General features: G+C 42.0%; 5 protein-coding genes across 5 annotated transcripts; 3 read left to right on the plus strand and 2 right to left on the minus strand.

The window, feature by feature from the left end:
* Window positions 1–3,724: 3,724 nt before the first annotated feature.
* memo1 (mediator of cell motility 1) lies at window positions 3,725–19,280 on the plus strand. Its single transcript, XM_012874855.3, has 9 exons — window positions 3,725–4,196; window positions 7,874–7,955; window positions 8,038–8,106; window positions 8,179–8,291; window positions 11,891–12,002; window positions 14,274–14,416; window positions 14,499–14,575; window positions 15,159–15,263; window positions 17,857–19,280. The coding sequence occupies exons 1-9, from the start codon at window positions 4,136–4,138 to the stop codon at window positions 17,986–17,988; spliced, it is 894 nt and encodes a 297-aa protein (XP_012730309.2). The 5' UTR covers window positions 3,725–4,135; the 3' UTR covers window positions 17,989–19,280.
* Window positions 19,281–22,823: 3,543 nt separating this feature from the next.
* Window positions 22,824–28,733, plus strand: srd5a2b (steroid-5-alpha-reductase, alpha polypeptide 2b). The gene is made up of 5 exons (XM_021322718.2): window positions 22,824–24,056; window positions 27,711–27,874; window positions 27,985–28,086; window positions 28,161–28,311; window positions 28,395–28,733. Exons 1-5 carry the CDS (start codon window positions 23,782–23,784, stop codon window positions 28,459–28,461), a joined length of 759 nt encoding a protein of 252 aa, XP_021178393.2. The 5' UTR covers window positions 22,824–23,781; the 3' UTR covers window positions 28,462–28,733.
* A 2,877-nt stretch (window positions 28,734–31,610) lies between these two features.
* mkks (McKusick-Kaufman syndrome) lies at window positions 31,611–36,725 on the minus strand. The gene is made up of 4 exons (XM_012874864.3): window positions 35,310–36,725; window positions 32,982–33,163; window positions 32,189–32,299; window positions 31,611–32,104 (listed from the first exon to the last, which is right to left on the minus strand). The coding sequence occupies exons 1-4, from the start codon at window positions 36,337–36,339 to the stop codon at window positions 31,667–31,669; spliced, it is 1,761 nt and encodes a 586-aa protein (XP_012730318.2). The 5' UTR covers window positions 36,340–36,725; the 3' UTR covers window positions 31,611–31,666.
* Window positions 36,726–37,753: 1,028 nt separating this feature from the next.
* On the plus strand, window positions 37,754–96,626 carry LOC105934739 (SLX4 interacting protein). Its single transcript, XM_021322726.2, has 8 exons — window positions 37,754–37,869; window positions 40,655–40,694; window positions 54,123–54,212; window positions 54,409–54,535; window positions 78,991–79,059; window positions 82,345–82,433; window positions 95,301–95,407; window positions 95,514–96,626. Exons 2-8 carry the CDS (start codon window positions 40,668–40,670, stop codon window positions 96,184–96,186), a joined length of 1,182 nt encoding a protein of 393 aa, XP_021178401.2. The 5' UTR covers window positions 37,754–37,869; window positions 40,655–40,667; the 3' UTR covers window positions 96,187–96,626.
* A 1,865-nt stretch (window positions 96,627–98,491) lies between these two features.
* On the minus strand, window positions 98,492–122,064 carry jag1b (jagged canonical Notch ligand 1b; the record flags this gene model as incomplete). Its single annotated transcript, XM_036126024.1, is given in 21 exon segments — window positions 98,492–100,376; window positions 103,117–103,258; window positions 103,409–103,540; window positions 104,214–104,453; window positions 106,289–106,398; window positions 106,484–106,597; window positions 108,453–108,538; window positions 108,828–108,855; window positions 109,524–109,640; window positions 110,818–110,931; window positions 111,101–111,214; window positions 111,339–111,452; window positions 111,542–111,706; window positions 113,464–113,614; window positions 115,060–115,233; window positions 116,648–116,694; window positions 117,139–117,252; window positions 117,356–117,469; window positions 119,254–119,367; window positions 120,613–120,732; window positions 121,934–122,064. Coding segments are annotated over 21 exon segments (2,917 nt in total), but the record flags the coding sequence as incomplete, so codon positions are not given.
* Window positions 122,065–123,302: the final 1,238 nt, after the last annotated feature.

Here is a 123,302-nt window from a genome sequence, read left to right on the forward strand (position 1 = left end):
TTTCCTGATATTAATTGTTTTAAGTGTGATATTTTATCCTGTATGACCGAGTCTTATCCTTGCTTTAACACCATCTTCTTTCTTTATTCTATGACAGTCATGATCTCCAGGAGTTTGGGTTTATTTTGACTATTTCTTTGCTTCCTAGGCCATGATTTTCTTATTTATTTCCTTATTCTGGTTATTCTGGTTAGCCTGAAGTTTGTGGACTTCAGGAAGAACACAGCCCCAGCTACCCCCATCACCCCCTGTGACTCCACCATTGACACTGTGGAGTCTTTCCGCTTCCTGGGAACTATCATCTCCCAGGACCTACAGTGGGAGCTGAACATCAACTCCCTCACCAAGAAAGCCCAGCAGAGGATGTACTTCCTGTGCCAGCTGAAGAAATTCAACCTGCCAAGGACAATGATGGTGCAATTCTACTCCTCCATCATTGAGTCCGTCCTAACCTCCTCCATCACCATCTGGTACGCTGGTGCCACCGCTAAGGACAAGAGCAGACTGCAGCGTGTCATCCGGTCTGCAGAGAAAGTGATTGGCTGCAATCTTCCATCTCTCCAGGACCTGTACGCCTCCAGGACTCTGAGGTGTGCTGGGAAGATTGTGGCTGATCCCTCGCACCCCAGTCACAAACTATTTGAGTCACTTCCCTCTGGCAGGAGGCTGCGGTCCATCAGGACCAAAACCTCACACCACAAAAACAGTTTTTTCCCATCTGCTACCGGCCTTATGAACAAGGCCAAGAGCCGCCTGTGAATCTAGACACTGTCTGTCTCTCTCCCCCGTTCAGGACTTACAAGCTTCTGCGTTACATTGCCACACAGTCTGCTGAGCGTATACAGCTTCCGTGTATATATCCTTTTGCTTCTTATTTTGCTGTATTCTTATTTTTTGTCTGCACCATCAACACCAAGTCAAATTCCTTGTAAGTGCAAACCTACTTGGCGATTAAACTTGATTCTGATTCTGATTCTTAGGTGTCTGAGTTTTTGGTTTCTTTATGTTTCTGTTTTTTTTTTCCCCCAGTTGCTGCCTTTTGAGTTCATATACGTAAGGATTATGTTCTTAGTGCATTCTTTGTATTTTTTTTTTAATATATTTCTGTTAGATTTCTTCCATGTGACTCCCTCCAGTTCTTGTTCATATACTCCTACCTTCGGATCACCTGTTTTCGTAGGTACCAGCTGTTCCTTATCTCCTCACTTTTCCTGCCTCTGTATTTAAACTCCTTGGTTTTCACTACTCATAGCTGGTTTCTTCCATTTGATTCCTGCTCCCTGTAGGTCTGCTGTTTTATCAAATTTTTATTTTGCTTGCTTCAAGTTTGTTTTTGTATTTTTTTCAATTAGATATTTCATTTATTACATGTTGCATTTTGGTCAAACAAAACCTCACAGATTCTGACAGTGAAACTTTTTAAATTCGCCCACTTTCTATTGAATATTATGATAATATAAAGCCATGACCTATTTGTCTTGCAATTTATTCTTAACATGTAATTTAAATAGACCCTTAATTAAATGTTTGCTCATTTTCACAAAAAAAAAAAAAAAAACTAAAACAATTTTATTTGCTGCAGTTTTTAAGTACATTTCCCTAGCCAACTCATTTTCCTCTGTGCCAATATGTGCAGGAGTTCAAGTTCATTTGATCTCGGTGCTGTTTTTTTATCCTTAAAATTGAATGTTATTTCTAATTAAATATTTGGTCTTAAGTCTGAATTCACATAATTATACATGTTAATGCTCTACTAAATTGTGAACTAACTAAAACCTTCTTCGCTCTGACTTTCTACCCTGTCTTCGTCACTGCTTGCTCATCCCAATAAAACTACAATTTCATATACATTGAATGTAATTCTCCAAAGTTTTTACCAACCACACACTAACACTTTGTCCTCAATCTATTCTTTTACCATCAAAAGGAAACAAGAAAATTCTCACGCCTCAAATAAAAGTTCTAAAAAAAAGTAAAAAAAAAACAACAGTTTACTGAGAATCTTCACCAGTATTCAAATAAAAGCACAATCATATTTCTGATCTCACTGCAACGCTTTGTCCCTCTAATCTGGGAAAGGGTAGATTAACGGAAAGAGAATATTCACAATATATGAAGATATTTACAGATGCTTCTAAAGTGCTAAAGAATGAAGTTGGCATATCTTTTGTTATTCTAGGTTTAATTACAATGAAAAATAAAAGATGAATAGCTAATTTAGCTATTTTTACAGAAGAAACTGATGGTAATTTTGATATTAGACTGGGAAGGGAAGAGGTATATCCTTAAATATCAGAAAATTAATTCAACCAGTGTGAGGAAGAATCACTCCCCATCAGGCATGGCCTTTAATCTGAAAAGAACTATTAATAACAATCTGTGGAGAGGAAATTAAAACTCCTCTGCTATCCCCTGATCACCGAAATTCTACCTCTGCAACCAGTGGCTTGTGAACGCTTGTGAACTACATGTTGCAGTTTGGGTCCTCCAAAGTGGCTCTCAGCCCACCAGTAAAGACAAGGACAAAAGAACTACTTACGTTGCCCTGTTTCTGATGAAAAAAAACTGTTTTAGCATTTTGTCTGTTTTTTTAAGTGATTTCAACATATACATTTTACACCCGAATGGCATTATTAGTGCAACAGTTATGTCAAAGCTATGGTTATTCAATTAAACCATAAAACAATTCTTCTTTGTGTTCACGAATTATTATTTTTTTGTTCTTTTCAAAAACACATCTCTGTTGAAAATGAGATCTTGGATCTCAATGAAAGTGAGTGGATCCTTTCGCCTGCTCAGTGTTTCGCAACAGCAAGTCATTTCAATTTGCACACAGACTCTATACAACCTGTATAGTAAAAAGGTTGGATAAATAAATTTATGAAATCAAAAGGTTCTCTCTGTTTTTTGATAATTTTTGGCTTTTCTGGCTCCAGACAGATAACCTAGCCAGCCAGATTGATAATGTGCATCACTCTAGTTCTATCTTGTGTGTTTGTGAATGCACAAAAAAAAATGCGAAAATTCATCTTGCAGGCATGGTTACCGGACATGTTAATCAAAAGTAATATTTGTCTGGAGCCATAAAAGCAAAAATGGCTCAAATGTTTCAGAGCCCTGACTTAGATCAAGAACCAAGAATCTTTATTGTTGTTATGTAACCACAATGACATTATGGTGTATTTACTCATTTTGTGCAACTCGTCCATAGCATCTGGTAAGATTTAAATGTTTCAAGTCAAATAAAAATAAATAAATAAATAAATTATGTAGATTACTGTGCAATAGCATGAATGTATGAGACAAAACTCTCCAAAACAAATAAAAATGTTACAAATGTTATATGTGTCTGTGGAAAATCAAGGGGCAAGCCTGTTTTCTTGCCATATAAGGACACATAATATTAATCTTTTGTCACCATTAACGTTGTTGTTTCTGTTGTGATGTTGGATATATAATATATATCAACTTCTAAATATGGTATTTCTTTTTAAATATTTTTATATCTGAAATATTGGCTGACGTTTTTTAATAGCAAGATATGGTTCCAATAAGTTGACTCCACCCAGCTGGCAGCCGCTTTCTCCTCGCCGGCTGACAAATGGTGCGTAGCCGGTCACCCTAGCAAACGCCCCGCCTCCCTCACATTTTGACCAATTGCGTATCGCTCAACAATCCCCTAACTAATCAAAACGTCCGATGTCACTTTAATAACAGTTTTAGACACGCCCCTCACCTGGTTTTTCAGACAAATCAGTAATCCTCAGATACCGACAGTGACAGCTCTTGCCTTTCAACATTGCTATCGTTAGTAATATAAACGGGCACAGTACTTTGTGTTTTGTGCCTTTTAAAGTTTGCACCAGGCTGTCAGAGCAGGCCGACCGAACTTACCGACCGGTACCGACACGGCGGCCAGCTGACAGCAAACCGAGCTCAAGCTAGCTAGCCTAGCCGTCTCTACAGTCCCAACTGCCCGCTGCTCTTTTGTCTATCCAGGCAAACCAGCTAGCAGCAGGCGCGGCGCGACCTGTCAGTCAGCAAACACTGGAGTTTACAAGTCGCTTCTTACGTTGACCCTTTTCCCCGTTTGACGAGAACCAAGTGAACCAAGATAGGCGGCTTGGGAACCAAGATGTCAAACCGAGTGGTGTGCAGAGAAGCAAGTCACGCCGGGAGTTGGTACTCAGCGTCGGGTAACTGTCAGCTCAGCTCGGGCTGCCTTCGCACTCTGAATGCTAACTCTTGTTTTTTTTTGTTTCGCTTTTATTGTAGTGTGTCTTTTTTGTTTTGTTTCCTCACTGGGATAAAACCTGTAAGAATATTGTAAAGGTTTATTCTCAACCCCCCACCTCCTCCCTCCTAGCCGACGGTAAAGCTAATGTAGAAAGTCGGTTAGCTAACATTTATCTGATATTAGCCTCCTCCTCTCTGTCAACCCCATGAGGCAAGCTCAGTGGTTTAATCTCAGTCAGCACTTTATCTTCTGATGGTGTCTGGAAACAGACTGGCATCTGCGGGGAGGAAGATTACATTGATGTTTTTTTTTTTTCTAAGTCAACCGTAACTAGCTTGGCTAACATAGCAGAACTTCCTGGCCTACATGCTAACCTTGTGTTTCTTCTTCTTTCTTTCTTTTTTTTTAAGTCCCAGATCTCTCAGTTTTTTTTTTTTTTTTTTATCTGTCAACAGGAATAAGCAACTGTCGTTATTCTGGTCTCTTGTTTTCTGACCCGCTTAAGCGATGCCATGAAATTTCTCCCTGGCGTCAAACAAAGGACTGGGCAGGGCTTGGCAGAAACCAGAAGTTTCATGTTGCACCCCTTCCCCCCCCCCATTTCTCAAACTGTGAGCCATTTCTTATGGAAGAGGAAAGAAAAGAAAGAAACAAACAAACTGTTGAGTCAAACATGGATTGCATGGACGCAGTCAAAATGTTAATGTCTTAACCTGGAATGTAAACACACTTAATATGCATGTCATAAACTAAGCTCTTAATACTACACACCCGGGAACACTTGTGTTTTTAAACCTAGCGTTCTTAATTTGGAGTCGTTTTAATTCTGCAATTTATTCCTCTCATCAAAACTGCCGCTTTTAAGTGTTTATTTCTGCTCATCGGGTCAACCAGGGCCTGTTTAGAGTAGGACTGACTGGTCATAACATCTCTGGTGTGTTGGTAGCATTTGCAGTGGAGTCGTTTGTCAAAACAAAAAGATCAATAAAACGGTCAAATTCTAACTTATCGTGTGTGTAGGGTTAGAAATTAACATGGCTATTGTTAAAAGCAGAAATGCTGTGGTAATATATGCATTCTTGTCCCATTTTAAAGGCTTATAGCGATGTAATATGCTTATAAAAAGACCAAAAACTGTTTTATTGTGATAAAATATGCTTATATACAGCAACTGTCCATCCTGGTAGTGTTTTGATAGTCCTTTTTTGAGGCTAAACGTAGCCCCACGATAAGCAGACACAAACAGACCTATCTAGTGACAGTATCACAGAATTATCATAATCTGCTTAGTTAAAAAAACACTTGTAAATAATGCTGGACGGAGCTTGAGCCTCTTAAATAAAGTGACAGCTTGGCGTGATTGAAGACCATCCCTTATTAATTAAATAAACTGATCTACAGCAACTTTAAGAGCCTCATATCAGAACATTTACTCACATCAATCAACTCTACAGTCACATCTGAGCCTCGGCAGGTTTAGCGTCCGCAGTGACATACTTCCGTTAAAATCGACACAAAGGGCTTTATTTACTAACAAATTGAGCAAAAACAAAGCATAAAAGCACCAAAATAACAACTAATACGTCAGCAGGACTTGATGATCTTTCATAAAAAACTTTGTATGCAACCAGATTGAGCTACTGACATATACATTTAAAAAGTCAAAAAATGTGGCTATGCACCTTTAAATTTATAGTGACACAGATGAGAAGCTGTGACCTCAAATCAAATCTTAATTAAAAAAGCGTTTTAGATATTGCTGTTAAACTCTCTACAAACCATCTCCGATACCTTTCCTGACTTTTAAGTGGTTTAAAATAAATGCTGGTTAATTTACTTGTAATAGCCATTTTTTATTAATTCTAAGCGTCACGTTCATTACTGCAAAATATATTTTCACCTTTTAAAATAGAGACAGAGAATATTCTGAAACTAAGACTTCCATTTTTTTCCAGTTTTGAAAGGTACCTGGACTACAGGCTAATGTAACATGTTCACAAGTAGTTCTGTTTTTATATGGGTTGTTAGAAACATTAAGAGATGAATAGACTGATTTTCAGGTTTTACACATTTATAGGTGAATTGCCGAACGTTTTGCTGGACCAAAATGTCAGGAATTAACCCTGTTTATGTCAATAACTAACAGTAATGAACGAGGATCTGCTTATGTTTACTTCCAAGTTATTACCTGAACGTGTTAAAAAGGCCACCTGCATCAGCCGAACAGATATTATGGCCTGGACCAGTAATCGTTTTCGGGGTTTAAGAAAAAAAAAAAAAAAGAACGGTTTTCCGAACTAATTGATGAGAAAACCAGACAGTGTTCCGGCGGATTCTCCATCTGTACAGAGCAGAGTTCCCACACTTTTCAGCCCTCGACCCCCAAAATAGCAGCGGCAGAGACTTTTTTTTTTCTTCCTTTTTCTGGGGAGTTGTGAGAATAAAGTCGTTTAAAATTATGAGAAATCATATTTTTCTGAGAGCTCTTACAATAAAGTGCAGGAAATACTGAATCTTTTTAGCATTTAGCATGTAGAGAGGAACGCAGCTCTGCCCGTCCTCTACCTCCTCTTTGCTGCACACTGCTGTTCAGCTGGTGGAAAGAAAGCTGCTAGATACTCCTGACTAGGGCTGGACAATATATATATATATATATATATATATATATATATATATATATAAAAACATATCGATAAAATAGAAATCATATTGATCAATATCGATAATTATCAAGAAATTCAAAACGTGTATCTTAAATGCAGCCCTGGCCATTTTATGCTGTTGCTTAGCGACCCATTTTTAGATGCAGATATACACAAACACTGAATTCAAACTCAACCTTTTATTTAACAAACTTTTTACCAAAACTACAAGCTTTTAAAAAATGCTCTCTGAACCCTTTGAAGGGGGCGGAGCTTGGTGACGGAGCGCTCCTGGGTCTGCGTTGTGATTGGTTGGGAGGATGTAAAGACTGTAATATTATTCTACATAGCTAGAATGAAAAAGGAAGGAAAACTTTAATTCCTTTGAGCTTTTTATTTATCTCTTTTTTTTTTTTTATCATCGATAAATGTCTGTCAATCGATATATATTATTGAATTATCGTCCAGCCCTATTCCTGACGCGTAAAAACCCCAGGAGTCGCAGCATGGAACCTGAAGCAGCGCCAAAAAATCGATATTGCTACTTTAGCGCTGTTTTGAATCTCCAAAAAAAAAATGAATCACGTATTCACCAGCGAAAATCTCCTTGTTCTACTCGGTTATTACTTTTATAAAAAGCAGATTACAACATGCTTTTATTTAAGCTGCACAATAAGTAACGTATGGGGGCGGGAGGATAAATGTTTATACTAACTTAGTTTGTTCTATAGATTCTTTTTATGCATCAAAATCAGAATAAATAAATGGCATTAATACGATTAAGACTGTATTGTTAACCAGTAACAGCAGCATAACTGTTTTGTGTGTGAGAATAAGTTTATGTAGTATTTAAAAAAAATAAATCTGCTAATTAATCGTGATGGTGTGATTTTCACAGGTCTAGTTGCAGCTCATTAGCTGGATTGTTCCTGGGTGTGGTCGTGAGTATATCGCTGACGTTATATTAATTCTCCAACTGGTCTTACCTTCGCAGGATCCCAGCTGAATGCACAACTAGAAGGCTGGCTCTCCCAAGCACAGTCCACCATCAGACCTGCCAGAGCCATCATTGCGCCGTAAGAGCTCACTGATAACACAGAGAGAGAGAGGAAAATGGGATGTAGTATTCACGGTGCTCCAACCTGTCTTTGCTTGCAGCCATGCCGGGTACACCTACTGCGGCGCTTGTGCAGCGCATGCTTACAAGCAGGTGGATCCCTCCGTCACGTAAGTCCGTCGGCTGGTTGTGTGCTCTCTGTGAAAACGGAGGGCGGGAGATAAAGTCCTCTTGCCTTTCAGTCGTAGGGTGTTCATTCTGGGACCTTCACACCACGTGCCCCTCTCCCGCTGTGCCCTGTCGCCTGCAGACGTCTATAGAACGCCGCTCTACGACCTGAGGATCGACCAGAAGGGTACTCGCAGTTTTCACTCCAGACTCTGGGCTTTCTGCTTCCTCTGTGCATGCCTCTGTCTCTGGCTTATTTGTGGATTTACACCCAGCCGCTGAATTATTTAAGGCGGTAGCGGGGAGCGTTCGAGGGGCTGATTTCAGCTCTACTGTTAGTTGTGAAACGGTGTATTTTTCACGACGTGTACGGGACACAAATGTTCTTCAGTGATTCTGAATAGTCGCTAAGAACGTGTGCAAACTCAGGAGCAAACGCATCCAGCAAAAGTATTAATACTCAACTCAATTCAACTCAACCTTTATTTATAAAGCACATTTAAAACAACCGGGGTTGACCAAAGTGCTGTACAGAAATCACAGTTGCAGAGCATAAGATAAAAACTGAAAGCTAAAATACATAAACACAATGCAAAAAAGAAAAACTGAATGGAGATAAAATATAATAGGATAAATGTTTAAATTTAAATAAAATACATTTTAGAATAAAATAAAAGCTAAAATACTAAATACTAGTTTTGCGCCGATGCCATATTTTGGCCCAAATACCGATAACATCAGTTTGAAATTGATGTGTGTGTGTATATATGAAGAACTGCATACTACTTAGGGTAGTAGAACTTTTTATTGCCTACCTGGAATGGGTGACAATAGTTGAATACACTTTTGGCTCTCAAAGGCCAAAATAGTGCAACATTTGTGAAATTCTAACATGTATAATAGTAGTGCAACAGTAAAATTACATTAATAATTGAATAATCTCTTTTAAACCCTGAGTTTTGGCTCTCAAATGCCAAAATAGTGCAACTTTCATGAACTTATATAACATGTATAATACTAGTCGGGAGAGAGAAGGCTGCGTTCAAGTGACATACAAACCTCAAAATGGTATCGGTGCCCTGTTTGTTGGTACTCGCTGATACCGATACCAACATTTTAGTGCTGGTATCGGTGCAATACACTAATACCCCTCAAACTCTTCTACATTTGTTCATGTTATGACGTCGAGGAGGCCAAAACGCAAGATCATCCTGCAGAGAAACCTGTTGAAACGGGAAAGGACCCCAATCCTAAAGACAGCCAACGCTGCAACAAAATGTTTTAGATCAATGTGCATTGAGTCATTCATTCATCAGGGGTGATAAGGATATACAGAAATCCCTGTTCAGTATTTGCCTTGGTTCTAAAAATCCAGTTTAAGTGAAGTTATTTCATCAGTGTGTTCTACCACTTCTTGTCAATTATTAAAGGATAACGTGATGTAGATAATGAGTGGATAGATGGATTACACAACAAAACCGACAGGAAACGGTCGGTGTTGCTGCTTAGGCGTCAGGGATGGGTACCACAAAAGACCCGGGGGATGTAGGACAGTCCTCGCGTCAGCCTGGTCGGACCTCTTAACGGGATTTTTAAGGTCGTATTGAATATTTCAGGGAGACCCCAACCCCCTCAGCATTGTTTTGCCGATCTTCTCCGCCGTGAGAAACACGCGGCGGGAGCTGATGGGAAGGTCCAAGGTTCTGCTCTCGCATGTTCGCCTCGCTTACGTTCATCAACACTGTTAATAACTATTTAGCAACTGTTCAGACCGCTCTGTCGACTTTTTTTTATTTATTTTTTATTCAAAAGCGACACGCGATCGATCTAGCAATTTTTTTTCTTTCTGTGCTGTTTGAGACTTTGGCAACCAGTGAAAGCGCCGATTGTTCTGACTTTATCGTCTCTTCAGCAAACTGTGAGCCTCCTGCTTCGAAAGCGCTGACAGGCAGTCAGTCAGACGAGACCGACTCGTCTCCTTCCCGTTGAAAATGAGTCACGCATGAGCAAAGCTTCCACTAGATTACAAAGTGGCATGTAAATATATTATAAACACATTCTTTAATGGGTAACAATGTATTTTTTTCCCCCCTGTAACTGATTGACACGCAGTCTGTGTCATTTATTCAGCTCATCCACTGTGGATGCCTCTGCTATCTTTTGGCTTAAAATTGATCATATAAAAACATGTATAAATGTAGTTTGGATTTGTGTAAATTATTTAATACTTAAAATTGTTTTATAGAATTCTTTTTTTTTTTTTGAGCATATTTAGTGTTTTTAATCGCTTTGTCGCGTCAGTGTTGATATTTCTCTCTCCTACAGCATTCTTTTTATTCAAGATAGTTGTTTTTAGCATTTTGTTTATACATAAAGTTATTTATATAAGGTTTTTATTGCTCTATTTCTGTAAAATATTAATTTTGTTCTTTTATTTTGTTTGCTTTTGTTCCAATGTCAGTGTTCATTCAGTCAGTGTATTTGTTTTTCACCCTTTTGTTTGATTAAAAAATAACTATTGATAATGGTACCGATAAAATACCGGATCAATGAGGAGTATCGCTAAGTGGTAGCATCGATAAATCCTCAACGATACCCATTCCTATTGGGCATGTTGAAGAACACTGTGCCAACATTTGCTGAGGATATACTGCATATAAAGACATTCCAATTTACAGTTTGTACTTGAATGCACCACAGAAGCTCACCTGTTGGTAAACACCTTCCTGGGTGTCTGAATGCTTCAGAGAGCAGGATGTGGCCTTGCTGCTCACTTACTTACAGCTGCAGTTGCTCCATAGGAGGTTCTGCAAAGTATCGACTCAGATACTGAATCCAAATGTTTTCTACTCATTTCAGAATCTCATACCTAAGCAAAGTTAGAAAACTGTGTTTTTATGTTTTTCTTCCTTCCACTTAACAGCTGTACACTTCTTTGTGTCGGTCAGTTACACAACATCCTGATGAGAAATGATGAAAAAACGCCAGGTGTATAAATACTTTTGCTGGGTGTGAATTAAGGCTGGGCGATATAGACTTTAAATTTTATCATGATACATTGTGATAACGATAAAAGGGACGATAAGACCAGCTTCTTGCAGTCTTTTTAGTTAACTTTGTAGCTGTGACTTCCTGTCAATTATAGCCCCATAAATTCAAATAAAGTCCTTTTTAAAAGCACGTTCAATAATGTAACGTATGTTTAAAACAAAATCTTAAATATGTTTCATCAGGACAAGTTACATAGAGACGTGTGATTTTTATCACTAAACTGCACACGGTAATGGCATTTAATTATATTTCTGAATTTGACATTTATTGATGTGCTGAAGAAGCCAACAGTGGAGAAAATATCTAAAATAAAAATCCTGACAACATTGGCACTTATTGGGGTTTTCAGACATTACTAATTGTTAAAGATAATCCCAATTTCTCATAAATTGTTCACAATAATGGAATTTATATTAATATTTTCAGGAAATGATGAGGATGATTTTATCTGAACTTAAGTTTAGCTGTAAAAATACGGAATATTTAATGACCCCAAAAAAAAAGTTGACCTAATTTTGCTTAATTTTAGTGATCAAATGAAAAATCTGGGGCCATATTTGACAATTTCCTGAGTGTAATAATTGCTTAGCCTGAACAGAGCTTGGGTTTAGCCACATTAAGCATCCTTCAGGCCTTTTTTAAAGGTTGATTCTGTGACTATCTTCATTTACACCTTGATATTTATTACTCGTGTTAATTTAAGCTGAAGCTCAAACAGAGCTATCTGTTTTTCAGTTTACGCAGACCTCTGGAAGACCGGGTTGTTTGAGAGGATGAGTCTGCAGACGGATGAAGATGAGCACAGTATTGAAATGCACTTGCCTTACACTGCTAAAGCCATGGAGAGGTAATGCACACGGGTTAGGGTGCGAATTTTCACATGGAACCGCAGGAAAAGATCTTTTTTTTGGAATCCCTTTTAAGAAAAACCTACATAAGATCAGTCACATTTCAGCTGAGACCCAGAAGATGAGCTTATAACTATTTGATGTCATGTTTTTCTATTTCTAGCATTGTAATTATTTAAAGTCTTGATTTGTGTTGTGATTATCTTGTTGGCCACATATCCAAACACTGTTAAACTAGTGCTGGACGATATAGGAAAAAAAAGCATATTGATAAAATAGAAATCGTATTGATCGATATTGATAATTATCAACAAATTCAAAACATATATTCTAAGTGCAGTCTTGAGTATTTTATGCTGTTGCTTAGCGACCTATTTTTAGATGCAGATACAAACAAACCCTGAGTTCAAACTCAACCCTTTATTCAACCAACTTTTTACCAAAACTACAAGTTTTTAAAAAAGAACATGTGCTCTGAGCTCTTTGAAGGGGGCGGAGCTTAGTGACAGAGCATTCCTGGGTCTGCGTTCTGATTGGTTGAGAGGATGTAATGACTGTAATATTAACCTACATGGCTAGAATGCAAAAGGAAGAAAAACTGTTTTTCTATTAAACTTTTTGCTGACCTTTTTTTCTTTTCCTAATCATCGATATAAGTTTATCGATATATATATATATATATATATATATATATATATATATATATATATATATATATATATATATATATATATATATATATATATATATATATATATATATATATATATATATCGGTATTGCTATTGAATTATCGTCCAGTCCTTTGTTAAAGCGGCATTAGTTTGGGAAATCAGATGTTGTCCTAAGTTTAACCTGCATTAGAGACGCCAAGAAGTGGCAAAGTTGACATCACTGTTAGTTAAGCAGGAGGCATTTGTGTCATGCAACCATCTTTGATCTGTCAGCCACCGGTCGTGTGTTTGTGAAATGTTAAAAGCAGCCGGTAAGAGTAGATTCCTTTCTTTATGTGCAGTGGAACAAAACTCCAGAAGATACATTTGCTGCAAAAGCTGAAAAAACAATAACCTCTTAAAGTGCAGCAGATGAGTTTAACCTCTGTGGTTATGTTTGTGTACTTCCTGTAGGACTTCCTCCAGCAGTGTTAATGCTGTGTAATGTTATTTTCTCAGTAGCAACAAGCAGCTGTTGAGGAAAAGGAGCAGGGTTGGTGTAAGCGCTCGTCTAAACTGTAACTTCACTGTTGACAACCATTTTTTAGTCCGTACCTTCCGAATAATCTCCTTTAATCTGACCCCGGGTCCATTTGTCCCCTCGTCGTTTAGTTACCCCCAGGTTGTCCCAGCCTGCTTCCATTTTAAACCAGTAAATCTTGTTGCTCTCATTGTTGTTGCGTATTATTTTTCTGGGGATTTTCTATTACCCGGTGCTAATTGATGACTCGGCAGAGTTCCCAAGGTGCTTTGCTGACTGAAGTGCAGAAAATTTAATGTTTTTTCTCGTGGAGAGGGCACCCGGGCACATGCAGGTGGAGATTATGGGATGCAGAGTAGGACTCCATGCGTCCCTCACACTCGTCCCCGAGGCGGTGCCCGGACTCCTCCTTCAAACTGCTGCAGTGTCAAAAAAAAACACGTGAAGGATGCTCCTCAGGCAAAAAGGCAACATGGCAATGAGATCCTGTCATCGGTCTGTGTTCACATTTCCAGTTTGTTCTCGCTGCAGCAACATTTTCACACTTTTTTTAGTTTTCTTCCACCTGAAGAAACTGCAGCAGAACAAAACGGTGAAGAGGCGAGAGCTGATGACTAAATGTAGTTTTCCTCCGTTAACGTGCAGTGGCTCAGTGAGCTCGTCTACGACTTGTGCCGCACTTTGCCTCCAGTCAAGGGGAAAAAAATAGTTTTTGCCGTTTTGAGCATTGCTGCAACATGACAGATGAGGGCAAAAAGATATCTAGCTGGACATTTTGGCAGTAATGGCTGTAATCTAATGGACGTTACTTGTCATATTCTGTTTCTTTCAGCTCTTTTCAGAGCTAAAGATGGGATAAAATCCTGGTTCTGCCTCTCAGTGCTTGTATGTTTATCCTAATCAAAAAATTAATAAAAAATTATGTTACCTCCGGTGGCGACTGACAGGGATACCCCCCCCCCCCCCAGAGACTGACAGTTTTCTTTTAATTTGGGAAAACCTTCTGATTTATGCATGAAACGGTTGTATATAGTGTGTTTAACGTGTCACCCAGGTTGTTCTTTTAATTTTCGCAGCCACAAAGATGAGTTCAGCATCGTTCCTGTGCTTGTGGGCGCCCTGAGCGAGTCTAAGGAGCAGGAGTATGGGCGGCTGCTCAGCAAATACCTGGCAGACCCCTCCAACCTTTTCATCATCTCCTCTGACTTCTGCCACTGGGGTAGGTACCGAAAACATTTTCACAGAGTCTGAGAAGAAACGCTCATCCTTGTTGTTTTTTTGTCCTTTTTTCCCTGTTGAAGGTCAGCGGTTTCGCTACACGTACTACGACGAATCTCAAGGAGAGATCTACAGGTCTATTGAGCACCTTGATAAAATGGTAACTACAGAGAAACACAGGGTTAAATTTCTAGGATAAAGTCGGAGTTTAACGTCACGGTTTATGAGCTGCTGTTTGTAAAACGCTCCAACAAATTGTGCTAAATTTAACTTTATTTGCGCTTTATCGAAATTACATTTCATGCAGGAAATGGAAACATTTGTTTCCATTGTTTGTCCTATAATTTGTTTCCATGTTTGTTTCCTTGGTTTTACTCACTACTGCTTATGTTTATTTACTTAGGAGGCTAAAATGATTCTACTAAAAACATGTTCATATTTGTCTTCAAGAGGCTTTTTTATGATATAGTTTAATGCAATAAGTCATACTGTATGTTAACAACAAAAAGCTTCTTTAGTGATCATGGTAAAACTTCTTAAAATGGAGATCAATGTTTCAATGTAAATCAAATGAGAAATTTTGTACATAAAAAATCCAGTCCAAAATGTTACGTTTTTCTGTAACACCTTTTGATAAAATGTGTTTTTTTACATAAAAAGGAAGCTGCTGTTAGCCTGATGCCAAAAAAATAAAACGTTTCCATAAAGACGTTTCATGCTCTGCTTCTTCTCTTCTTTTGCAGGGGATGAGCATTATAGAGCAGCTGGATCCAATTTCCTTCACCAACTACTTGAAGAAGTACCGTAACACCATCTGTGGGCGCCACCCAATTGGAGTGCTGCTAAATGTAAGAACTGCCAAGTCGTCAATTAATCTGCTACTTTAGACTTTTAGCGATGAATTGTTGACTGATCTTCACGGCAGACATATCAATGTTGCGTCAGACGCCTACAGAGGCTTGATAAAGTATTCATACCCATTTAACTTCACCTTTTTGTCACTTTAATCAGTTTTAATCAGCCGTCTGGGGTCACATAATTAGTGTTTAGGTTTATTTCCGGCTAGATTTAAGCAGAACTCAACGTTTTGGCCCACATGCAGGAAACTAACACTGCACTTAAGGGCTGCACGATATATGACACATTTATAGTCAATGGAAGCTTTTAAATATCCTTTAATCAGTTCAGTGCTGTTCAACCAATAGGAAAAACAAAAGAATATTTAATATAGGTCGAATTTTATTTAAAATTTTTTTACTTTGTTGGGTTAAACTCTTTTAGTAGAATTGTAAATTGTTCATGATCTAACCTTTTTTATTTGGGTATAAAGTCTATATGCCTATCCTGCATGAATATCTCCATCACTCGGTTGTAAAACTCGTCTTCGTTTGTCTTCATTTTTAAACATCTGGCTACTTCAGAGGAGAGTCGTTCCTTATCCGGCTGGATGTTGTCAGTCTTCATTGGAGAAAATAAATGGAAATAAAATGGGGAAAGTTGGCCGTCCTCGCTCTAATTAGACATAATCTTCCATTTTATTAGAACCAATTTTAATGAGATCATCGTTGAGTCTTGTCAGTGCGTCTCCAGCGCCGCCCTCTTTATAGAAGAACAAGGTTCACCTGTTAGCCATCATTACTAAGAGGCTCAGCACTGCCACCTATTAGTTGGCCAACGTACCTGTATATTTCTTTTCTGTGCATTTATGCCCGATTGGAAAGACTAATTATAGTCCTATTCTGACGGGATTCGTTTTACCTCAGGACCATATGCATTAATAATTGAAGAGATTCTCTGCGCTGTTAAACTCATGCGAATCGGCCACATGTGAGTAATTTGTAAAGTAAAAATTCCCCCGAAAATTACCTACAAAGTAGACTCAGGTGACTGAATAGGCATCTCTGTGATTTGGTCAGAAATAGACGGGAAGCGATGTGTGATTAGGTCGTTTTTGTTTCCTGGGAGCATTTTTATTTGCTTCTGGTGAAGAATGGAGGCCGCATTGGAGTGTTTAGAAAACCCTGTTGGGGAAAACAAGCCCAAAAGAAGTCCAGAGAGGAACCCACCACGATGTGATACAGAGCCCGTTTCTATACTCTATAAATTAAGGCATTTAGTCTCGCATTTCTACCTACAGCGACTTTTTCCTGTCAGTGAAATTGTCGGGGCGGAGAGAATGAAACCGGACAGATGTATTCCTGTCTGTAACGCAGCGCGAGGTTGCACAGCACGTTAAGATGGAAGGGGTTCTGTTGGGGGGGAAAAAGCCCAAATAAGCATCTGCACGTTCACAAATAAGTCCTAAACTCACTACTCATGAAATTTACAAATGACTTAATCAAATCTCAGGCTTTGGTGATTCCATGTGAATGCGCCACATAAAAAGCTGACATTAGGGGGGGTTACTTCTTTATTACATGGGGTCCACAGATAATGCTTATCCTGTGAGAATAGGGCTTATGTCACATAGGGCTGGGCGATATGGATTAAAAAATAAATCTCCGATTTTATCATACCAAATCCGATTAATCGATTTTTTTCCCTCCTTTTTGTTTCATAAAAAGAAATTAAAGAAATTATTTTAAAACCTTGCTTTTATGTCAAGCATTTCGTCAGGGAGTTGACCTGAATTCAAATTGCAACTAAAAACAAGCTGTGAAACATGCTTGTAAAACAAGATGGCAGCTGTGCCATTATAAACAATGAAAATATAACAAAACATTTGCTGCTAGTGGTATTACACATTGAGCTAAGAACAGGCTTCACTACACTTGTGAACTTCAAACTAAGTAAAAAAAAAAAAAAGTAAATAAGTAAATTAAGTACCTCGTATTATGGTAAAAAAAAGTTTCCACTTAACAATATTTTTACAATACATTTGCCTAAACACATATTCAGCATCACATGCTGTTCTCTTCATGGAAACCCAATGAGTGTATTGGCAAAATAAAATCCAGATTTTCCAAAAATGAAATCTTAAAGAATTGTAAATTTGAATTAATCGATTAAATCGATTTATCGCCCAGCCCTAATGTCACACATTCATTATATATTTTAGACTGTGATAAACCTACTAGGAAACTACAAAGTATTATGTTGTTATTGAGAGGGTAATGATGAATTAAAATTGTTTCCAGTGCTAAAAAGACGACTCGTCATCCGGGGTCCTTGTTTGCTATGACCCCAAAACAGAAAGACATTAAAAGTTTTTAAGCCATAGCTGATTTTTGTTTTTTGCTTCCGCTTCACTGTTGTGCACTTCTTTGTTTGTTTTATCGCGTTAAATCCCATTAAAATGCACCAATGGTCTGCAGTTGCTGCAATGTCACAAAATCGAGGCGGTTCCACAAAGAGGGTTTATAGTAAATGTTTGCATGATGTGTCTGCCTGCTAACCATCATTTAGCAGAAAAACAAACAAACATCTATTTCTGTTTTGCAGGCTGTGGCCGAGCTTAGGAAGTCCGGCTTAGAAATGAACTTTTCTTTCCTGAACTACGCCCAGTCGAGTCAGTGCAGGAACTGGCAGGACAGCTCCGTGAGTTACGCTGCCGGGGCGCTCATCGTTCATTGAGGTCAACTTCTGCAGGGGCCACTGCAACGCCGCCACCCTGCCCTTACTATCTTAACGCCATAACCTTGACTCCCACTCTCCCTCTCCCCCCTCCCCCACCCAGTAATGCCCACTATTTGCAGGAAACAGACTTAGACAATTGAAGCCAATAAAATCATTTCCCCTTAAGTCCCTCAGCTCTTCTTCGCTTTTCTCCGCCCGCCTCTCAGTTTGAAGCGTCTTCCGAACTTTTGGTTGCAGAAAAGTTTTATTAGAGGATGGAGGCGAGGGGTCATCTTAGTTTGGGTCGGAGGAAGCTCTAGAAGAAGCATATCTTTGTTTTTTTTTGTTTTTTACATTGTCCCTTTTTCGTTAATGAGTAATGAGGAAGCTTAGACATGTAAAAAAAAAAAATATGATCTGTTTGGATTTGATGTGTTCTCGTGTAATTTGCACCAGAGTCAAACCAGCTGAAATAATAGCTGCACATATTGTTGGAGAACATGGAGATGTTGCTGGATAAAGAGTCCTCTGACTGCAACCAGACCTAAACGCTACATAAACCTGGTAAAAGGTGTCATAGGCAACTGCTACCACTGTTCTGCAAACGTTGTAGTTGCTTTAAAAAAAAAAAAAAAGGGCTGCTCCCAACAAAGTTCACACACATCCTACTGTATAAACCAAAAAAAAATAAACATTATCATAATATTGGTAATATATTTTAATCATATTATAACCTTTTTTTTTAATATACTTTTTAGAGGTAGGTGTGATAGTATTAACTGAATTAGTGTAGATTTGAGTAGCAGCTTCGTCAGGTTGGCTCTAAGGCCGTCCACCTGGTCTGGCCTGTTTATAGAGCGACGTGTTTACCGCTGATTACCGCTGATCCTCTACTCCAGTCAGATGTTTATGGCAGTAAAGATTGATGTTTTGAGCGCCTCGCCTACAGCGGTGGATGCCACAAAAAAATGTCATCGTATCTGGACTCCAACTCTGACACCTTCGAGTTTTTGTTTACACCAACCCCTCCCCTCCCCCTGACTCTCTGTAGTAACTGAATTAGTAGTACACTCAAATGATGATGTATTATTTTTCACTTTTTTTTTTTTTTTCTTGAATTGTAAAATGTTTTCGTTAAATATTCTGCAGAGCTTTCAGTGCGGTCCAAACAAAGTGGCCGAGCTGGAAGGACGACTATCTTCTAAGATTACACGTCTGGCCATGGAGGTTTTTTTTTTTTTATTACAGCTCTTTGTGTTTGACTGAGAAATGTTAGTTTCCAAAGTTCGTGTCATTCTAACTTAAAAAAAGAAAAAATTGGTTTGATCTGAATCAGAAAGGCTTGCCATTAATAAAAACATAATGGATGCTGAAAGTTTTATAAATCTGCTTAAAAATATGACATTCAGTCAAATTCAGTCAGAACTCTGACTGATGTTACCGGTTGTGTTTTGAGTTTATTTGAGAAAAATGATGATATAGTGACACACAGGAGCCCAAGAGGTTTACTGCTATTACAGTGCTTTGCAAAAGTATTTATACCTCTCAATTTTTTTTTGACTTTGATGCATCAGATTAAAGAAACAACACAATTTACTAATAAAAATCAATCTAGAAGATGTGGCATAAGTCTTGTTTTTAGCCACCAGAGTCAATACTAATTTTGTTCCAATATTGTTGCAAGCAAACATGTTTTGTAGATAGAAATTTGAAACAAAAACACGTTTTGTAAATGATGAAAGAAAAAATGCAATCCAGAACTTAAACTTTGCAAAACTTTTAAATAAAAAAAAAGGTTTTGAAAGTAACTACGGTGTTTTATTTTATTTTATTCAAATTAGTTTGTTTCTAATTTCTGTTTTTCAGATTGAGTTTTATGAATCGTATTCTTTCCAAATTGTGTTTTACAGACCACATTCTCTTCACTTCTCGCTCATTTACCAATAAAAATGTTGTTGCTAACGCCCAAGCAGACCAATAGAAATGCGTCTTACTCCAGAGGAAGACCCGCCCCCAGAAGTGAAGAGGATGTGATTTGTAAAACGCAATTTGGAAAGAATACAATTCATAAAACTCAATCTGGAAAACAGAAATTTGAAGATATAACATCTGTAAAGTTTTTTTAAAAACTAAAATTTTTAAAAAATAAACATGAGAAAAAAAGTTTTTTTAATCAAATAAAATCCAAGAAAACAACAAAGTTACTGTCTAAGCCTTTTTTTTTATTAAGATTTTCAACGTTTTTATTTTTTATTTCCATTTACAGAACGTGTTCTTTGGTTGCAACAATTTTGAAACAAAATTCACTCCATAGATTTCCACATATAGAGACTGAAATGTTTTGTTTTTTTACTTTGCAAACACCAGAGCTGTCTAGAAATAACTTTGCAGTGAGTATTATCGTAATCGCAAGGGACTGCTCGGATGCTGTATTAGCTGGGTGGTATTTCAAGTGCAGAGGAGTCAAACTCTGGTTGGATGGGCTGTCCGTGTTTGGTGACCCCACCTGATGTAGACCTTACTGATCCAAAACCTAAACCTTAGAAAAAAGATTCAAATGACATCAATGAACCCATATTCTCCACACTTCTCTTTGACTCTAACATGCAGCCCTATAAAACGACTCAAGCACAGTCAGATTGGATGAAAATGATCTGTAAACAGCAGATTTTTATGTTGCGTTTCAGTCTGGACTTAAACTGGACCACTCTGACATGATGTGGCCGTTCCTTTAAGGTTTGTTCTCCTGCTACAAGGTGAACTTCCTCCTCAAGTCTTTCCCAGCATCTGACAGGGTTTTTATTCCAGCTTCCCTGTCCCTGCTGATGAAAAGCATCTCCAGAAGCCTGCTGCTCCCGCCACCACCACCCTATTTCACTGTGCAGGTGGTGTGTTCAGGGTGTGCAGTATTCCACATGTACGCTTCCATGTGTTGAAGCAAACTGCAAAAACCGCCACATTTCCTTACAGGCCAAATGTGAGGAGTCGACTTGTTCTCCCACCTGAGATGTAGGTGTCTCCAGCTCCACCTTATCTTAGGGTTTGTGTATACTCCCCCCCCCCCCCCCCCCCACCCCCTTTCACAATAATGTGCTACTCCGAGTCTGAATAAAACGCGCTGAAGTTTGTGGACGTTACAAGACCTGAACATTTCCACGGGTGTGAGTACTTTTGCAAGACACTGACTCTGTAAACCTTCAAATAGTGCAAACACTGCAAAAACAGAACTAAAAAGAAGTAAGGTTTTCTTGAAATGAATGTATTTGTTCTTGATTTGAGCAGGTAAATAAGATTATCTACCAATGGAATGAGTAATTTTACCCTTAAAATAAATATCAGACGAGTAGAAGTAGAATATAAAATCAATAATGCACTTGAAATAAGTTGATGGAGATGAGTTCTTCCTATTTTAAGTGCAAAAATCTCATTCCATTGGCAGATTGTCTTATTTACCTGCTCAAATCAAGAACAAATACACTAATTTCAAGAAAATTTTAACGTATTTTTAGTTTAGTTTAGTCTGTTTTTGCAGTGAACTGACCACAGGAGCTGATTTGGCACCAGTGACCCCCTAAAGGCAGCGTAAGGCATTGCAGCACATTGGGTTTGCTGTTCACGGTAAATCCCATTTACATTTTGCTGCTTTTTTCTTCTCGAGGCAAGTGAGTCCACCTCATTCCTGGCACCATCAGAGGTTCCCCGTTTAGCGTCGGCGCCAGCTAAACGTTGCTGAAGAGGTGTTGTGAGCACACAGACTGAATGCTGAACCACCCCCCCGCCCCCCACCCAGACTCGCTCGACCTCCAAATGCTAATTTACAGGAAACTAGCAAAGCATGACACACTGTGCTATCGTGCCTTTTTATCACTGTTGCACATTTATATATTCATATAACTTAGATATACAAAGCGTATTCTCACTTTCAGTCTTATTTTATAGAATGTGTTCTTCCGTTTTTGTGTATTTGTCCTCCTCGCCCAACACGGCAGCAGTGTTATTAACCGTCTGTTGGGCTAAAATGGCGCCCACTGTTATCCCCTTTCTCCAGCAGAGGAGTTCTGGTCTGTCCATGTCACTTCGTTCTTGTAGCCAGAGACAAAAGCTAAACCTCAACACTGTTTATTTTTCTGTTCATGGTTGTCTTTTTTTTTTTTGGGGATTTGTTTTATGTATTCTATTTTTTTTCCTTCCATCGTTAAACCTAAAGGAAAAAAAGAAAAAAAAAAAGACAAATACTGCTTAACTGCTCCCGTAATGGAGTTTTTTTGATCTCAGGTTCCACTGACAAAGCATCCCAAAAGGCCCTTCAGAAAAGGCAGAGGATTCATGTTACAAAAGAAGTAAAATGTACTGAAAAGCACCTCAGCTCAAGTGTCTTGTTTTTCTGCCGGTACCAAAAACGCTGCGTTTGCTGCATGTGCTTCCATCTGTTTAGCCGTAGAGATTAAACCTAAAGCCCACATTGGACTCTTTGGGCCTTAGGTCAGCCCAGTTTGCTGGCCATTTGAGCGCAGTGACACCACAGCCATTAAACCAGGTCTTTGTACTTTTAGCGTAACACAGTGAATGTGGTAGATCATGTCCTGGGTACCTCTGTGTGGCTCCTGAAGCACCGACTTCAGCCGCCGTCCACTCCTGGTGAATCTCCCTCAGCTCTGGAATAATCTTTGCTTTGTTAATTAACACCATTCTCTACCACAGTTCATCCTTCCACCAAACTTTCCATTAATGTTACACACAGCACCCTGTAGCCAGCTGCTTTAGGAATGACCCTCTGGGGCTACCGTACTTGTCGACGTGTTAATTAATGACTGTGCTGGAGAAATATCACGTCTGTGGTCCTTCCTAAAAAAAAAAAAACAAAAAAAAAAAACATAATCTAACATTTATTGAAAATCCTTGAATTTATCTGGTTTTCATCAAACTCATTTTCTTCTGAATGAAACACTCGAAATATATCACACTGTGTTTAATGAAATTATATGAAATAGTTGTTGCACTTTTTGATTTCAAGTAATGATATAAATAAATAAAAAATTGTTAGACTGGCACAGTGTACTTTAGATAAAATGGGCCAAGAGAAGCAAGCGCCATTAGGAGAATCGCTGCCACAGAAGCACATTTGGATCTCCAGCTCAATCTCTACATCTGTGTTATCCTCGCAACAACCAGCCGAACATTTATGATTATTATCAAATCACAGGCCATCTCTCCACTTCTCTGGTTTTCTGTGAGCCCTGGGCAATGTGCAGATCAGATTCCAGCATTTGAAGTCTTTTTAACTTGACTTATTTGCCTTTCTCTCGCACATTAAATCTATTTGTACATGAAATATTTCATGCATGTGAAAACAATTTGCTCAGCTCATGTTCTCCATCTGCACCCGGAGAAGCTTAAACCTCTTGGTCATATTTCCGTCAAAGATGATCAGCAAACACAACAATAAAGCCGTTAAAACAAGCCGATTTTTGCCCTGGTTGCTTAGTGCGCTTTTGAAACCGGACGGACACGTAGAGTAGGGAGTTTCAACACGAATCCGACTCGTAACCAAAAGCCGTCACAGATGAATTCACGGTTGCTGCTCTGAGTTCACTGCAAAGCCTGAATCTGAGCTCGGAGGAGGACGGGATAAACATAACCTCGCCTCAGGCGAAATTTGTACATATGCTGTGAAAAAGGGAACACTTTCATGTTGCAGCAGGCTGGCTGACAAACCTGCATCTGTGCCCTCTGGGAGGAGTCACAGAGAGGCTGCTCACATCCATTCAGCTTTAAACAGATTAGTTCAAAAGCGTGAAGGAGAGCTGCAGGATGCAGTGCTACGAGAACGTGGTGAGCTATCTGAGCTACGGGATGCTCCTGGCAGGCCTCGCTCACCTGGTCTATCACAGGGAGGCACAGGCCTCCTATGGACGCCACATGAAACGCTCCTCCCCGGCCAGGACGGTACCCGCCAGAGTCGCCTGGTTCCTGCAGGAGATGCCGGCTCTTCTGATGCCCCTGCTGCTGATGCAACTTTCACACCGCTACTCCGCTATGGGCAGGGCTCTGCTGCTGAAGACCTTCTGTCTGCACTATTTCCAAAGGTAAAAGCAAAGACGAGCTTAAGTTCGGATGCACATGCATCGTAAGTATGTACTTGATCACATAATCGTACCGAGGGAACATGCAAGCTATGGAAAAGCCATGCACATCAGGTGTTTTTCAATAGGTTAACATTATTATAATAAATATTTAAGGAAGTCAAACTAGTAGAGGACTGGTGCCTATCTCCATGGACCATTTGCAAAGCGGCAGGGTACTCCCTCCTCAACAGGTTGACAATCCATTGCAAGACAAATATGAAGACGCAGAACAAACAAGCATGCACGCACACACGCTTGAGGGAAATTTAGAGAATTTGGAGGAAGCTGGAGTACCCCGATAAAGTCCATGCATGCACAGGAACGAACATGTAAACTCAGGCTGGGGTTTGAACCCATAACCCTCTTAATGTAAGTCAACATCGCTACCAACTGCACCACTATGCAGACTTCTTGTAAAATTAGAAACGTCGGCTTGCTGTACCTCCATGTAAATTAGCTTACGTTAACGGCCTTCTACTCGTCTGCAGTCTCTCAGCTTCCTCTCTACCCCAGGTGTCAAACCCCCGTCCTCGAGGGCCGGTCTCCTGCGATTCTTGGATGTGTCTCTGTTTCAAAAACTCAATTAAAAACTGCAGGTCTTTAACTGGGCTTTATAGAACCGGGCTGAATGCTGAGGAGGTGATTCAGATGCTCGATTCAGGTGTCGTGGTTCAGAGGAACTTCTAAAAGATGTAGACACCAAGGAGTGGAGTCTGACGGTCTATAGATCAGGCGAGTTTGCTGACCAATCGAGCACTTCAGATCGTATTAAGCACCTAGGAGTCTGTGCCAACCCGTTCTTCCTCCAAACTCTGAGACCTTGATTTCAGGAGTGGCTTAAAGTCCCAAACACGTCTGTGTGGTGCCTCCTTATCCTTCATCCTAAAACATCTAATAACAGCTCCTAGTGCCTGTTCCTTGACCCGTCATGGGGTCAGCAGTAAGAACTCTTTGATATGTAGGAAAGGAGCCTCGGACTGCTCCGCCGATTTCAGACAGCCTTTAACTCCGGCGTCATTATGTGACAGAAACTCACATGGACGACTCTAGTCAAATCCTAAAGTTTTCCGAAAAAGAACTAAAATTTCTGGACATTTTTCGATGATTTCTTTGAGCTGGGCTGTGCTTATACGTCATATCATGCAAAGGATTGTGGGACTCCTTGTAGCTCCTTAGCGCAGGTAAGGGACATCGCGGGGTTTCTATGCTGAATGAGCTGTGAGAGGAAGCATACAGGCTCCTTTTCCTACCTCCTTCATTCCTGTCTGAACTATTCGGACAGCGCTGATCACAGTGGATGCACTTCTGTGTCGACGTTTTCAGATGCAGTCCTTGTGAATCTCCCACAAAAACTCATGAATGAACCTCGAGTCCTAATTCTCTGAAAAGTTGTTGTTTGCCCTATAGTTTGTACACTTTTTCCCACCACTTAACTTTCTATTAGTACGCTTAAATCTTTAACCAAAAAAATCTTTTTTGTGCCGTTTTAATTTTATATGATCAATAACGAACTAGACGTGCAAGATTTTATTGAAACAAACAAGATGGCAGACTTTTGTAGAAAAGGGATCTATATATCATTGTAGGTCCAAAACGAAGGGTTTGTCACGGCTGTATTAGCAAAAGAGAGGCATACATGTTTCTATTTATTTGGGTTGTCTTTTTTTGGGGGAGGGGGGACTAGAAGATTTCTTATGTTTTTTTTAAAAAGAACAACAATGGGAAACATGGTTAATAATAACAATAATAATAATGATAATAATAATACATTAAATTTGTAATGGACTTTATTTTTATACAAATCCCAAAGTGCTACATAGTAAAACAGGTAAGTGCTAAATAAAAACACATGGAGAGCATGAACAAAGATAAAATAAACATGAAAAAGGATAAAATAAACAAAGACAATAAGTAAAAGGGCAAGAGAACAATTAAAAGATCTCCTAAAAATGTGGGTTTTAAGGCCACGTTTACTGGTTACTCTTTCTTCTAAAGCGGGTCTTGTATTAATTAATGGGAGACGGTCACATTTGCTCCATTCTTGAATTGTGGTTTTGGGGCACAGAAACATCATCCAGAGGCTCCAAAATGGATGAATCTACAGCAGGTAAAATAAATGTTGAACTTGTCTGAGTTTTACTTAGAAAACACATTTCTAATATTTCAACATAGATGAAATTCTCATCCGATGCCGGCAACAACCCAAATAATCGACACATACCAAGAAAAGAACTACTTAGTCAACAAATTAAGTTATTAATAACAAATAGAAGGTTGAACGCTGACATTTAACAAGTTATCAACAAAGTATTAGTTCAAGGGTGATCAACAATATTTGTTTTAAAAAAATCTAAATTCTTCACTCTAACAGGACACACATGAATGTCACAGTTAAGATGCAAAAGGTTTTTAAATGATAATTTTTTCATATTTTGCCGGGCTTTAATGACTTTTTATGCCCACTTTAGATCCAGTTGAATTCACTTTATCCATACAACGCCATTTCCCAACGCGTAATCTCAAGGCACTTTGCAAAGTCGGTGTTACTCCCCCCGAGTTAATCAAAGGCTCAACGTCGCTCTTTTGGTTTCAACAGACATTTATTGTGGACAACATGTCTTCACATGTCTTAGAAAATGCCCTTAAAATGCCGTTAGAACTAAGAGGAAACAGAAACCCGAATTAGAACATAATGGTTTACACGAATAAAGACAAGCAAAACAATAAAGCCGTACCTCATTGGCCGCATAAACTCCAGAGGAATAAAGATTCTTTATACAGCTTGTTCCCAAAACAAAAAAAACTTATGTTTTCGGGTAGAACTTTTGCTACAACAGTCCAGTGATGCTCTTTTTTTGCGTTAATTAAACTTTCCCATGGACAACCGGTGAAATGCGGAACAAAAGATAGGTTCCCCTTTACATTTTAATAGGATTTTTAACCAAGCTAAACAACCTTAACATCATGAATTTACTGACATTTATTCATGACTCAATGTTTTATTTCAAATACTATTATTGATTGTCATTTTTAACTATTAAAATAATGAAATATGCGTCAGCTCTGATGGCAGCTACAGTCGGTTCTATCGAATGATGCAGACGGACGTGCATAACTTGTGCAACGTTACACCTCTGCCTCCTAAATACATAACAGACTTGTTATCAGTGTATCAACCCTACAGACCACTAAGGTCTTCTGGCTCCAGCCTGCTCTGCATACCTAGAACCAGAACCAAACACGGAGAAGCTGCATTTAACTCCTATGCCCGACTTATCTGGAACAAACTTCCAGAAAACTGTAAAAGTGAGAAAAACCTGAGTTCTTTTAAATGAAGATTAAAAACACATTTGTTTAGGATTGCCTTTGACTGTTGTAGTTAAACTGTTCTACTGAAACAGCATTAGTTCAACTTTTTTAGTCCAACTGTTTATTGATGTTCTTTTTTGTTTCTAGATTTTACTCCTACTTGCTTATATTCTGTTTTATTTTCCTGTATTTCAATCATGTAAAGCACTTTGCATTGTCTCTGTACTGAATTGTGCTATACAAATAAATTTGCCTTGCCTTGCCTCCTGGCCCACTCTGTCTGTGTCATCGTTGTGCCAATCTCAGGACGTTCGTGTATTCCCTGCTGACCAGAGGACAGCCGTTCCCTCTGAGCGTCATGGCCTCAGCAGCCGTCTTCTGCTCACTGAACGGCTTTCTGCAGGGCCACTATCTGCTGCACTGCGCCCACTTTGATGACCAATGGTCCACTGGCTGTCGCTATATAATTGGTGAGCACGCTTTTTTTTGTTGTTTTCACTATCCTTTTTAAATCTTTTTTTGTACATTAAAAACAAGTCTCAGAACTGCGAGCTTCCGACACACTGCGTCCTCTCTTTAGGTCTGCTTGTGTTTTACACTGGAATGGCCATCAACGTGCACAGCGATCACATTCTGCGCAACCTGAGGAAGCCAAAGGAGATAGTTTATGCAATCCCCGCAGGTATGAAACAAATGTAAACTCTCCTCTGTGCTGTGCTTGCCCTGACACGTCACGTTCTCCTTAATCTCCTGCAGGAGGCCTATTTGAATACGTGTCTGGTGCCAACTACTTCGGGGAAATCGTGGAGTGGTGTGGCTACGCTATCGCGACGTGGTCCCTTCCAGCGTTCGCCATCGCCGTGTTCAGCCTCTGTTTTATTGGACCGAGAGCCTTTTACCATCACAGGTGCCTGGACTGTGTTAGATTTGATTGATGGACCCCCCCGTTGTGGCATCTTCTGTTCCTAAACGCTCTCTTCTTCTCAACAGGTTTTATAAGGAGCATTTTGAAGAATACCCCAAGTTTCGAAAGGCTTTGATTCCGTTCATCTTCTAAAACCTTCTTTCGGCGCCTTTCGCTGGGAGACGGCTGCGGGACCCAAGTAGTAGTCGTAGCTCTGGAGCAAAGCTTTTCAAAAACGCTAGTTTCTGATCATTTCTCTGTCTTTAAGTTAGTGCAAGCTTAGTCCTTGATCTATTTGTCCATCCATTCCTGGTTATCCTTGCAGGGTCAAAGGGGCAGCTGATGCAGCCGATGAGCCAGAGCCCAACCTGTGTGGGTGATAACAAGGCAACACAGAGACACGGGACCAACACACACACACACACACACACACACACACACACACACACACACACACACACACACACACACACACACGCTTTGGGATGAGTTAGAAGCAACAATAAACCAAACAGTCATGTTTTTTGGCATGTAGGAATCCAGAATACCCGGCCTGGGAGAATCCGTGCATTTACCTGGAGAACGCGGTAAATCCATGCAGAAAGACCCCGGGCTGAGATTCAAACCCAGGACCTTGTTGGTTTAAGGCAGGTGTGTCCAAAGTGCGGCCCGGGGGCCATTTGTGGCCCCTAGACTGGTTTTGTGTGGCCCCCCAACAGCATTTGGTCTGATGGAGATGGAAACATTTTATTTCTATTAGGTAAAATTATTGTTGACAGGTTAAGATCTTACAACTGAAAATATTTGGTACAACACAATATATTCATGTTTTAATAACCAAACTTTTTACATTCTATTTAATTTCATAGAAAATACGACCACATCTGTCTGAGGACTTTAACTTAGATGCACATTTTTGTGCATTTAAAGCGTTTTTTTTTTTTTTTTTCCCATCAAATAATTTATTAAAATTAGCTAAATAAAACAATTGTTTTAAAATAATTACCGGCCAAAAACCTGTTGCCATATTGTGAGACCAAAAATAATTCATTAAATTTTTATTTTCAGTCAAGTCTATTGAGGTTCTAACATAAAGAAAATGTGCAAAACCCTTTTTTAACTTTGGATCCTTTTCCTTCAGAAAATTAGAATAATTAGTTTAATTGAAATCGTCATATTTTGTAAAGCGGGTAAAAGAATCACAACATCATTTTTGGGTTATTTTCTATCGATATAATTTTTTTTGGCCCTTGAGTTCTTTTGACCTCAGAATTTTGGCCCACATGCCAAAAAGTTTGGACACCCCTGGTTTAAGGCAACAGTGCTAATAAATCTGTCACTGTGCAGCCCTATATTTATATTGTATATTTTATTTTAAAGCTGAACTTCTGTAACCTGACGAGCCAGATTGATTTCGCTCCGCCTAGCTTCACTTACATCCATCTGGGACCTCTCCCATAGAGAGTGATTTCTTCAACCATTTTTATTGTCTAGCCAATCAGGACGCAGGGCTGGAGTTTCATAGATGTGACGTAGTGGAGAAGCAACCGTGAAAAAAAAACAATGGCGGCTCGCATCGAGGAAGCAAGTGTTAACATTGATGCTGCTATTTCTTCCGGCTCTGAAGGCTTTTGTTGGTGGAAACCATGTTTTCGCCCTTCTCCCGACCATATTTGGCAAGTTTTATTTTTTTAAATAATCTTTATTAGAATATTCTTTATCATATACAAAAGGAAATAAGCACAACTTTCAATGAACAATCGCCAGGGGTTTGAACAAATATAACAATAATAAATGAAAATAAATAATAGTAAGAATTTGATGTTTTTCCTGCGTCGCTCTCACAGCGTCACGGGTTGGCTTCGGTGTGAGTGGTTGAAATAGCACGTCGATAAAGATGACAGACAAGTGGCTTATCCAATCATATGCAAGGATTTTTGATAAGGCCCAGCCTTCAATAAATGCAATTCCTATGGCGGTGTCCCAGATGTATGAGTGGAGCTAGGTGGAGCGAAATACATCTGGCTAGGGTCAGGTTATAACTTCTGCAGCAGTCAGACCTCAATCGCTTTAGCTTGTACTGTCTCCAGCAAACCGACATGTGTCAGGATATTTTTTTTTTACACTTCATCCTGGGAAAAAAAAAAGCTTTAAATGCATGTTTAAATAGTCTGAAAAGATTGCTAATAATCACACAGTGTATATTAGCATTAGAGACTAGGTGAGGAGGTCTGTTATTCAGGGAGCTCAAGGTAGAGCCGCTGCTTCTCTGCATCAAAAGGAGCCAGTTGAGGTGGTTTGGGCCTCTGATCAGGATGCTCTGGGCGTTTTGGGACCCAGAACTTGCCAGAGGGGTTACATTTCCCGCCTGGCCTGGGAACGCCCTGGGATCCCCCAGAATGAGCTGGAGGATGTCACTGGGTAGGGGGATGTCTGGGTGTCTCTCCTGCTGGACCTGTTGCCCCCATGACCCGATCTCAGATAAGCGGAAGACAATGAATGGATGGATGAAGGTTTTCAAAACTCAAATTCTAGCTTTTTTACTCGAACTTTTAGAAAGCTCCGGGCCTTTCACTTTGACACATTTACTTTATGAATGCTTGGACCGCAGTTTTATTAGACATATTACCTTTAGGTCCCACAAATCTTTCTGTGACGTTGTAGTCTGCTTCTGATTTAGCTTTTTTTATGACTTTTTTGGCATCTTTTAACTTGGATTAGCTCTAACCTAAAGTATGTAACTCTTTGACATGTTAAATCTGGATTGGATCAACTCTAAAGATTATTGTTTGTGATCTTTCATAACCGTTGAAAATGTAACAAACTTCAAAAAGAGCAGTTTTTATCCTTTGTCGTAATGCATTGACAATAGACCCATTGAAACCCTGATTTAAATGAATCTAAAGGCCAAAGAATCAGTAAAATTTTCCTTGTTTTTGAATTAAGGGTCATCATGATAACACTTTTCAGAACCCCCTTTTGCTGCATTAACAGGTCCAGGTGTGAATGGATTTGTCTCTACCAGCTTTGCACAGCTAAAGACTTAATTTACTTTCCCCATTTATCTTTGTAAAACAGCTCAAGGTCAGTCTTATTCAGTGCAGAGTGTCTGTAAACAGCCTTCAGATTCAGGCGCACACTTTCCTTCTGTAGCAGCTTTTCTTCCAGGAGCATCTCACCTTGCCTGTCCCTGGTGAAGAACTACATCCCCAATGCACAAAGAAGAACAACAGCAAAAACAGCATTTACTCTTTGCATAAAACAATTAAATAATGAAAAGAAGAATAATGCCTTTTTTAAAAAAAATCAATCATACAAAAGAGTGTTTGTTCTCTCACTCTTGATGAGGAATGCCTTGTTAGTTCACATCCTGAATGACATATCGCACATCCAGCACAAGATTAGCGGTCTCCACGGCGACTCTTAACGCGTTGACTTTAGCCGAGAAGGAGTCGAGTACCGCCGGCTGCCGCAGCGGAGAAGCTGTCGACAAGGGCGCCGGGGAGAAGTCTGCGCATTCAGAGTTTAGGTAGCTCCACTTTTTCTTCCGGCAGCTTTCCAGCGCCCCACAGCCGCAGAGCGTCGCCGCCGTGCCGCCCTCCAGGTGTTGCTCTGTGACGTCTGGAGGGAGAGTCCAGTGGTGTGCGTGGGTCAGGTCGATGACAGAGGCCCCGCCATCGTGCTCCAGACACGCGGCCACCGACTCCAGAGAGCGGCAGAAGGCCTCGGCCGCGAGGAGGTACTCCGTCTGCGAGCAGCCCAAAGCAGACGTGGCCTCCGGTGCGTCGTTCTTGCTCTGCGACACCAAAGTGCTGGCGCGGTCAATGTGAGGCGAGGCTGACGTGAAGGTAATAGAAAATAAAACGGAAGCGGTTCTGACCTTGTGTCTGACGTACGCGGCTAGGAGCGTTTCGGTGCAGCCGCCTCCGAGTAAAGCCCACGGCTCCCTGAGGGTGAGCCTCAACACGTGCTCGGCTTTCTGGCACACCAGCTGCAGCGTTTAAAAATAATAATAATAAAGAAAGAAAGATTGCACCTCCCTCAAGAAACTCTCCATGCATTTGACATAATCTCTTCCTTCATCAGTCTAGGCCCATTCATACCCTACGTTTGGCCTACACGTCCGTATTTCTGTCCGTACGTTCCATCCGTTGACTCCTTCATACCTCCGTCCGTTGAGGTGCGCAATAACCCATATTTCCTCTAGGTGGCAGTGTTGGGCGACAATGATTCGTCACTGATCAAACATGGCGACGGTCCAAGACGTGATTTTGTTGTATTTGCTCCGTAAGTAAACTTTTTGTTTGTCCCTGTGCCCTGGACACGACACATCATATGTGTGTTGGTAGTTGCGGACAATCTCCGCAAGTCGTTCCTCGAATCCCGCCATTGTTTAAAGCCCAGAATTATAACCTTCTTCGTGATTTTGTTGACATTTTGTACTACAAACTCAATAGCGCCCCCACTGTTTCCGGTAGTATTGCTCCGTATTGATCCGTTTCAACCGTAATCGTAAGCTCCCAATTTTCGTGTCAAAATACGGACGAAATCGACGATTAGAAGATATGAAACACTCCACATGTATCCGTATCCGTCTTTTACGTGAGGTATGAATGGGCCTTTATTCAACCATTAAAAGCGACAGTGCGGCTCTGCTGGCTATGTTATCTCACCTTCAGTTCATTCAACATGGTTTCATTCCTGTGGCAGAGGACCATGGAGCAGACGGCCGTTTCGCCAGCAGGGTGTAAATGCAGCATCGTCTTGGATCCGAAATGCCGAATACTGACATCGTGGACCTCCCCGTAGGCGGCGGATGGGATTGCGGCATGCAGCGTTGCCACAGGCTGAGCCCCTGTTTGTTATAAATTTAAAAAAAAAAGTCAATGAGATGGGAAAAAAAAAAGTACTTAAACTGCAAGCTGCGCGCAGTGATGGAAGATGATATTGATCTCACATTGGAGAAATTCACATGTCACATCGGCTCAGTAAACAGAAGAAGAAGGTTCCAAAGTAGGACAAGGTGCATCAGGTATATACAGTGTGTCCCGGTTTATACAGTGGATCAAAAAGAAGTAGATAATAAAATAAAGATAAAAATACAAAATAGAAATAAGGCAGAGGGAAACAGCGTACATGTGCTCACGTCGTCTCCCTCGAAAGAGTCCGGATGGCTTAAAGTTTTACGCTTTTGGTCAGTTTACTGTCACAAACTACAAAGTGCTAACAAAGTTGGTGGAACAGACTAGAACAGAGAGATCCTTTGCTGCCCCACAGTGGGGGAAATTCAGGTGTACCTGCAGCTAAAGAGCAAATTTACAACATCAGAAAAAATATTGTAGTCATTAAATGTAGCATTTTTGAGAGATTACACTGTGCCACTGAGTAAGGCGATTTAAACAAAGAAATGTGCAAAGCGTGTATGTATATGGATAAAAAAACTTAAGACTATAAGAAGTGGAAAAAGTGTGCAAAAAACAGCAGGGATGTAAACACTTGAGTCTGCTGGGAGGAAGGATCTGCGATAAAGCTCCTTTGTGCACTCAGGAAGCAGCCGTCTTATTGTTTTCCATTTGCCTCTTGGAAAACAAAAGCAGGAGCTGGGAATGGTGTAAAGCTGAGTTAACACAGTCGGAGAGTGGGGATCTGTGGACAGGAAAATGTATCAGTTGGGTTGTCCACAAATCTGGCCTTTATGGAAGAGTGATAAAGAAATAACGTTTGTTTCAAGCCGTGTAGAAGGCGGTGGGAGAAGGAGCTCTGGTCAAGCCGAGCAGCTTTTTTTGGGCAGGTTGTCATTGTCCCGAGGTTCCAGCAGAATAATGGCGGCACCTAAAATATACAGCTGGAGCAACAACAGCATGAGTTACATCACTTGTCAGAATTCCTAAAAAGTTAAAAACAAAACAACTGGACTTTTTTTTCCCCTCGAAGTTTGAAGACGTTTCGCTTCTTATCCAGAAAGTTTTTTTTTTTTTTTGTCAATTCAAAATGCCTGGAGTAGTGTGGAGTTCCAAGCTTTATAGTACTGCTTGTAATATAGCTTAGAGAACATGTTGGTAGGGCTGGGCGATAAATCGATTTAATCGATTAATTCGAATTTACAATTCTTTAAGATTTCATTTTTGGAAAATCTGGATTTTATTTTGCCAATACACTCATTGGGTTTCCATGAAGAGAACAGCATGTGATGCTGAATATATGTTTAGGCAAAATTATTGTCAAAATATTGTTAAGCAGAAACTTTTTTTTACCATAATACGAGGTACTTCATTTATTTATTTACTTTTTTTTTTAACTTAGTTTGAAGTTCATAAGTGCAGTGAAACCTGTTCTTAGCTCAATGTGTAATACCACTGGCAGCAAATGTTTTGTTATATTTTCATTGTTTATATTGGCACGGCTGCCATCTTGTTTTACAAGCATGTTTCACAGCTTGTTTTTAGTTGCAATTTGAATTCAGGTCAACTCCCTGACGAAATGCTAGACGTAAAAAGCAAGGTTTTAAAATAATTTCTTTAATTTCTTTTTATGAAACAAAAAGGAGGGGGAAAAAAATCGATTAATCACATTTGGTATGATAAAATCGGAGATTTATTTTTTAATCCATATCGCCCAGCCCTACATGTTGGGCAGTGCTATGAAGCTTGTAACTCCACACTACTCCAGACATTTTGAATTAAGAAAAGCTTTCTGTATGTGGGGGTGGACATCTTCTAATTTCGGGCAAAAAAAAAAGGTCCAGTTGTTTTGTTTTTTAACTTTTTTGGAATGACCTGGATGACTGAGAACCTTCACCAGCACTTGTCAGAATGGCCTAGTCAAAGTCTGGACCAAAATCCAGTTGTGGGAACACCTGAGAATCAGTGCGTTCCAGACTACGTTTTATTTCCCACCTCTTCACCATTATTATAATTTTAAGCAACATCGTGTTAACTCGCATCTATTCAGGTTGTGTAATCTAGATATTGTCTGTATGTTCGCCTACAATGAAGTCTCACCAGTCAGCTGGATAAGTGGCTCCATGAGGCTGACTCCAACCCTCTCTATGACTATTAAACCGCCGCATCTCAAGTAGTGCTGCAACACTGGGTGGATGACCTTCTGGCACACGAACAATTTCACCCCGTCCTCAAGCGCCTGCCTTCCCAGCTCCAGCAGCCGATCCAGGATCTGCGCGTCGGTGTCCACGCCTGCGTGCACTTCGATCCTGCCATCTCCGAGCTCACCGAGATCCCCGGCCAGAGACGCGCTGAACAGAACCGCCCGCACGGGGCCGCGAACACCGGCCAAGCCGCACAGGTGCTCCGGCGCGTCCAGGAGTAAGCCCGGGAACACGGCGGACTCCAGCACCGGGCGGCCCTCCACGGGGACGGTGACCGTCCTGCCGAGCCTGACTGGGTCCGGCGCGTCGCAGGGAACGGTCAGGAGGAAGGCGCGCACCGCCAGCCGGCCGATGTGCGCCGATTCGGGCTCCGCCAGCACACACGTCGGCTTGCTGGAGACGACGGTGCGAGCTAACGCGATCAGGCTCCGGCTGCTGCAGAAGTCCAGCTCGACTCTGCAGCCGCAGTCCTCTCGCTGCAGGTAGCCGGTGCAGAGAGCCAGGAGGCGGTCGTTCGCTCGGATCGCCGCGCTGTTCCCGACGCCGCGCCGCGCCGCTTCCTCGACGAGAGACAGGCAGAGGACGGCGGCGAACAAGCCGCAGTCACCGAAGCGGGACACGTGGTTCAGGACGGAGCTTTTTATCAGACCGATGACGGGCCGAGAGGAGGTAATGGCTTGGAGGAGAACGGAGGAGGTGGAGGTGGTCACCACGGAGCCTCCGATGTTGTTGTGGACCTGCTTTAGCCGGGCCGTCGGACCGTAACAAGATCCGAGGAGCTCCTTCATCAGGCGGAGCTTGTCACGGACGTCCAAGCTGCTCAGAGGCAGATCCGTGCACACAGAGGGCGATTTCTTCACCAGGCGAGACGTGGTCTGCGACGAGTTCATCTTTATCCGAGTAGCAGTAGGCACAGAAGCCTGCATAAATAGAATATGTTTGCTCAATTTATACCACTAAAAAAAAAAATATAAGCAGGATTTCTTGCTTCCAAAGTATGGGTTTCATATTGCTAGGACTGTCACTTGGTGATTCTAAAACACCGCCTAACTTAAACATTAGCAAAAAAATAAGTAAAAAAAAAAATAATCAAAATGTTTATGAAAACTTGCTTGAAAAAAAATACAGCAGTGCTTCAAAAGTTTATTAACTGCTAAAATCAATCACGTTTCGATTTTAAAAGAACGACAGAAAACGTTGAAAAGAACGACAGGCACCGTACGAACACCCCTCGTTTCCATGGTAGCGGGTACAACATCTTGTGCCACGGACGCCGCATGCGCGTCGGGATTATACGTAAACGTCATCGCCGTATTGTGAGTGGCAGTTTGAAAGGCGCAATAAAAGGTATTCTTCTGTTTAGCGCCTGTGTAAATTCTCAGTTATCAGCAACAGCAAACAGGTTTAAATCGGAGGCAAGCGGACTTTCGTTCAAACTTCTGTTTCACATTAGATAGAAAATACTATACAAATAAATACAATTGAGCTTTTATTCACACATTTTCTTTGGGGTCGTTTATTTCCTTATGAAAATTATCCATCATTTACACACATTATACGTTTTAGAGATATATATTTACTGTTTTTATTTCTATTGTATTTTTTACGATTGTGTTTGTTTTATTATTCCCTTGTTTTGTATATAACATTACTGTCCATTCTTGTTAATAAAGGGCAGACATTTTTTATGTAATATTCAAATATCTTTTATAACTTTTTACCTTCCTACCATATGCTTTTAACAATTTTGTTTGTACTTATTGCTTTTCGGGTTTATTTTTAATCATTTAAGTGATATGTGTTACATGAACACAAAGTTGTAAAGAATGTGTTGAGCTTGATTTATGACTATTAATGTCATATAATTAGGGCAAGACCTTCATATGTTATCAGATGCACCAGAATATGAAACAAATTGTATTGTTATTATTTATGTGACTTGGCAAATTAAGCTTAGTTGCATGTGGGAACGTTACAAATTTGTTATGTCATTTGATATTTTGAGGTGGTTGCTGCTCATTGTGTCTCAGTGAAAGACCACAGCTAGTTCTAAAATAACCTTATTCTCTTATTTAAAAAAAACATAATTATGAATTATTAAATGTAAAACTATGTCTTTTTAATTGAAAAAAAAAAAAACTTTTCAAGCAGACTTACAAAGCGAATTTGCCACCCACAATATGGCGGCTGCGCTGCCGTACTGATTTCACGGTCCTAAGCAAGCGCCTGTCGCATATGACAGTGATTCCTTTATACTGCTTTGTTCATCCTCACTGTTTTATAATACAGTGAGAAAATCCATTATGCGCCTTATTTGTGATTTAGGATTGCCTCTTTTTTTTTAAAATGTATATCCCAGTAAAGTAATTTCCACACACCCACGGCAGTTGTTGGACAACTAAATAAACTGACGTCATCTCTCGTGGCCTCGCAGATCTCGTTCAAAACGGTTGGCGGTAGGCAATTTTCTGAATGTATCTTGCAATGTAACGATATTTTGTCTTACTTATGTATTTTAAAAGTGTCTTATTGTCGTGTCATAAAGTAACTGGTGATGTAGCCTTGCATAATATTAATGCCAAGTGTTTCGTCGTTTGTGACATTCGATGTCGGAGTTTAAAATTGTAAGATGCCAGCTCATTAAACTCTAATATTTTTTTACATTTAAATTCATTGTTACTTTAATCTTGTCAGCAGTGGTCCTTTTGGAACAGAAATGCTGCGACAGGCCGGAGGAAAACAGCAGCTGCTGTTCTGTACTGGGGGATTGAACCCTAGCATGTTTAGGATCTGCTCTGAAAAGGGCTATTCCGTGCTTATAGTGAACCTGAACCAGTTTAATTGGCCATGACTTTGTAAACAATCACAGGATTTGACTTCAGTTATAGCGCTAACAGCTTATAGATATATATAGATATATAATTATATAAACAGTATATTGTTTATTTTATTTTTCTGTAATATGGCAAGACAGAAACAAAGGAGATTGTGATATCCAATGCAAATCTGGACTAATTTAGTCCAAGTTCTAAATTTAAACCCAAAGTTTGACCACTAACAGTGGAAGTGACAAGAACGTATAGGCTCGAGATGATGTACGTCAGAGGGGCAGCTCATATGTTGGGTGTTTGGAGCAAGAGAGGCCAGGCTGAGATGTTTTGGACATGTCCAGAGGAGAGACAGTGACGGCAGCGGATGGAAATTAGCTGTTGTGCCAATTCTGGCATATTTACATTGATGCTTTAAGCTGACATGTTGATGAATGTGCATTGACGTAATTCAAATAAATTAATTAATGCATGAATGAATCGGCAGAAGGATGCTGAGGCTGAAACTGCCAGGCAGGGACGCCTAGAGGAAGACCAAGGTGGAGATTTATGGATGGAGTGAAAAATGACATAAAGGTAGCAGTTGTGAGAGTAGAAGATGCAGAAGACAGGGTTAGATGAAGACAGATGGCTTCCTGTGGCAACCCCAGAAAGGGAAAAGCTGACATTCTTTTAAAATATTTAGGCTGTTGGACAGAGTCTCACAGACAGACAGATGGCATGACTTAAAATGTTAAAGGTCACAGAGTGATATGAAGAGTGGAAAGAAGAAAATGGTCATAAATCACACCTGATATCGTCGTCACAACGTTCACCAATATTCTTGCCATTGGAGGAAATTCTAATATCTTGCAGCCAATGTTGTATAATTTTTTAAAAACCTTTATTCTCTAGATGTCCTATGGACTCCTTTGTATTCAGAGGACCCACGCCTCCACTTGGGGCTTCACATTCGAGCTTCTCACTGGGTTGAACCCAGCCACTCAGCAGAGGAAACTATATTTTTAGCCTCTAGGTTCTTGTTTTTTTTTGTTTGTTTTTTCTATTGTGATCCATGTCCCATCACCATAGCTGAGAGTCAGAACATAGATGCACCGATAAATCAATAACATTACCTTGTAGCTCAACTCTTTCTTAACTTCGACAGCAGCGGATATATTTCTGCAGTTAAAGCCCCTGTCAGTCTATTCATCTTGTGCTACCTCTTATCATCACTTATGAAGAAGATATCAAGGTACTAGAACTGTTCCGTTTCAGGGAGAGATTCCAAACCTAGTAGAGCATTCCCTGCTTTTTTTCTGCTGGGAACATGACCTCAGCCTTAGAGGAGCTTAGTCCCTTCACACCTCTATAAACTGCTCGGGTCCAGCCTAAAGTTTCCGTTTCAAGCACGAAAACAACCCAACATAAGCTGGAAGAGGTAAAGATGGGACCCTGAGATTCCCAAAGCACGATTATACCTTGAAGTCCCGTCCATGAACACTACAGACTGGATCGGTGACTAGGATCGGTTTGAAAAGATTCAGCCCGGGTCGTCTGCTTTGGACGCTTCCTGGGCACGTCTCACTGGGAAGAGTCCCAGTGAGACGTAAAGATCCCTCAGATCAACCCAGAGGGATTGTCTGGATGAGCCCTCTTGGATTTGTTACCTCCATAACCTAGACACACGATTTCCTTCTTGTAAAACTTTTAAAGAAAGCTCTTTGCATTCTATTATATATCTACTGACTGTTTAAACCACATTAGATTTGCTGCTGTCTGAAAAACACGGGACTAGATTTTACACTAAATACAAACTCTTTTAAAGCAGAAGTTCTTAACCCTGGTCCTCGGGGGCATCTTTTATGTGTTTCCCTGCAGCAAACAGGTGACCAACAGGCTTCTGCAGCATTTGATGGGATGCAGGAGGTAATGCTATCATTTGAGTCAGGTGTGCTGAGGCAGAGACGTACCATGAAACAGGAAGCACTGAAGGTCCGAGGACCTGAGAAACACCGTTAAAGGACTTCTATAATAATTCAGTCCATATTTCATAGAAAAAATTTCAGGTTGGACCCCGTCTAAGGTGGGTTGCTTGCAAAAATGGCATAAAAATGCCCTTTTTGTGTTTTCACAAGGTGAAAGTTATGCAGATTGCGGATTAACCTCAGTCCATGTTTTGACCTTCTTAAATGAGGTCCAGGTTAGAGACAACTGTCTTTAAGGTAGTCTACTGTGTAAAATTGGCCCTGGAGAGTTCTTCTTTTTTTTTAATACAAAGAAAAGAAAATGTACAATGAGCTGTATTTTAAAGAGAATTGTGGGAAAATTGAGTTATGATTTATGTTTTTATTAAAGAAGTCTACTGAAGCGATACATGTAAAACCTTTGGCCAATACTTTAGGCATAATTCAAGCTCTGTGCTTCTTTTCAGGCGGTGTGAAGCAATGTCTCCTTTCAAGTTTGTCATTAAGGTACGTGGAGCGAAACACAAACAAACTCCTGACCCCTCTACCAACGAATCAATGTGATGTTAGGGAGCATGGCTGCCACGTTTAACGCAGTTTATGTTTACACTAATATGCAAAACAAACCTCTCCTTTTCGCAACTTGAGGTAACGTTGCTTGGAACATTTTCAAGATAATGAATAAATTCAGAAATAAAAATCTTGTTTTGTTCCAAAATGGTCTTCATGCATATCATTTAATAACTGACAACCCGTTATAGTTAAACATCGTTATTGTTTACTTTGTTGGATATGAACAGATTTAAGAAAAAATGAAATAAATAAAATGTCTAGAGATCCAACTCAAATGTTTATTTATTTTTTAAACCCCGTCTTGTGATCATGAGCTTTCTGTTGTTGTTTAAAAGGATGTAATATGCATCCAGTTATATCATGTAAAAATGTTTTTTTCTCTAGCTCTGGGACATTGAACTCAAAACATGACTTTCAGAAAGCTGCATGACTCACAGAGGTCTTTATAAACCAAAGAAACCGTTTGGCGAAAGTCCTGTGCCTGGATAAAGTAACCGTTTGTTTTTTTTAGCATTTGCCGTATCTAAATAGAGCCATGAGAAAGTTTCCAGAGTCCTTGAACTTTTCCACTTTTTGTCCCGTTACAACCACAAACTTCAACATTCGTCTTTATTTTTGGGACACAAAGATTCGTAGTTTTCAACTTTTTGAAAAGCAGAAACAAATAATCGGCCCCTCTGAGTCAGTTTTATGTGGGATCACCTTGTTGATGTACCTGGGAGGTCGTGCCTTGGTAGGCTTGCTGTTTGTCGCCGATGTTTTCTGACAAACGTCTGAGGCCAGAAACAGAGCGGCTAGATTCATGCCGAGGCTGAACTACACACAGGGGGACTCATTTTACTATTTGGGTTGGCTCCGGTTGGTTTTTGGCATATTTGAGTAAAGGAGGCTGAATACAAATTGAAGTTTCACTTAGATTTTTCTGTTTAAAAACCACATAAAGCCACGTGACATTTTCCTGTCACTTAAGAATTTCACTATTTCGAGTCGGGTCTATCTGCTACACTGAGTGTGTCATTAAAACAGAACCAATAGGCCTCCTGCTGACAGGTCAGGTAGAGTGGATATACAGGGAAAATGTTAAAATCCTTAAACAAAATTAGTTGTTGGAATAAATGTTTTTCTGCGTGTCTGCAGCTTTCTGTCATCCTTGAGATAGACAGGGACTTTTTTTGGGTTTTAATTTGAATTTGAGAGCCCTTTGCTAAAAAAAAAAAGAAAAGAAATGACACAAAATTATTATTTTTGTTTATAAGATAAGATAGTCTTTATTGATCTCACTTTGGAGAAATTCACTTTTCACATCAGCTCAATAGTCAGTAGAAGGTGCCAAAAGTAGGAAGGGTGCATCAGTTATATGACTGATGCAGTTACTTTATGTTTGTATTTATGAAACGACAGTACAACTGTTATACATGCATTTGGGCATGGAATATGTAAGTTACTTCCCCGTATGTTGGTTTAACCTTCATATACATGTAGGCAAACATTTAAAACAGCAATTTTGTTATAATTAGTTAAGTGTGTGGCCCTCTGGTATTATCGCCAAAAATTGTGGCCCCTTCCATCATTGAAGTTATCCATCCCTAGTCTGACATCTGTGGGAGGCCACTGCATCTCTAACAAAGTTACGGGTTGCCTCGACGGGGGATTTCTTTATTTCAGCGTATCCTCCATCATCATAAATCCACTGGATCACCGTGAAAACTAAAACCCAATAACAAAACATATCCTGCTTACATAAGACGAACTTGGGTTCTTGTGTTGTTCAAATGAAATCCAAAAACCTACATCCCCGCGATACATCAAACCTCTTGTGTGTTAAAGACCAGCATCAAATGTGAGCAGAGAAAAAAATCCCGCCGGCAGCAAGCGGTTGTTTTCAGCCACTCCCGTCAACGAAGGCACAAAAACCTCTTTATCGCAATCCACAAGTTATATTAAAACAGACAAACAGACCTACAAATAATTCATACGATTTAAATGCATTTTACCTGATAAAACAAAAAAAGTTGAAAGGTGATTGTGTGAAATGGCTAAATTAATATGAATACTTTCATCAGGGCCGGCCTGAGGCTAAAGCGAACTAAGCGGTCGTGTTGGGCCCCCCATTTATTTTTTATTTTTTTTACAATTAACAATTCAATAACTCAAACAAGTGTTATAAATGAATGAATGATGATGAAAGAACTGTATTTAATATGTTTTGTGACAGTTTGTATTCAGAAGTTTAAAAAAAAGATTGAAGTATTTTTTTGTATCGTTTATTAATTTATTTTATATTGATACATAACCTCACTGTATTCGTTTATAATATTCACTACAGTCACAGGCTATGATTTTAAGAAAAATAAATATCCACTTAAATGTGAATCATTTCGTCCAGTGCCTCTACTCGGATGTGATTATAGGATATTGACCAAAGTACTAGCAGCAAGGATTGAGCCTGTTATAAGTAATATAATACATCCTGTCCAGACAGGATTTGTTGCTGGTTAACAACTTCCCAGTCCTACTCTTTTGTTCTGTATGTTTTGAATGGGATGTCTTTTGTTTCAATATGAAAAAAATTATAAAACAACTTGATTATTATTATAACATTCCCTATAACATTATAGCGTGACATTTGTATCAATCATCTTCTAGCATAGGTGATTCTGCATGGTGGGAGGGGGGGCTCCAAATTAAATTCTGCTTAGGGCCCCCAAGAGGCTTGGGCCGGCACTGACTTTCATAAGCAGATCAGTTTGTTCTTGATTTATTTTAGTTTTCCTAAGCATACAGCTTTTATTTCTTCTTGTTAGATGGATTAGTTGTCCACTAGAGGGGGGTACAGACACATTTTTCACCCGTCCTCACTGTGGCGTGTCTGGTCTCCCTTCGCATTTCTTCACTGATTGCCCTGTGAGCCTTTTCTCTAATGGGCTCAAACATCCAGCACAGAGGAAACTCGCTCTATCTGAGAAAAAAAAAAAAAAAAAAAAAAAGCCACGCAGTTCATCCTCAGTCTGTTTCTCTCTCAGGAATAATGCACATCACATGTCCGTGTTAAGTGCAGGGAAAAGCCGCTGCTCGTCTCGTCTTGTTGACGTTTCATTTACTGCGAGGCTCGGACGAGGGCTTCGAGACATCTGCGCTGATCTCTCACATCCTCCGTAACGCCCCGTGTGCCCGGTCGACCAGATATTGGACTCGCTCTCTTTTATTTGTTTCATATGCATGCATGCATGCCTGCAGACGGGGTAAACCCACCGCCACCCCCCGCTGGCTTGGTTGTGGGAGAGTTAAAACCCCGAAGGTTCGAGGAATGTTCCGTCCCACTTGGCACAATAATGATACTGTTGTGTTAGTCGGCCTGAGAAAATTGCGCGCAGCCTCCACCACGCTTAACCAGCTAACCACCGACAAGTATGTTAGAAGGACTCGGTCCAAACAAAAGCAGCTGAAGCTCAGTACATGGCCTCCGTTTCGCAAAGCAAGCACAAAATAAGTTAAATTTGTTAACTTAGCAGTTATTTTGTACAAAGAGGAATAATTATCAAAGGGTTTCTGCGTAACGTTGATGGATTCTTTGCCTCGTTAAGAAGGCTGTTCTGTTGGTTTATGATTCTGTCTCCTGAAGTGTTTTTAAAGCTGCTCTCTCTGTGGAGCTGCAGGAGGTTCTGGTATGCTCCTTCTTAAAAGGGCTTAGACTATATAGTGACCTGCCCCTTCTCAGACCTCCCGAAAAGGGGCCTGCAGGCTGAAAAACACGATCCGCCGATGTGCTCGCTTGTCTTGGCAGGACAGATCTGCCTTCTATTAGCGTTATTCACCGCTGGCTCTCTCCAGCCGCCCGCCGTTGTCGTCTGAGACAGAGAGGTGTGTGTGTGTGTGTGTTTTTAAGAAGCGACGCCGCTTGAGGTATCGCAGAGCAGTTTAATGTCAGAGGTTTATGCGCTGCGCAGTGTCGCCGCTCCGTGGATGAGCTCACGTTGGACCACACATCATGCATCCTCGAGAATTTGCAGTTAGAAGCGTTCGTGGCGATGCTTTCCAGGTTCGCGGAGCAAAAAGTCAAAACTAAAAGCAGAGAAGGGAACCGGTCTTTCGTCTTTTTGCTATACGCAGAATTGTCATGTTTTAAAAAAAAGCGAAAGGTGCTTTTGGTGGAGTCGCTACTTTCACTTGTTGCAGCTGCAAGTTTTTTTGGGGCATTGTCCCTGCCAGATCTAGACACTGAAGGCTTTCATTAATCTTCATATTCATGGATGTTCTTCCATCTAAACCATCCCTGCCAGCATGTTCAGGGTCCTTGTCCGCCTGGAAGGTGAACCTCCGTCCCCTTCAGCAGGTTTTCATGCCAGGATTTAGCTCCTTCCCTACCTAGCAGCTCTGACCAGCTTCCTTTTCACCTCCGCATGATTCTACCACCGCCGTGTCTCACTGTGGGGATCGTGTGTTCGTTCCTCTCGCTGTCCTTACATACAGGCATAAATCCGACTTGTCGCCTGTCGTGTGTTTTTATTTATGGCCGTAAGAGTAAATGTGGCACCGATGTAAAATTTCCATTAGTTCAGAAATGTCTCATCTGCCTTCTGCCTTACTAATATGGGATTCTCCGGCACATAAGATTCAAAATGAAGCACATAAAAGTTTGTGACATGAGAAAAATGCGGAGAACGCACCGTATATTTCCAAATAGGGCGCAACGCTTGGCAGCGTGTTATTTCTATCCACTAATGTGTCTGCCTGCGCTTTGTTTGCCGAGTGTTACCTGGAGATATTCCTGTCTGTTCTTGCTGCTGAAATTCCACTCCTGGGTTGTGTCTCTCCTTTTTTTTTTTTTTTTTTTTTTTTGTGTTTTGTTTTGTTGTGTCATCAAGTAATAAAAAAAAAAGGACTCAGGTGTGCGAACCTTTAAATGAATGAAAAGATGTTTGCACTCGGCGGGAACGCTTCCTTCCGCTGTTGTCAGTATCATTTAGATTAGGAATAATCAACCCACAAGTTTTGTGTGTAGTGTGTGTGTGGCCGGTTTAAGAAATTGGAAAGAACAGTTTTTTTTTTTTTTTTTTTTTTATAAGGGGAAACCCAGGTGACTCATTGCACAGAGAGAGGGCTGGGAATGAGGCAAATAAAGCCAAAAAGCAGGTCTGTCAAGCCTACACTTCTAAGGAGCTCCCCTGGGTTCTCTGCAGATTGCAAAGAGAGAGAAAGAGAAAGAGAGAGAGTCAGAAAAAGAGAGACACAAAGGCAGAGTGGGAGAGATGCAAGTTTTATTGAGTGAGACTGCATCCCCAGCCCCTTCCCTCCCAGTGTAAACATCTGCGGCTGGTTAGTGTTAGCCTCTGAGCTAAGTGCAGTCCGAGAAGGTCTGGTTCTTATAGCGCGCGATAGCGGTGGCAAAGGGCAGCGAGGTGGGGAGCGGGTGAAGCTGCTCCCAGATCTCGCACCCAGTGCCCAGCTCGGCGCAGCCAAGGCAGGAGGATGGAGAGCCGGGCCCTGGGGGAGAGATAAGGGAAGGTGGAGAATGTTCTGGGAACTGAGAGTGACATAGACCAGGACTCTGAACACGGTGGGGGGGGGAGGCAAAATAGCAGCCAGAAAAGTTGAAGTCAGGACGTGTTTGCTCGAAGACGGCAGTAAGAAGAGTCTGGTTCTTTCAAGCCGTTCAAAGGCTTTCTTTTTTAACGTTACGTTAACAAACTTCAATGTATTTTATCGGCATTTCATGTGATGGATCGACAGAAACTTGCGTAACCGTGAAGTGGAAGCAAACGACGCATCGTGTAAAACGACGAAAATGTCTGTATACAGCGCCCCCGTTACGCTGAGCTGAAATAAAGTCCAGTGTAACCAGCCGTCTCTAGTTTATCACCAGGTTTCTCCGTGTGTCATTTCATCTGGGTGTAAATCCAGCTGTTCTGCGAAGGCCTCGGTGGCGTGTTTTCAGGACCTCTGTGAACAAATAAAGACCAAGGAGCGCAATCAAACAGGTCAGGGAGAACGTTTTTGGAGACGTTTAAAGCGGAGCTTGGTTATAAAACAAGAGCTGATGTCTCTGGCCTGGTCAAATCCCTCATCTGTGAAACTGAGTCTGGCACGCTTAAAAACCAGTCAGTCACAGACATCCAGCTAAACTGAGGAGGGCGCTTACTAGAGAAGCAGCCAAATGGCCCATTGAGATTCTAAAGAAGCAGCACAGATCCACACCTAAGGTAGGAAAATTGGTAAATATTAAGTTATACTTCATTCTTGGCCTTTATGGATGGACAGCAGGTACCAGATAAAGTTGGACTCAGCCAGCATATGGAAGAAGGTGGTCAGATTAAAACCAAAAACTACGTTTTAGCCCACATGGAAATGGAACACTGCATATCACCTTGAACACACCAGCCCGACTGTGAAACATGGTGGCTTTTCTTCAGCAGGACCGTTGATGCGGGTTGGTGTTGATGGGAAGATGGACGGAGCAACTTTTAGGGCAACATGGAGTCAGAGCTACAACCGAAAGAGTCAAAGCATATTCATGTGCTAGGATGGCCTAGTCTAACCTGACTCTGTCAGATGGATTTGCTCCGCATATCCATCTGGAAATCTTCCGTTGAAGTAATTTTGGGAAGGGGCGAAAATACTGGTTAGCTGATTGGCCTATGTTGGTGATAGACGGGCCAAATAAACCAATCAGATCAACAAAGCATATGACAGCAACGACGAAAACGCAACCACAACCTCTTGCCGAAACCAGTCGGGAGAAGAGCAAAAACATCTTTTCCTCTGAGAAAAGCCTCCAGAGCAGTGTTTTGCTCTTCCTTCAGTGAAGAAATACTCTGTAATTCCGATAAAACTTGCTCGATAGCCACGCTAACGCTAGTTTCATCGGCTGAAGCCGCCATGTTCTTTAGACTGAACTGTCGCGCTTCTCGTTGCGTCACACCTCAACCCGCCTCAAAGCCAACGCTGATTGGACGTTCGTTTGGTGAACGGCTCCAAATTTTCTTTAACGGAAAGTATCCAGACTTAACCTGACAACAGCCAGCTGTATGTCTCGCTCCGCCTAGCTCCACTCACATACATCTGGGATCTCTTCATAGGCATTGCCTTTACTGAAGGCTGGGCCTTATCAAAACTCCTTGCATATGATTGGATAAGCCACTTGTCTGTCATCTTTATCGACGTGCTATTTCAACCACTCACACCGAAGCTAAACCGTGACGCTGATGAGACCGACGCCGGAAAAAAAAACCTTTTTTTTTTTTTTATGTGTTTGCGGCTCTAGTGCAGGGTTTCCCGCAGCGCTATCTTGGCGAGGCGGCCGCGGAAAACGTGTCGTCCACCCCCCCCGCTCCGCGAGCCGGTCCGCGGAGAAAAAGTCATCCCCCCCCCGCGAGTCGGTCCGCCTCGCATAAGCAAATTCCTGCGGGAAACACTGTAGTGGCACACCTTTTATTGACAGTGAGCTGACAGGAAGAGGGGGAAGACAGGCGGCAAAGCGCCGCGGGTCGGAGTCGATCCCGCGCCGACCGCGTTGAGGACTAAAAGCCTCCCAATATGGTTCGCGCTAACCGCTAACCGCTCCGGGGCGCGTCCGCGTACGCGCCCCGGAAAACAAAACTTGCCAAATCCGGTCGGGAGAAGGGCGAAAACATGGTTTCCACCAACAAAAGCCTTCAGAGCCGTTCTCTGATGTTCTTTTAATGAAACAATATCAGATAGATTGGACAACACGGAAGAAATAGCAGCATCAACGCTTGCTTCCTCGATGCGAGCCGCCATTGTTGTTGGAATCTCACGGTGGCTTCTCCACTACGTCACATCCATGAAACACCCGCCCTGCGTCCTGATTGGCCAGACCAAAAATTTGGTTGGGGAAATCATTTTCAATGAGCCGTGTCCCAGATGTATGTGAGTGGAGCTAGGCGGAGCGATACATGCAGCTGGCTGTTGTCAGGTTAATCCAGACTGATCTGCGAGTGAAACATTGAAAGCTCGCGAGATCAGGGTGGTCTCACGAGGCTAGGCCTAGTCAAAGTCCAGACCTGAATCTAATTGAGAATCTGTGACAAGAGTGTCCAATCTGATGGAGCTTGACGTATTCTGCAAAGAAGAAGCGGGGGGAAAGATGTGCAAAGCTGATGCAGACGTTCTTCAAACGGCCCGCCGCTGTAACCACAGCAGACGGAGGTTCTACAAAGCATCGACTCAGGGGAGCTGAACACCAACGCACAGCGCCCCTTTTCCTATTTTGCGTTATTTAAAATGTGAAAAGGTTCAGGCAGGATGAGAACTTTTACCAAACACTAAGCAGTAAACCTCTCTGGTTTGTCTCTCGCGGGTAATATAGATAACGCTGGCAGCGTATAAAGAAGGTAAGCTTAGCCTGCGGGAAGTCTCAGTCCTATTCATCTGTTCTGTGACGGCGCACAAAAGATGGCACAATAAAGGATTTGGTATTGAGTAGCCCTCTTGCTTCCTAAACCTCTGCTCAGGGGTTTCGAAGGTCTGTGCAGGACGGGAGAACAAAGCAGCGCTGGAACCACTTTAGCTCGCCTGAATGGAGTGACTTCCTTTTACGACTTACTGCCGTATCAAAACAACAACAGTTGCTATGAGCCTTAAACATGCCAAACCTGCTGTACGAAGGAGAAATGCTCCTAAACTGTCTGGGATACATTTAGAAAAAGGTTCTCGACGTTTAAAAGATTGACGCTTGAGCTCACTGGTTGACGGGGGTTTAGTGTTAATATGCGGCAAAAAGTGGGATATCTTCCTGTTTTTTATTTTTACAAAAGAACTAAATGGAAGCAAATTATTTTCAATGTGCAAGGATATCTCATTAGGCTCCACAGGGAGATCTTACTTGCATCTCATGGGGGGGTTTACAGGGTCAGAGGTCATGGCATAGTTCAGCCAGGAGACCACTGGTCACTCTTTGTGCTGGGAGCTGACAAAATTAGCCCACATGATCAGATTGTAGTCGGAACCTTTGTGTAAAATTAGATTTAGCGGGTTTTTTTTCCCCCTTCTTTTTGTTATCTTCCCACTCGACACAATTGTGCTTTTAAAAAAAAAAAAGGTTTAGTAGCTGCACAAAAATCGGCACAGTCCAGGCTCAAGGACGGACACTCGTCCAATAAATCTTGTCCTTCCCAAAACCGGCACTTTTTGCTTTGCAAATTAATTGGTTTCTCATTAGGATGATTGCATTAGTGAGCATTCCTGGCTAAATTCCTCCGTTTCTGAGAGGCCCGCAGGAATCACATGCTGCTTTGTGCAAGGGGCCAGACCACCGTTGATCATCAGCATCCAGTTCCCAGTTGCGTCTCATCTCCTGTTCTAATGTGATAACAGGAGCTTGGTCTAAGCTCTTTGCTTGATGTCTGGCTTCCAGTCCCCAAACGCTCAATAAGAAGCACAGAAAACAAGTTAGCTTGCTTCGCCTCTTCTTCAGCTTTACACTCCCCTCTGTAATGGACTCGTTAGAAGAGATTTAACTGATGGACATTATTTGCTTTCAAAAATCAGAATTTGCTTGTAAAATGTCTGTAATTATGCTTTACAGAATGAATGCATAAAGTGGCCTTTTTTATGCAACATTTACTCAGTACAATTTGGCTAAAAAACAAATCTATTGGTTGCAAAAACTTCAGTTTTCTTCTGCTGAATCCATTCGTTGGTAGATTTGGATTATGTTCGGGCTCTTGGGTGAAATCTCTCTTCATTTGAAGCTTTACGGGAGACGCCTGAATGTTTCTCAGCCAAACCTGGCGGGCACTTTGAGGTTTTCACAAACTCATTCGCTTTTGATGAAGATCCAAACCCCAGAGCACGATGCTACCACCGCTATGTTTTAAAGTTAGTTTGGTGTTCTTTTGGAAATGCTAAGCTCTTTTTTTATTTTTTTTTATGCCAAGCATGCATTTTAAACTGTGCGAGTTGAACTTTGGCTTCATCAGAGCGTAACAGATTCTTCCACAAGGCTTTTAGGAAAGCTTGGCTGTTTTTGTCGGAAAGAAAAAGCTTCTGTCTTGCGCCATTCTCCATTTTCCGTAAATACGAATATGTCCTGCAGCTCCGTCGGTGCTGCTCTTGGTCTCTCTGCAGCTTGTTTCAACAGTTTCCTTCTTGTCTTTTATCAGAAATCTCATTATTTTCTCCAGTCACAAGGTACTGTCTTTGTTGTGCAACGCATTTGCATAATGCTGTGCAACGTTTTTTGTGTTTTTGTTTTACTTTTTCGCCTGCTGTGAGAGCAGTGAGATCTTTTCGATCCTTTTTTTATAAACGTTCTGATTTTTAACCAAAGCATGCTAATGTAAAAAAACTCTTACAAGGACATTTTACTTTTACTTTAGTTATTCAGATTCGCTTATATCGGTGGCAAGGATGAACTCACGAAAACTTAATGCTGCAAATGAATCCATAGATGATTCTTTAAAGCATCCATTTAAGTTTGGCGCACACTTTTGCAGCCATGTTTTACACCTTGAACATTTTCTTTATAACACGTTTTTGCCACTAATAGATTCGTTTTTCATTAGAATTGTACAGAAGACCAAGATGTATCACTTCTTATCGTTTACGCCTCAAAAAGCTGGATATTCATATGGATGTTTAGATTGTTCAGAGCCGCGGTATAACCAGCGATTTAATGATCTGTTATCCCGCATGTCGTGGTAGAAGCCGTACATTTTCATGCCGGGTTTTAAAAGGCCTGACTGTTTAGGTTCGGTATCAGAGAGCTCCATCTGCATATGTCAAGTCCACTCCTGAGCTACGGGCTTTGATTGACAGGGTCTGACCCTCTGTTGCTAGGCTTTCCCATGCATGGTTGGGCGTAGGAGGCCACCAGTCACCGATGAACCGCCGCGAGACAAAGGTCACAACACGGAGAGAATACTCATCCGTGGGGATGAGCTGATATTGACAGGATGCATGCAAAAAAAAAACAAAAAAATCATTATGATGCATCTGGCACGTAACATGGGGCCCTCTCTTTTTGGTTCAGGGCATTCTTACACTTTTGAAGGTTTTGTTCGGCGGATATAATACAGCGTTGTGTTTTTAGTGTGTCTCTACATGCAGCAGGACAGGACGCCCTCACTGATCGGTCATATGGGGGCGCCCTCTCCTCTGCCTGAGCTTTCAGGAGAAAACCAGGAAGCAGCTTCACTTCATTAATTTTTTAACAGAAAGACGATGAGAATGGGGGGGAAAACGTTCCCATGGGAATAAAAATATGCACAGTATTTGGCTTCTTTGCGGTTTTATGTAGCTTTTTGTACAATTTCACTAAACATTCGCAGCCCAGCTTTTGTTTTATGGCAGCAAATTAGATCATCTGTTTTCTTTTTTTTTTTTCTTCTTTTTTTTTAATCTTTCGAGGCAAAGTTGTGTGAAAGTTTTGCAGTAGCAAAGCCTTCCCTTAAACAACCTCTCTAACATCCTGAGAATAAGCTCAGAGCCACATCCCTCCGATCTGAGTCGTAACGTTTAGTCATCCTGTCTGTGGACGTGAAGCTCAGGGGACAAGCCTGACTCAGAACCAGGGGCCCGGGTTTGGAAAAAAAAAAGCATTCGCTGTTACAGAACCAGGAGCGCCGCTGTCGGTTCAGCTCTTTTCCAGGTCTGCAGAGGGAGCCTGAAATCCGTGTCAGGACTTTTTGGATTATTGTCTTTTTCGTTGCAGTTTCGCTCCGGGTTCTCGGGGCAGCGGAGGGTTGCTCCTGTGTGTCGGGGTGTGGGTGGTCTCGCTCCATCCATTGCTTCCTCGTCCAGGGAGAGGCAAAGTTCACACGAAAACCCACAACCAGTTGTTCTGTGCAGCGGGCAGACGGATCACATTGTATTTATTTCTTTTCAAATAAACTGAAGAGTGATGCATGCATTTGCGTTTAGCCTCCTCTGACTTAATACTTTGTAAAAAAAAAAAAAAAACTGCTTGATATGCACCTTTCTATTTTGCAAAATATCTCAAGTTTAGTCAGACTCGATAGCTTCCTTGAACATCAACTTTCAGATCTTTGCAGAGATTCTCAATTTGATTTAGCTTTGACTTTGACTAGGCCATTCTAACACAAACATGTTTAGGTCTAAGCCTGAAGGTGAAGCTTCGCTCCAGCATTTTACTCTTCACAGCTCCTGGGGCTCCTCTCTGCGGGGGAGGCAGCTTACCCTGTGTTTGTCTCTCTTGGGCTCCTTTGCTCTGGGGGTTCCTTTCAGGCGTCTGGGGTTCTGGTTTCCCTGGCGTCTGCCTTGGTGCCCTGGGAGGCCGGTCTTTGGCTCCTCACAACCACTACTGATAATTTTTCTTATGGATAAACTTTATAAACACAAGTGCACTCTCACAAACACCTACAGGTGCTTGGATCCAGGTGCTTGCTGATTTACTTTTATACAGAAAACTCATATTATAGCTTAACTTTCACTTTATACATCTCATATTAAATACATAGTATTTTTCAGTGATGGTATCAAGGCGTTGGTTGGTTGTCGCTGTGTTACTTCACTGGTTTGTTTTGCTTCTCTTTGTATATCTCTCTTTGCAGGCGTAGAAGCAGACTAGCAGACTAGAGGATGTTATATTGTTCTCTCCTTTTCCGCTCTTCTATTTCTTCACCTTTTCTCCCTTTTAACATTTCGTCTCATCTTTTCTCTTCTTTTTTTTTTTCTTCTTCTTCTGCCTTTCCGTTTTTTGTGTCCCTTGAGCATGAAATAGTCCCGGAATAAAATCTAATAAAGCCTTATGCATATATGAATCAAGCAGAGCACCATAGCGAAAGCAGTAAGGCTCCACTAGTAAAATCTGTTAAGACAGCAATCCTTAATGCTACTCTGCCAGACAGGACATGTAAAAAAAAAGGGTAATTTTCCTTCCCCTTCACTAATATGTGCTACTTTTTGTTGGTCTATCACAAAATAATCCCAATAAAGTACGTTAAGGTTTGTGGCGTTCACACACACACAAAAAAAAAAGGGTATGAATACTTCTGGACGACATTGCGGTCCACTGTGCAGCCTCTCGGTTTTCCCCTAGCAAGCAGTAAACAGAAAATCTTTGCATTTAATGAGCACTTGTCTGCAATCTGTCGTGGCTGGAGGCGAGAGCTGTGTTGCAAAATAGCGTTGTGTTGTGTTGTAAGAAGGAAAATGTGAGAAATGGATGTGGTCATACCTTTTTCTTTTCTGTAAATAGACTGGTAATGATAGCTAGACAGCAAAATAGGAGGGGGGGGGAGAGAGAGACTGCTGCTATGAGTGGCCTGGGGCTAATGTTGAGGAGGTAGCCGTGGTCCGCCTCGCTGTCGGCTACTTGCACTGATTTCCTTTGTTGCCTGTGTGCTCAGCAACCTGTGACTGTTTTTCCTCTTTGTATAACAGTGTGGGAACTTTGCTGTGCTGGTGGATCTCCATGTTTTGCCCTCGGGGAGCCCAGAGTCCACCAGCTGGTTCACCGCAGATCGAGTTGAGGTACGGTCCAACGGAGTAAATAAGTCTTTTTAAAAAAAAACAAAACACTTCATGCTCCTCCTTTGTGCATTTTCTGTACTTACCTGTCACCTAAAACCTCCTCTCTTCTGCTGTTTGTCTCCCATCACGTTTAAATCAAAGCCTTTCCTAAACAGTTTGGCTGCGTTTATGAAGTAAACCTTTTTGCCGTCCGCAGGAAGTGGCATCTCTAGTTCGAGATCCGGTGGACCTGAGGGTCAAGCAGTATGCAGAGTTTCTGCACAACATGCGACGGCCTAGACAGAAGAAGGAGTTGGCTCCAGCTTCAGCCTTTTCCCTGAAAGGTAACATGGAGCGATGGAGGTTTACCCGTCGATACTGATTTATTGTTTTTCCTAGGACTGAGTTACCAGTTGGTTATTAGTACAAAGTACTGTGACGCATAATGAAAGATAATCCAAAGTATGCTTCGGGCTCCTTTGGTAGAGGTTGTTCCAACAGATATTTAAAGATTGTGTTTTTTTTTTATGCAGCAGAGCTTTATCTGCTTACCTTTTTAGCCTGAAAAAAGGGCCCCAAAGTCCATTATGAGTCATTATATTAAATATTAAATATTAGATTAGTTAAATTAAACGAATAGGGAGAAAAATCCAGGTTTTATTATATGACTGATCACTGATCAGACAGAGTTGATGAAAGGAAATTGGTCTAATTGTGGGGGGGGGAATGGTGGCCTAGTGGTTAAAGCACAGAGCTTCGGTCCCAGAGGTTCTGAGTTCAACTCCCGACAAGCTGCCATTCTGGGTCCCTGAGCAAGACCCTTAACTCCAGATTGAGATCAATAAAGTTCAATTTATTTATTTATTTAATTCAATCACTTGAATCTCTAGTAAGGCGCTATTCAAAGAAGAAAAAAGGGATCCAGTGTTTAAACCTTAAATATGCATCATTGTTGTTTGACCAACATGCTCGATTATCTGGAGCTTCACGTTTGCTCTTTTTTAAATTGGAGCCATCATTGACTTCCTTCATTTTTGTCGTAGGTGTGTCTGCCATCAACTGTGGGGTAATTGATTCACTTTGGCTGTTAACTGAAACCATTTTCAGAGGCGGTGCTATAGAGAACAGAAGCGATTATAGTGAGCGGGATGGGAATGGAATTACAAAACGGTTCAAAAAATGTTTTTTTGTTTTTTTATATTCATTTTTTCGAGGCGTGTGGGCGTAAAGACAACACAACCAGTCGGGACACGGCAGAGTCCTACACCCAGGGCGTGACCCGTGGAGGCGAGCGCACTGATACCAGATTGTTGTATTGTGTTGCTCTGTTTGACTTGGCACGACCCGCGTGTGTTTGCTCAAACGAGATGTAAATCTGTTTTTAGCACTAAACGTTGGGTTTCTCTCTCCTGCTGATGTGACATCGGTGGACTCGTTTCGCCTATGCTTGACTTTAAGCGGAAAAATGAATGAAAAACGGCTGCCGCTGCTTGTATGCTCACTGAGCGTGATCAGCAGATTATGCAGCTATGCAAGTCAGTTCAGGTCATTCTGTCTTTGTTTTTTGTTTTTGTTTTTTTTTATAAGTGTGCACTTTCCCTCAGCAACTTGCACAGTTTACTTTGAAGCACCAAGTAAGTCTAGCATTTAAAGGAACCTCCAGCTGCGCGTTGTAAGACAGGCGCGTTTGTTGCAGGTAGCGTTTAAGCGCCGTTTAGCTGGGCTCCCCTCAGCAGTGCTGCACTGTGGGAGTGGGATTACAGGGCAGTACAACCTCATAAAGTTTCTCCTCTGGCTACATCTCTGCCTCTCACGCATACACATGTACCGAGCCTTGCAGAGGTGTTCCTCCTTAACTCTTTTCCACATTTTTTTTAAGTTATAACCACAAACCTATGGATTTTATTAGTATTTTAGTGTGCTAGACAAACACAAAGTAGCGCACGGTTATTAAGGATAAGGAAAAGGGTGCTTATAGAAATACCCAATGTGTACGTTTGTATATAGCCATCCTTTACTCACCCATTTAACTAATACTATTATTGAAAAGTTCATTTTTTTTCAGTAACTCGAACTACGAAACACTATGTAGGTTACACTGATGTTTTAAAGCATTTAATTCTGTTGATTATGGTGATTTTCTGCTTACAGATAAAGAAAACACAACATTTAAGATTAGAATATTGCACCAGACCAATAAAGAACAATTTTTAATATAGCAACGTGGGTTTAAAGAAGTGTTTAATACCTGCTTAAAAGTTATTTTAATTCAACAAAGAGACCTCTTGGGAACCCATATTCTAATTTATAGACGAAGATTGTACTTTACTAACTTTAAAAAAAAACAAAGTAAAAAACAACAAAGCAACTGGACTTGTTTTTTGTAGTTCAACGTAGTTTCATCTACGAAAAACAAGTCCAGTTGCTTTGTTTTTTACTTTTTTTGGAATGACCATGACCTGGATGACTGAGAATCTTCACCAGCATTTTGCTAACTTTTGATAAAATCCAGTGTAACTTAGATCGAGTCCACCTGTTTGTAATTTCAACTAAGGATGAGTACATCTGTTCTGGCCTTATGATTTTGTTGGAGAACATTATTCTGAGATGCAGCCAAGAGGCCCATGGTACCTGAGTAGGAGCTGCGTCGATCCAGGGCCCAGGTAATCGGGCACCACACATCTGCACATGATGGAAGAACACAAAATCTTCAGTGTGAAATATGGTGTTGATGGCATCATGCTGTGGGTATACTGTTTTTTTCATAAGGGACATGAAAGCTGGTAAAAAAAAAAAAAGTTAATGGGAAGATGGAAGGTGCTAAATTCAGAGCAATCCTTGGTTAAAATAGCTTCTTGGATGCTGCAGGAGACTTGAGACTGGACTGAAAGTTCAGCTTTCAGTCCAGTCTGGGCAACAAGGAAACGCTTCAGCTCAAAGGGCATTGATGTGATAAAATTGATACACTGCAACAACAGAACTAAAAATAAGTAAAATCTTCTTGAAATGAGTGCATTTGTCCTTGATTTGAGCAGGTAAATAAGATGATTTGCCAATGGAATAAGATTTTTCCAATTAAAATAGGAACAATTCATCTCCATCATATTATTTCAAGTGCAGGATGTCTAATTATCTTATTTTAGGGGCAAAGATACTCATTCCATTGGCAGATAATCTTATCTACTGGCTCAAATCAAGGACCAATAGACTAACTTTAAGAATATTTTACTTGTTTTTAGATCCATTTTTGCAGTGTATTACTCAGAATCTGTGGAAAGTCTTGAAATTTACAGTCCACCGACGTTCTCCATCCAATCTGAGAAATATTTTCAGCCTCCTAGATGAGCGAAGCAGTTAGCAACATACACAGTATAAGGCTTTCTGCTGTAATTGGAAACAAAAAGGTGTTCTCTGCAAAGTATTCACAAACACAAATGCATGCCACACTGCTTCAGATTTTCTTTTATTGTAGATTATGCACAAATATTGTGACCCCACCCCGTCACAAAAAAAAAAAGAACTTTGAAAAGGTTCAATGGGGGTGTGAATACTTTTGCTGCGTACGCCAACCACAGGTTCCATCCATGTTTACGTGCACGCGCGTCACGAGCGGCGGCAGCGAGAGGAGCGAGTGTGTTGCAGAGTTTATATCCTCCCCCTGGGCTAGGTGTGAACAGGCCGCCAGTGTACGGTTACAGAAATGCCTGACTCATATTCCCCGTGACAGACGGAGGAGAGACAGACATCCCTAATGATGAAGATCACAGACCGAGGCCCTCACGTCTCCGCCCGCGAATTCACTCCATTGTGCGAACAAGGAAACTATCGCTATTTCACCAGTTAAATATGCATGTGAAAATTATTAAGCTCCCTGCAGATTTGCCAAGACGAACGTGCATGACAGCATCGCCGGAGCACGACACCCAGATCCCGAGCACGAATGAGTATTTGCCACCAACAGGCCAGCACTCTTGGTGTGCTGCGGTCTAGAAAAGGCGACTGCAATGACATCCTGGGTGGTTTTAATTGTCCTGCCTGTGAGGGGGAAAAAAAAAAGCAGACAGGAGGCAAAAAGATGGCTGCAGAGAAGCTCATCAGTATCAAGTCTGCTCTATAGGGGTAGATGATATGCTTACCCGCCTTTCCTTACAGCGCCATCAAACTGTCCTGGAGGCAATCACTCAAACTGACGTTGAGTTATTTTACAGCAGAATAGTGTCGGAGGGAGGCGCCTATGTGCCTAAACATGTTCACACGTCCTGTATGTTGGTTGCATTAGGAGGAAGGTGTCGGGTGCTGGTGTCTAGCCCGGGATATAGGCCGGAGGAGCTGCGGTGCCGATGGTGGGTCCTGTGTGAAGGCAGCGTTTGAATCGGTGCCAGCGTGAAATCACAGGGTCAGTGCAAACAGCGTGGCGGCCCCAGCTGTTGGCACCGCAAATGAGCCGTCAACAGCTTGAGGCGTTCCAAGGGCCGCCGGCCTCAAGCGTCGCTTATCTGAGTTTTCCTCGTGCGTTCGCAGATCCAGCGCCTCGCTAAAGTGTTCCTGCACCCTCATGAACTTTTCCACATTCCAGCCGCAAGCTGCAGTGCGTTCTGCTGGGATTTTGTGTTGTAGACCAACACGAACTGGAGCTTAAGCATTTTTAAAAAGAGGGATTTTGGTAATAAAAATCTGAAACAGTATCAGTCATTACCTATTAGAACCACCTAATGCTGCACCTATAGATTCAGGTGTTTTAGGTGTGAGGCTGCTACCTTTGCTCACCTAGGGACTGAAATTGTTCTTCACCAAATGTCTCGGCCTCTATCAGACTGGATGTGAGCATCAGCTTTTTAAGTTTTTCAACACATTCTCAATATGATATCTTAGGGCTCGACGATAATTCAATAACGATATATATCGATCAATAGACGTATGGCTCACTATAAAAAACAGGGGTCAATAAAAAGTTCAATAAAAGAACAGTGCATTCTAGCCTGTCATGTAGGTTAATACTACAGTCATTGCATCTTCCCAACCAATCACAAGCTCAGCCTTCAGAGAGTTCAAAGAGCACGTGTTCTTTTTTTCTTTAACACCCACAGTTTTTGTAAAAAAGTTGGTTGAATCCATTTATTTAAAAATAGGTCATCAAGCAACAGCATAAAATGGCCAGGGCTGCACTTAAAAGGTATATTTTGAATTTTTTTGATAATTGTCGATATCGATCAATATGATTTCTATTTTATCGATATGCTTTATTTCTATATCGTCCAGCTCTATGATATCTAGAGCCTTACTTTGACTGGGCCATTCTAGTAAGTGATTCTGTTGTAGCCCTGGCTGCGTGTTTAGCATTGTTGTCCTGCTGGACGGTGAACCTCTGCCCTAATATCAAAGTGTTTTGCAGCCTTGAAGGTTGTTATCTGAAATTGGCTCCATTCTCTGATCAGTTCTGTCCATCTTCTCTGTCCCTGCTGAAGAAACGAATACTCACTGCTTGTTCTGGACACTCTGGTAGCTGGAGACCTCTTTCAGTGACACACTGCTGCATCCTAGGTGCTCTAAGGAGCGTTCCTCCCAACTTACTGTGACTTTATACTGTTTACATAATGCTAACGGATCACTGATCATTAACCATTTACACTGTTCCCAGATGCTAAGGTAACTTTCACATGCCTTAGCTACTTAGGGAGGCTGCTGCACTATCATGCACATTGCATATCGTATTATCGTGTGTTATGGAAATAGGCTGGAGTCTTTTCCACTGTTAAATATTTTACATTGTGCAATATTCACTCAGGTTTTTACTTTGTATCTCCTATTCCTGGCATTTCTTTAGTTAATTTTTATTAGACTAGTTCCTTTCTTTTCGTCCTTGTTTTGCTAATAATCGTGTTTAACTGTCTGTCTGTCACACCCACATATCCCTGTACTCTGTACCACATTCGTAGACTACACAGTTTTTAATAATACTCACCTGTACACTGTGAAATCGCACACTGTCTGTTTCCCCCTGCATAGTTTACATTGTTTACATTTCACTTTTTTACATAAATCACCGCTGCACCTTATCCTGTAATTTACTGTAATTTTTCAAGCTGTATGCAAATGAAATTTCGTTCTGTACGCATACTGTGCATACAAAATGACAAATAAAGTTGTCTAAGTCTAAGTCATTTCAGGACACTAAAGGAAGGCAGATGTGCCATGTTCGTTTTCCACTACATTGGCTATAGTATTGCACATGTTGGCCAAAATGTTCTATTCTGGTCTCAACGCACCTACTTCTTCCACGTGTTTTCTGTGTCCCCTGGATGAATTTTGGCGAACTGTATTTAGTAGTTTTCTGCATTCTTTCCCCATAAAAGCCTACTTTGGGAAGCATATAACCAATAACTGTCCTGTCAACCGTCTCCAGCCTGAGCTGTGGATTTCTGCAGCTCCTCCAGAGGTACCATGGGCCTCTTGGCTTCTTCTCTCTATAATATTCTCCTTGTCCGGCCTGTCGAGTGGACGGCCATGTCTTAATAGGGTTGCAGTTGAATATCCATCATGTGCTTTAATGTTTTTGGACAGCCTTTTTCCTGACCTGTCTCAGAGACTGAATCATTCATACATGGACTCTATTTAGGTGCAATTAGGCAACTTCTGGTTGGTCTAAATTATTATTTTAATTGCTTCAAAGTATAGGGGGCTGAATAATTTTGTCTTTTTAAAAACTTTGAATATCCTTTATTATTTTCCTTCCACTTATCGATCACACAAACCGCTTTTGTGTCGGTCCATCGCATTACAATCTCAACGAAATAAATTGAGGTTTGAGGTTATTTTACAGAACTATTTATCCCTCATTAATCGTTTAATATTTGTAAGACTGTACCTTCGCTGTTTTGTGCCACCAGGATTTAAATGACTTTTTTTCTTTTAACTATTCAAGATCTTAGAAGTCACTTTCTTGCTGTGTTTTCAGCCTGGCTGGCTGAGACGTGATGATTAACTCATAGTGATGTGATTTATTTGTGCCTTCAGAGAGATAAACTGAAGGGACTTTTCCCACCGAACATTTTGGCTTCTGGACATCGAGAGAGAACATGTTGGGCTTCAGTAGCCCAGAGAAGAGGGACTTGGAAGAAGCCTCATGCATTCTCACTGGTAGACTGTGCTCAACACACCCACATTTCTCAGAGTAATTACAGATGAAATGAGTGGATAATAGGTCCTCTGCTCTTTGAGGAAGACATTTTTGTCATTCAGGAAGATATTTGATTAAAAGCAGCTTGTGGCTGTGCTCTATGACAACAAATATTCGGTTATCTGCGTGATTTTTAGTCTTCTGCATGTTCATCGTTTGCCTTTTTAAAACAGCCGCGCTGTGCAAAGCATCTGAGCGAGGGGGCGTGTGATTAAATACCGTTCCTTTTCATTTAATCCGACCCCCCCTAGTGTTTAATTCCGACCCAGGCTTGTTTTAAGTAATGGAATATTGATTCTGTCGTTTACGGCGGGTCGAGTGTAAACCGAGAGGTCCGATTTTACACGGATTTAGTCAAATCGCCGTTTCAGACCGCCAGAGTACATTACCAGATGTCTGCTGAAATCGCCGCATTGATCTTTTTCCTGTGTGCAGCAGAGCTCAGGTGAAGTGCGCTGCGGCGTTCTAGGCTTTCCTGCCGTCAGGTGAAAGAGGCTGTGGCAAACCGGTACCTAGAAACGTGTCTGAGCCCTGGGCAGAGCTGGTTGGTGCCTTCCTCCTCTCCCTGCACAGGTGCCAGGGCTTAGGGGGAGGGAACACCTGCCAGCCTGTTTCCCCACGGCCATGGCAGGCCAGAGAGGCATTTTCCCAGGCTCCCCAGATGAATGGTCACTAATAGCCGTGGGAGAGGGCTTTGCGAGTCCTGCACAGTGTACCACAGACTCCTCTTGGCAGGCCCTATGAAGGGGGCTTAAGGCGGCCTGGCCACGGCCGTTGCAGGGAGAGCGCAAGTGTTGCTGGATAACTTTACTTCAGGAAAAAAAAAAATGTGTTTACGGAGGACGATCCCGCTTTCTGCTGAAGAATGCGGAGGATGTCCGAGCACCGCATGGGAGATGGTTTATTTTTACTTGGTTATGGATTTAACGTTGTTTGGCTTATTTAAAAGCCCGGCATCCCCAAGGCGGAACAGTTGATCTGGCGTGGAGAAACATCTCCGTCAAAGTGACGTCTTCTCTGCTCAGGAAGCACACAAAAAAAAAAAAAAAAAAATCCATCGCGTGTGATTTAGTAGAAATTTAATATCTGCCAGTCCTGTGAGATTTAACAGCGCTTCTCCTTAGATTTAGCCTAAAATAAGTGCCTCGTAAATAATTGGGTAGCGACAGCCACTATAAACTGAACTTCCTCTCAGCGCCGCGCTTCATCTACGACCGCATAAATGCGAGTGGGCTCCTATGTGGGGGGACGGCTCTGTAAATAGAGGGGCATGCCTGTGGCAGAGTTACCTGCTCCGTTACTGGGCGTGAGGCAGGCCGGGATTAGGACCCGAGGAAAATGGAGACCTGTGACTAGAACAAAGGCATTCCAAGGCCTGGGCTGGAAATGGATCCTGAACAGAGGAGCCATCCCATCCAGCCTGCCCCCCCCCCCCCCACTCGTCCTCCCTCCTCTGGCCCCTTGGTGGGTAACACCCTCCCCCCTGGTGCTTGTGGTGTTGCTGTGGCTCTTTAAATCCTCCGTGTAAGCCTCTGGCCTTACTAAGCAGAAACACACAGGACAGTCTGACTCCAATCCATATTATTACACTAAGAGACTAAGTGTGGACCCTTATCGGATTCTCACAGTAAGCTTAAAGTGAGTAGACATAACACTTTTACTGTATAAACATAGAAAATGTTGCCAATTTTTTTTTACATAATCCAATTTTTATTTAAAATGGTAAGGAAACAATTATTCCCACTGCTGCCAAAATAATATATTATTAATTACTACAGGTATTTATTTTAACTCATTGACTTTAGCAAAAGTTTAGAACAAAAACACCCACTAAATGTAGTGGTAATTTCAAGTCAACATGCTTTTTTGCCCAGCACATATTGTCCCTTTTTGCTGCTCTGCTCTTGAGACTAATTTCCTCTAATTGTTTCTAGGATCTAAACTCGTTAGCATCACACATTATCTCATCTCTACAGCCCGATGGAAACCATGTACACCACTGGAAAAAAACGTCCAAGGTGAAGAAGTTTTTCTTTCATGACGGCAAAGGAAAAGGGTAGAAGCCTTCTTTCAGCCAGCCTTTACATCAGTGTGCAGCAACAAGTGGGGCAGGGGCATACGGTTCTGTGGATGCCCCATGATAGATTCCTTCTGTTTAGCTTTTTTTGTCACTCAGACAAAAGTATCAGATCATTGAACTGATTTTAATGTTGGATAAAGACAACCTGGGTAAAAATAAAACGCACTTTTCAATTGATAGTTTAATTAAGAACGCCAGCGGACCAAAGTGGTAGCTATAATCCAAAACTAGAGAAAACGTGCAGCGTCGGTGAACCTTCCCAGGTGAGGGCGGTCTACCAGAATTACACCAAGACTGGTGTAGCAACAGTAACACCTTTTTTGAAGGTGTTTCATGTTACATCCGACCTAAAAACTAACAATGCATTTCAGAAATCACACTTTGGCTTTGCTGCAGGACATCGATCCAAAGAACAGCAACAAGAGCACATGTGAGTGGCAGGATGATTTGAAGCTGCTTAGCCAAAGTCGGGACTTAAACTCAATTCAGATACTGTAATATCACCTTAAAGCTGTTGCTCATACTTGAAAAATCCTCCTGTGTGGGTGAATTAAAACATCTCTGCAAAGAACGGGGATGTTAAAGAGGTACCATAGTCCAAAATCGGTGAGATGGAAGACCATGAACTTTTTCAGCAGTTCTTCAGCGAATACTGTGATGTTATTGTTCAAAAAAGGTAATAGTAAACTGAACGGCTTGAGAAGTATGACCTAAAAATAACAAGGGTATCTACGCAGCACCTGTAGAGACCACATTCAAGTTTTCTGCACTCCGAGAGACTCCAAGTACACAATAAAATGAATTTAAGGGCTCAAAAATGGGCTAAAAAATTAACTCATCGCCATTTATCACAAACTCACTCAGTTTTTACTGCTAACAGCTAGTTATGAGCTTTAGGGGACAAATACATTTTCACATAAGGCAGGTTGGTTTGGATAGCTGTGTTTCCCTAATGGATGAAATCATCATTTAAAAACAGCAGCTTTTTCTATTTACCCAGGTTGTCTTTTTTTTTCTTTAGTTGAATCTGGAACATTTGTGTGATTTTTAAAAAGAAAAAGCAAAGAAAAGGAAGAAATCTGTAAGGGGGTAAAGCATTTTTCACAGCACTGTAGCTCTTCTACTCTCCGACTCACCTCACTAAAAGCTCTTTTAACCCTGACGAGAGCTTAAGGGAAAAATGTTGATGCTCCTGCATGCCTTGCTACCTGTGACTGAGAGACATGGGGACACAGGTTTTAGATAATCGACATAAGAGATCTCATTTATATGCATCTGCCATCCTCTACGTTTCCGTCGTCTTCTCCTCTTGTCATCTCTTTCTCACTTTCCCTTTCTACTTTTCTACAGGGTCAGCTGGAGTCTTTTAGCACGGAACCACAAGCTCCACCATAGCTGTCACACCGCACTCTTTTCCCATGTAATTAGGGCCTAAGCTCGAGCCTGAGCATGGATCATATTCATGTGACTGTTCCCCTTTACCGCAATCTGGTCTGGGAGACGGCACACACTCTGTTGAACCCGAGCCTGACCAGAATGCCCTGTTTCAAGAATTGCTGAAATGCTGGAGAGGACGCCACGGTTGTTGGGGCCGTGCTCTCAAAGAAATGAGCTGGTGGGACGTCTTCCTGTTCTGTCGTTTCTGTCATTTAATGCCCACATTACCGTCGTGTTTTCAACCTTGTAAACCTTTTGCCTTTTGGTTTTTTTCACGTTCAGCCATAATTTGATGTTTAGCTAAAAGATTAGCATTTTTTTTTTTTTTTAAAGAGGATCAATTTAGTGGAATTAGCATCCAGTGCAGCTTCGTTCTGGTTTTTAAAGGGCCGGTGCAGTGCATAACTTAAATCCACTAAGTGCTCCGCACACCACCAAACCCAAAGGATTTAAAATGTCCTCCTCATCCTGAATGCGCTTAAGCATAAATGGTGGCCACATTTCGCAAGATTTGTGGCCTGCTAAAGCTGATTGAGGTATAATTACGATGGAATATTTCGTATTGTGAGTTCATTTCCCTCTTCAGATTATCCTCCCGTATCAGAAAATAAATAAAAACACGAGCCTTTCCCTTGATAATTCTGTGCTCCAGAAACGCTCCCCACCACTTTTAGTCACATGCTGGATTATGGGTTGGCCTGAGCTACCATGCTGCGGCGTATTTTGCAACGCCGATAGAAGGGGGTCACCCAAATGTTAAATTGAACACTCGTGTGCAAATATTGTTTCAGGTGGACGTTGCGTTGCGCGGGGCGATAAGGCGCAGCGCTCCGCCGCGGCCGTAGCTGCAGCCGGACTCAGAGAGTGATGTCCTTCCAGGAAAGCCCCCACTTACGCACGGTTAGCTTCCTTCAGGCTCGCTCGTCCCTCACCACTCCACCCCAGCCTCTCGCTCTAAGCCCCAAACTCTCCGCCCACACTCGAGGACAGAGGGAGGGGGTGCAACATCAAAGCGGGGATGTCAAAAGAGCAGGATTCTCAGGCGCTGGTGTCTGACTGTCCTGCTGATTGTACTCCTGTTCAGAAAGAGCTTGCGTGGGAATTATTGTTCTCCCGACACTAAGATGTTACATTTCCAACCCGGACAATAGAAACGCGGTCAGTGCGCAATGGTCACTGGAGGAGACGACCCAAGAACAAAAGGTGCACTAAAAGGGATCTGATTTCCTTTTAGCATCACTGTGGGTTGGAAGTAATCTGTTTTTGGTTTAGTCTGAACCATTGTGAAAACAAAAAGAAAAAGTACATTTGTATGATTGTTTCACTAGGGAATACTTTTGATTTTATGAAATTCATCCATTTTCTGAGAACTTTACCACCTTCTTGGGTCTGTTTTTAATCTGAGGTACAATTATTATTATTAGTGATGGGTGCTGTTGTAAAAAAAAAAAGTTTCCTAGAGATATTTCAAGGTCTGGATAAGACCAGAAAAAAATAGTGTTTTATATATTTCTACGCCCATTTTCTATGTCCGTATTATCCCACGGTATAAACCATCCATCCATTTGGCTATAAAGCCATCTAACCGTCCGCCCATTGTGTTGATGATGAGGCTGTCTGTCTCTCTGTCCATTAGTCCATCTATACAGCTACAGGTACATCTAAAAACATAACATTACATAACATCAATAAAAAAAGGATATTCTAAACAAAGAGATCAGGCTTCTGAAAAGTATGTTCATTTCTATGGACTTGGTTGGGCCTTTTTTCATGAATTCCTGTATCAGTGCAGCGTAGCATGGAGGTGCTCAGCCTGTGATTCTTTGATAGTGGCCTTCAGGTCTGGTGGCTCTCATCATCTTCCTCCTCTGGACAATAGGCCATAGATTCTCTATGGGGTTCAGATCAGGCCAGTTTGCTGCTCATTTAAGCACAGTAACTGCATTTATGGTGGACCACAGAAAACCCAGTGGACCAACACCAGCAGATGAACATGGCACCTCAAAATGCTGGTGAATATTCTCAGTCATCCAGGTCATGGTCATTCCAAAAAAAGTAAAAAACAAAGCAACTGGACTTGTTATCTGTAGTAGAAGACGTTTCGCTTCCTCTCCAGGAAGCTTTCTCAATTCAAAAAGTCTGGAGTAGTCCGGCCAATCATCACCTTAACTCTCACCCTCATTCGGGTGATCAAAACATTGTTCCTTTAAGACAAGCCAATAACAACCCTAACGACTCCTAGTTACAGAGGAGTGGACCAGTTTCGGTCCAATCTGCTGGCTTAATGTCTTTAACGACCGCCCATTACTGAGGGGTGGACCTGTTTCGGTTGAATTTGCATTTTATCTAAGACATTACAAGGCCTTTGTTTGCCAATTGTATAAAGCTCCACATTACTCCAGACTTTTTGAATTGAGAAGGCTTCCTGGAGAGGAAGCAAAACGACTTCTACTACGGATAACAAGTCCAGTTGCTTTGTTTTTTACTTTTTTTTTGGAATGGCACCTCAAATTATCACTGACTGTGGAAACTTCACTCTTGACTTTAAGCCACGTGGGTTTTGTTGCTCTCTACTCTTCTTCCAGATTCTGAGACCTGGATTTCCAAACAAAACGCAAACTTTACTTTCATCTGAAAAGAGGACTTTGGACCTCTGAGGAACGGTTCAGCAGTGGCTCAAGAAGTGCATCATTCGTAGCCCTTGTGTCTGTGTGTCGGGTCTCTTGGTGCGCTGACTCCAGCTTCAGTCAACCTCTTGTGAAGCTTCCCCAAATTCTTGAATGGGTTTTGCTTGACAGTCCTCTCAGAGGTGTGGCTATCCCTGTGCTGGGGGACCTTTTCCCACCAGAGGTGATGGTATTTGGACCAAGTGGTCCCTGAGAGTCCACCTCTGTGGATTTGAGACGCCTGACAAGATATTTTAAGCTAAGTCTTATCAATTTGGTTTTTAAGTTGGTGGTTTTAACTTGAACTGCCAAATTAGAACAGCCTGCTTATATAATTTAAGGTGGTTGTCAAAAATGAAGTCCTTCCTGGTCAGACAAACCTTTGAAGCAGTGATCCTTGCTCGTTTTTCATCCCCCTTAGATTCCTGTAATGGACTTAATGTAGGAGTAGGTCGGTCCTTGCTCTGTTGTCTGCAGTTGGTTTTCACCCTTGTTCTGGCCTCACTGCATCGGTGGCCTGTACATTTTGCAGTTCATTTTAAAATGTTTGGATGATCTTGCCCCCCCATACCTACCTTCTCGGTCACTCGGGTCAGCCAAACAGCAGCTCCTGCGGGTTTTGAGGTCTAAGAGGAAGCTATCTATCGCTGACCTTCAACTGTGGAGGTCTTATCTGGCCTTGTCTGTTTTAATTGGTTTAAATGTGTTTAATCCTTAATAGTTCTCACGTCATACTTATGTTTCTTCTTCTGATGCATGTTTATAGTTTGTGCGGCACTTCGTTTTATTTGTTTTGTTAATAACGAGTTTTATGTTGTTGGTATGGTATAGTGTTGTGGCAATGCTATAGGCCCCGATACCCGATACCTGGCTGTGCAGTATTGGCCGATACGATACCATCTGTTTGGAATTGTGTGTGTATATATGAACAACTGCATACTACTTAGGGTAGTAGAACTTTTTATTGCCTACCTGGAATGGGTGACAATAGTTGAATAAACTTTTGGGTCTCAAAGGCCAAAATAGTGCAACATTCGTGAAATTATAACATGTATAGTAGTGCAACAGTAAGACAGTAAAATTACTGTCTTACTCAGGGTTTAAAATCTCTTTTAAACCCTGAGTTTTGGCTCTCAAATGTCAAAATAGTGCAACTTTCATGAACTTATATAACATGTATAATACTAGTCGGGAGAGAGAAGGCTGCGTTCAAGTGACATACAAACATCAAAATGGTATTGGTGCCTATTTGTTGGTACTCGCCGATGCCGATGCCACCATTTTAGTGCTGGATCGGTGCAACACTAGTATGGTCCCACACGTTTTCCTTCCACTAAACCTTCTTTGATTATATTTGAATACATAGAACCAGCTTATTCTGCACTGACCTTTTGTTGCTTTCCCTCCTGGTTAAGGGCATCAATATCTGTCTTTTGGACATCTGTCCAGTCAGCAACTTCCCACATTATGGTGTAGCCTACTGTCCCAGACTGAGAAAAATGAGTTATCGTCATCTTTAAGTCATGGTTGTCAAAATGACAAGAAATAAAGGCTTGAAATGTTTTTATTTTAAGATTCTATTTTTTAGATGTACCTTTTATGCATTCATATGTTAGACTGTAGACGTTTGTGCCATAGATTCAGGGTAACTTTGTAAAATTACCACACAGTCCTCCTTATAGGAAGTAGTTTAAAACCCACTGAAGAATGTGAGACTGCCCTTTTTCTCTTATGCAGAAGCATTGAACGTATTGCTATACTAGCTCACACTGACTATAAAAGCCCTGTTTTTCATTCTGGTATTGCATGATTTCACATATTTTATTATGAAAGGGGTTTTGGAGCCTTACAGTTTTGTGCAAACAAAATATTTGTGGGCCCACTGCAATTAAGATGATGCAAGGCTGGGACCTGCTTTGAAAATCCTCCATTTCAAAACTGAATCTTTTATAGGTCCTTGTGTTACTTTAGAAGCCGCTGGCGGCCAGTAATGCAGATGATAAGAAGTAAGCAGTGTTTTCTGGGGCTGTTTTAATGATCCCGTCAGGATATGACTGAAGTTAATGAAGTCTTGTTCCACTGGGGCTTACCTTTGACCCTGGACTGAACGGTTCTCACTCCAGTCTGTTCCATTTTATGGTCGTCTTCGCTGCGGATGGCTTTTGGTTTGTTGACGTTTCTTTCCTCTCATTGTTTTACCAGGAAGTGGTGAAAGCTGCAGTGTGTGTGTGTGTCTGTGTCTGTGTGTGTTTAGTAAGTACAGTAATCTAGTCCTGGCAATAATCCATTGCAGTCTAGGTCTTTCTATTTTTTTCAAGTCGTCCTGTTGTGCATTACAAGATGGCAGGAGCCTCCTCGGACAAGCGGTTTCAATGTTATCTACCACAGTTGGGGAAAACATGGCGTGCTGACTTGTTTACGGTTTGGAAGGACCTGTAATAATAGTGCTGTGCATTGGATTTCAAAACAATTAAGCAAGAAGATCCTTCCTATAATGAAGTACAAATGAAACCGTTCAAAATATCTGTTCTGCAGATCTGGGTTTTGCACCACTGTGGGCTTCAGACGCCGCAGAAAGGAGCCACTCGTTCCCAGAGGAGGCACCAGCAAGCTGTTTTGTGAGAGAGAAACATGTATATAAGCTTAGCACGAGAGAACCCAGGCAGAGGGCCAAGAGCAACTCTGTGCTTTGCAGGATGTTATAAAAGTTGGAGCAACAGCTGATGTCTCAGGCCGTGGCGGTGCACTAGTTCCCAACTCTGTGTTCAGACATCCCTGTCAAATTTGTCCTGGGAATTGGCAGGCTCAGCCTACCATGGAAAAGCAGTGAGAACAGTTGTAAAGCAAGACATGCGGTTAAAATGTCCAGCAGCCTGAAGCAGGACCTCTGAAAACATAAGAGCCGTGAATGTGGAGTGAAAGTTGCTTAGGTCCTGGCCCCACGGACCCGGAATGAGCATAGAAAACAAAACCGAGATAGAGATCAGCATTCCTCTCCGGGTAGATATCCAGAACAAGTGATAAATGGCCGCCACTTTGCTATTTAAGGAGTAAGAGCATATCAGATTTTTTTTTTCCTTAATAAAGGATTGCTGCTATTAACTACAAACATGCCCGACATACTCATGGACTGTTCTAATGTTATCTCTCCCTTTTGATTAATCACAGTCTATTTAAGGAATGGTAGCTTATCAATTATTACTAGATTGTGTCGTTCATTAAGCTAAAAAGAGGAAATGTCAAGTCAATACAGTTAAATGGGGCAGTTATAGTAATAACATTTTTCTTTAATACATTTTAGACTTTTTTTTTAATTAAGTCGTCTGGTACAAAACAAATAATCCTTGAAAGGGTTTTGCTGTTGTAAAGAGTTTCAGAAATTTTGCTGAGGTCCTTTTTGAATACAAATCATGAACTTTCCACCACTGTGCTTCACAGCTGGTGTGACGTGTTTGAGTGGATGTGCTTTTCTTTTCCAGCCAGCACAATACGCTCCCATATGGCCCAACATTAGTGCAGAAATCTTATGGTTTTTTAGGATGTAAATTTTTAAAGAAAATGCATGCTTTTATTTTATTTTCCTCCACTTGGGAATGTGCTTGAATTCAGCCGTTTGCAACCTTTACAATCCAAAGAGCCCTTTTAGCCTTCAGTCCAGCTAAATAACAAACTTCCAGTAGTTGATATTTGTAATTTTTAATGAACTGTTATCTACATTTTTAGATTTTACAATAAAGAAAAACAAAGTTTTGCAACATTCATACATTTTCCTTTGTGGGATGCTGATATTGCTGGAATATTATTTAAAACCTAATGAAGAAAAATGGATCTAAAAAAAATACTACTGGTACTTTTAGTGTCTTTATGTTGAGGGAATCCAATGTAATTAATCCACAGAAAATGGCTAAAGAGTGGATTTATTATTATATCTATGTCTAAAAACATTAGTCAATTCTTTTTCTTTTTAGCCAAACTTGTTAAGACCTATTGTGAAGGGTCCAAAGAGCCACTGGTTGCAGGCTCCTGATTTAGTCACTTATGTTCTGTTCAAAAGCAGGATATTTGGTATTCTATTAAACAGATATTTAAAAATTCATAATTTCTACAGACCCTAACATTAGTGTTGCTTGTCATTTGCGAAGAAAGCTGAAATTGGGTCAGCTAATGGCATTAATTCCTGTTGTAAGTTGTGTATTTCTGCATTTGATGCAATCACAGCACTTTTTCAAACACAGTGTTCAGTATTGCAAGTTAAACTACTTTTATGAAATACAGTCATAAAAAAAAACAATCTGTACCTTATGCACACCACACCCATACTGGATTTTGAGTTCAGCGTTTATGAGAAACCTCCAACTATCTACCGTAAATGGGAATTCAGACTTCAGGGAGCAGTCGGGTGGTTTTAACTTTCGAGTACAAATGCATCAACAAGCTGACCAGACCCAGCAGAGGCTCAAATGGAGCTCTTTCAGAAATCTGTTGAGAAATTGACTGGTGACAGGATTAAAATAACTTTTTTCTTTTTATTCTCAGTGAATGCACCATATTTAGCTACCAGTTTGGTAACGCCAACATTTACTGTATTTTTCGGACCATAGGGCGCACCGGATTGTAAGGCACATTAAATATTCTTCTCAAGTGTGTAACATCACTCCGCCCCTTCATGTACACGGCTCTCTCCTGAGAGGGAGAGCTATCCGAGTAGCTGGACTACACTGCACTGTTTCTAACATAAGGCCAAAATAAACGTAACTTTTATATTGAATTAACTCTCTTGGTTTATTGTTGCTAGCATGTACTCTGGGCATGGGCTGCCTTACATGAATGCACTTCTAGTTTAGACTTTAAAGTCAGGCAGTCTTGTAGACAGCTCAGGGGTCCAATCAGGTAGTGACACAGAGTGCAGTAATGCTCTGAATATCCACTGAGCGGAGCGGCTTCGTTGCTAATTAAAGTCATACTTACACATTTTAACAGATTTTTGAGCACATCGTACCACATAAAATCGGTCAGTAAACACAACGGTAGTCATATATAAGGTGCACCGGATTATAAGGCGCACCATCAATTTTTGAGAAAATTTAAGGATTTTAAGTGTGCCTTATAGTCCGAACACTACGTATCCGTGTAAATGTGCAAATAATAGGAAGATGACACGTAGTTGGCTATTTGGAGTATCGTTAGGTGTTTGAAGTTTAACACAAAGGATCTAAGAAGCTGCTTAAAAGCAAACTATATTTACTATCACATGTAAAGACGCGTACACTGTTCAGACTATGAGAACAACGCTTTCATTAGATAACAGGAAGGCTTAACCCAGGTACAGCAAAGTTTCTCAGTCCTTTTACATATAAGGGGAATAGAAAACAGTACAAATCAAACAAGGATGGACATGTTCAAACAAGTCTTTGTAAACATTTTAAGATTTAAGAAATTAAATGAAACTAAAGGCTTTGCAAGAGAAAAAAAATAAATCATTGTGCTTTTACTGGGAAGTCATGGCAAAATCCTGTAAAGCAAATTGTTTAAACAAATTTTCTTGAGCTGTACAGTTCCCTAATGCACAATGACAACCAAAAGTGTTATATTCTCTTCCAAACTCTAATACAGTTTTAATTTATATGTTGCTGAGTATTAGAGTTAAGCCACAACTCCACCAAAACAACTAAAAGTGAGGCCAGTTGATTGCATCCTTTAAAAAAAGAAAAACAAACCTATAAAAAATAAATTATAACTCTCATGTCTGCGGCTGAAACGCAGCAGGCATAAATAAATACTAATGATCCTGCTATCAAAACAGAGCGCCCAACTTTTGACTTCATGTAATCTCCGCTGCTCATCATAAACAGAATGGTGTGAATTTAAAACTTAATAAAATACATCTAAGCATTTAAAAGTACAACTTGCTGCCAATTCAGGCTGATGTGGTACACACCCAGTACTGCAAAGCTGTGCCATAGATTATAAGTGCAGCAATTACACAGAAGGATTCTGGGTGATAAAACAGTGTGTAAAATGACTCATGTAAATCCCTAACTTCGGCAAACGCAGTTATTTGGCAGCCCGCCAGGCTTCAAAGCAGGGGACTGTAATCCAACGCCACTAACGCCGAAGCATTTATATTTTTCTTTTCTGCTGAGCAAATAATTTTGTCAGACATTAGTCAGCCCTGGATTAGATGGCTAATCTAATTTGAGAAATGGCTGAACAGCAAGGGTTATAATCACAAACCTTGGAAAAGAGGATGTTTTTGTCTCATTATGAACTCAGACGCGGACAAATTGGATGCTAGCTCTTGTAAAATGAGCAAAAAGCCTTAAAATAAATAAATCTTTTATCAAAGCAGCATCATTTCACATTTTTTCCATTGAGTATATTTATTTAGCAAGGGGGAAAAAAATCCTGTATTGAGGAACAATCACCAGTGACATAATTAATGGCACCTCTCACAATCTATAACCGTTTTTATTTAAACTTTACTTTAGGTTTATCAAGGTTTCTAGTAACTTCTAGTAATCCATGACTTCTTGTTTCCTTGGGGTATAGACGACATAAAGCAGGGGCCCATTTCTTTTAGCCACATGCTCTCTCTACTGGATGAGGACCAAGTTAATCTTTACAAAATCTTTAATCTTTACAAATCTTAATCTTAACGTAAACCTGTGGAGTTTGACTGCTTTTCGGTGCTTTGATGGGATGAAAATAAGACTTTTAAGACTTTTTTTTAAGAGTTTTTCAGCTAAAAAAAAAAAAACAGGTCCCATGTAAAATAAAGGATGATTAGGTGGAAAAGAAGTTCATGCTCACTGAGAAGTATGATTGAGGATCTGTGATGCTGTTGGCTCGTTTTCCTTCCTAAATAACCTGGGAGCCTCGTTAGGTCGAGACATGATGAACTAAATGAAAAAGAATCTAGTGGACTCTAGCAGAAAGCTGAAAGTGGTTCATTGTTGTGAATTTATCCAGAATAATGGCCAGAAACATGTGCAAATAAACAAAGAAATAGTCCAACAGACACCAATTCACCCTTCTCCCATAGCCGTTTCTGTCCCCAGACCTCAATCCTGTAGAAAACCTGGGGTGAGCTGAGGGAACAGAGAGCAGAGCAGGGACCTTGGTTTCTGGATAATCTAGTGAGATTGTGCCTGGAGGCATGGTCACAGATCCACCTCACTACATGCTCCAACCTCTGAAATGTTGCTTTCCTCTTGCCAAAAGGTAGTTGTACAGATATCTGCAAAATACGACACAAAATACGATATCTGCAATATTATCGATGCATATTGATTAAGATGTTGATTACAATTAACCCAGCTGTTGCCCTCTGCTCTGTTTGTCTGTCCATCATTACAATGTCCACAACACTGGCGCTGAGTTTTGATTGCAGTCGCTAAACTCTGCATCAGATGATAATATTTTAATATGGCATACAGTGATAATGAGATGACAACAGCATTTCAATGTATTGTGCAGCTCTAGGAAAAAAAAGTCTTTCCAGCAGAGCTGCCAATAAATGTACCACAGGTGATTCTGTTTAAACATCTTATTATTTCTCCCACTGAAAACATGTACTCACATTAAAGGTAGAGTTTGTCTATTATCATACTACTGCCATAAGAGATTCATATTTTTGAATATTTTTTTTTATTCATTGGAATGCCAACACAACTGTTTGCATCTCTGTAAGGGGTTTGAAAAAGATGTAACTTGTTTTTAGAAATAAGCTGCTGTTGTCCAACCTAAAAATTTAAAGACTTGTTTTCTTTTCCACCACTGCCACTAATCGAGATCAGAGCTGATTCCCATTTATCAGTTTTAGCCTGGTCGTTTTGTCTGTGTAAGCTGCTCGTAATTGTCCAAATCTGGCTTCTTTTTAGAAAAAAAACCCCAAAAACAAATGGTGTGAATTTCAGTCGCATAGAAATGCCCACAACTTCCCCTTAAGACTTGCCTGCACATATTCTCGATCACCCAAGTCATGGCAACTGCAACAGCTTGAATCAGTGGCAACCGGACTTTCTCTGAGTCTCTAAAATACGCAGCTGTCCTATTTTTGGCGCTCGCCGCACCGACTCCACGTCAACCTGGGGCAAAGCGGCTCGTTCAGGCAGGAAGTCGGTTGATGAAAAGCAAAGTGGATTCGTTCGAGTTTACAAGTAAGACTTCATGTGGAGACGTTGGATCGCATTTTTCTACAAAATGAAATATTTGAACTCGCTTAGCTACGACAGATCCAAAGAAAACAGGGTAAGGTGCTCAGATAAAGAGCAGGCATGCGAGATGCGGGTGGTACTGTCCAAGTAAGCACTTCACTGGTTTATTAATCTATTTAAACCTAACTATCGGGCGATGACGCTCTACTAACAGTCCCGCTGGAATAGGGTGCCTTGCAAAAAGCAAGTGGCACCCCGGTGTTAGTCAACTCTGGAGGCTCACGGTTGAGCAGCCTGGAGTCTGGGAGCTGCTGTTTTTAACCCACATGGAGGCATGTCCTCCTCGGAGTGTTCCTAGTCGGACGCCAATCCACAACCTGCTCGTCAAATAGGCCCAACGATAAACCCTAATGACCCTGGGGAGGAACTGTTGTAGTTCCCTTTCAGATGCTTTTCTAGGGCCAGCAGGGTTTGTGTCGTCTGCTGTTTGTGTCAAAAGCTCATAGAGACTCGGCATATTTGTCTGCTGAGAAACGTTCAAACTTTGGGAGGAGACTTTTTTTCAAATTATTCCAAGTTTCAAGAATGATTGTTTGTCTGTTTTGTTGCCAAGGGGCAAAAAAAAAAAAATCAACCCTGTCAGTTTGTTTTAAAGGAGCACAGCCTTGTTTTGGGCTTGATGCTAGTCATAGTGCATTTTTGACATTATCCAGGGACTTTTTGAAAGAGCCTGCAGTGCAAAAGGTCAGGATTTTCTCAAACTATTGAGGGCATGTAATCCTTTAATTGAAGGCAAAATACCAAAATCCTCCCCTTAACTCTGCAGTTTGAAAGCAAGGAAACAAAATCCCGAACTAAAGTCACTAAGAAGTTTTCTAAAGTGAACTGTTAGAAAGGAAGTGGCAGAGTTAAGGAGAGTTTAGTTTATCGAGGAGGAAAGGGTGCCAGGAGGGTGCCAAAGGCTAAGCAACCTCCGTCCGCTTCCCAGCATTGAGAGGCAAAGAACAACTGACTTGCATGTCAGCTAGACCTTTGCATTTTAGTCAACAAATTCCTGCCAGATTAGGCAGCAGGCCACAGTTTCTGCCCAGCAAATCTTAAACTCTGTGACAAACATTCCAGAGTAGAGTCCCGACCGACGATACCGCTGCTTTTTCCAAACTTAAACGCTTTTCAACTGAAGGATTTATCTTTTATAATCAGTAAATAAAAACTGCATATTCTCAGTGCCTTGTAAACATGTCATAACATTACAGCCACAGACTTCAGAAAGTAGCACATTTTTGCAAAATTAAAGGGAGATGATACATGAGTTTTAGCTTTCTTTAATTTTAGAAATACAAATTTGAAATATTTCGTAGAATCACATTTGGTTGCAATTACTCCTGCAGATCTGTTGGGGAGTGTCCTCACCAGCTTTGCATTTCTAGACTTTCAGATTTCTGCCCATTCTATTTAAATATAAAGCTCAAGCTCTGTTAGATTAGCTAGTAAGTCGTTGAACATGAATCCTTAAAGGAGCTGTAAGTAAGATATGTATTGTAAAATCAACCTAAACTATTCACATTTCTCATGGGGGATGGAGCTAGCATTCTCTATAATCAATATGTCCTCTCCATCAACAATGTCTTAGTCAAGTTTTTCTCCTTTCAAACCTAGAAGTACGGTCTGGAACTACTACAGTTCAGAGTGTTGCCCGTGTTTACTTCCTGGTTCCTCAGCCAATCATATGAGAGTTCCCAGGGTTCCCAAAACAGAGCGCAGCATTAGGTATTTTATTTTGGCAAAAGAGCAGCAGCCGGCAAACATGGAAGCCAGTAAGGGAAGCGGACCAGAAGTAGAACAAAATACGACATCATAGACCTGTCCTGGTCCTGAAAAAAAAGGTTTCAGACTGTTTAAAAACGGCATATTAGATTGTTGTGATTGGCATGCTGTTGTACCAATTTCAGCCACACGGTGTCTGTATTATTTATAGCTCCTTTAAAGGGCTTACTCTAGATTTAGGGCTGGGCTTTGACTAGGCCATTCTGACTGATGAATATTCTAACATCTAACCTCTTCCTTCCAAATACACTTCGTTGTTTCTCTGTATGTTTAGGGCTGTCGGCTTGTTGGAAGGTGATCCTCTGCCTCCTTCTCAAGTATTTTTTCCGCCTCTGTCAGATTTTTTTCCATGATTCTTGCATTTATTTTCATCCTCCCATCAACTGCATCCAACTTCCCAGTCCCTGCTAAAGAGAGACCCGCCTCACAGATGCTGCCAGCATGTTTCACTTTGAGGAAGGTGTGTTCAGGCTGATATGCTGTGATAGGTTTTGACAGCATACATGTTTATTATCGGTCTCAATAATACCTTTATTATATAACATGTTTTCACCCCCCTGCATAGCTTGTGACAAAATTGACTTTATAGGACTTCAACAACAGGTTTCTTCTTTCCGCTCTTCCATTAAGTCCAGATTTGTGGGATGCATGGCTAATAGTTTTCTCCCACCTGAGCTGTGAATCTGTGCCGCTCCTCTAGAGTTACCATGGGCCTCTTGGCTTTCTTTTTTTTTATTTCTTTTTTTTAATCAAGGTTTGCCCACTCTGCCAAGTTTTGGTGGACAGATGTGTCTTGGTAGCTTTGTAGTTGTGCCGAACATGTGCCATGTCATTATCCTCCGATGATGAATAGCGTTTTTTTTTTTTTAGATGTTTAGAGCTTGGAATGTTGTTTTATAACCTAACTCTATTGCAAACGTGTAAAATTTTAAAACTATATATTGTCTGTCTACTTCACAATTGTTTACTTCTCTGTTTTTGAACCATTACATGAAGTCCTAATAAAATCCCTCAGGGTTAACGGTTGTATTTAAAAAGAAAAAAGTGAACAAGTTCCAGGGTAATAAACTTTCAAAAGGCAACGCAAATCTGTTAGAGGAACTATACTCTATTCTGCACAAATTTGAACCATGAGTGAAGACAACAGTTTAGTTTGAACACCTCGTTGTGGCATTAGCAGAGAAAGTCAACCCAAGTTGTCAGCAGTCATGCCTATTCCGACTAAAAAAAAAGCCTGCAGTTGCTCGATAACGCAATCAATCGTTATAATCAAATGATGACTTTTAATTAATGATAATTTGCGTAGAAAGTATTCTTTCTCGACCAGACAAAAATATAAATTCAGGTATAGCTCTTTTAATTGACCACTTTCTCTCATTGTTTAGAAAATATTTCTGAACTCCTTGTATAGAAGTGGCGGTTTAAATATCATCGTCGTCTCTGTTCTTTTCAAAAGGGGAAAACTTCAACCTCGTGGCCAACTTCCTGAGGCGACACTCCAATCTCAGATGTGTTGTGGAGCAGGGTATGTGACCTACATGTTTTTTTATGTCTCCCGTCCCCCTTTAAAAAGGAGAAATTGATCGTCTCAGTGGCTCATTTTCAGTCTAATTTCCCACCGTAAGACCAAGTCATCTGTGGCTCACATGTTGCCTTTTCTCTCCCTCTCACTTGTTTTTATGTCTCGTCCCTACCTGCTTAGGGTGTTCTTGAGCCGTTTAAAAAAGCCCCCTTGAGAGGCTACTGGGAGTGGGAGAGTGAGGGGAACTGTGAGTCTATGGAGGCCAGTGGGAATCTATCTTCACGGCCCATCTAGTGCCTGTGACCCTCGGTCACCTTTTCATGGGACCAACATGGTTCTCTTCCTGTCAGTAAAGTTAATATCTGCTCCCTCAGGACAGGGGGCCTGGATGTTGGGGCAGCGGGGACCTGCTGCCGAGTAAGATGACGGGTTCTTTCAGCAGGTCCGTTACACGTCAAATTAGGCCTGGTCCTCTGTGGTCAAAGGTTGTGAAATTCAGTCTGCCGAGTTCACTATATATCCCTATGTGGTGAGATATGGTCAAAAAAATGTAATTGGTTTTAAACTGCAACGGTAGGAAGGCCTTATTATAATTATCTACTGAAGGTTATATTGCAGTTGAAAGATATGCATTTTTAGTGGTAGTTTATTTGCCTGCCTCTTAAGTTTAATAAGTAACTTTGTGCCTTCTCTACAAAAAAATAACATTTTAATGTGAGTTTGTGATCACCTTTTCATCAAAACACCTAATCATAGTTGTTTTAAGTGTTTAGCTGTTGATTAAAAGGTAAATTGATAAATTTGGAGGTGGTAATCCTCATCCTCCAATTGTTCAATAGACTTTTTTTTCCAATATGTTGGCACCCCTAGAAAAGCAGTCCCACAGCATCCTGCTGCTCCCACCATGCCTGATAGTTGATGCACAGTTCTTTAGATTAACCAAACACCTGGTTATTGTGGCTAAAGAGCTCTGTGTTTGTCTCATTTGACTATAAAACCTTCTCCAGAAGGCTTTTGCTTGTCCACATGGGCAGCTGCGAATTTTTCACCTTTTTAAAATGTGTGCATATTTGAGCTAGAAGATTACTTCTTGATCGGTACCCTCTATATCACTGGTGATGTAAAGGTTGCCTCTTTGTGCCCGGTGACGTTGGTGTTTCAGCAGCTTCCTGTCCATAGGAGGCCTGAGCCTTGGTGGTTGCTGAGTATTTCAGCAGATCAAAAGCAGTTTAGGTCAGTCGTTTGAAACTTGGATGGAACGGTGTGTTCCAAAAAGACAATTATCCCAAAAAAACACATCAAAACAAAATTTTGAATGGACAAAATCGAGCTTCTCTAACGCTTTTCCCACAGCACTGACCTCAATTCTGTTGAAAACATGTTGACTTCCGAAAATCATCAAACTTTATCTACCAATTGTGCCAGGCAGAGGGATTACATGTTCAACAAGAATGAACCCAGAAGCTTGATTATGGCTGCAAAATGTGTGGGATAGAGGTGCAATTCTCTAAGGGACACTTATTTAGACATCCAGACATTTATAAGATTATTTAAGCTTTTCAATGTTTTTAAAAAAAATAAATTCATTAAGTAAATTTTGATGAATTTTTAGCTCTTGTGTGTTTTTTTTCTGGAAGAAAAGTATTAAGTTTAGGTAGGGCTCAACAAAATGGTCAAAACTTATCATGACATATTTCTTAATTTTGGTCAATACAATTATAATTATATCAATAGAAACAAAATAAAAGTCTCAGAAAGACGCCCACGATAGTTGATGTGCATGTACAAACTATAACAATTATTTTGCCATGTTTATAAAACTCCTCCAATATAATATTTTAGAAATATTTGCTTTAAAAAATTAAACAAATCAAATTGCATAAAACCCAGAACATCATTCAGCTGTAATCACAGACTGTAATGTGTATTGAAATATCAGAAATGGCATATCACCGTTACTGAATAAAGTTATTTTGAGATATATATTGATATTGAATTATTGTCCGCCCTGTAGTATAGGTCAGAGTTTGATAATTAGGGGTCAAAGTTTAAGGCAATTAAACGAAGATGCAAAGCAGCAGTGTTTGAAAGCATCCAGCTGAACATGGAACCCTGTTGTAATTTTTGTTTTTTGATCAAAACCGTAAAGCAGTCTGAGCTGGAAAAAAAGGGATACTTTCCATATAATTTATGCACAGTTAATGTGCAGCTTCTCAGTTAGAAAAGTCACTACCGCTCACCAATAGGTGGTGCTATGGCTAAAGTCAACAATTATTGTCTTCTAATTTAAAACTGTAAATTAAACTATTAAAAATGTTAGATGTATATAATCCCAGAAAGATTCTGCAGCACACAAGCTAGACCACGCCCATTCCCACCTTAAAATAGCCTACATGTGAAAAATGTTAGACCTCCTAATGAGAGCCCAACCTACTTTGCAGAAAAGAACATTTCTGAGAAATATTTCATATTTAAATAATATAGATATTTGTTAAAAAAAGATCTATTCCAGATAAGGGCATAAAAGGCGAGGAGAGACCTGCCAACTGGTCTAATGTATGATTTTCATGGAGAGCGATTGCATGGCACCTCAAAAATGAAGCAAATGGTGCGTCCAAATAATTGGGACTGATTTTGTCACTCTTCAACCATTTGAATAAGTGTTTAGTGTTCAAGTCAATGATTGTCACTGTCGATTGCTTTAGTTGTAGGGATGTTTAATAGTACGCAAACACATAGGATATGTGTAAGAAAGACTCCTCGGTCGCATGTGTGGAAAGACGGTGAAGAAGATTTAGAAAGGAAGCGACATCCGTAGCACCAGACTAAAAGGTAGCAGGCAAAATGAATCAAACAGAAAGCTAAAGAATATTTGCTTGTTAAAATTATGTCTTCTTTCAGACTTTCCTTTGCTTTCATCAAACCCAGCTTATGTTTTACATTAATCTACTGCTCGTATGTGTTTTTTCTTTCATTTATGTTTGAGGAATTAGCAGCATATAACAACATAATTTGTTTTTGAAGTAGAAGCCTTTCCAATTGAAGTCGGTTTAACTTCAAATTTACTCCAAAACCAATAGCTTAATACAAAAAAATGTATGCTATTTCCACATTGTTTACTCTGCTCATTAAGTTCTGGATTTATATTTAATCTCCCATTGTGTGATGAATAGTTTGTAGATGTTAATTCAAGCTTCTACCACAATTCCTACAGTTTGACATGGACCGATAATTAGAGGTGAGCCCACGTTATTAAGATCTGTGCCGCTTTCCCCCGCCTGCTTTCAGATTTGCGTTTGTTTCCTGAGCGATATGTCGTGTGTGTGAGCTGCCCAGAAGATGCCTCGGTGCACCATGGAAACCCGAGCCCGGCCGCGGTGAGTGCTGTTTATACTCCTCTATTTCCCCTTCCAGTTGCTTGGCAAACAGTTCAGAATTGCGCTGTGTGTTATTATAGCGTTTCATTGCCAAATTGTGCTCTCCCTTTATGTGTGGTGGTCTGCTTTACTAGAGGACAGGGGGTTTGAACTCCACGGGGGCATCTTGTAGACCTAGAAAACAAAATATAAAGAGATCTGTGTCGAAATCCTTAGTCGTTTCAGATCCTTTTTTGAGATTGTTGGATCTAACCAGCCAAGATCAAGTATTTTATACTTTTCTGGTACTCAAAAATACATTTATTAAATGATAGCATGCAATTACAAAGGTCTTCTGCTATTTCTAGTGCATTTTTTTAAAAATATTCTAAGCAAGTATTAATCTTTATAATAATAATAGAAAAGCATTGTTCCCACACCAGCCACTGTGGCTTGCAAACATTCATACTTACTGAAGTGTTTTCTCACATTACAGCCACAAACTTTTGTGTTTTAGGGGGATTTTTAAGGGGAAAGACCAAAACAAAGTGGTGCATAACTGTGAATTAAAAGGAACATCTCTTTTATTTTTAAAGCTGTTACAAGTAAAAATCTATAAAAGTGTACCGTGTGTTTGTTTATTCTGGTGAGTCAGTACTTTGTAGAGTCATTACTGGCTGCAATGAAAGCTGTAAGTGTTTAAAGGTAGGTCTCTATCAGTTTAAAGCAATTTGTTTCCCTTCCAACCTTCCCAAAATTAGACTAACTCCGTCAAATTGGATAACGGGCATCTGTTTAAATTGTGCCACAGATTCTCAATTAGATTCAGGTCTGGACTTCAACCCTTTGTTATTCTGGGTGTACGTTTTAGGGATTGTTGTCCTGCTGGAAGGTGATCGATCCTCTGCCCCGGTCTCAGGGGTTTTGCACCCTCTGTCAGCTTTTCTTCCATGGTTGCACTGTAGTCAACTACATCCATCTTCCCATCATCCCTGACCAGCTGTCACAGCTGAAAGAGGAGGACGCTTTCACCACCATGGTTTGCCGTGTGTAGGGTGATATCCGGTGATGATTTTTTTTGCAGTGCCACTCTTCCTTACAGGCCAGCTCTGTGGAGAGCATGACTACTTGTGGGATTTTAAGTAATTATATTGACCTTTATCTCTGCTGCGCTTCCAGAGTTACCTTGGCATCTTTGTCCCTTGTCTATTTACGGTCCAGGTGGACGGCCAGTAGGTTCAACCCTTTCCATTTTCATATGATGGATATACAGTAAGAGTGCTCAGTAAGATGGTCAAAGCCTGCTTAAAACTTCTCTACAACTTTTCCCAGACCTGTTCCCCTGTTGGAGAAAACTTTAATACTTTTGGGACTCTGGTTGAATAGAACAACTAAACAAAACCTCTTCATCTCTCCCTTTCTACTGTATCAGTGTTTTGACAAGGGTTCGGTTACATTGATTGTGCAGTCAAAATGCTGCGTCGCTGTGTTTTTCCTTTTTAATATAATCCACTATCCTTTGGTCAGTGTATATTTGATCCTGAAGGCACCCCTGAGTATTTTGGGAATTGGCAGTGGAGCCTCTCACCTTGGCACAGACATCTCACCCCCTTCACAATCCCATGATAAGTGGCCTGCTATTTTTCTGAGAGGGATTTTTATTTAGATTTTTTTTTTTTTTTTTTTAAATACCTCAGCCCTTTTCCGCAGTTCGACTTCCAATGAAAGCAGCGATTGTAATATTTTTGTCAAGCTACAGCGTCGTCGACGAAGAGTTCAGATTGTGTAACCAATTTTCCAGTTCAAGGAGGCATTGCTGTCGATTGCATTTCTCTGCTCAGGATGTGGTACTCTGGGATCATACAGTACAAGCAGAGGGAATTGGAGGGTGGGAGTCTTGTGGTGGGGCTCTCACTAGCTCAGCCTCAAGCCCTGTTTGTGAGGGAAAGATACCAGACAGAGAGGCACAAGGATTTTCACATGACAAAAGGAATCATTTCTTCACCTCCTTTGCTCTATTCTTAACTTGAAATGCACGTCAAAAATCAGAATGCTCTTTTTAACTATAATAATGGTACTGTCTAAAATTAATGTGGTCTTTGGAGTTCCTTTCATACTTTATCTAGTTCTTAAGGGTCTGTAATCCCACAAAGTTTGACAGCATTTGCATGCGAGGCTTTAACAAAAAAAAAAAAACATACCACATTTGCGTGTGTTTAGAGAAGTTTCAGGTTTGTCAGGATTCAGTTTGTGTGACTGGTGGAAGAAAAACTGTAACCACAGTGGAAATTTAGACAAATGAGAACCTTTTATAAGGTCAGAGGAGCTGGGTTGTAAGGGAACTGAGGTAACATGATGGCATCCATCGAGGACACTATTCAAGTGTCTACTCTTACTGGAGAAAGTGGTGTTTTTTTTGTTTATCGGCTGTGAGTCGGTCAAGACAGGATGCTCAGATTTAACCATTTCTATTTGAATTAATAAAAAAGAAACAGACTTTTTACCTGTTAAATGGTACAAGAAGTGCCTTTCACCACCTTTCAAGATTTACTTTATTCAGGGATTCCATGCAAAAATGCATCAAATGCTGCTACTCTCCAAGTGCGTAGATTGCAATGTGAAACAAATTCAGTTATTTTTTGTTCATACAGCACCAATTCAGAACACTCATTGTCTCAAGGCATTTCAAAATAAAAATCTATTCAGTTGAATCCCACAGATTCAAAGTTAAGTACATATATTCCAATTGATCTTAGTTATCAAACAACGCAGTCAAGCTTAAATTGGTTAAAAGGTTTTCTGTCATAGGGAACCTAGCCGATTGCATCAAGTCATAGACTTGCATACAATGGAATACTTTCCATGTTTAAAGAAGGTAAAGAGTTAACGGCAGCACTGGCTGCTTTAGCACATTCAGCTAGTCATAGTACAAGCTCATAGCCATGTCCTTGAGAGAGACGGGTGTCACAGCTAAACAGAACGCCAGACCAGATGTAGCTACAAGAAGAGAAGAAACAGAGAATTAAGTTAAAACAGGAGACATTGCAAAATTGGAGAGTAGTAGGAGAAAGTACGAGAGTAAGGGAAAGTAGTCATATGTCCTCCAGTCGCCTAAGCCTATAGCAGCATAACTATAGAGATAGCTCAGGGTAACATAAGCTACTCTAACTATAAGCTTTATCAAAAAAGGAAAGTTTTAATCCAGGTTTTAAAAGTAGACAGGGTGTCTGCCTCACGGACCAAAACTGGGAGTTGGTGCCACAGGAGAGGAGTCTGATAGCTAAAGGATCTGATTATTAAGGGCTTTACATGCAAGGAGAATTTTAAATTATATTCCAGATTTAACAGGAAGCCAGTGAAGGGAAGCTAAAATCAGAGAAATATGACCTTTCATTTTAGTTTTTATCAAAACTCTCGCTGCAGCATTCTGAGTCTGCTGAAGTCTTTATACTGAATTTAAATATTTTCCTGAAATTGTGCAACCCTAGTTTTGACTAAAAGTTGCTAGAAAGCATTAACCTAAACTGAAAGACAGCTTCACTTGATTCAGTATGACTAAATGTCAGCCTTTTCCAAATGACTGCATTTTCATTTGCTTTATAGATGAACTTTATTCCTGCGGAATAACCAGACTGTTTAAATTCAATTGTGGCCAAATAGGAGTTTGAATTTGTGAGAAACTTTCATCTTTCCCTCTTGCACACATGACATTCCAAGTTTATTTTTCTAACTTGGAACTGGAGTATTATTACTGCAGAAGAATAAGATTGTTTTTTTTCTTTTTTTTTTTCTTTTTTTAAACATTAAGTCCTTATTCAGTTTTATTTCTGCTATAAAAACAACAACAATATACCTAGAAAATTTGGAATTTGGAAATAGAGCCGCTGCTCTAGAGACTAAACACATAAACCAACAGTTACTAATGCTAACAATGCAAGCTGAGCTAATTGCTAAGATGCTAAAGACACCTTTAAATTTCAGCTCAGGTATCAGTTTGCATTTGGATAAAAGTAAAAAAAAAAATATTTCACAGCAACTCTTCGCTCACATACATGGAGCAACACCGCCTCTGGTCCTTTGTCTAAATAACTAACGTTCAAAGCAGGATGGCTATGAAAATATTTGGTATTCTGTTAATCAGGAATGCACTGAAATGGAAACTTGGACAGACATCAACAGACGATGTTAATTTTTTTACTGATGTCTATCTATCAGTGTTGTAGGACTCGAGTCCGAGACTCGAACTCGAGTCCGAGTCATTAGCTAAATTTAGAGACTCGTGACTTGACTTGGACTTGAGCACTGATGACTCGAACTTGGACTCAAACTCCTACATTCAGATCATTCTGACTCGGAAATTGAGAAAAAGACTCAACTTTTTTTTTACATCATTAAGCTATAATTTTAATATTTCATTAGAATATTATTTAATCAATTATTTAGACTTAACTTGATCAATAAGGACTCGACTTGGATCAATAGTGACTCGACTCGATTTTTTTTTTAATGACTTGGACTTGACTCGGACTTGAACACTGGAGACTCGAACCTGGACTCGGACTCGAGGCATAGTGACTTGACTACAACACTGCTATCTATCTATCTATCTATCTATCTATCTATCTATCTATCTATCTATCTATCTATCTATCTATCTATCTATCTATCTATCTATCTATCTATCTATCTATCTATCTATCTATCTATCTATCTATCTATCTATCTATCTATCTATCTATCTATCTATCTATCTATCTATCTATCTATCTATCTATTGTTGATACTATTTCCATAGTATCAACAAAGATGATTAACATCTGTGCGTCATTTCTCCTTTTCATTCCCCAACCTTTACGGAAGGCCAATGATCATTTTACTGCTTTACTAATTTAATCTGCAGGACCTTTCTCATGCGGACCGCTGACTTTTTGTTTAGTACATGATTGGATGTTGGCTCTAAATCTGTTTCTCTGGACTCTGTCAGCAGCTCTTAAGTTGTCATACGCAGCCGCTCTTGTTTAACAGATAGAAAGCAATGGTTTGTCAGGGAACGGCTGAACTATCCAACAAATGCTTTGGTTTCAGCACAGCGAGGCCTTTAAAGCTGTGACAGAGATGTCTGGAGTTTAGTGAAGTCAATCCTGACAACTATATTAGCCAGATGCACTCTGTCTGTTATGACCTAGAAACCCTTAAACAACTGTGGCTCAGAAAGGTTCAAGCTTTCAGACTGCTTTATTTTTGCAGAAGACGGTGGGAGGCAAACAAGAGGCTTTGTGTGTTACCAGACAGTTGTGTGTGTGTGTGTGTGTGTTTTCTTGTTTTCTTCCTTGACATTTGAAAGTTTTAAGTCCCTCATGAAAAGTTGCCTGTAGCCTGTGAGTCAGAGCTCGCCGTCAGGAGGGCAGTATGGGAAGGAAAGAGCTTGTTTAGGATTGTCGATGTTGTTTTGTAGTCAGGCAAAGAGTGGGCAGCTGAGGTGAGTGGCGTGCTGTGCCGCAGAAGTTTGGATCAAAGGGAGCACAGATGTGTTTCCAGCCCCCCCACCCCCCCTCTCTGTCCGTCCTCCTCTGAGCTCTGGACGGGCCTTTGTGTTTATTCATGACCTCAGCACGGCTCTGTTCCTCACAGCTCCCAACAGCTAGCTGCGGCCGTTTTCCCAAGCGCCCAGGATCTACCGATCTCTTCCAGGTCAAAAACGCGGGTGGGATCTCTCACAACGCACGGCCCAACGAGTCCCTTTGATTTCCACCCGGTCCGTTTGATGTTTTCCTCCGTTTTTTTTTTTTTACTCCAAGTGCAAACAGTTAACAACTCGTCCTAATCCGTCCCTATGGGTGGATCCGAAAAAAAAACTTTAGTCATTGTTGGAGGATAAGCGTTGCTCTGTTTTACACAAGTCCGTGCCCATGCATGTTTTGTTGACTTTCTTGCAGGGAAGATGTGGTGAGCGTAGACAAACAGGGCATGCTTCTCTCTATGGGAGAAGGGTGGGTGTAGGATGATTGGTGGAATGTGTGGAATAAATTCGCGAGCATCTCGGCAGGAGGTATTTCTGCCCGGAAAGTTGGATGTTTTTGTTTCTTGGTGCCAGTTTGAAGGTTTTTATAAACGTGGCTTTGTCGTGGAAAGAATAACGCAGTATTTAGATGCTTTGAGGGACCCGGGCGTTTCATGTTGACATGAGTTATTATCTCGTGAACTACGATGAGTGAGTAAATGGATTTACGGGATAAAATCAGGCCGGGCGTTTTGTGTGTCAGGCGAGATGTAAGACTTTGGGTAATCCGAGAACAAACAACCTTGTTTCCACTATTTCACTGCAGATGAGAGATGATGGGTGCTCCCCATGCTGTTTTTGATTTATGATGATCTATTTTGTTTTATTTTAGGTGTTTAAGCTTTCCTCTGTGCGTCGCTGAGAAAGTTAGTCCTTTAAAAGTCGCTGCTAATCTGCTCGCATTAAGAATAAAACATAAGAATGGTGCCTTTGATCGGAATTCATAATCTTTGAACTTTCCGCCGCTCTGCAATTACGCATTTCCATGGTTTTTGATAGTACTTAAAAAAATCGTCCCTTCATGTAGGGGCAGTAGACACAGACGAAGGTGCTCTGGTCAGATGAGACCAAGATTAAGGTTTTTCACCGGCATGCAAACTTTAGTGTGGCGGAAAACCAACACTGCACATCAGCCTGAACGCACCATCTCCACCTTGAAGCATAGTGGTGGTAGCATCATACTGTAGGACAAGACAAACGCCATCAAACGTCTTGGGCAGATGTTCACCGTCCAGCAGGAACACATACGGCTAGAGACGCATGGTTTAGTTTATAACGTATTCATGTATTAGAATAGATCTGGGAAAGGTCCGGAGCTAAATCCGGTTGAGCAGAACTTGAAAATTGATGTTCCTATACATTATCTGTCCAATCTGACTGAGCTAGAGTTAATTTCCAAAGCCCAACGGGCAAAAACATCAGTCCCTAAATCTTTTATTGGAGTAGAACGGTAGTTCTACAACTACAGTACCGGTTCAGAAAGTTAAATGCAAAAGCAAACCGTGCTTTTCAGTTTTCATTTGAACCATTTTTTTTTATCAAATATCAATTTCTTCCCTTTTCACAATTATGCACAAGCGTTGGTCATTTGCACAAAGTCCCATCATGCATCTGTTTTCTAGTTTCTGGAAGGAGTTTGCATGTTCTCGCCCTGGTTTTCCCACCACAGTCCAAAGAGGCTGATGTTGGGTAATTGCTCTCTCTAAATTGCTGCCGCAGGTATGAGTGCATGGACGCATTTTTGTTTGTCTCCGTCTAATGCATGAGAAATGTTTCCAAACACCAAGAGAAAACCTATTCATTGCAGCAGCGGAGTGTTTTAGATCAGTCAGAGGACCATTTTGCCATTTCACTGCATTACTTCAAGTGCAGCTGCATTACAAGATAACAAACATAATCCACCCCCCCATCTGTACTCCTGCCTTATCTGAGGTGACAGAGGAGAAACTGGTGTTTTATGGAGTATCTGCTCGGCTATCTTTTTGAAGTTGCTTCCAGGAGCCATTAAGAGCTGGGTCAAGCTATACGAAAGTGTACCAGCATCCGTCTAAACCAAATAATTCATCCTCTCTGCGCTCGCGGCCCTTTTTGCCAGGCTTATCTTTATAAACTGACATCCAGATGTGCTGCTGCCTTGTTGCAGCTGCTGTGGTGGAGCTGCATTGCTTTGTGGGCTTCAGGGAGGGAGGGGCATTGTTGGTCCACTCTGCTAAACTTTGCAATCAGAATCACAGCAAGCATTTTTTTTGTATGGGACAGCACAGTTTATCTTCCTTTCAATCTTTAAAGCCTGAACCTTTTTCTTTTATATTGCTTTGTGCTTGCTGGACAAACCGTCAGAGAGCTTTGGGAAAAACGGATCCCTCAGTTAGCAGGGTCAGGGGGCCTGGTGCCTATCTCCATCTGTCATTAGGCGAGAGGCGGGATACACACAGGACAGGTCTCCAGTCCATCATAGTGAAATATGAAAAACACCTAAGGGCACTTTTAGAAAGACCAATTAACCTAAAGGTCCTGTTTGTGGACTGTGTGAGGAAGCTGGAGTACCCGGAGAGAACCCCGGCACGCACAGGGAGAACGTCGCATACTCCATGCTGGGATTCAAACGCCTGCTGCTGGGTTCAGTCCAAGTAGTTAAACTAAATTGCTGTTTTTTTTTCTGGACTTTGTTGTGGATGACAGACAACAAATTGTCCTTAAATTGGTGTGGGGGAAAAAGTTTGTCCTGCAGAATGTTTCACACTTCCTGAACTTTTCCCCATTTTCTCACATTGCAACCGCAAAGATGTATATAATTTGGATCTTACTAAGCTAATGTAACGTAGCGATCAATGTGGGATGAAAGTAAAATAGAAACACTATTTCCCCCCTTTGTTTTTTTTCTTTTTGGCAGGGGCGATCTTAAAAGTGTGGCATGCATTTGTGATTAGCCCCATTTACTATTTTGATACCCCCAAATAAAGTCCAGTGGAGCTGAATTGTTATCAGAATTCCTGTTTGCCACAATCCATGTAGAGAGCACAGCGAGCATCTATTCCCTCGTTGACGTATGGTGGCGGCAGCATCATGCTCTCTGGTGCATTTTCATTTGATCTTTTCAGTAGGGACTCGGATTGGAGCTGAAAACAGGGCAGTCCTCGATGCGAACCTGTTGAAGGCTTCAAAGACATGAGAGTGGAGTAGAGATCCGTCCTCCAGCAGGAAAACAGCCATAAGCAGAGCTACAATGGAACATGAGATTGATTAATAATCCTGCTACGGAATGGCCTAGTCAAAGTCCAGACCTAAGTCCATGGGGTCCTCCACGGGTGGAAAGAACAACAAGAACAAGAAGTAATGATCGGATTTGGTAAAAGGATCACCGGATATGTTGTTTACAAGCTTGGCTTTGAGGCTTAACAGCGCGGAGAATCATGAGAATCATTTATGGATCGCCTCCTTCTGTCTTTTTATGCCCCCCCCCCCCCTCCTCTCATACATCTGACCTTCCTCTCTCCGTGCGTCTTCCTTTCCATGACTTGGTCCTTTCAGTCTCTCGCTCTTTTGAAGTCTCTCCGACAGGAACAGAAAGATGCTGAACTTTCCCAGGGAGCCTCCCTTTGGCTTCTTGTTGATTTTTCTTTCAAGTTCACTTTTCAAACAGGATTTATTCATATCAAACAGCCGCTAACGCACATCAAGGCCCTCCCGATGCAAATGGTGGCACCCGCACCGTTTTCGCCCGCTCACTCGCTCGCTCGCCGTTGTTGGCGTGGGCGTGTGATGGCGGGGGGCGACTGCGAGGCTTTTACGTGTGTCGTCGCCGTCGCCGGTCCAAAGGCCAGCTGCAGCTCTGGCTTCTGAGGGAGAGCGAAGCGCTGCCCACACTGAAGCTCGGGTCCGCTAGCTGCACAAAGAGCAGCTTGTGGACAACTTCCTGTCTGGGGATTCTTGCTCTTGTGGGCATGTTGTAGAGACGTCCGAGGTCAGGCAGTGTGACTTTGGGAGGCGCCTCTCCTTTCTTATTCCGCCTGTCCGGTCTTCTCCTCCTCCTCCTCCTCCGTAACTTCCCCGTTGTCCGGCTTCTTCCCTCGCCGCGCTCCCTCCGCCGGGCCTCCTGGGTCTCTCCGCAGTGCCCTCAGTTACTCGGGCCTCGACGCCCGGTGCAAAGCCAACAACGCCCCAGCTGGCTCCCGCAGATTGGGGGCAATTACTCCCTTTCTCCCGTGTTTTGCCGCTGGTATCAGGGCCTTTAATGATTTTTCATCCTGCCTTTTAAAAACAAGCGGCGGACGCCAGTGCTCACCGCATCGGCTTTCCCCGTCTTCAAGAGCACATTGATCATTCTTGCGGACCGCTTTATGAGGAGGGCAATGATCTGAGAAACGGGCCGCCGTTAAACAAACACGGTGGCCGCGCCGTTGAACGCTCCCCGGCGTAAACGTGGCTGTGGTTTGTTCCCCCCCCCCACGCTGTGACAGTCTATAGTTTTCAGCCATGAAAGGCGAGCTGCGTCGTCATCTTACCCCGCGGTGAAGTAACCGATCGGTTGCTGAAACCTCTCGGCAAAAGCCTGATTTATTTTCTTCCCTTTCATCAGAGCGGTTGCATTTTCCACTTATCAGTCAAATAGCTCAAATTGTAGCAGTAGATCACGTTTCTAATAAACTGCCCTTTCAAAAGTATTCACGTCCCACTTTTATTTCTTGTTTTAAGCCACAAACCTTAATGTATTTTAGTGGGATTTTATTTGGTATACCATTGCATAATTGCTAAGCGGGCGGGGGGGAAAAGAAATAAGACTGCATGACCACGCTTTGATTTAAACCAGTTTATTGCAGCTCTGGCCGTACGTCAGCGATCGTTCTCCTGCAGGAAGGCGAAGAGGCAGCCGGCCCACAGCATGATGCTCCTGCCACCGTGTTTCACCCAGGAGGCTGCGCTCAGCCTGAGCTTTCACTTATCTGCTGGGTCTTCTTCCCTTGCGTGACTTGTCTTAAACTTCCAGTGACTCTCGTTCTGAGTGACTCACAGCTCTACATCACCATGTCACCAGGTGACTATGAACCAGTTCAGGCACTGAGTAAATGCCTAGAAGCAATCAATGCCTGGATGTGCCAAAATTTTCTTCAGTTGAATAAAAACAAAACAGAAGTAATAATATTTGGACCAATAGAGGAAAGATCAAAAGTTAACACACAGCTTCAGTCGCTTCAGCTAGGAACCACTGATCAGGCCCGAAATCTGGGAGTAGTGATGGACTCAGACCTGAACCTTCAAAAGCATCTAAAGACAGTTACAAGGTCAGCTTTCTATCACCTGAAGAACATTTCTAGGATTAAAGGACTAATGTCTCAGCAGGATCTGGAAAAACTAATCCATGCGTTTATATTTAGTAGAATTGATTACTGTAACAGTGTTTTCACAGGTCTGCCTAAAAAGTGGGTCAGACAGCTGCAGCTGATCCAGAACGCTGCTGCCCGCGTCCTCACTAAGACTAAGAAAGTAGAGCACATCACCCCAGTTCTAAAGTCCTTACACTGGCTCCCTGTATCTCAGAGAATAGACTTTAAAATGCTTCTGTTAGTCTATAAATCCTTAAATGGCTTAGCACCTAAATACATCACAGACTTGTTATCAGTGTATCAACCCTCCAGACCACTAAGGTCTTCTGGCTCCAGCCTACTCTGCATACCTAGAACCAGAACCAAACAAGGAGAAGCAGCATTTAGTTCCTATGCTCCACTGATCTGGAACAAACTTCCAGAAAATTGTAAAGATGCAGAAAGCCTGAGTTCCTTTAAATCAGGATTAAAAACACATTTGTTTAGGATTGCCTTTGACTGTCCTAGTTAACTGAATCACCACTTCTTTGTTCTAATTTCTATCTACATTTTATTCCTACTTGCTTTTATTCTGTTTTATTTTGCTATATTTTAATCATGTAAAGCACTTTGCATTGTCTTTGTACTGAATTATGCTATATAAATAAATTTGCCTTGTCTTGCCTTACAGATGTTTTTGTTTTTTTTTGCGACACTTTAAGAGCAGTCCCTTAATAAGGCTCTTTTTAATGTCTTGGTTGGTTTGCAGTTGCGTCGAAGTCGGTGGATTTCCGCCGCTCTGTGAGACTTTCCTCCTCGCTCCTCTTGACGCTGGTTGTTCTCCAACAAGCCTCTGACGCCTTGGCAGAACATCTGGGTTTATACTAAGATTAAATTACACCCAGGCTGAGTCTATTAGGTAATCAGGTGACCCCTGAAGGTATTTAGGGGCTCAGAGTAAAGGGGAATATACAAACGTGACTCACATTTTCTTTTTCCAGATTCCTTAAGAAAGAACTAGAAAACCATAAAAAATACTTTCGATTTGTGTTTTTACAGGAATTATATCAAGTTCAAGAGCAATTGATGTCACTGTAATTTACTAAAAGTACAACAACTCATTTAAGACTCACTGCAAAAAGAGAACTAAAAATAACTAAAGTCGTATTGAAATGAGTGTATTTGCCCTTGATTTGAGCAGGTAATAGATTATCTGCCAATGGAATGAGTATTTTTACCCATAAAATAAGATCATTAGACATCCTGCACTTGAAATAAGATGATGGAGATGAATTGTTCCTATTTTAAGTGCAACGATCTTATTCCGTTGGCAAATAGTCTTTTTTTAGCTGCTCAAATCAAGGACAAATACTTTCATTTCATTTCTATTTTTTTGCAGTGATGAAAGAGCTGCAGTTGCTCCATCTCCTAAAGTCAGATTGTGGTTGTGAAGCGACAAAATGTGAAAAAGTTGAAGGGGTGTGAATACTTTTAGGTAAGACGCTGTGAATCTCCGGCCCTCTCCCGGTCTGAACGGGGGTCCTGCTCGCACACTCTGCCATGTTTTATTGCAATTAATTTCCAAACTGACAGACTCCCTCTGCCTCCATGTTCTGCTCAATTTACCACCAGCATCTTCTGTTCTCCCATAAAACTGGAGTCTGTTCTCAGTCAGCCAAGGAAAGAAAAAAAAAACAAACTCTCATTGACCTTCATTAGTGGCCCGTTGAGGGCACATGTTGGTGAGATCCAATTTTTGGCTTGCCCCCCCTCTCCACCCCCCCTTTAGTACGTGGCTATATTAAACTTTTATCCCAAACTTAACCCTTTAGGGAACTAATTATTAGCTTTTTCCCCCCCCCCTCTTTGATCTCAGGAATAATTCTGCCGTGTTAATGAGGCTATTTTCTATTTTCTCTCATTTCCCTTCACTCCCACGATGCATTTCCATTTCCTCCTTCCATCGGGGCGTGCGGCCAACACGATCCCCCTTTTGTTTACACCTATTCTGTTTGTCCTCTCCAGACTGGGCTGAGTGAGCAAACCAGATCAGAATATTTTTCCAGTGCGGGAGAAATCCGAGCGCTTTTACACAGCCCGGGAAAAACAAAGCGGCCCGCGCTTCAAAAGATGTAAGTATGATCTAATGCTTTCCAAACCCCCACCAGTCAAAGAGGACACTCACACAATGTTTGTTGCTTCGCTTTTAACTTTTTTTTTTTCTTTTTTCTTTTGCAGAGCCAAACGAGCCTGTGTCCAGCAAGAGATCTGCGGTTCCACGACTGAGATGCAGCAGATGGACCAGAGAGGCGTTCCCTTAAATCGGGGACGGGAACATAAAGCCGGGCATTCAGAACCGAGACCGGAGGCCGTGCTCAACGCGCCCCTGGAGGCAAACCGTAAGCGGCCTGGCAGCGATGCCCTGATTGAGCCCGGGGCTCAGATGGGGTCTCCTCAGAAGCAGAAGAATGAGGCCCAGCAGGCCAGAAAGAGGAGCGAGCCCAGTGATGCTACCGGCTTACAGCTGGCCAACAAAACGTGCCTTGGAAGCTCCTCGGCCCCCGTGCAAATCCGCTCCACCTCGCAAACACCCGACCATAACCTCCCTCCTCTGCTGCCACTTCCTGCAGTCGCAGCGGTGGCAGAGTCCAAGGCTCTCCCTGTCTCCGGGTGCAAGAAAACCACAGTGGAAGCAGAGCTGCTTACTCCAGGGAAACAGGCCCAGAGGCTCCTCCTCGCAAGCAATAACACGGCGAAGACAAACCAAAACAGGCCGGCCGCAAGTCTGAGGGGCCTATCTGTCAAGCCCGCATCCTCGGCCTCCTCTATTGGTTCCAGATCCGCGCGCGCAGAGGAGGGGAGCGCGGCCGTGCCCAGAACCTCCAGACTACGACGAGCGAAGAGGTCCTGAGAGGGAGAGGAGGGCTGAAAGGAAAGATCCCTGACGCCGCGGAGATGGAGGCATTATCCCGCAGCTCCTGTGGTCTCCTCACACGACTTCTACTTGTTCATCTTAACGTGTTGTTCCTGTGACCAACCCGAAAGTCACTGGAGCGTTGGAACCAGGCTGCACGTTTGAGCAGCGCCGGTCCAGAGAGTTCTGCGACGGGAGAGTCGACAAAAACCTTTTTTTTTTTTTTTTGTTGGAGACTGGATTTGGGTTTTGTGCTAAAGATCAGGGATGTGAGACAGGCAGGAGCCACGCAGTGCGTCATGGCTTTCAGTCTGAAACGCTGGCTCCTACGTGTCTGAAGAGTGTCCAGTATCCGCGCTGAAGCTCTCGTGTGATTGATGGCAGTTTCCAGACTTATTTCATCACCCCATTCTTATTTTGTGTTGTTTTTTTTTTTTTGTTTCAGACAAGAGTCACACACATTTTACCCCAGTGCATAGTTCCTGGGCCACAGAAGGCAGTGCATGGCAAAAGTATTCACACACACCCCCCCCCCCCCCCCCCCCCAGCCTCAATGTGTTTTATTGGGATTGTATGTGACGGATCAACACAAAGTAGAGCTTAGTTGGGAAGTGGAAGGAGGGGGATAGTTGCAATTCAGAAAAAGTTTGCATTTGGCCTCTTTTGTTCAGATTACCCTAAATAAAACTCTAGTTTCAAATAATCCACCTGTGTGCAACTTGGTCTACATGGATGAACCACCTACTTCTACTGCTGTAGAAGGTTTTGGTGCGTCTCTGCCAGCTTTGCAGACCTAGTGGCTGAAATCTTTGCTCCGTCAGATTAAATGGAAAGCACTGGTCTTGTCACAGAGCTAAGGATTTAGGTCTGGACTTTGACTGGTCCATTCTAACGCAGGAATATGCTTGGAACGAAAACACTTTTTATGCACCTCCCGCCAGATGTTTAGTGCCTGTTGTCCTCCTGTGGAACGGGAAGCTGCGCCCCATACGGCCTCTTAACCAGGCTTCCTCCGCATTTAGTGCCATAGATGTCATTAACTCTAACTCGGTTCCCCCCATGGCGTTATCAGTAAAGTTAGTTTTCTGCCTCACAGCTCTTTGTATTGAGGTCCAATGTAACATTTTGGTTTCTTCCAACAACACTTTTGTTTTTTGTTTTTCTTCCATTCCATCCTTTCAGGTGTGCTCCATTTAATTATTCCTTTCAGCAGACCGTCCAGTCTGAGCTACGAATCCCTGCAGCTCCTCCAGAGCTACCGGTGGCATCTTGGCTCTCCTTGCCCGGCCTGTAGGTTTAGGTAGACGCCATGTCTCGGTAGGTTGTGCGGTTTCTGTCGTACTCCTTTTCGTCCTCAGATGATGGATCGAACGAAGCTGTTAGATGTGCGAAAACTGGGATATTGTTGCTTAAACCAGCGGTCTTCATAAACTACCACAGCCCTGACCTAAATGAACGGGTGATTAACAGGCTGTGCGGCCCTCGATGGCTGCTGAGGAGGTCATGTGATAGAGCAGAGACCTAAAACATGCAGGACGGTGGGTGCTGACCACCAGGGCTGAAGACGTCTGCTCCTTTTCATGGTCTTTATGACGCCGTTTGGTAGACCCTTTGAAAGGCTGCACAGCTGGATTATTTGCTCATTAGGCGACTTGCATTGGATTTAATTTAAGGAAATTAGTGTAAAAAGGGGGAGAATATAAAAGCGTGCGACGCCTGCATATTTTTATTCATAAACAAAAATCACAACTGTGTATTTGTCGACCTATTCTGCCGTTACAAGAGGGGTTGAATACGTTTGCAATGCTTTGTAAATATAAGCCGTTTAAGAGCCTGGTTTTTATTCTGGATTCAAACCCAGTATGAGCAACTGATTTATGATGTGAATAAATTTGTACTTGAAGTAAAATCTGTTTCTGCATTATTTCAAAAGTTTTATTTAATTTTCTTCGCCAGAGAGCAGACCGGCCAACGCTTCAGGGCGTCTGAAGCTGTAACCGGAGACGAGTCGTCGTCAGAAGCCAGTTCTGTTCTCTCGCAGAGACAGCTTAGATTGGCCGGGTCCTAATGTTCTGGGGTCGTCCTCGGGAGGTGCTGCTAATCCCTGGTCTCAGTTTTAATCCTGTCAAACATATTCCCCGAGAGATTCTCCTTAAACTCTGATCCCCGCCCGCCTGCGAGGGTTTTTTTTTTTTTTTTTTTAAAAACACGGCGCTTCGACACCTTCTGGCCCCAGATGCGTCACAGACAACAGACTCCGAGCTCCGTTTTTTTTCTCCAGAACAAAAGAAAACTTTAATTCTCTTTTCATACAAAATATTTAATAAATATGACTTTTCAAAAAAATATATTGCCAGATCAACACATAACTCAAGTTCAAAACACGAAAAAAAAAAAAAAAAAAGGCAGAAAGAACAAAGCGTTGCCAAGATCTTAATTAACAAGTGAGATAAAAACGTTTGTCTTTAAAGAGACTAGTCTATTTTTTTTTTTTATTTCATTTTTTTTTTTTTTTAAATGTGCACAGAAACAAAGTGAGCTCTAGCAGAGGAAAGCAGTGTCTCTCTCTCCCCCCCGTTGTTCAAGTACTACGCTGACTGAAGCAGATGGGAATTCGACAGCCTTTGAAATACGTTGGGTGGATTAAAACCGAAGCTGCTGAAGAATCTCTGTTCCCTTACCAGTAAATTTATATCCATTAGCGGCAAGCAATATGTTTGCCGCCATGTCCGACCCTCCTAGCCGAAGGAGATCTTCGTGTCGTCCTAACCCTCACTTGGCTTCCATTAAGGTCCTGGCAACAAGTAATCAAATGTATAAAAAAAAAAGTTTGGAGTTTGTTGGCTTGTAAAGTTTCCGTCTCCTTTCTTTCTAAAAATTTGAAATTTGCCTTTAATTGAAAAAAGAACAATTGTTTTAAAAAGAAATGGTACGCTTTTGCAGCTATCAGAGCCTTCAAACTAGACAGAACATAAATAAAAAGGAATGATATCTTTAAGGCTCTTGATTATTAAGTTAATAAATCAAATATACAGAATGATTAATAAAAAAATGTACATATCTACAAAACTTTAAACTGTCACATAAATTCTTCATATTGGCAGCAGCTGCTGACACTGAACCATTTCTTGTCTCTCCCCCTCCCCCCCCCAAAAAAAAAAAAATTAAAATAAATAATAATAAAGTGGATTGTTTTTTTGTTTTTTTCCTCTTATTTGACAGTTGCTCGAAGACTGAAAACCGAAAAGGCACTTTCTCCAAAATGAAACTAGAAGGAATTCAAACACGTACTAAACAACAATTAGCTCTAGTGTCGAACATGTGTAAGTTTAGTCAAACAACAGAAGCCCCGCCCACCTCCCCCTTTTGTCAACTGAATAAAAAAAAAAAAAAAAAAGTAAAGAGGAGGGGTCGGGGAAATGAAATGCGATGTATAAGAGGACACTTTAGCGGGTAGCTCTACAGCGAAATGTAGACCAGCGCCTCGTGTTTCCAGCCCGACCAAAGCAACCGTCACTGCCAGTGTAAGCCAGCTTGTCAAGAAACTTAAATTAACACGGGGGGGGGGGAAATATGTGGAAAAAAAAATACTGAGGGGGTCAACAAATGACACGACCGTTTATCGACTACACGTGCCGAGGGCGCCCCGTTTTCACCCACCGCCTGGGTGTGAAGGAATAAGGCTTGGTTGCACAGCAACACAGCTGTCTGCTATACGATGTAGTCCATCCTGTTTATGCTGTTCGCCGTCTCCAAGGCCCTGTTGTCCTGTTTGTTAGTCCAGTTCGGGTGCTTGGACGTCGGGTTGGGGTTGGAGACGGGCGCCTTCTCGTCCCTCTCCACCAGCGTGTATGCTGGCTGTTTGGCGAAGAGGCCCTTCTGTAGGTGCCTCTCCTTGTCGTCCTCGTCCCCTTCGGGATGATTCGTCCTTATTTTGGCGATGATCGAGTTCTTGTTCTCGTAGTCTTTGATGGCCACCGCCAGGCCCACGTGCTTCTCTATGGGGTTCTTGATCTGGTTGAGGTGCTCCCGCACGTTGTTGGTGGTGTTGTCCTCGGAGCCGCTCGGCGACGGCCCGCCGTGGCCGCTCTGTTTCCGCCGCCGCCGCATGCACCACAGCAGGACGGAGACCAGCAGGAGGACCCAGATGACGATCAGGATGGAGGAGAGGAGCGGCACAAGGTAGTCTGGGGGAAAGAGGATGAAAACACGTCAGCCAAATATCAGGAAAGCAGTCCACTTCTTTCTTTTTAATCCTTCCTTCACACATGAATTTGTAATTTTAAACGTAGAACCGGATGTGCTGCGATCTAAACTAATTGCGATTTTTTTTTCTTATTATTGCGATTTAATGCGATTTTTTCCCCCAGTTTAATTGATCATGTCTTTTTAAACATATACAAACAACAAATAATTTTGTTTCCTCACTGTGCAGATTAGTTGCTGAAAGACCCACAGCATCTAAACTCAGAGCAGTAATGATCGCGTTCTGCCTACAATATATTTTAACCAAAATTGCAACTTTGACTTTTCTCTGCATTAACCACAAGCAACAAAAATGGCCTCTAAATAAAGATGTTTGTAAACAAGGACTATTCAAAACAAGAACTTTTAATGCTTCTATTAATCAGAATATTATTCAAGAGAACAGCTTTTAGTTGATTTGGACATCAATCCTTGTTGAACATAAAGTGCAACCAACAAACAAGTTTATGTATTAAACTGATTGACCTGCACTTAATGCTATGTATGATTATATAAACTCTAAAACAAGTAATAAAATTAGATTATCTCACTGCTGCAACTGTCTTCCCTTCCATGTGGACGCAAACCCACTTTAAACATTTTACCAACACCTAAAGGACGTGTCTAATTCCCTAATTGTTACATAGCCAAAAATTGCAGACTCTGCGATTTGGAAATTGCGTTTTTTTAAATTGCGATTATATTGAAAATGCGATTAATTGTTCAGCCCTAATCTAAACGCTCCCGCTGCAGCTCTGCATGTACATTTAGAGTAGTAGACTGCTGCATCCTCCGTGTTCTCTGACCAGCTTCCCTGCTGAAGACGAGCCTTCCTACAGCGTTAGCAGTCACAGCCATCAAGACTTTCTGCGTTTCTCCCCCCCCAGTCCGTCATAAAAAACGGTCAGATTTTAACGACTGTTTGTCCACCTGAACTGTGGACGTTTGCAGCTCCCCCAGAGTTACTGTGGGTAGGGATGGGAATCGAAAACAGGTTCCATGTTTTCCAATTCCTTGGCACCGTTTGGCAGCTCGCTAAACGATTCTCTTTTCGATTCCGTCGTGCCGCGTCTCTTAGCAGCACAACGTTTTATACGCAAGTTACGCACACGGCGTTCTGTAAGCACGTGTGCGTAACTTGCGCACGACGTGACCAGGCTTAAAGCAAAACAAAAAAAGTGCCGCCCCATCGGGTAAACGGGAAAGTTTAGTTTCATTTTAAGGAAGAGAAAGATGGCAACTAGGCGCTTTGCGATCATTGCAAAGTGGCATTTAAATCCGCGGGAGGAAATAGATCCAACAGGCAGAAACACCTGCGCACACAACATGGCATACAATTTAATGAATGCCGTGTTTTTGATTCTTATCGGACAGAAGCTAAAGTTACGACCAGCATGGAAGGCAACTCTGGTGGTAAGTAGCTAGTTTTACATCACTGGCTGTGCTTAATGTGGTTCCTATAAATCATATGCCTTTTCTGGAAATAAACCAATTTCCTACCTCTTTTTGGGGTTATTAAGGGAGTGTGCCTTTCTCGTTAATCCAGCCCTTCATTGGTAGCATGTTTAATTAGAAATACTGGTAGCTGGAATTCTTACATGATTCTAGGCATTGCAGTGGATGTAACGAAACATGCTACGAAGTTGCTCCGCACGCAGTTCAGGGAGCGAGAGAAATGTGACGCATGTTTATTTAAATCAGGGGGAGATGAGTTTATTTCCCAAAATTGTACAGTAATGCTTTTTCATTAAACGGATGGCTTCTCCATTAGATTTAGATGACTGAGGTTATCTAAAGAAAGATTAATAAGCAACTGTCACAACAAACTTACATTTTCTTGTATTCTAAACAACTCATCTACTGTATTTAAGTTTGTTCTTATATTCCTTTTTTTATTTAAACAAATATAAATGTTACTCGGATTGCGCATTTTCTGTGGACATCTTGACCTTGTTAGTTTGTAAGGTCGTGTGATAGTTAAGTAAACAAAGTTGATGCTCATCATCAAACTGTTTGTTCTCCTTTTTTCACCGAATTGGAATCGAAAAGGAATCGAATCGTTTCACAGAATCGATAAGGGAATCGGAATCGTGAAAATCTTTTCAATTCCCAACCCTAACCGTGGGCCTCTTAGGGTGCTTCTCTGGTTAATGCTGTAGTCTGACGGCCATCTCTTGGTAGATTTACTCCATTTACTAGTTAAATTATTGTATTGAGGGGTTTCAAGGTGCCCTGAATTCAACTGGGCGCCATATAATTTCAGACCTCCTCTGTGCTGCTCTTCCGCAAAGTTCCAATAAAGTACAACGGCGGAGGAAAAGTTCAGGATTTTCCTTCGCTAGCCATCGCCTTTTGGCCACGGCACAGGCTGCTGTCACCGCGCCGATGGACGGCGCCCACACGAACGAGTCCAAGCGCCCTCACAGCGCGTCCCATCTAAACCGGCACGGCAGAGCCGCTCCGCTCTTCATCCGGAAATTCTGGCTAGGCTCCCTTCGCTCTGCCGGCGCATGGCGGGCCCAGCGAGGTTTCCAGTGTGGGAGGGAAGGAAATGCTTTTCAAACAAACATTTCTTTTTCCCCCTCTAGTGCTTAAGCGTTTGCTGTCATATTTAAGGAGTGGCACCTCTCTCGACTCGTCAAGTGTGTGCACGTCTGGGGAAAAGATGGATTTGTTTCATACCAGTTTTGCTGGGTCTTGGCACCCGTGCTTTGATGATGGCGGAGAGGATGGTGTTGTTGCTGTTCCCCTTGCGAACCAGGTCAATTATTCGGTCTGTGATCTCTTTGATGGGGTTGCGATCCAAGCGATGGTCTTCAGTAGACTAGATTTAGAGAGGGGGGGGAAAAAAAATTTAAAATGAGCTTCTTTCAAACAATATAGCTCCATTTAAACTCATCCTGTTGGCGCAAGGGCTGCTGGGAATGCACGCGCCAAGGGAGAAGCCCACGGCAGAGTGGGAGGAGCCACTTACAAGGCAGACGTGGATCTCGTTGCTGGCCGACAGCGACGGGTCGCAGGTTATGGTCACCGAATGCTCCAGGGAGAAATTCCTGACTATGTTCAGGTTCCTCAGCTGCTTACATACTCCTTCCACCGTCGAGCCCTGCAGAAGAAGAGACGAGGCGTAAGCTAACGAGTAGCGCCCAACATCGATCAAAGTCGTCGATTTTAAAATACATTAAAAAAAGAAAAACAGATTAATACACATTTCACCTTTTTCTGCATGCTTGAACTGGTTATTTCAAGCCAACTAGAGATGGACCAATCGGGCTTTTCTTAGTCGACACGAGTTCAGATTTTTGTTTGAAACTGTAACTTTGGTACAGGCGATGGTTTGGTATCCAACAGAAATCTAAATCGTTGCATAATAATCCACAATTATGCATTAAAAAAATAAAAAATAAAAAATAGTGGAAGCTGTGACGGATTTAAGAAATTTGAGATTCTCCAATGATCCGATTTGCCAAGCGTGGGAAAAAAATTGGGCAACTTCCATCTCCGTCCAGTTGGTTACAGCATTTCTGGTTGGAGACTAAATTAAAGAGAGCAGGAATATTCACCTGCTTTATAAATGTAATGACGCATGATTAAATTCTTTAGAAGTTGCTTATTGCCCCGAGGCAGGCCCAACGGCTTTCTCTAAACCTGATCTTTTAACACACTGCTGCTGCAATTCATTTACGATCAGTCCCACGGGAGAGGCGTTAAAGGAAAAAAAAAAAAAAAAAAAAAAGGATCATTTAATCTCTTCATTCCTGGTGCCGAGGGAAACTCACCGCAGGCATGATCTCCTTTTTTAGGACGAAGGTGATGTTGGCGCAGCTGTTGTCCTGGTAAGGGGAGCTGGGGTGGCATTTGATTGGAGGCTGAGGGAGGCCGGAGCCCCAGCACTCTCCCATCTCCAGGCAGGGTTTCACAAAGCAGTGGCTTTCTCTGAGGGGCATGCAGCTCTGATCCGGGGGGCATCCGCCTCGGCCTTTGGCGCCCAGTTTGCACGACTTCGGACCACACCACATCTGAGGGGGAGGGGGGAAAAAAAATGAGACAGAATCACATAATAGCCCTGAATTATAGGGTTGGGTCATCTCTCTCTCTGAGCTTTTAAAAGCTGGAACAGCCTCGATCATTTGCTCAATCTGTCCCGCAGCTCCACATCATTTTGTGTTTTCTTCCTTTTTCTGGCCGCTCACACAGTTCATACGCAATGAGTCTCTTTGCCACCCTGTAGGTGTAACCCTACTACAAGCCATGTCTGATGAGATCACACGCATTTCCAGACAATATCAGCGTTATTTAGGCAGTAGGGGGAAAAAAAATAAATAAAAACTTCAGTTTGGGGCATGAAATGCATTAGTAGTGGTAACAATGGTAAACCCTAACGCTTCCGGATCATTTCCACCCCTTCAGCTGTATTACTAACCCACCATTGTGCATCCAGTGATAGACGAGCGCGACCTCGAGCTGCGCCTTTAAAACCCCAAGGTCTCTCACTTGGCCCAGTTACGGCTGTGGGAAATTCATCCGACACCAATTATCAATACGGCCTTTTGTGTTTCTTTTCAAAACAAAAAACTGTATCGTCTCAGTATAGAATTCGACGCTCCCAAAACCGGCTCCACCCTGACACAAACAGTGTTGTTGTGGGTGAGCGGGGCCCTACCTGCCGCGGAGAAACGGGACACACCCACAAATACAGCCTTTGTGCCAATAACCACTTTGTGTGTGAGGTTCCCCACGGAGCTTCTGTCGTCAGTAAACACAGGCATCACGCACTTCACAGCGCCACATAAAAAAAACAGACATCTGTAACGATCCCACACTGAAAATTTGTGAAAAACGCGTTTAGTTTCAGTACAAATCCCCGTTGAGACAACTGTTGGTACTTCTTACCCTCCCTTTAAAAATAAATGTAACTGCCTCATTACGCCGAGCTATAAATGCTTCAAAGATGCCCCTTTTTAGTCAATCTTCAAAGTGGGTAATAAAAAAAAAAAAACAGAACTAGTTAAGTACGGCAAATGTGTCAGTCTTCATAAATCAGGAAACGGCTACAATACTCTCACGCTAACATCTATGCATATGTGGTTGGAGCAATACATAAAAAAAGCCAACTGGAACTGTGGGAAACGAGGCTGCATGAGGAACCAAGTAGGGCTGCTGTGACTAACCAGCATAACCAAGTTATTTATTGCATATTTTATTGCATATTTTTCTAAACCCTTCAAAATAATGGGAACATTTTCTTTATTTTTACATTTTTAGCATGCAGGAAACGCAAAAGTAAAAAAAAAAAATTACTTTTTGAAAAGAAATTAATTGCAAAATTAGTAAAAAAAAAAAAAGATAAACCAGCAGCAGCCCTATTTAAAAAAAGGGGGGGGGGCATCAAGTCTCCATAACCATTAATTTGGATTATTTTAATTCAACAGATATCACAATGCAAAGTCAATGACACTTCATTGTTTCACTGACTTTGCAGCAATCCCTCATACCGAGCATGCATGTAGCGACAGTGGAGAGGAAATTTCCAACAGAACCAGGATCAGTGTGAACGGCTATCTGCCATGAAGGCCACTGGGCGCTAAATATATGCCAGCTAGTCATCTGGAAGTGATGCTACGAGACAAAACAAAGCCTTTTCTGCCCTACCATTTCAAACGTAAACATGTGGACTTTCCTAAAGTCTACAGGGACCTTGATTAGAGCTGTGCGCTCTTGCCAGATGACGTAAGGCCACTCCAGATGGGTCCAGCATCAAACAAGGGAGGAATATGTGAACAAGCACCTCACGCTCTCGGTCAAGACTTTTTACAAATCTTTAACAATCACCACGCTAGCTATTGACACATACCTTTGTGCAGATCACTTTTCCGTTGGAGCAGTGGCAAACGTTGCAGTCTTCTTCCCAGCTGGATCCATCCAGGATAACGTGCTCATTTCTGGAGCAACGATTTCTTGTTTCTTTGTTGGAAGAAACAAAACGTGCATTGTTAGAAACCAGTGTAAAGAATGAGCAGCTCATTTTCAGCACCTTGCAGGGACATACTGTCTTGACAGTGGAGTCCAGTTCTGTCTGGGGGACACAAGCAGCGATATCCGTTGATCTCGTCTACGCAGGTGGACCCCAAGGCGCAGGGAGAGGACTGGCACTCGTTGATATCTGTTACGGGATAAAGAGAGAAGAAACAGCTTGTTTATGAAATAAAAATAAAAATAAAAAAAAGAAGCACATGCATGCAGAATTCAAATATTGAGTTAAGCAAATCAGCGCTCAAATCGAATTCTTAGGGATCATTGAAACTGTGCAATATAGACAAATTAATAATATAAATAAAAAAAAAAGCTAATCATGCAAACCGGCCTTAAATGAGCCCTGGACCGTCCAAGCCCCCCCCCCCCAGCTTTTAAAAAGAAAGTCAGCGTCATTAGCAGGTATGCAGGAGCTAAAGGTTGGACTAAGCAGAACAAAGGGTTTGCAATGGGAAAGAATGTGGCCATCTGAAAGCCTTTAAGAGGGAAAACAGTGGGAGTAATCAGTGTCAGAGAGCATGGCTGATTAGCTGTTGGCTCGCTAAGCTGCTTTACCCCCGGGGACAACAACACGGCCCGGTGGAGTGACACCAAAATGGCCCAGGCTGGCCTGCAGCCCGGCGTTCGGATAATTGGCCGACTAGACCTTCCATTTGCGAGCGAGTGATCGCCGGGCCGCGCAGACATGATCTGACGGACCGACCGGCCGGCTCAAAACTCAAGATGCACCGCTCAAGAGCTTTGTGGCAGATTTCTGGCTTTGAGACGCCGATTTAAGAGGATTCTGATTTCTACTTAAGAACTGCTTTATAAATGATGGAGGAAGAACTGAATATGTTTCCAGTCTTCAGGCCCTGAGCCGCCATTAACATTCATGTCAGCAGAGGAGACGGTCTACTAAACTAAAGATGATTACAGATCGCCACAACCATCCTTAGCGTTAGCAGCTAGCATAACTAGCATAGTTAGCATGACTAAAACAGCAGTCCGTGTAGTTTCCTTACTTTTGAATAGAGAGATGTTTAAAGCTCAAAATTATAAAAATTAGCAACTTTGCTGTAATCTGTTCCAACGTTATCTGCTAAAAGTCTCACTGTGTCTCGTTCTTCGCCGCCTGAATAAACTGCAAACACGTCTCAACAAGGGATGCTAGTAATTCCCCCCCCCCCCAAAAATCGTCATTTCACACCTTTCTAGAGGCAGACTTTACCAAACCAACTTTTTCCTGGGGCAAAGTGGGGCAGTTTCATGCTGGCTTTGTATAAAACCTATAAAACTATGTTGGTTGTCAGTCAACCGTACAGAAAATGTGGTTTTGTGACTCAAATAAGTCAGATATACCATCAGGAGGTCACTTGGAGTGATTTAGGTTTGATTGAGTTCATAAGCTGTCAATTTATAGCAGTAATTGGACAAAATAAAAAGAATCAAAAGAGCTTGACATGAAGTTTTCAGACAGTAAAATTCACTTAAATCAAACCTGTCTCATTAATCTACATAAAGCAATAGAAATACTCAACTACAGTATAAGATAATCTTGTACAGAGTAGTATGCAGCTGGGAAAATGTTCTACAGGTAGGAAATGTGAAATAAGGTCTCAACATGCTATGATACAAAATACGGTTTCCAGTTAAATATGCTTTTTCATCCGACTCTTCATTCCTCAGTACAGGCATTGCACCGAAGAGTGTTGCTTTTGTGACGTAGCGTTTAAATTATTGGATTTTTTTCAGATTCCAACCAGCTTGGTCAGCATTCTGGACCGATGAAGCTGAATAATCGGTCGGTTCCAATCGCCAACAGATTTCCAAGTTAGTTTAACGAGACAGAAAAAAGTGGGAGGGTGAGGAAACATTTCTCTGGGTGTATGGAGATTAGCGTAAGGAAGTGCCGCCCCTCCCCCACCTGTTGCAGTGCACTGTCCGTCAGCTGGACAGATTTATCGGAGCATCGTATATGAATTGAAGGCGGGGTTAATACTCACTGATGCGACAGTCTGGACCGGCGAAACCTGGGGCGCACTCGCAGCGGTACCAGTTATCCCCATCTACACAGGTCCCACTGTTGTAGCTGAAGATTTAAAAAAAAAAAGATACCATCAACCAACAAATTCTCAAAGACAAAAAGGTATTAGTAGTTGTTGTTTTTTCACATGGGAAAAGTGAGCTTAAGTGTTTAGTTAAATTAGAGTCACACATGGGAATTTGCAAAACTGGGTTAGGCAATTGCATCCCAGGAATGAAGGGAGGGCGTTTTTGCCCGACTGTCAGCGGGGAGGAAGCGTTCAGGTGAGCCACACAGGAGGAGCAGCTTGTTTACACCGGTTAAAATCTACAGGAAATGTTTGGCTTCCACTTACCATGGGTGGGGACTGCAGTCGTTGGTATCTGTGCAAAAAAAAAGAAAAGGTGGGAGGGAAAGAGACAAAAACTGGTGAGACTTTTTTTTTTTCCACCCTCATGTAGGTGTTCAATGCACTTTGGCAGCAAAAGAGCACGTCTGAGCTTGCGTGTGCATGGCCATAATGGGCCAATCAGCACCGCCTGATCGCCCTGCGTTATTACCAGAGCACTTAAAAATAATAATTAAAAAAAATGGCCGTACAACTCCACACCCCAAAGCCCCATTTCGTCCCCTCTACGAAGGAGGAATAGCCGCAGGAGGAATTTATGTTCTGGACTACAAGCGTACAAGGGCAGGGATCCCAGGAAAGTTGGGGGAATACAGGAAGGCTGCAGAACAAGCAGACATGTCACTGTTTGGACAGGAATGCAACGACAGAAAGAGCGAGAGGGGTGGGGTGCGGAACCGGCGAAGAAACATCTGTCTTCACTTTCCTCTGGCTTTCTCTGCCCTAACGCTTTCTTCCTCTCAAGGCCGGCATCGGCCCGGGGAGAGGGGGAAAAAAATTAAGAAGGGGAAAGTGAAGGGCAGCAGATTAAAAGATGATTGGCCAGCTGACGCAGAGCTTAACCTTTGCACCAAGTGGCATGAGGTTAATATTCATTTATTAGGCAATAAACGTCCATCTGTGAGCGCTGATGATTCTACTCACTCTGAGTGCAGGTGGGACCCTCCCAGCCCTCCTTGCAGACGCAGGTGAAGGAATCCCCCTTCACCACGCAGGTACCGCCGTTCTCACACGGGTTAGGCAGGCAGCTTGAGTTTTTGGCTGAGAAACAGAGGGTGAGGAAACGCTAAATCAAACAAACAGTCACTGCAGCCAAACACCTTCGACGTGAGATGACGCGATCAAAACTGGTTCTGGTTGGTCTGCTTTTTTTTTTATTATTATTATCATCATTATTATTTTTATCTACCTTCTTCAGCTTTGATGTGTGCTGTCAAGTACAACTAGGAAATTTAGGCGGATATCTGTCAGCACTAAGAAATGGGCGGCGATGGAGGAGAGAGAGAAGCGAGGAGAGCTGACAGAGTCGTGGGATAAAGATCATTTTTCTGAGCACGAAGGATCGGATGAGCATTTGAGACAAGAAGGAGGTGAAGGAGAAATTAAATTTGTCATCTTAGAACATCAAACTCTGATGCTTTTTAAATAAGATTGTATGTGGTAGATCAGCACAAACTGGTTTGCAGTTTTGAAATTGATGGAAAATGATTTGTGATTTCAAAATAAAAAGAAATTATTAAAAAAAACGCAGCCACTGCGCTTTGCATGAAATACAAAAAAGTTAAGAGTTGCCATTTAAACAGAGAATCCTCTTCTACATTTGCAAAGTCCCCTTATTGGCACGTGACACACGCTTTTTTTTTTTAAACCATGTTTCAATAAAAGCCAGATTTGTGGTGTTCTCCCACCTGAGCTGTGGATCCCAGCAGCTCCTCCAGAGTTACCACAGAGCTCTTAGCTGCTTTTGTTTTGATAAACGTTCTCCTCCCCTGGCCTGTGAGCCTAGGTGGACGATTGGGTTTCGGTACGTTTGCAATAGGGGGGCAGCACAGGATGCGATGGGTTCGATATTACAAAGGAGCGGATGCAATGCTTGGTAGGATAATATATTGAAAATGCTATGCAAATTTCTGCATGGCAATAATATATCTGCCATCAATGCCCAAACACACAGGATATATTTTTAGTGCCTGAGATGCTTGAAGCACACAAAGACCAACGTTCAGTCACAGTACAAGTTTTTCCAGATATAAGCTTAGGCTGCTTTGCAACAATCCACGCTCTTCCCACGTTTAAATAGATTGAACAGCGCTCTGTGAGATTCAATTCAAAGATTGGGATTTAAAAAAACTTATCTGCAGCTTGAAACTGTAACTCGTCAAAATATATAAAAAAAGACTTCAGTGTAAATATGGATGGTTAACAGTGGACCGCTCACCTATGTTGCACGTCGTGCCCTCCCATCCCGGGGAGCAGTTGCACTGGAATGTGTCGCCCTCATCGTGGCAGGTGCCTCCATTGTTGCACGTAGCTTCATCACACTGGCTCTCACCTGCAGGGAACGTGTGTGAAAAAAATGAAAAAAATCTCAGGGTTTCTAAGGTAGTAGATAATTAAGCACAGCCATGAGCACATACCATGAGCCTGCACAGACAGACTACACGGGTGTGGAAAATATAAAAGAGAAACAAAAAAAAAAAAATGGGGGAGGAGGTTCCTACGTGAGCGGCAGGTTTTTCCTTTCCAGCCGTTTTTGCACTCGCAGAAGAAATCAGACACCAGGTCTCGACACGTCCCTCCATTGTGACAGGGGTTGGTGCTGCAGTCATCGATGTCTGGAAACATTAGATGGGTGTGTGTGTTTTCAGGGCGGCGTATCAAATATCAAATGATTGGGAAAAAAACAAAAACAAAAACACATTTCTGTTTGCCATTAGGATAGGATCAGGCGCTACTCACTGATCTCGCAGTGGTCGCCCTCCCAGCCGTCGGCGCAGATGCACTGGTAGACGCTGACCTTGTCGATGCACGTGCCTCCGTTGTGACACGGGTTGCTCTCGCAGTCGTTTATGTCTGAAAGTTGAGGGGGAAACTCGGTGAGGTGCTGCGCTTGAAAACAACACGCGATTCTGGCATCGTCGGCGAGGCTGAGTCGGCCTTACTCTCGTGGCAGTAGGTGCCCCTGAAGCCCTCCTGGCACTCGCAGCTGAACTGACCCCCTGCCTGGCTCTGGCAGCGGCCGTGAGGTCCGCACACATTTGACGAAATGTAGCGCTCTCCTCCTGGCGTGCTGTTAGATGCCACGGCCACTGTGCAGCTGTCAATCACTGCAAAGACAGCCCACAGACATGAATTAAAAAAACGAGGTTTGAATTACGAGCCGTACGGATGGACTAACAATTAGCTCATCACTCCTAACTCTGGGTGTCAGGAGGAAAAATGGTCAGTATACAATGTCTTGTAGGAGTATTCACACCTTTGACCCATTAAAACCTTCATTCTGCACTGTTTTTAGTTGAGATTTTGTGTGTGTACACTGCGAAAATAGAACTAAAAATAAGTAAAATCTTCCTGGAATCAGTGTATTTCTCCTTGATTTCAGCAGGTAAATAAGACTTTTTGCCAATGGAATAAGATTTTTCCACTTAAAATTGAAACAATTCATCTCCATCATCTTATTTGAAGTGCAGGACGTCTAATTATCTTATTTTAGGGGTAAAGACACTCATTCCATTGGCAGATAATCTTATTTACTGGCTCAAATCAAGGACAAATAGACCAACTTTAAGAACATTTTACTTGTTTTTAGATCCGTTTTTGCAGTGTAATTGTGAAACTTAAAGGAAATTATGTATATATTTTAAATCTTTGTACAAACAGAAATCTAAAAAGCACGACATTCCCTACAAGACAAAGCTTGCAGAACCACCCGTTGATGCACAGACAGCTGCAGTCTGTTAAAATACGTCTCTTTTTGCCCATTCAACTTAGCAAACTAGTTAAAAACTCGGTCAGACTGGATGGAGAGCATCTTGATTATCAGCGGACTGGTTTTAGGTCTGCATTTTAACTTGGGTCGATGCCTAAACGGACAGCTCTGGCAGGATGTTTGGGTCCTACTCTGAGGTGAACCTCACTTGCATCCATCTCCGCCCGTCTTTCCCACCGGATCTGAACAGAGCACCTTCTCTCACGCGTTGGCTGCGTCTGCTTATGGCTTTCTTTGCAACTCTTCCATAAAGACCAGATTTGTGGAGTGCACCAGTAATAAACGTCCCGTCTAGCCGCAAATCTCTGCAGCTCCTCCAGTGGCACCACGGGTCTCTCTGCCTGCTTTAAAAACCTCCAATTCCACAGCCTGTTCTTTAAGTCACCTCTTGTTGATATGCAGTTGTGTTTCTAACTCTAAATAAAGAGTGTGTTTATTAGACTATTATAAAAAGCACATCAAACTTAGTGGTTATCTGACAAAATATAAAGAAAAAAAGGTTTTGTAAGGCTCTGTAGGAGCAGGGGAGAAGGTCATGGTGGGGTGTCGATGGGACAAACAGCGATAAGCTGCCATGCTTTCATAAGCAATTTGGAGTGATTGTTTTGTTCAACGCCCCCTAAATCCCTTCCCCCTTTCCCCCTGTCTGATCAGGTTAGGCGCACGAGGTGAATTTTCTTCCCTGTAATCGCTTTGTTCGTGCCAAGAGCGCAGGGAATCTCACTGTCTGGTATCTGCCTCTGTGGTTGGTCCGCTCACTCAATTACACGAGCGGGCCCTGAAAACCCGTGTGCACTCACTGGAGGGGAAAAGAAGAGGTAGCCCACCAAGTCATTAACCGAGAACACACACGGCGCCAGCGGGCCCTTGCCAGAGCGGCAGGGAAATTTCTTACGTTTGCACTCCTAGGAAAAAGGCTTCGCTCGGGAGAGAAGCGTCAAATCTGCGCCGCGGCGCCAAGAAAGCCTCCCTGTATGAAAACTAAGTAAGTATTGCTCTCGTGGGAAAAATGCGGGTGAGGTGTTTCGCTGCCGCACGGCACGCGGATCGTCTTTCAGCGGCTTTCTGGAAAAAAAAGCAAGCGGGGAGATTTACCTTTACACTTGGTGGTGCGGCAGTGGTCTTTGAGGTGGGAGCAGTTTTTGCCCTCGTAGTCCTCTGGACACGCACACACGTAGTCTGTGGCCCGGTTGAAGCAGGACGCGCCGTTCTGGCACGGGTTGGGGGAGCAGTAATCTATGTCCAGCTGGGGAGGTAAGGAAAAATGCATTGAATAGTGAGCGGAGGACCTGAAAACCGATCTGGTCATCAGGTTGCAACAGAAAACAAAAGCAAATTCCCACAAGCATCCTCAGCTTGGGCCGTGCCAGGAAACAACACCAACACACAAGGCAGGGAGGAAGAGGGGGGTAAGGGGGGGGGGGTAAGGCAGAGGCACTGGAGGCCTCCTCTTGAGTTGAAGCTTCAGTGCTGAGGAATGCGTCACACTGCAGCCAGGAGCAGCTTCTAGAAAGCGATCCATTTAAAATAAAAAGGAGCACCGTGCTGCAGCGGGACATTTCCAGAGCTCTGGGTCCAATTATGAGTTCAGTATTTAAACCAAGAACCAGCAAACCAGTGCAGATTTTACAATGCTGCACTGTAACTGTGACCATAACTGTAATAAGTAATGTGCAATAACTAATGTGTAATAATCTAATTAATACACTGTACCACAACCCATGCAATAATCCTGATGTAGTGACTTCTGCTGCTATCAACACCTGAACATATGTCAGTACACATGTATGTAGGCGCATATATATATATATATATATATATATATATATATATATATATATATATATATATATATATATATATATATATATATATATATATATATATATATATATATATATATATATATATATATATATTATATATATATCTATATTATACACACACCACTATGAATGTAAATAAGACACCATACCCATTCATATTTCCTTTTTTTGCATTTTTGGTATTCTTTTTCACCCATTGTATTTATGAAGATTCATTGTATATAACTGAATGCACCTTCCCTACTCTGCACCTTCTTGTATGAGCCGATGTGACGAGTGAATTTCTCCATTGTGAGATCAATAAAGACTATCTTATCTTATCAAAAAGCACAGACTAGATCAGCGGTCCTCAATCCCAGGCGCTCCGGCAGCTTTTTAGATGCCTCCCTGCTCCAACACGCCTGAATCAAAAGGCTGATTTAACCTCCTCGGTCTGCAGCCAAGGCTCTCCTGCTCATGAGCTGATTTATTTGACTCCGGTGTGTTGAGGCAGAGTAACAAATAAAAGTTGCACGGCACCGGCCCTCGTGGACCAGAACTGAGGAGAACTGGACTAGATGGATGTGTAGACGAATGTTTGCATGCAGCTGATGCAGGGGTGGAGAAACCGACACATGCATGATACATGAACCAACAGACTTCCACGAGCATCTTGTTTTGTAAACCCTAAGAAAAAGCACGCTGTTTTTTTTTTAATTCAGGCATTTATCGTCTTGCCAAAGATTTTTTTCTATGCTTTGCCATCTCTTTTCATATTTAATCGACAGCCTGGACGACGCATGCATCAAACTCCACCCTTTCCAGGACAGCGTGTGAACCCTGGGAGGATTGACGGCTGCTCATCAGGCCGTATGGCAGGTCTCACCTGGCACAGATTCCCGGAGAAGCCGGTCAGACACAGGCACTGGAAGCCGTTCACCGCGTCCTGACAGCGGCCGCCGTTGAGGCACGGCGAGCTGGCGCATTCGTCGATGTCCCTCTCGCAGTGCTCGCCGGCGAAGCCCGGGGCACACGTGCAGCGGTACCCGTTCACCAGGTCCTGAAAGGAGGGGACGGGCTCAAAAATCAACCTGGGATGCATGTTTGAGCGACTGCTCCAGCAGGGTGGAGTCCTAACAACAACTGTCAGAAAACCGGGGGTGGGCGGCGATGTTACAGCTCCATTATTTCAACACATTTTCCTGGTACAGAGTCAACTAAGTGGAGCTTGACGGTAATTTAATCTGGAGAGCGGGAGAAAAGTGTGTTCCTCCATTTGAAACTACTCTGAAGCCACTTTTCCCCCATTCTCTCTTTTTTTTTTATAAAAACAAAAACTCCATAACAGTTCACCTTTTTAGGGAAAACTGGTACAGCTACAGTGGACATAAAAAGTCTGCACACCTCTGTTAAAATTATCTTTATACCTGCCATTTTAACAACCTTTGATAGGCAAGAAAACGGAGAAGTTTAGATAAAAAAAAAAAAAAAAGTGTAGAAAAAACCCTGACATGTACCTTTAGCAGATTTTTCATGCCATTTATTACATTGTTCTTGCAGGAAAAGCCACAATATGGTTACTGTAGTGGTTAGAGCAGCACGTTTGGGTCCTGAGAAGACTGCAAGAACCTGGTTCAATCCCCGCAGACTGCCACCATGGGGCCCCTGAGCAAGACACTCAGGCCCAGATTACAGCTGCCCACTGCTCCCTAAGGGATGGGTTGAACGCGGAAGACGAATTTTGTTGGAATGTACACATGCAATGATAAATTAAGGTTTCTATCCATCTATCGATCTGCAGAGGGCTTCCAAAGAACACGACGGTTCTCCATTATCAAACGGCACCAGCCAGGAGAACGGCAGAACATTGTTTCCTACACATAGATCCCAGTGAAGAAAGTTGTCATCAAGTTTTAGAAGATGTGATGCGACTGTGAAATTAGCAAGAACCGATGGATAAAATCTGATTCTGGAGGCCGCCAAGACGCCTACATCTAGGAAGAAGCGGTGACAACTACTGCCGTTTTTATTCCTATGAAGGGGTTAAGTGGTAGTATGGAGAGAAGGAACCCCTTTTTGTTGAATATGGAGAAAAAAGAAAAAAAAAGCATCCAAACTTGGCTTTTGGCAGAATACTCGTAGGGTTTTCGCAAAATTTCACCATGTGGGGAAAATGTGATGCAGGGTTGAAAATGTTTGGCGGCAATTGCAAAAAAATGCTTGATTGGTGCAAAAAACACTGTATGACGACAAAAAGGCCAGGAAGGCACAGAACGTCCACGTCAGCAAAAGAAGAAAAACATTTCAAAATGGCCAGGGCGGAGCCAAATCCAACTTTAAAAAGGTGTGTAAACTTTTTATATCCGCTGTATTTATATACCACCAACGTGAATCTGTCTGGCACCGATTTTAAAAAAGTACAATGAAACCAACCCGACAGGAGCTGGATGCTCTCTGACTGACCCGTCACCTACCTTGCAGGTTCCTCCATTCTGGCACTGATCCTTGCAGTCGTTTATATCTGCATGGGAAAACAAACAAATGGGAGGATTAATCCTGAACAGCTCGGCTAAATAGTTTGTATTAGAAAACAAGTTTCTGCTTTATGTTCCTCATGCCCGGGGCCCATTAACAACATCGTTGGGAGAATCAAGTACATGAGCTGGATAATAGGAATGCATAAAGAAGAAAAAAAAAAAAAAGGGGGGGGGGGAGCACAAGAGTATTGAGCAATCAAGTCAGCTGCCAAGTGAAACTCAAGCTCAGATTGTTGTGAGCCTCTCCTAATCACCCCACACACACACACACACACACACACACACACACACACACACACACACACACACACACACACGTCTAATAATCGCACTGCAGGAACATTTACAGTGCACAATTCAACACAAGCTGACTGGCAGGAGATCATTTCTAGAGGGAAGCCGCTCCACAGCTGCCACTTTCCACTCACTGGTGTCGCAGTTCTGTCCCGTCCAACCAGGGAGGCACTCGCAGAAGTAATCGCCAATCAGGTTGCGGCAGGAGTTAGCGTTGACGCAGGGCTTGCTGTCACATTCGTTGGCATCTAGAGGCAAAAGGGGGGAAAAAAAAAACAAAACAACTCAGTGACATTCACACAGGATGAGCCGTCACTCGGGAAAGCTGTGGGAAGAGACTCGCTACTCCACCTATTAGGCACGTCTTCCCCATCCACTGTGGAGGGCAGTGACACTTGTAGCCGTTCACCTGGTCCTGGCAGGTGCCGCCGTGGCGACAGGGGTTCGGGGAGCAGTCGTCAACATCTGCGCGACAGGAGGTGGAATCTAATTAACCTGAATGATAATGTTTCTTTGACGCTGCTTACTGTAATAATACCCCCCCTTGAGCCCGTTCGGGAGGACGCCATTTTTCATCACCTCTAAAAATACGTAAAACATGGTCGCTTTATTCCCCCCTAAAAAAATCCCTCAGAAAATGAGGCTTTAAATGTTGCTAAAACAAGTCACTAACCTAGTTTTTCCCCATGATTCCCGAAGGTTTTAGAGCCTGCTTAACGAATGCAAGGACATTCAAAGCTCCTTCAAAGTGGAAAAAAACAACAACAGCTAAGACTACTGATCTTCTTGCTTAAACCCACCATGTCTGGCATCATACGAAACCAGTCTTACCTTTCCAACGATGTATTGCACGCCTTTGTAGCGCCCTTCACGATAAAGTAAGATCCGTGCATAATCGAAAAAAAAAAAAACAACAACTACGAATGCTGTGCGCCGACACTAGGGCTGGGCGATGAATCGATTTAATCGATTAATTCGAATGTACAATTCTTTAAGATTTAATTTTTGGAAAATCTGGATTTTATTTTGCCAATACACTCATTGGGTTTCCATGAAGAGAACAGCATGTGATGCTGAATATATGTTTAGGCAAAATTATTGTCAAAATATTGTTAAGTGGAAACTTTTTTTTTTACCATAATACGAGGTACTTCATTTACTTATTTACTTAGTTTGAAGTTCACAAGTGCAGTGAAGCCTGTTCTTAGCTCAGTGTGTAATACCACTAGCAGCAAATGTTATATTTTCATTGTTTATAATGGCACGGCTGCCATCTTGTTTTGCATGTTTCACAGCTTGTTTTTAGTTGCACTTTGAATTCAGGTCAACTCCCTGACGAAATGCTTGACATAAAAAGCAAGGTTTTAAAATAATTTCTTTAATTTCTTTTTATGAAACAAAAAGGAGAGAAAAAAAAAATCGATTAATCGGATTTGGTATGATAAAATTGGAGATTTATTTTTTAATCCATATCGCCCAGCCCTAGCCGACACGCACCAATAACAATTCTTTTTGCATACATGTTTTCATTGTTTTTAGCTGATAAGTCTTTTTTTTTTAACCTCGATAACATTCTTCTAGTTGGAGACAAAAGGATACAGTTGAGGATGCAATTCTTTTTATTGATATTATGCTGCGTACAGTGGTATAGTTTGATGATACATGGGGTAAATGTTATGACCAAAGGCTTGGTTATATGCAGAAGCGGTTCTACAACAGCAATAAGCACTTTAATTTGAACAGAATCCATTTTTATGAAGTAAAAAAGCACATTTTGCATAGTTTTGGGTACAGTTGGCTAAATAGTGCCAAAAAAATAAAATAAAATAAAATCAGGGGGTCTGCCCATTTGTGGAACAAATGTGCCGCAGCTAATTCAGTGAAGATACGCTGTAGTTATAGTTAAGTTGTAGATCTTAAAATCTGAGGCTCCTCCTAGGTTTTCATGGCGTTTTGTAATGTTTATTTGAAAAAAGAAAAAGAAAAAAAGAAAAAAACTTGGCAATATATTTTTTTCCTTTGGTCAATCACCAATAAAATCAGGCATAATAACAGTTACATTATGTTCCACTATAAAAGTATTCCTTTATGCGTAACCTTTACACAGATACCAAAAGTTTGCATTTAGCCTTTATAAATGTGAAGCCGTACTTGATTTATATCAGGTATGTAATTTAAAGCCCCTTAAGCCCAGAGGGGGTTTAGGAGCAATTTCCGCCTTAGAGGTTGCAGATGTGGTTTGGCCTTACTGAAGGTGCAGGACGGGCCGCTCCAGCCTGGCGCACACTGACACTCGTAGCCTTGAGCGGTTTCTGAGCAGCTCCCTCCGTTAGAGCACGGGTTGGAGAGGCAGGCGTGTTCGGCTAAATGGAGACAGAGATACGCGTGTTAATAATTTAGAATTTCATACAAGGGAAAATAAAAGTGTGGTGGCTTGTAAGCAACTTCGTCACATTACAACCTCAAGGGTTTTGTAGACATGGCGAAATTTTATGTAATCTGTCCAAAATGTTATCAATTCCATCCCTCAAGAGATGAAATCACTCTCTAATTAGGTATATTTCAGGTCAACTGGTTGAAGCGGGCTTTATTTTAGGGTGTCAGAGTAAAAGGGGGTGAATACACACACAAAGAGTCACATTCATGTTAGAATTGTGTGCTAATTTGTGTTCATCTATGGCATAAAAAAAACCAATAAGCATGCAGGGCAATGCATATGAACACTAGCCAAAACCCTCCTTTAGCCAACCCAGATCCACTCCTTTACTCATCCTTCCCCCGCTCTAAAAGCCCGCCGCTAAAAACTCCCCCCCATCTCCCTCTCATTACCCGCCTCAGAGTCCTCCACCAGGAAACCATCCTTCATGCTATGTTGACCTGCCCAGTGCAGCGTGACTTCCCTCGGACTCCCCGCCGTTCTGACCGAGAGGCGGTACATGATGATGGAGCTGGGGGCCGCGGGGCCGCGGGCCCACGGGCGCGTTCAGGGATGAGCGAGTCCCAAATTAATCAGAAATGAATGATTTACTCCAGGAATAAACAGGGCAGTGAGGGGCGATCAGCTCTCGGTATGTCGGGCGGGGGGGGAGTCGGGGGGGTCCTCGGGTGCAGAGCTGCAGCCGGGGGTCTCTGTAACGCGAGGTCTGCTGTGACCGAGGCTATTGTAACACAAAGGGCACCATCTCCTGACATCTCCGCAGTTAAGCTGTCAGCGCCTCACCAGGCTCAGATTTAATGAGGAAAAATAACTTATCTCCACGGTAAGTGTTCGCAACAGCTGAACCTTAGCGCCACATTCACCCGAATGCCTCGAGAAGCAAAAAAGGATGACCAGCCTCTGAAGAGCAAGTCAGTGGATTACCTGATTTGGGAGGACGAGGGGGGCACTTACACTCAAGTGGAAACAGATTATTGCGAGTTACCACCTCCTCTGATTACAAACCGGGGTCACCTCTGACCTTTGGTCTGCGAGCTCCGTGAGCCCAAACCTGCCAACTCTGTGCAACTCCAAATGAGACTCTGAAATCCCTCGAGATCCATTTGTTTCAAGCGCAGTCGCTCTTACGGCGCTCGGCCATCGCCGGGAAGATCCATCCCAACACACTTACCTCTCTCACAGTTGGCTCCAGAGTAGCCCTCGGCGCAGGTACACTGGTACTTATCAGGCCCTGTGTTGCTGCAGGTGCCGCCGTTCAAGCACGGCTGGTGAGTGCCGCAGTAGTTCAGGTCTAGGCAGGGGGAAAAAAATAAAAAATAAAAAAATAAGTGAGGTTTTAGAACGTGCATATCGCCTTGTAGCTGATCCCAGCAGTGTGCACACCTCTGTTCAAAAGCCAGGGTGACCATAATAAAGCTTTATCCAACTATAATGGGACATTTCTACTGGAAAAATAAAATCTGGTCGGAGGTAAAATGTTGGAAGATTAAAAAAAAAAAAAAAACACGTTCAGGAACATTTAAACATGTAGTCTAATAAACCTGAAATGAAGTGCAGCTCTACTGGCGGGAGTTTGTGTGGCATTTGCATCCATTAGATAAAGCCATAGTTTGCAGAGAGGCTACACAGGTTCTCACTGTGCAAACGCATCAGTCGGAAGAAGAATACAAAAACATTTCCACTGCATTTCTAGGAAAACATGCACAATGACACAGTGCATAAAATATGGGCAAAGCAGGATGTTAGAAAAAGACAAAAACAAGTGTTGAGAGTTGAAAGCAACACTGAAAGGAGCTGCAGGGATTTCTGGCAACTATTGGAGCTGCTCCACACGAGGCAGAAATCTCCTGTATTCTCCATAAATCTGGATTACGGAGTAAGGTCACACACACACACACAGACAAACCTGGTGTGAGAATGCATCATGGGCCGTTAAAATAAAGCAAAGCTGAATTTTGGGCCATAATTAAAAAAAACAGGCATTAGGCGTAAAAACGGCCCTGAGGTAATTGAAAAGAATCACCACCATGCCAACACCGAAACACGGTGGTGGCAGCATTAAGCTTTGGGGCGACAATTATACCAAACTGATTTAATGATGGCTTCATACGGTAATTACATTCCTGCAACAGCTAGATGTCATTTTATGACAAAAATATCTGTACGGTCCCCCTTAGGAGGAGAGACGTCTTCCCAATCTGATTTAGTTCAGAACTTCAGCTTAGAGGGGCCGCTGAGTGCTGCAGTTTAATGAAGACTTGCTCCAACAAAGTGTTAACGTGTTCAAACTTGTGAAATTATTGCATCTTTTCACATTTTAAAACCTTCCAGCAGATTTGTTGTTTTCCAGTCAAATTACGAAAAGGATAAGGGTCACATTAAATGGAGCCGTTTTAGACAGCGTCTCATTTCTTTACATTAACCATGTGTACGTTATGTGAGGCCGGGTGCCGCGGACACTGAGGAGAAATAAAAAATAAAATAAAAATAACCTTTGTCACAGAGGTGGCCGCCCCAGTTGAGGTCGCACAAACACTGCCACGGCTCCAGGCAGGTGCCGTGCACACAGCCAGGGTGCGGGATGCATTTGTCGCAGTACAGGCCCTGCCATCCGTACAGACACCTGCAACACAGTCAGCAACAAGACAAGGGGGGTCAGCAACATAAAAAACTGCCGCACGTGCAGAAACTTTATTTACGACGAGGCCGGATAAGCCCCCCGCGGCATCTGAAAATATTCTAATCCTCCGCTTATTCCAGATTCCTTGCCGATAATCAGCTCTTAATGAAGCACGGAGCAGCCTCTGCGGCCTCGGAGCTGCGCTGACAAAACAAAGAGGCAGTATTCAAACAAGAACAAAACACCACAAGGCAAGTTTAAGCAGCCGGCTGTTTATGCAACAGCATTTTCTTTTTTCTTTTTTTATTAACAATACTTGAACAAGGCGACACAGGAGTCCTTTAGCATTTTAACGAAACAGAACAGAGGAAAAATACTAAATTACAGCTCCAACGGGACCTTTGGGGTGGCTAACATGAGCATGCGACCAGACGTTGGCTTTAACGACGCTGTGCCTGTGGCTTGGCACTGGCGTCGCTAACAGAGCGCGGCGTTCGGCCTTCCTCTCAGCTGTTTTGCTGCTGCCGCTCGTCTTGGTTCCCATGAGTCAGTGAGGCCCGGCCCTGCGCCTCCAGGGCCGAGAGCAGGAGGACGGCGCTGTTGCTGACCGCTCAACGTTAGAGTCCATAATTACTCCGATTAATGCCGGCCCCCTTTTGTTCTCGGCTCCACAGTTGCGACGCGTGACTGATTTGTCCGTACTTTGGAGGTGGCGGGGCTGCGATACTGTTGCATTACTGACAGGAAACAGTGTCCCCTGGAGGAGCGGCGCACTGATTAGCCTCAACAAAAAAAAAAACAAAGTTTAAGTAAAACACTGCTTTTAAAAATGGGCGAATCCTCCCATCAGAAGGGGACTCCAGCAGGATCGCAAACCATTTAGTAATTTCTGTGCAGTTACCGTATGTGTGACCCGGCATGACCCCGACCCGTCCAGGGTAATGAAGTTTTAAAGAGCTAATGTTTTAAAACTAGATGTTCACCGATTTCCAATCTTCTAGTAAAGCGTGACCTGCAGATACAGATTCAGTCGTTTCTCTTAGAGCAACAGAATAAAGAGATGCGTAAAGAAAAGTTTTCTAGCCTTCCATGCTGGCATGAGAGAGCAGCGTTCTTGTGAAAGCTCCCTAGCAAGAAGTAGTATACTTGAAGGCTTTTATTAAGTATACTTAAAGGGGCCATGACCAGAAATGTCATTTTTTCTGAGGTGTTGGCAGGTTTATAATAACATGTGTTGTGTA

The sequence above is a fragment of the Fundulus heteroclitus genome, chromosome 22 (assembly GCF_011125445.2).
Source record: "Fundulus heteroclitus isolate FHET01 chromosome 22, MU-UCD_Fhet_4.1, whole genome shotgun sequence".
NCBI lineage: Eukaryota > Metazoa > Chordata > Actinopteri > Cyprinodontiformes > Fundulidae > Fundulus > Fundulus heteroclitus.

Coding starts and splice junctions, on each gene's coding strand:
- memo1 (XM_012874855.3), top strand. CDS start 4,136: ATGTCAAACCGAGTGGTGTGCAGAGAAGCAAGTCACGCCGGGAGTTGG. Junction 12,003..14,273: donor ACTGCTAAAGCCATGGAGAG/GTAATGCACACG, acceptor TAATTTTCGCAG/CCACAAAGATGAGTTCAGCA. Junction 14,576..15,158: donor TTGAGCACCTTGATAAAATG/GTAACTACAGAG, acceptor CTTCTTTTGCAG/GGGATGAGCATTATAGAGCA.
- srd5a2b (XM_021322718.2), top strand. CDS start 23,782: ATGCAGTGCTACGAGAACGTGGTGAGCTATCTGAGCTACGGGATGCTC. Junction 28,087..28,160: donor AGTTTATGCAATCCCCGCAG/GTATGAAACAAA, acceptor AATCTCCTGCAG/GAGGCCTATTTGAATACGTG. Junction 28,312..28,394: donor AGAGCCTTTTACCATCACAG/GTGCCTGGACTG, acceptor TCTTCTCAACAG/GTTTTATAAGGAGCATTTTG.
- mkks (XM_012874864.3), bottom strand. CDS start 36,339: ATGCAGGCTTCTGTGCCTACTGCTACTCGGATAAAGATGAACTCGTCG. Junction 33,164..35,309: donor GCCACTTATCCAGCTGACTG/GTGAGACTTCAT, acceptor TATAACAAACAG/GGGCTCAGCCTGTGGCAACG. Junction 32,105..32,188: donor CCGCGTACGTCAGACACAAG/GTCAGAACCGCT, acceptor TTGGTGTCGCAG/AGCAAGAACGACGCACCGGA.
- LOC105934739 (XM_021322726.2), top strand. CDS start 40,668: ATGTCTCCTTTCAAGTTTGTCATTAAG. Junction 54,213..54,408: donor TCACCGCAGATCGAGTTGAG/GTACGGTCCAAC, acceptor TGCCGTCCGCAG/GAAGTGGCATCTCTAGTTCG. Junction 95,408..95,513: donor CGGCCCGCGCTTCAAAAGAT/GTAAGTATGATC, acceptor TTTCTTTTGCAG/AGCCAAACGAGCCTGTGTCC.